Source organism: Anabrus simplex, chromosome 2 (assembly GCF_040414725.1).
Source record: "Anabrus simplex isolate iqAnaSimp1 chromosome 2, ASM4041472v1, whole genome shotgun sequence".
In the NCBI taxonomy this organism is placed as follows: domain Eukaryota; kingdom Metazoa; phylum Arthropoda; class Insecta; order Orthoptera; family Tettigoniidae; genus Anabrus; species Anabrus simplex.
Window position 1 is genome coordinate 22,144,286 of NC_090266.1, and position 144,179 is coordinate 22,288,464.

General features: G+C 38.7%; 1 protein-coding gene across 1 annotated transcript; it reads right to left on the reverse strand.

The window, feature by feature from the left end:
* Nucleotides 1-12,687: 12,687 nt before the first annotated feature.
* Nucleotides 12,688-72,560, reverse strand: LOC136863448 (carboxypeptidase B). The gene is made up of 6 exons (XM_067139854.2): nt 72,392-72,560; nt 63,605-63,808; nt 57,621-57,809; nt 39,177-39,535; nt 32,316-32,499; nt 12,688-12,922 (listed from the first exon to the last, which is right to left on the reverse strand). Exons 1-6 carry the CDS (start codon nt 72,558-72,560, stop codon nt 12,747-12,749), a joined length of 1,281 nt encoding a protein of 426 aa, XP_066995955.2. The 3' UTR covers nt 12,688-12,746.
* Nucleotides 72,561-144,179: the final 71,619 nt, after the last annotated feature.

The window sequence follows — 144,179 nt, forward strand, 5'->3', positions numbered from 1 at the left end:
CCTCCTCACCCCCTATGCCACGGGGACTGAACTTAGACCTTTTAGTTTTATATACCCTGTATAGAAGAAGAAGAAGTAGAAGAAGAGGAGGAAGAAGAAAAGTTTTAAGAAACACATCATAATCTTTACATACTGTTGGTCAGGCAACCCGCTGATCAGACTTGTCATGCGGTTTACTTACCTTACCCTATTTTCTATTTTTTTCTCTCATCCCACCCCTATGCCGAACTAAATATCACATTTCGTTTAAACCTCTTCCTAAACCCTCCCAGGGTAATAAGAACAAATTGTGAAATTTTTAGCAAAATTGGTTCAGCAGTTTTTGAGTCCTTTCGAGACATACATACAAACAAACAAATATTATTATTATTATTATTATTATTATTGTTATTATTATTATTATTATTATTATTATTATTATTATTATTATTATTATTATTATTATTATTATTATTATTATTATATAATTCGCTGGGCCATTAAGGACCACGTTAAGTCTTGTTGCATTTGACACTGAACTTGGCCTTCTTTAGAGCCCAAATTTCCCTCATTCTTTGTGAGTGGGCCTGCTTACGCTCCTCTGTCCAAGGGGCACCGTGTCTTCTCTTCGGTTGCTCGTCTCGGTTTAGCCCGTTCGTCAATATTTTCTTGAGGAAGAGATCTCTGTTCAGGACGTCTTCAGCTGAGATATGTAGCATTTGCAGGTCTTCTTTGGTATTTCTAAACCAGGGAATTGTGGTTTTGGGGTTTGAATCAAAAAAGTGAAAGATTTCTTTAGTTAACTTTCTTCCGTCCATTCTTTGCAGATGACCGTAAAATCGTGCCCGTCTTTTTCTGATTGTGTCGGTAATTTTCTCTATTTTGCTGTAGACTTCCTTGTTGGATCTCTTTTTTTTTTGGCTAGGGGCTTTACGTCGCACCGACACAGATAGATCTTATAGCGACGATGAGGATCTCTTTTGATGGATTCCATTTCTATACTTTGATCCAAAGATTCCTCTCACAATTTTGCGTTTTCTTTTCTCCAGTTCTTAAAGGAGTCCTTTGTTGGCATTTAGAGACAGGGTTTCGGCTGCATATAGAACTACTGGCTTCAGAACTGTTTCATAGTGACGTATCTTGGTGTTTTGGGAAAGGCATTTTTTGTTGTAGATTGTGCGGGATGTTTGATAGGCTATTTCCAGTTTCCGTACTCGCTCCTGAAGTGCTTCTTTGTCCAGTCCATTTTTCATGATGATCTCACCCAAGTATTTGAATTTGTCCACTCGGGTGATGTCCCCGTATTTTGTACGGAGTTTTGGTGGAGCCTATTTGATGTTAGTCATTACTTCTGTTTTCTCAAACGATATCTGCAAACCAGTTTGTTCGGCAATTTCCTTTAAAATTTCAACCTGAGCTCTAGCGGTTTCTATGTCTGTTGAGAGAACAGCAATATCATCGGCAAATGCTAAGCAGTCTGTTGCGATCCCCTTGGATTTGGTTCCTATTCTCAATGGACTGTAGTTGGTTTCCTGTAATCGCACCCGCCAGGTTCTGATGATCTTTTCAAGAACACAGTTGAAGAGTATCGGAGATAGCCCATCACCTTGTCGGACTCCTGTTTTGATGTCAAAGGAATGCTAGAGACATCCGTGGAACTTCACCTTGGATTTTGTACCGGTCAGGGTGGCTCAAATTAAGGCCAGCAGTTTCAAATCAACTCCAAATTCATTTAAGATGTTTAGCAGGACTTCCCGGTCAATGGAGTCGTACGCTTTCTTAAAATCCACAAAGATAGACACATACTGCTTAGAACTTAGTGTACAATATCTGATGATCGTTTTGAGATTTCGGATCTGTTCAGCTGTTTAGCGACCTTTTCTGAACCCTCCTTGGTATTCACCTATTTGATGTTCGACTTGTGCTTCCAAACGCTCCAGGATGGCAAGTGATAGAATTTTGTAAGTCACGGGTAACAAAGATATTCCTCTGTAGTTGTTGATGTTCTTCATGCTGCCTTTTTTGTGTAATGGATGTATCAAAGCTATTTTCCAATCTTCGGGTAGGGTCTCCTTGTTCCAAATTTCTTCTATTTGCTTTTGCAAGATATCAAGTGATTCCTCTGGGGCATATTTCCATAGTTCTGCTACTACTGAGTCTTCCCCCGGCGCTTTGTTATTTTTGAGACGGGCAATGTGGGGCTTGATTTCATCTCTGTCGGGTGGTCTGGAATCTGAGTACCTGAGTAAGGGGTCCTTTTCAATGAGAGATTTTTCGTATTTACGTTTCTCAGTTCTGAACACCCTAGCTGCTTGGGCACGTTGGGTTTTGTAGGTTTCCCAATCATTTTCTGATTTCGTAGAGTAGTACCGTTTCCACGCATTGAGTCTTTCTTGGAGGACTGATTCGCAGGTACTATTCCACCAGGCATGCTTTTTGCTTCTCTTGATTTCTGCAACGTCTTTGGCGGCCTCAACAAGGACAATTTTGGCGTTGTTATAGTCACAGTAATTTGGTCTAGCCTTCTCCTGGAACTCCTCGACCCTTTGCCGAAGTTTATCGTTGTCGAAGCGTGTGATCTGTTTGGTTGTCTTCCTTGTTTTTGCGGGAATTGGTTTGAATTTGATAAGAGACATATAATGATCTGAGGCCACATTGATGCCTTTCTTTACCTTGACATTCATAATCTCAGGGCTGTTTCTCCTGGAGATTGCAACATGATCAATTTGGAACTCTCCGAGAGCTTGGACGGGAGAACACCAAGTCACTTGCTTTCTGGGTAGATGGCGAAAGTGGGTCGACATGACCTGCAGGTTGTGATTTTCGCAAATGGACACCAGTCTTTTGCCGTTGGGATTGGTTCCTTTGTGAGCAGGGTAATTTCCTATAACTTTCTTGTACTTCTGTTCACGACCTAGTTGGGCATTTAAGTCACCCAAAAGAAGCTTGACATGGTGTTTGGGGATTTTGTTTAATTTTTCATCCAGTAGGTCCCGGAAATTATCAACTTCGTCTGGATCAGACTTGTTCTTATCGTTTATAGGAGCATGTGCGTTAACTAGGGCGTAGGTTTTGTTCGGGCATTTCATTGTGAGTATAGACAATCTGTCATTCACAGGTTCGAAATTTGCAACCGATTTAAGGATCTTGGTTCTAACAGCAAACGCGGTTCCAAGCATCACAGCTCCATTGAGGATTCCTCTTTGCGCTTTGCTCTTGAAAAATCGGTAGCCTTCGGATTCAAAAATCTCTTCATCTGGGTACCTTGTTTCCTGTAGGGCCATATGGATATCTGATTTTTTTTGCTAGGGGCTTTACGTCGCACCGACACAGATAGGTCTTATGGCGACGAGAATATCTGATTTTCGTGATTAGCTTTGGTGAGGGTTTTCAGCTTGCCAGTTTGTGTAAGTGAATTTATGTTGAAAATTGCTAGAAAGGTTTTAGATTTTGGCTTGAGTTTTTGACTCTTCGGGGTACACCGAGACGCTCCGACTCGTCTCTTGCATGATGTCGAGTCTCCCCCAGAATCCGAATGAGACTCGTGCGCCGTGGCGTTCACGACGAGGGATTTATCCGAAGATTTACCCCCTGGGGTATGTTTCTTGAAATGTGGTGCCATCATGCTTTTTGACTTGACTTTGCTTTGGACGGTTACCCATCCTTTCACAACTAGGGTTGTTAGCCCTTATCATAATCATCATCATCCTCATTTGAATTTTACAGCATTAAGGTGTCTAACCCATGCTCACAGGATCGATTTCAACCAAACAAAGAGTACTCTAAACCTGAAAGATTGCATTTCATTTTACCAGATCTACCTATAAAAGGAAAACTATATTACTCCTGTTACAGTAGCGTGCAGATCCTTTCTAAAAGGATGTAGAAGCAAAAGGGAGTGAAATACCAGCACTCTGCTATCTGTATAATTAAGTCATAAGTATGGGAATCAAGGACGAAGCCTCCCTGAGGATTGTGGCTACTGCAGTCGGGCGTTCCCTGAGCAACGGTTTAACCGGCTGATTCTTCCACAAAGGTGCTGCTACGCAGCAAAAAGTATGCAAGAACTTATCTACGAATACAGGAGTCCTTTTCAGGACCACTCAAGCACGAAACCCTCATCAATTTCCATTGGTAACAACTTACGGATATGTCACTTGAACATTGAATCGATTTCAACTTCTAAGAGTCAACATCTCTCACGCCTGATGCTGCAGAATAATGTAGTTGTAATAGCAACACAGGAGACTCACACCAAGGATGGCACAGATATTTACAGAAGATGAGAGATATATGGTTACGCTCTGGCTGGAGTCATAAATGATAACCAATACGGTATTGTTGCCATTGATGCTTTCACGGTCCGTACTTATAGACATTATACTGTATAGGCTTTTGGGCTTATGCCGTGTCAAGAAAATAAGGTGAAATTCTTTACGTTTCGCAGAGAACTGTGCTCTCGTGGTCAGTCGAGATTTTCTTCTTATGACGCAGAGCACAGTTCTCTGCGAAACGTAAAGAATTTCACCTTATTTTCTTGACACGGCATAAGCCCAAAAGCCTATAAAGTATCTTTTCTATAAATACGGTATTGATACATACGTCAGGTCCCATCTCACTGACTACAAAGTAACTTATCAAGACAGGCTGTACAGATTACTGGCATCACTGTTGTAAATATTTACAAACTTCTACAATTCAGTTGGCTAAATCCCAACTTAAGACCCTTCAGCCACCCAGTAGTGTATGTGGGAGATTTCAACAACCATTAGTCATGTAAGGGGATATTAGAATGAAGACGACAATGGAGCAATTCTAAATGAATGGATGGATCTGTACAATCTTCAGCTTGTGTACAACGCTAAAGATCCAGGAACGTTCCGATCTGGTAGATGGTTAAAGGATTATTCCCCTGATCTGTGCATCGTATCTACATCTGGAAATAACGGTATGACACAACGAAAAGTCATCAAGTCTTTCCCACACAGCCAACATAGGTCAGTCATTATTCATTATGGTACAGAAATTCCACTAGTAACCTCCACCCAACAACTTCGATTGAATTTTCAATTTGCGAACTGGGAACTGCTTCAGAAAGGTCTTGATAACACCGTTCAGTAAATTCCCCCAATTCCATCCAATGATGACCGATTTGTGCGTGTTATTAAAGTTAATGCCAAAAACTATAATCCATGTGGGTTACGGAAGGAATACATCCCCTGATGGTCTCAAGAATGCAATGAGTTTCATGCTAAATATCAAGAATCTCATGATAATACAACAGCTGATGACTTTTTGAGAGCTCTCAATAAGAACAGAAGAGAAAAATGGCATAAACCAGTGGCGGAACTTAAGTTTACACATTCTAGTCGCAAGGCCTGGAACCTTATAAGAAAACTTGATACAGATCCAAGGCTGTCAAGCACTGTCCCACGTGTAAATGCCAATCCTGTTTCATCCAGACTAATGAAGAATTCGAAAGCTAAAATTAACAAGGCACATACACGAATCGTGAACAATGAATTGTATATAAAGAGATCCAATCTAACACCACATCCTGACTACTCAGGTGACTTCGATATTGGTGAACTTGATTTATCATTGAATATGCTAAAGGTAAATAAAGCTGTTGGCTTTCGTGGCGTATATCCAGAGTTTCTTAAAACCATCAAGCCTAAAACAAAATTGTGGCTCATTCAATTCTTCAATGAAATTCTACGAACTGGAAGTTTACGAAAGCTTTTCAATCAGGCTAAGATAATTGCCATCCTGAAACCAGGCAAAGACGAAACCGATGCTTCTCACTATCGACCAGTATCGCTACTCAGCATGACCTTTAAGCCACTAGAAAGATTTTTCTAAATCGCATTCAAGAGGCCATTGATCAAATTTTCCCTGTTGAACAAGGTGGCTTTAAGAAACATCGGAGCTGCTGCGACCAGGTTTTAACATTGACAACTCTAGTTAAAGCTGAATTTCGACGAGGTCTCCGCTCAGCTGCAGTTTTTGTGGACCTTACTGAAGCTAATGACACTGTGTGGAAGGAGGGCTTGATGTCGAAGTTTATTGAGATCATCCTATGTAAAAAGCTGGCGGCTCTAGCGAACAACATGATCTCTGACAGACGCTTTAAGGTGTTTCTGAATGGACAATCTAACAGATGGAGAACTCCAAACAATGGCCTACCTCAGGGATCAGTTCTAGCGCCCATTCTGCTTAACTTGTATATCCATGATATGTCAGACACGGACTCATTGAAAATCCAGGATGCAGACAACCTATAGTGCATCCAGAGTTAAGAAAAGGCTACAGGTCTTTTGGGATTTTACTTCTATTGGTGTTACCCACTTTAGTTCTAAATATTTATATGTGTATAGGAATTATAATGAATTTCTATCAAAATGAATTATGTTTCTTATGAAACAAGCATTGGTTGTGCCATACGATTCTAGAGAAGACGTAAAATCATTTTGATATTTTTGAGTTTATACTTTTAAATATTACATATGCGGCTCACTACACGGGACAGCCTGCCATGCTCGTCACATCGTGCGCCACATTTCAGAGTGTAGTGGGGAAGTGTGTACAGTAGCTAACACGTGTAATAACTCAGCCTAACTACTGCGAATCATTATTATTGGTGAGGTCAGCGCGGCATGGTTCCCGTTTTGCGTGTGCCACTCATTACAGATATTTGGCAGACTGATGTGATCGTCTTTCTGGGCCGCATAGTGTTTCGTTCTTCGTGTATTACATAGCTTTTGGTTGTGTGCATATTTTTTTGTCTGTTTAGTATTTTACATAATAAATCAGCGAGTAATATTTTTAAATTATGGCTGAACACGTGAAAAGGAAAAGTGCTGATGTTCTCAGGAGAAAGGAACGGCAAATGATGCTTAAGGTAAGACCTGCCTATCTCGCCCATGTTAAATCTTCAAATTTCTGGTGCACTTTACTCGAGATCTGTTTGGGTTAGCCACTTGAAATTTTCAAGGATTACTAGTTGGAACATTATCTACAATACTAAGAAGGATTATTGGCAGAAACCAAATACTTTCGTCAGTAAGAATTGTTTAAGGTACGACATTTTAAACAAAATAATGTCGAAAAATATGTATACTTCATTTTATTTTATTTAAAGGCATATCCCTTCTTATTACTGTTCATTATGATGATGTTGATGCATCAAAAAAATTGAACGGACCTACCTTTATTAGTTTTCTTATAAATGGTACCAAAGTAGTGAAAAATGTTAAACTGATAAAAATGACGTTGAAGTTTCTCATTATAATTTGTTACCTCTGACAATTCTTAGAATATTCCTGACCCATAACCTGCATCATTTGTGGCCTCCTTAGTCCTCTTAAGGTTTCTATTTAGTCTTCTGGCCCTTTTACTCATTTCTTCCACTATGAGGTCTGCATTCTTTATTCGGATGTCGTCCAACTCCTTTAGGATGTTCAGTGTGTTGTACCCTGGGAGGATGTTCCCTTAGCCCTACCAATATTTCCATCGTTGAAGGATATAACAGCATCACATAGTCCAAACTCGAGTGTAGTATTAACAACGAACACTGTGTTCGGAACTCTGGACCAGAGAACTTGATTGAATGCTTCATTAGCGTTTTGTGATTTTCCATGCAGGCACTTTTTTTTAAAGATCTGGGTGCGACAATTCCCTATATACTGGCTGTATAGCTTCAGCTAAAGTACGAGGTAACCCATGTGCTTATAATTTTTGTCTTTCCTCTTATGTTTGTACCATTAATCATCTCCCTTAGGGCAAAGTCCATGCACAGGATTTTCATCTGTTGATGTGACACGAAAGTAAGTAGCCCACACTGCTGCTTTGATTTCTTGCAGTTTCGGAACATTACTCCTAATGGCTTGGCCACAGTAATTCTGCAGACGGTCAATGATACCATCTGTAAGCCTATTTGGACCACCAATACCTTTCCTATCAGATAACTTTTTCCCAACAAGTTATTTTTTTCAATCTACGAAGCCGAGCTCCTAAGCGTTTCTGGACATGCAGCTTTTTGATTGAAACTTCATCTCCGTAAGGCCTACTATGTACCACCTTCATGTACAGCTTACTATCCCCATCTCCTAAATATTGCTTGTATTCTACTCCTCTTGTCTGAATGGATCTTCCAAATATTCTCACTGCACCTTCAGCTTCCATTCCACCACTAGTCCCCTCAAACTTTATTGCGAAATTTTCAATGAACTGTATGTATCAATCAGTCAATACTAATCTGGGACGTGGCTACCACAACACCATGAAGAGAGGTTTGTCCCCTCTTGTGCCATGTACCATCGACTGCAATAGCTATTTTATTGTCCTCATCATTACATTCTACTGCTTCTTTTGCAGCCTGTCTCATGCTACACTCTGCTACATTTTTCATACTTTGTAAAATATTTTCAACAATTTTGTGGAATTTTGCAGTCTTCCCAGCAGCATTCCCTTACCTATACATCTCATGGCATATAAGCACCTTACATTCACATCATAACCATAGTCACTGGATTTTGAAGAATAAAATGAACTTTCCTTTTCACAAACAGAACACACAATAACTAAGGAACATGCAAGGCCTTTACGCTTATCCACTTCTTCGAACAGTGACAAAGAGCCAACAGCACCGCAGTATTTACAAGAGGCACATGAACCAAGAGGTACAGAAAGAAGTATAATGTAAACAATCACGTTGCCAGATTGAAGTTTACTTTTATCACTTATATTTGACTTTTCGTGTTCCCACAAGTCTTCAAACAGAGGCCGACAACGCAACAGTTTTTGTTTTGATGAACTTGACGGAGATTCAGTGTCTATTTCAGATCCAGAAACACTACACGGTGAGCAAGTGGCGATGCCATTTTTAACCTCCATTACATTGTAACAGGGCCTATCTCTACTTTCACATAAACTAACATTATTTACATCGGGAAGTTTACGTATGTGGCGATTTCCCGTATACTTCCTCTTTCCAAAAAAATTAAACGATCCATTCCTCAATACGTCAGTACAAAATCACAATGATTATAATACTACAACGATGTTTAATAACCACTCGTAACATAAACAAGCAATGCCAGAAGTTTTCATGGTTACCAACACAAATTCTATGCTCAACAGAGCAGACCAGAAGTTAGTTCAGAAATCTATCTAAGTTATAATAGTTCAGAAGTTATACGCGCAAACATAAATCTCTGTAAAAGTGGGCGTTGTCTTTCATGGTGCAGCAGTTTTTCATAATATTACGACTTTTTTAACAAATGCCCATTTTTTTGTTTTTTAACCCCAAGAACGGCCTTTCTTACCTTAATACATTTTCATATTTGAAAACAAAGCATCCAGGACAAAGTGTAAGCTGGGTAAACAGTAACCCGGAACTACCCGATTTTAAAAAATCTGCGTTGCATGTTATTCTCATAGAAATGAACTTTGAGTACGAGAGAAGGGGAAACGGGGCAATGTTGATATTGTGTCTTGGCTTCATAAGTACCTCCGACAAATTAAAAAGTACAGAGAAGAAGGCCAGGACATTGTTTATACAGACGAAAGTTGGCCTAATACTGGAATAACTGTTGCTACTCAGTGGGAAGATGAAACAATTACAAGCTTTTCTTGCAGGGCTTTCAATTGGGATGAAAACTCCTACCGCTTGTGGGCCGCGATTTGCTGTCGTTCACGCAAGTAACGAAGACGGGTTCGTGCCTAACGCTGAATATATCTTTCTGTGTAAGAAAAATACTGCCGACGCACTCGGTGAGATGGGCAGAGTGTGTTACGAAACATACACTTTAGAAAATATGTTTCCAAACTTGCTTCCAAATACCGTTATTGATATTGACAATGCTTCTCATCACAGTAGAAAGAAGGAGCCTATACCGACAAGAAGGTGGAAGAAATGTGCTATGCAATAATAGATGAGGGAACATCATATTCAATACGATGATGAAATGTTGAAAAAGGACTTAATGGACATTATTGCTTTGGAAAAGCGAAAATACTATAAGATAGATGAATTTGCTTTAGAAAGAGGACACCCAGTACTTCGGCTGCCCCCTACCACTGCGAATTAAACCCCATTGAACTCGTATTGGCTCAGTTGAAATATTATGTGAGCTTACATAATACGGACTTCAAAGTGAAATAAATGCAGAGATTAATTGAGGAACGTTTAGCGTGTCACACCTGATAACTGGAGGAATTATGTGAATCACGTTAAGAAAACTGAGGACGATATGTGGAAGGCTGATGCAATTCAGGACGACATCGAACCCGTTATCGTATCGTCCACTTCGGTGACTCTTCAGACGAAGATACCTCAAGCAGTCTGTAAATGGAGGAGATGAACGTTCCACCTCTGTCTTGAAATCTCTACATTGCTGATAATGTAAGTACAGTAGATGGATTCATTTTAAAATTATATTTACATTTTACTGTATTTGTCTATCTGCGCTTGTGTCTTTTCGCGTTCTCATACGAATAGGTCATTCAGCATTCTGTATTGTATGTTATCAGTTACGAGTAAATTTATCTGAAGTGAGCTGTGGGATACATCACCGAGATATCTCGTTGTTATCAATCCTTAACGGAGCTTCCAGTGTTGTAGCCACACACTATTTGCCCTAATAGTGAAATGTTTCTGGGGGCTAATAAATTCAGCACTGCGTTCTCTTGAGGCAACAACGATCATGAAACTTCTCAGATTTAACAAACAAAACATAATTATTTCTGGTTCTGGCCACGCATGTTATTATTTATGTTATTACTCGTAGTACTATTAGTTTCGCCTCTCTACATGTTCAAACTATTACCCTATTTCGAATGATACCGTCAGTGGACTGATAACCGTAGAAGCGTTATGGTGAAAAGAAATTCCATAATTGTAATTTCATTGATGACTGGAGAAAGTTGGGCATTTATTATTATTATTATTATTATTATTATTATTATTATTATTATAATTATTATTATTATTATTATTATAATTATTATTATTATTATCATCATCATCATTATTACATCAATTTAGGAAGGCTCGACTTGTGCCGGTAACATAATGGGCAGACTCGTTCTAAGCAAGGAGTCACCCTCTTGATTATGAGACTATAGGTACATACAGTATATCTACAAATATTTACAGCAGAAATAATTACAATATAGACATGTATACAATAAATATGCACAGATGATGTCGCTAAACAACTTCTTATCTCCCCGTTTTGGGAACCTGTTCTTCAGTATTACTGGAACTGCGGCCTGGAACTTCATGTTGTTCGGCGTAAGTCAGAGGAAAGGTCGTTCCTAGGAACTTTCTCACAATGTGGCAAGTGCTCAGGAGGGTGGCTTTCTGTAGTTCAACGTATGTATGATGATGCTGGTTTAATGCGGCCAGAGAGCTGTGCAAGCTTTTTGGAATAACACCGGTACATGATATTACTATTGGAACTGTGGTGACTGATTCTAGTTTCCACAGGCGTTGTATTTCTATTGCCAGTTCTGTGTATTTTGATATCTTTGTGGGTGTTGTCGTTTGCAGACTGGAGGTGTTTGGACAAGCAATTTATATAAGGGATGCGGATCTTTTTGATTTATCGATTTATTCCGGAGATAGTAGGTTCGAACCCCACTGTCGACAGCCCTGAAAATGGTTTTCCGTGATTTCTCATTTTCACACCAGGCAAATGCTGGGGCTGTACCTTAATTAAGGCTACGGCCGCTTCCTTCCCACTCCTAGCCCTTTCCTGTTCCATCGTCGCCATAAGACCTATCTGTGTCGGTGCGATCCTTTTGGGGATCATTGTAAGTATCTAGGTGTTAATATAAGGAAAGATCTTCATTGGGGTAATCACATAAATGGGATTGTAGATAAAGTTTACAGATCTCTGCACATGGTTATGAGGGTATTTAGGATGTAAACGAGAGGGCATATTAGTCTCTGGTAAGACCCCAACTAGAGTATGGTTCCAGTGTATGGGACCCTCACCAGGATTACTTGATTCAAGGACTGGAAAAAAATCGAAAGGAAAGCAGCTCGAATTGTTCTGTGTGATTTCCGATAAAAGAGTAGTGTTACAAAAATTTTGCAAAGTTTGGGCTGGGAAGACTTGGAAGAAAGGAGACGAGCTGCTCGACTGAGTGGTATGTTCCGAGCTGTCAGCGGAGAGATGGCGTGGAATGACATTAGTAGACGAACACTTTTGAGTGGCGTTTATAATAGTGGGAAAGATCACAATATGAAGATAAAGTTGGAATTCAGTAGGACAAACTGGGGCAAATATTCATTTATGGGAGGGGGAGTTAGGGATTGGAATAACTTACCAAGGGAGACGTTCAAAAATTTCCAATTTCTTTGAAATCATTTAGGAAAAGGCTAGAAAAACAACAGATAGGGAATCTGCCACCTGGGCGACTGCCCTAAATGCAGATCACTATTGATTGATTGATTGATTGATTGATTGATTGATTGATTGATTGATTGATTGATTGATTGATTGATTGATTGATTGATTGATTGATTGATTGATTGATTGATTGATTGATTGATTGATTGATTGATTGATTGATTGATTGATTGATATATAAGATTCTTTAAAGTGTCACGTACGTCTTTTTCAAGAACACACAAAAAATAAGTACAGTTCAATGTTTCAAGGTAATTTTATTTTTTTCATTAAATGCACATTGATAAATAAATAAATAAATAAATAAATAAATAAATAAATAAATAAATATTACAGGCTGCAATGTTCTCATTTCAATGCCAAAACTGCTTCTGCAACTGTTCTTGCAGCTGCAAATGCTTCCTTGGCTGTTGGAACAATGTACTGGGCTGGAAGAACAAATCCGTACCTCCCTCTATCTCGTAATTCTACAGTGTATGCATACTTCACTCCAGCTGAGCCCTTTGCCCAATCATCTGAACCTCCTGAAAATAGAACAATATATTTCAAAATCTGTAGAATCTTTATTCAAATATCGCTCAGCAATCATGCTACCAGAAGGAGAATGCATTTTGAATTCAATGAAATACAAAATATGGCCTATTCAGCCCTTCTCATTCATACCACCAGGAAGTAAAACAGCCTTAATAAAATATACCATACAATTCTGTATTAAAACTAGATCATAACAACACTGAAATTATAGTGATCAAGAAGCTGTTTTTGACATATTTAAATTAAATGTGAAATAAATGAAGTTTCCAAACATAGGACTATTTGACAATAGTGAATGGTTGCAAATAAAGGCATGGGTTAGAATTTAAAATGTAATTATGATCAGTGAGAAGCGGTAAACAAGAATGTAAAGAGCCTGTGTGACAATAGGAATGTACCTTTAAAGGTGGTAAAGTGCACACAAAAGCACTATATTGTAAAAAAGAAATAAAGAGATTAATATTAGAAGGAAATAGAGTTAGAATAGTTGTGGAAGCAAGGTGTGATTGAGAAAACTTACTAGGAAATAAAATTTAGCACGAAAGAAAAGTCATCTAAGAATGACATGATGCCAAACATAATTAGCAGTCATATGAATTTTAGAGAAAAATGGCAGGATATGTATAAGTAATTTAAGATAGAAACAGGTTCCAGGAAGGACATTCCAGTGACCATTAATTAAGAAGGTGAGTGTGTATGTGAGGACTTAGAGAGAAGACACACCACACTATCTACAACCGCTCTTTTGCAATCCCTGCTGCTAATTCCCTCCCTCCCGGCATTAGAGACGGGACTTCTCTTAACAAATTTATGGTGGACTGCCGAAGGTACTAGTTTGATCCATCAAACTGACTTGTGGAATGATCAAGGTATATATTTATGAGTGAATGGTCAATTATCATTACACATGGATTAGAATAATGTAATTAGAATTAGTACTAATAATGATATTTGCTTTACATCCCACTAACTACTTTGTTACGATTTTCGGAGATGCCGAGGTGTTGGAATTTAGTCCCGACATGAGTAGGTGGATTTCAGCACCTTCAAGTACCATCAGGCTGAGCCAGGATCGAACCTGCCAAGTTATTATCAGAAGGCCACCGCGTCAACCATCTGAGCCACTCAGCCCGGCATTAGAATTAGTTTCAGAGCTACTGTAAATGGCGAGAATTTGTTCTACTTACACTGACTGACAGAGCAAATGCAACACCAAGAAGGAGTGGTCAGAACTTTATGCCAATTGCAGGGTAGACTGACGTCACTGAGGTATGCTCATGATGTGAAATGCGCCGCTGTGCTGCGCACGTAGCGAACGATAAATGGGACACGGCGTTGGCGAATGGCCCACTTCGTACCGTGATTTCTCAGCCGACAGTCATTGTAGAACGTGTTGTCGTGTGCCACAGGACACGTGTATAGCTAGGAATGCCAGGCCGCCGTCAACGGAGGCATTTCCAGCAGACAGACGACTTTACGAGGGGTATGGTGATCGGGCTGAGAAGGGCAGGTTGGTCGCTTCGTCAAATCGCAGCCGATACCCATAGGGATGTGTCCACGGTGCAGCGCCTGTGGCGAAGATGGTTGGCGCAGGGACATGTGGCACGTGCGAGGGGTCCAGGCGCAGCCCGAGTGACGTCAGCACGCGAGGATCGGCGCATCCGCCGCCAAGCGGTGGCAGCCCCGCACGCCACGTCAACCGCCATTCTTCAGCATGTGCAAGACACCCTGGCTGTTCCAATATCGACCAGAACAATTTCCCGTCGATTGGTTGAAGGAGGCCTGCACTCCCGGCGTCCGCTCAGAAGACTACCATTGACTCCACAGCATAGACGTGCACGCCTGGCATGGTGCCGGGCTAGAGCGACTTGGATGAGGGAATGGCGGAACGTCGTGTTCTCCGATGAGTCACGCTTCTGTTCTGTCAGTGATAGTCACCGCAGACGAGTGTGGCGTCGGCGTGGAGAAAGGTCAAATCCGGCAGTAACTGTGGAGCGCCCTACCGCTAGACAACGCGCCATCATGGTTTGGGGCGCTATTGCGTATGATTCCACGTCACCTCTAGTGCGTATTCAAGGCACGTTAAATGCCCACCGCTACGTGCAGCATGTGCTGCGGCCGGTGGCACTCCCGTACCTTCAGGGGCTGCCCAATGCTCTGTTTCAGCAGGATAATGCCCGCCCACACACTGCTCGCATCTCCCAACAGGCTCTACAAGGTGTACAGATGCTTCCGTGGCCAGCGTATTCTCCGGATCTCTCACCAATCGAACACGTGTGGGATCTCATTGGACGCCGTTTGCAAACTCTGCCCCAGCCTCGTACGGACGACCAACTGTGGCAAATGGTTGACAGAGAATGGAGAACCATCCCTCAGGACACCATCCGCACTCTTATTGACTCTGTACCTCGACGTGTTTCTGCGTGCATCGCCGCTCGCGGTGGTCCTACATCCTACTGAGTCGATGCCGTGCGCATTGTGTAACCTGCATATCGGTTTGAAATAAACATCAATTATTCGTCCGTGCCGTCTCTGTTTTTTCCCCAACTTTCATCCCTTTCGAACCACTCCTTCTTGGTGTTGCATTTGCTCTGTCAGTCAGTGTATATTATAATAATGTTTTCGGGTTAGTTTAAGAGTTAATGACTTCCTGCCTGTTATTATTATTATTATTATTATTATTATTATTATTATTATTATTATTATTATTATTATTATTATTATTATTATTATTATTATTATTATCATCCATTGTTGTATTATTTAAGTTGTTAAGAGCTTCGGACCTATGGGAGTAACGGAGTCCCACTCCCATTTGACAGGCGAGGGACTCCTTGGAAACAACTTGGCGAACAAAATAGAATTCGATGGGGAGCTCTGAATATTAACGGGGCTTATATAAGAAAGAAAGTAGAACTGGCTGAGCCAGCAAAGGGGATGCATCTGGATGTACTAAGAGTAAGTGATATTCGGGTAAGGGGAGATAACGAGGAAGAGATAGGAGATTATAAAGTGTACTTGACGGGTGTTAGAAAGGGAAGGGCAGAGTCTGGGGTACGGCTGTTTATCAGGAATACTATTGCACGCAACACAGTTTCTGTTAGGCACGTAAATGAGTGAATGATGTGGGTAGATTTGACAGTTGGAGGAATTAGGACGAGAATTGTCTCAGTGTATTCAACATTTGAGGGTGCAGATGAGGACGAAGTTGACAAGTTTTATGAAGCATTGAGTGACATCGTGGTCACGGTCAACAGCAAGGATAGAATAGTACTAATGGGCGATTTCAATGCAAGAGTTGGAAATAGAACTGAAGGATACGAAAGGGTAATTGGTAAATGTGGGTAAGATATGGAAGCTAATGGGAATGGGAAGCGTTTGCTGGACTTCCGTGCTAGAATGGATTTAGCAGTTACGAATACATTCTTCAAGCATAAGGCTATTCACCGCTACACATGGGAGGCTAGGGGTACCAGATCCATATTAGACTATGTCTTAACCGACTTCGAATTCAGGAAATCTGTTAGGAATAAATGAGTTTTCAGGGGAATTTTTCGATGACACAGACCGCTATCTGATCTGTAGTGAACTAAGTATCTCTAGGCCTAGGGTAGAGAAAGTGAAATCTGTCTGCAAACGAATAAGGGTAGAAAATTTTCAGGACAAGGAAATTTGACAGAAATACATGGATATGATTAGTGAAAAGTTTCGAACAGTAGACAGTAAGCAGGTTCAGGATATGTAAAGAGAATGGGTGGCATACAGGGATGCTGTACTAGAAACAGCAAGGGAATGCCTAGGAACATCTGTGTTTAAAGATGGAAAAAGCCGAACATCTTGGTGGAATGATGAAGTGAGAGGAGCTTGTAAACGTAAAAAGAAGGCTTATCACAAATGACGTGAAACAAGGGCCGAGGCAGAAAGGGTTTTGAACGTAGATGAACGAAACAGAGCAAAACAAATAGTTGTTGAATCCAAAAGGAAGTCGAAGGAAGATTTTGGTAATAACCAAGAAAGGCTAGGTCAAGCAGCAGGGAAACCTTTCTGAACAGTAATAAAGAATCTTAGGAAGGGATGGAAAAAGGAAATGAACAGTGTTTTGAGTAACTCAGGTGAACTCATAATACATCCCAGGGATTCTCTGGAGAGTTGGAGGGAATATTTTGAACATCTCCCCAACGTAAAAGGAGATCTTCCTGGTGGTGTTGCGAACAGCCAAGCTCATGGGGAGGAGGAAAATGATGATGATGAAATTACGCTGTAGGAAGTGGAAAGGATGGTAAGTAAACTCCATTGTCATAAAGCAGAAGGAATAGATAAAATTAGACCTGAGATGATGAAGTATAGTGGGAAAGCAGGGATGAAATGGCTTCATAGAGTAGTAAAATTAGCATGGAGTGTTGGTAAGGTACCTTCAGATTGGACAAAAGCAGTAATTGCACCTATCTATAAGCAAGGGAACAGGAAGGATTGCAACAACTATCGAGGTATCTCATTGATTAGTATACCAGGCAAAGTATTCACTGGCATCTTGGAAGGGAGGGTGCGATCAGTCGTTGAGAGGAAGTTGGATGAAAACCAGTGTGGTTTCAAACCACAGAGAGGCTGTCAGGATCAGATTTTCAGTATGCGCCAGGTAATTGAAAAATGCTACGAGAGGAATAGGCAGTTGTGTTTATGTTTCGTAGATCTAGAGAAAGCATATGACAGGGTACCGAGGGAAAAGATGTTCACTATACTGTGGGACTATGGAATTAAAGGTAGATTATTAAAATCAATCAAAGGCATTTATGTTGATAGTTTGGGCTTCAGTGAGAATTGATGATAGAATGATTTCTTGGTTCAGGGTACTTACAGGGTTTAGACAAGGCTGAAATCTTTCACCTTTGCTGTTCGTAGCTTACATGGATCATCTGCTGAAAGGTATAAAATGGCAGGGCGGGATTCACTTAGGTGGAAATGTAGTAATCAGTTTGGCCTATGCTGACGACTTGGTCTTAATGGCAGACTGTGCCGAAAGCCTGCAGTCTAATATCTTGGAACTTGAAAATAGGTGCAATGAGTATGTTATGAAAATAAGCTTTTCGAAGAATAAATTGATGTTAGTAGGTAAGAAATTCAACAGAACTGAATGTCAGATTGGTGATACAAAGCTAGAACAGGTCGACAATTTCAAGTATTTAGGTTGTGTGTTCTCCCAGGATGGTAATATAGTAAGTGAGATTGAATGAAGGTGTAGTAAAGCTAATGCAGTGAGCTCGCAGTTGCGATCAACAGTATTCTGCAAAAAGGAAATCAGCTCCCAGACGAAACTATCTTTACATCGGTCTGTTTTCAGACCAACTTCGCTTCACGGGAGCCAAAGATGGGTGGACTCAGGATATCTTATTCATAAGTTAGAAGTAACAGACATGGCAGTAGCGAGAATGATTGCTAGTACAAACAGGTGGGAACAATGGCAGGTGGGTACTCGGAACGAGGAGATAAATGCTAATTTAGGAATGAACTCAATGGAAGAAGCTGTACCCATAAACCGACTTCGGTGGTGAGGTCATGTGAGGCGAATGGAGGAGGATAGGTTGCCTAGGAGAAAAATGGACTCTGTTATTGAGGATAAGAGAAGTAGAGGGAGAACAAGACGACGATGGTTAGACTCAGTTTTTAACGATTTAAAGATAAGAGGTAGAGACCTAAATGAGTGCACAGCCATAGTTGCAAATAGAGGACTTTGGCGATGTTTAGTAAATTCACAGAGGCTTGCAGACTGAACGCTGAAAGGAATACCGGGCTTTAATGATAATGTATGTATGTATGTATGTATGTATGTATGTATGTATGTATGTATGTATGTACGTACTATGTAGGTACGTATAGTTGTTAAGTGTAAGAAAGGACCCAGACCCATAATTTCTCCACCAACAAAGACGACATCTAATTTAATCTACACCAGATGAATGGGGAGTAGCTATAACAGCCCCAGCAAAGGGTGAGAAACATTGAGTTAGAGTCCTGCAGCCAGACCCACCGCGCTGTCCGCGCAGCACTTCAAACCAACGGGCTCCGGCAGCCCAGCCCGTGCAGTGCCTTTCTCTTCTGACGCGGCAGCGTACTGGCCCACAGTACTGGGCTCATACAGCCCACCGCAGTCCACCGCACTAGGCGGACTCAGTAGAATAACCTTGAGTACTTCTCCACAGTAACGTGTGCGCCGTGCACGAGGTGTTCACGTCACACTGCTATTCGGATCATTCACTCTACGAATTTCCGTACGCTAATAACATACTTTAAAGTAGGCTAATCGCATTTGGAATTTAAACGGTAGAGATTTCTCCTGAACTGTAATAATAATAATCATAATAATAATAACAATAATAATAATAACAACAATTGAAAACAAACAGAAACTTTGTTATAAACTAATATTCATTTGCAATCAAGTTAACTGAAAATGAATCTAAATAACACGAAGCATATTTATAGGACTTCATTCGCGTTTACCTCAAAATAAAATACAAACAGAAATGACGTGCAATATGCCAACAAAAAACCTGAACATAGCTTTTACTTAGTGTGCGTAGTTTATTAGTCATTGTTAATGGTGGTGGAGTGGAATTACTGTGAATGAAAAGAAGAGCATCAGCAATTGTCTGGTTGTAGAAGAGAATGAAGCCCGCTGAACTGAAATTTCTCTCTGAAGCTGAACTTGATGCTTGCATACATATTACTTTCTTAGCGATCTAGTGAAATTTTGAATAGTTTTGTCCATTTGTTCTCCAATAGGACATTATATCGATTTTCTCCCATTCCACAATTTTGCTTTAAATATTTTTCCAGCTCATCTGTTGGAATAGGCGCATCATGAACGTCAGTCCACGAAGAGAACTTCATTACTTTGGCAGGTTGTGGCATAGTCGTGGAGTCTGATGACACGGACACATTAGAATGCTCGTCATTCAAGCACACCTCGTTCATCGTAAGTTTTTAATCTAATCATAAAAAGACAAAATCAGCCCGACTCCTGTAATCCACAGTATACTAATATAATAAAGAGAGAGCGCATATCTGGAATGTATATCTGGAGGGTAAGCTCAGAAACTAATGGACCGATTCTAAAAATCCTTTTACTAATGTAAATATACATTATCCCTGATAGACAAGGGCTGTATTTTATTTTCAAAACAATTCGAGGTGGGGGGCGACGGGGGATATAAAGAAATAATAGGCTAATATAGGCGAAATATCGAATTTGTCGTGCAAGGACGAGACTAAGCTCATTTTAAGCCCATTGACCCGAAGAACAAATCTCGGCAAGCCCTACGGGCCCGAAAACCATGTTTTAAGGCCCTTAAACCGACCGTTATGGAGATTTTGGTGCCACACTACCCCTGCTCTCGGAATTGGATAAGGAAATGAACTCCCGTAACCATGGCAACGCCAGCTCCAGGATTCTACCAACATTTGTACACATAATCCCTGAGCATATCTACAATATATCTCAAAAACTTGACATATTACAGACGTGAAGTGGTATTTATAATCTCTTTTAAAAATAAAGAGAGTTGTATTATTTTGTTTTCGGAAAAGACACTGAAGTGGGGGGGGGAGGACTGAAATGTGGGTTGGCGTGAATTCTTAAGATGACCACTTCTACAGTATATCTCAAACACTTGACACGTTAGAGATGTGAAAATTGATATTTTTAATATTTTTAAAATAAAAAACAGGCATATTTTGTTTTTTGAAAAACCACTTTACGTGGTGGGGGGGAGTGTAAAAGGGGCTGAAAAGGGGGTTGAATTAATTTTATTAGGGTACTGATCTCTCAAAAACTGAAGTTGTTACAGACGTAAAAATTGGTATTTAGAGTCTCCTTTAAGAAGAAAGAAATACGTCTTCTTTTGGTTTTGGAAAATGAAATATTAGTTGAATTATTTGTATGAGGATACTTATATCTAGAAAACCTAAAGATGTTGCAGAGGTTAAAATGGGTATTTGAAATCACATTTTAAAATGAAAACCACTCATTTTTGGGGGTAAAATTAACTTCGGAATAGGGGGGGGGGCGTTGAAATAGGTGTTGAATTCTTTTCATGAGGATGCAAATATCTCAAGAACTGAAGATGTTACAGCCGTGATAATAGGTATTTGGCAGCTCCTTTATCAATAAACACGTATTTTTTGTTTTCGGAAAAACCACTTAAGGGACTGAAAAGAATTGAAAAAGCAGGTGAATTTTAAAAATGAGTACCGGTATATCTACAGCAGAGCCATCCAGCTATTGCGCACCGAGAGCGGCAGTCGGACTAGCGAAGAGACCTGAGACGGACGATGTTCGGACCGCGCTGACTAGATACGTACGTACAGTCATGCGTCCGACGGCTTTTGTGGGTTTGTTGACATCACATTGATAGGGCTGTTTTGCCATAACAAATGTACTGCATATACAAATCGAAAGGTACTTCGATGTGTGGAATATGCAGGAAACGAAATCAACTGTTAAGTAAACAATACAGTAATGTGATTTATTCAAAACTGAAATTTGAACATATCTGGGAGGAAAATTCAACAAAATTTTACCAATATGAACAGGTAGTAGAGCCCTCGAGAGACATTTGTTCAGTCAGTTTTACGAGCTTTTACTTTTGGAGCAAACAATCTTCTCCAAATTGAGTAGGCCTACAATATTTCTGGGTACAACTATTCTTAAACAATTGCGCAAATTTCTATCGCTCATCGTTGCACGATGTTTACTTTTGGTAAGCTTAAGAACCGAAGAGAAAGGCTCACAAATGTACGTTGAGCCGAACATTGACAGAACTTTACCTGCATGTTTATATAAAAGGGGGTATTCTTCTTGCGGAAAGCCGCTGTAAAATTCTCCTGAACTTCGTGACATTAGAAAGCGGTCCTTAAGAAGAACATTGCACTGTAGTTCATGCAACTCTAATTGAAATATCTGTGGAGCACTGTCTGCACTAAGAGAAAATGGTCGAAAAAATACATCTAACACCGCTTGGAGTTCTGATAATTCTGAAAATCTCTTTTCAAACTCATCTTGTAATTGGCGAATTACCTGCAAGTACTCATCAAAGTCAACACCTTATTTCACTGTTTCAAGCAATGGAAAATGTCCTGTGTTCCTTGCATGCAACTGTTTTTCCCACAAAATCAATTTTCATTTCAACGCTTGAATTGCTTCCACCAAATCGCAGATACTGTGCTTTTCGCCCTAAAGCGAAGTGTTCAAAGTATTCAGATTGGCAGTAATGTCAATTAAATAGACCAAGTCCGCCACCCAGTTAGGATCACGCAAAAGAACTTCGGACCGCCCTTTCATGTCATAAAAAGTATCTATTGCATTCCGCACGCAAAAAACTCGATAAAGCACCTTCGCCTTGCTCAGCCATCTTACTTCAGCATGGTACGGGATATCCGGATACTCCGCTTCGATGTCATCCAAGAACTCCTTGAATTTCTTTCTTTTTCTTTTTTTCTTTTTGCTATTTGCTTCACGTCGCACCGATACAGATAGATCTTATGGCGACAATGGGACAAGAAAGGCCCAGTAATGGGAAGGAAGCGGCCGTGGCCTTAATTAAGGTCACAACATTTGCCTGGTGTGAACATGGGAAATCACGGAAAACCATCTTCAGTGCTGCCGACAGTGGGGTTCGAGCCCACTATCTCTCGATTGCGATCTCACAGCTGCGCGCCGCTAACCGCACGGCCAACTCACCCGCTACTCTTTTAATTGACGGTGCGTGAATCCATGGGAGCGAAGAAAATTTACCATTCACAAAACTGTTCCCATTACGTCTTTAAGCTTGGCGACTTTTGCACAGATTCCCTCCTGGTGTATAAAGCACTGGATCGCCGCCATTAAGGTACTACCGCTCTCAGCCATTTTTGATTTTACATAGCTGAGGAACCCCGTGCGAAGACCACGTAAAGCATGAGCTCCATCCGTCGTTACACTCGTCAACGCTCCCATTTTAGTCCCATTGACTCAAAAACAAACTCTACTGCTTGGGAAATATCGAAACTGGTAGTGGTGTCTTTGACAGCTACCAAGTCTAGGAAATCCTCGGTGACCCGAAGATCGTCATCCACCCCTCGAATGAAAATAACGAGCTGAGCTGTGTCCGCAATGTCGCTTGATTCGTCGAAGGCGATGGAAAAGGATGCAAAATGTGCTGCCTTCTCCATTAATTGCTGTTCCATATCAACGGCCATTTCGTCTATTCTGAGAGTCACAGATTGAGGAGAAAAAGAGATTTTAACAAATTTTCAACTAGCTCCATAGGACAAATACATGCCGCCGCGTCCATTAGTCACTCCTTGATTATATTCCCTTCCGCGAAGGGTTTCCCAGCTTTGGCAATTCGCAGCGAACATTTGTAGTTTGCTCGTAAAACTGGTCCACCAACCACACTCTCCTCTATCTCCTGTCAGGCAAGTCACAATTTTAGTGTTCTTCAGATAATTCAATCATTTCTTCATTCCCGTTTGTAAACAAGCGTTCAAAAATTAAACCAATAATACTTACAGAACAGTGGCGCTTGAAATTTTCTTTCAATTCTTCCAACTTCAATTGGCGACTGACGTCTGTCAAATCACCGTAATCATCCCTGTGGCTGGCACTGTAGTGCCTTTCCAAATTGCGTTAAAAATACATTAAATCTCGGTGGTACACTAAAAATTTGGCATGTCCTTTATAAGCTGTACAGAAAAATGAAATTTCCCATTCTACTTTAAAGGCTGCTGCTTCACCACTCCTTCTTTTTCTTTTTTTGTATGATGTCCAGTCATGACAACTGCGAAACTGATTTAGTTACACCCAGTCAACAAAGCGTATTGGGCTACACTAGCTACTGATGGATCGGCTGTTCGCTTCGGCGTGGTGGGCAGACCGCTCGTTCAGCCAGCCAAGCTCCTCCCACCACTATCGAAACTACCTTCCCTCAAAAGCGCTCGGAGCACTGGCTTAGAGCGCGACTGAGCGCTAGCGCTCGGGGAGCGCCGTTTGGATGGCCCTAATCTACAGTGTATGTCAAAACCTTTACATATTACAGACATGGAACTTAGTACTTGGAATGTCCTTTAAAAATAAATAAACATGTCACTCATTTTTGTTTTCGGAAAATCCACGTAGGTGGGGGTGGAGGAAGGGCTGAAAAAGGGGTTGAATTATATTTATGCGGATACTTATATCTCAAAACCTGAAGATGTACAGATGTGGAAATATGTATTTGTAATCTCCTTTAAAAAGAAACCTTTTTGTTTTTTACTTGAGAGAAGACGTTCTCACGTGTACAGTTCTATGTCGCATGGTCATCTCAGCCCCAAAAGGCAATACCACACACTTGGTTTACAAAGAGTTTCTGGGGTAAATGAAACTCAATTTTTCTGTGAGGTTTTATACTTCAGGGATTTTCAGACAATGTCTTAGTACAGTGCCGAGGAACGAGTACTTTTATCAAATTACGAAATCCACGCGAGAAGCCGCGGGTAACTGCTAGTGTGTACATAACGTTCACTGCAGATCGTACAGCACACAAAATTAACGTATTTCCCATCACCGTCAACTGCAGGCTTGAATACCAACCAAATACGACTTTTAAGTTTAGGATCCGGTTCAGAAGTCTTGTATTATGCGGTTTTTAGTTCGTTTGTTATTTCTTTTTTTTTTTTTTTACTTCACGATTTTTGCCACGGTTTCCTTTCTTTTGGAACTACAGTCCACATTCGCTTCCGATAACAGGATAGACGGATAAGTCAAACTGAAAACCACAGCAAATTTGATTGGCTCCACTCGACCGTAATGCAACGCACACTGCTGACACGCAGTACACTGTACACATTGAAGTGGCCAGCCCATAGAACTACCACAGCGTTGTCCTTGGCTCACCGCATACGAATGACAGAGCGCTGGCCCAGACCGGCCCGTGCGAAGACATCATGGACTTAATATGTTCGAGCCTTTCAAAGCCCATTGCAGCCTGCTGCCGAAGCAGCTCATGGGCTGGGCCTCTTTGCACGATTCTGCATTGAGCAGATAATTATAGGCCAGTCACCTTGACATGTCTTGCGTGTTGTGTTCTGGGAAAGTATGCTTTCTGATTACAAGAGATGTCTTTGCAGAATTACTGACGGGTTTCATAGAGGGCAATTTGGGATTCCGAAATATTATTACAGTGAGTCTCAACTTATGGGATTCCAGCGAGATACATTAGTTAGTAGATTAGATTCAAGAGGTCAAATGGACTGTATCGCTGTTGACCTATAGAAAGCTTTTGATAGGGTGGATCATGGGTGACTGGTGAGTAGACTGGACTAGACAAAAGCGTGGTTGAAGAAAGAAAATGGAACTCAGAGAACTGGCGTAGCTGATATGTGTTATCTGATGCCGTAATGATTAAGGGGAGGAACCCGCACTGCAGAATTATTTGAACTTTACATTTTATTTCGTATATGAATTAAATGTGTAATGAACTGTAATCGCAGACAAAGTTTTTTTTCAGATGATGTTATACTGTTATAAGTTACAGGATTGTGAGACACTGGGATGGACAGCAGGCAATAGCAGACAGCAGTATGATGAAATCCAGGTTGTAACTTTCACACAGAGGAAAAGTTATTTCGGTTCTAATTACTGTGTTTATGGGTTGAAAGTACCCCATTGTTAACACTAGGTATTAATATAAGGAGAGATCTTCACTGGGGTAATCACATTAATGAGGTTGTAAATAAAGATTATAGATATCTTCGTCTGGTTATGCAAGTATTTAGGGGCTGTATTAGGGATGTAAAGGAGAGGGTGTGTAAGTATCCGGTAAGACTAAAATTAGAGTATAGTTCTAGTGTATGGATCCTACACCAGAATTATTTGATAGGAGAACTGGATGAGATCCAAAGAAAAGGAGCATGATTCTTTCTGGAAGATTTTAAACAAAAGTGTTGTGTTACAAAGAACGTAAGATGGCGTGGGGTGACATTAGCAAACAAATACGGTTTAGTGTAGGAAACATTATACAATGAAGGTCAAGTCAGAATTCATTAACGATGCAGTAATTAAAACTGAGACTTATAACCTGTAAAAATGTAGCATTAGTGAAATGTGCATATCGCTTTAACCACATCAATGAAGATCATTAATAGCGCTATTTTTATGAATTGTTGTTACTTTAAGCCGATGGTTCATGATATTGTTAATGGAAGATATAACATTATACCCTCGGCATTGAATTATGTGAGTTTTTGCTCATGTAATATTGACATTATGCTTCTTTTCATGACCACATGTACTCTCTTAGAACGTGAATAGATTATTATTCTGATGTTTCTTGGTACAGAATGCTTGGGAATGACTCCGGCCACTGTTATAGTCATGAATGATCTACATGCTAAGAATTTTTTCTCCGGTGCCCCTTAGTAAGATTGAATTAAGGTGTGGGTGAAAACAAGTTTGTATCTGTAAAGTTGGTAAGGAATGGTAAAGACCACCTTATTATAATAGAGAAATAAAGATACTAAGAAGGAGGTGCAGACTGGAAAGAAATAAAGTTAGAGATGGCTGTGGATGTCAGGAGAAGTTGAAGGAACTTACTAGGAAATTGAATCTAGCAAAGAAGGCAGCTAAGGGTAACATGATGGCAAGAATAACTGGCAGGTATTTTAAGACAGAAACAGGTTCCAAGAAGGACATTCCAGGAATAATTAAGGAACAAGGAGAGTGTATATGTGAGGATCTTCAAAAGGCAAATGTATTCAGTCAGCATATGTAAAGATTGTTGGTTACAAGGATAAGGTCCAGATAGAGGAGGAGACTAAGGCTAAAGAAGTATTAAAATTTACATATGATAACAATGACATTTACAATAAGATTTAAAAGTTGAAAACCCGAAAAGCGGCTGGAATTGATAAGATTTCTGCTGATATACTAAAGACAATCGATTGGGATAGAGTACAATATCTGAAGTACTTATTTGATTATTGCTTGGTTGAAAGAGCTATACCAAATGGATGGAGAGTTGCTATAATAGCCCCTGAGTATAAAGGAAAGGATGATAGACATAAAGCTGAAAATTGCAGGCCAGTAAGTTTGACATGCGTTGCATGTAAGCTTTGGGGAGGCAATGTTCCTGATTATATTAGACATCTTTGCGAAATTAATAACTGATTTGATAGAAGGCAGTACGGTTTTAGGAAAGGTTATTCCACTGAAGCTCAACTTGTAGGATTCCAGCAAGATATAGCAGATATCTTGGATTCAGGAGGTCAAATGGACTGTATCGTGATTGACCTGTCTAAAGCATTTGATAGGGTGGATCATGGGAGACTACTGGCAAAAATGAGTGCAATTGGACTAGACAAAAGAGTGACTGAATGAGTTGCTATATTCTTAGAAAACAAATTTCAGAGAATTAGAGTAGGCGAAGTTTTATCTGACCCTGTAATAATTAAGAGGGGAATTCCTCAAGGCAGTATTATTGGACCTTTATGTTTTCTTATATATTATAAATTATATTATATCATTCATTTATTTATTTATTTATTTTCATTTATAATATAAAAGGAAACATAAAGGTCCAATAATACTGGCTTGAGGAATTCCCCTCATAAATGATACACTTAAGAAAATGGAAATTGCAACACCATGAAGGCATTGGTCGTTTGTGTTGATTTTCGAGATATGGAACGATTCCATTAGGTATGTAAACGATCAAAGCTTCAGACCCATTGGATTGTTGCTACAGGTCTCCCCACGTGATTGGTCGCGGAGGAGTCAACTTCAGTATACCGACTCTGGTGTAGCGTAGTTGACTTGCAGTCAGTGCAGTGAAGTGTTCCCCGTCGAACATGCCTCTACGACAGAGAAGAGCACGCTATCAACAACTGTCGCTGTTTGAGAGGGCTCGGATAATTGGGCTGTGTGAGGCTGGATTATCGCTAAGGACTGTCGCTGCACATGTTGGCCGACAGGCATCTACGGTACAACGTGTATGGCAGCAGTTGTCAAATGAAGGTACCCACACTCGTAGACCTGGCACAGGCCCAGTGCAACAGACAACTGTGAGAGAGGATCGTCGCATCATTCGGATGCCCCGGATGGAACCCCATGCAACAGCAGCGCAAATTCGAGCAGCTGTGGCACCTCCCGTTACACAACAAACAGTTGGTAATCGCTTGCGTGCAGATGGCTTACGAGCCCGTGTCCCTGCAGAAGGTGTTCAATTGACCCCACAACAGCGACGTGTAAGGCTGGTCTGGTGTCGAGAAAGATCGACGTAGTTCGACAAATGGCATAGGGTCGTCTTTAGTGATGAATCGCGCTTCTGTCTTGCCCCCAGTGAACGCCGGAATCGTGTGCGCCGACGTATCGGGGAGAGGGGCCGCCCAGATCTTATTATCGAGAGGCACTCAGGGCCAACACCAAGCATTATGGTCTAGGGAGCTATTGGCTTTAATCAGAAATCACAATTAGTGCTTGCTGAGGGAACTATGACTGCTCGACAGTACGTTGATAGGGTACTCAATCCAGTGGTTGTCCCTATGATGGCGAACTTTGCTAACGGGATGTTTCAGCAGGACAATGCCCGGGTTCACACTGCACGCATCTCCAGAGAACCTCTCCATGACATCACAACCTTAGAATGGCCCGCCAGATCCCCGGAACTCAGTCCTATTTAGCATGTATGGGACATGATGGGTCGACATCAGGCCAACCGTCCTCATCCACCCACAACTCTGGAACAACTGACCCGTGCAATGCAGCAAGCATGGGCCGCAATTCCTCAGGAAGCGATCCAGGGCCTTATTGACTCAATGCCTCCATGCAGTCAGAGGTACCTGAAAGTGTAATCATCGAATCACAGCCGAACACTCGTCCTGCATGTTCAACTGCAGCAATGTAGCACCACTCCTTCTGGGCGTTGCAATTTCCATTTTTTTCAGTGTATATGCTTTTGCTGGCAGGATCTAGTGTTTACAGTGCACTATGTCTTTTGGTATGGGCTAAAGCAATTTTATTAATTTCATTGATCTGTCTCTGTCTTATCCTTGGCTTTGACAATATGAAAGTGACTGAGGTATGAGTGATGCTAGTAATGCCATTCCTTCTGCAGCCAGTCCCTGCTATGAATCGTGTGAAAATGTTGCTCATAGGGTCGGTTGGTGCATGCATTTAAGTGGGATTGGCAGACTAATATGTAATAGCAACTTCTGGCTCGGTGAGGAAAGCAACGGGAAACTACCTCACTTCTCATTTCTCTAGTACGCCTCTTCAGTGATGCCTAGGCCATCTATGACAGCTGATGACAGAGCTGTTGAGAATCCAACCAGCCTTAGGGCTGAAGACTGAACATACACATACATAAATGATATGAGTAAACAAGTGGAATCAGAGGTAAGGCTTTTTGCGGATGATGTTATTCTGTATAGAGTAATAAATAAGTTACAAGATTGTGAGCAACTGCAACGTGACCTCGATAATGTTATGAGATGGACAGCAGGCAATGGTATGTTGATAAACGGGGTTAAAATTCAGGTTGTGAGTTTAACAAATAGGAAAAGTCCTCTCAGTTTTAATTACTGCGTTGATGGGGTGAAAGTTCTTTTTGGGGATCATTGTAAGTACTTAGGTGTTAATATAAGGAAAGATCTTCACTGGGGTAATCACATAAATGGGATTGTAAATATAGGGTACAGATCTCTGCACATGGTTTTGAGGGTGTTTAGGGGTTGTAGTAAGGATGTAAACGAGAGGGCATATAAGTCTCTGGTAGGACTCCAACTAGAGTATGGTTCCAGTGTATGGGACCCTCACCAGGATTACTTGGTTCAAAAACTGGAAGAAATCCAATGAAAAGCAGCTCGATTTGTTCTGGGTGATTTCCGACAAAAGAGTAACGTTACAAAAATGTTGCAAAGTTTGAGCTGGGGAGAACTGAGAGAAAGAAGACGAGCTGCTCGACTAAGTGGTATGTTCCGAGCTGTCAGCGGAGAGATGGCGTGGAATGACATTAGTAGACGAATAAGTTTGAGTGGCGTCTTTAAAAGTAGGAAAGATCACAATATGAAGATAAAGTTGGAATTCAAATGACAAATTGGGGCTTATATTCATTTACAGGAAGGAGAGTTAGTGATTGGAATAATTTACCAAGGGAGATGTTCAATAAATTTCCAATTTCTTTGAAATCATTTAAGGAAAGGCTAGGAAAACAACAGATAGGGAATCTGCCACCTGGGTGACTGCCCTAAATGCAGTATTGATTGATTGATTGATTGATTGACTGATTGATTGATTGATTGATTGATTGATTGATTGATTGATTGATTGATTGATTGATTGATTGATTGATTGATTGATTGATTGATTGATTGATTGATTGATTGATTGATTGATTGATTGAATACAATGAACTTGAAATTGTGGTTAAAAGTATACTTTAAGAAAGTAATCCACTCCTGGACAAACTATTTTTACTTCGGTCCGTTTTCAGACCGACTTTACTGTTCGAGAGTGAAAGTTGGGCGGACTCGGATATCTTAATCGTAAGTTAGATGTCCCAGTAACAGATATGTTCCTGGGGATTTTCCCCCCACACAGTTTGTATGCGAGTCCACAAATCATCAACAGTAATTACTGGAGGATAATGACGAAAATGTTGCGAACCAACCATATCCCAGACATGTTCGATGGGTGATACAGCTTAATGTGTCATCCAGGGAAGCAATAGTACCCGTTGTTTTCGAAGAAGGCTTGCACTTTCCTCGCCACATGTGGCCAGGCATTTACCTGCAGAAACATGGCTTGTGGAGTTGCCTGAAAGTATGAGAGAGGGGGAGCTACCTTGAACTCTAAAACCTCTCTCGTGTACCAGTTGTTGTACAGATCAGGAGGTGAGATTGGCGCCCCCAATCCTCCGTTATGCCAGCCAACAATGCAGCCTGCCACAGTAGCGTTAAACACGTATGTGGCCATAACGTAGGACTGGTTGAAACAGGACTCGTCTGAAAACACTACATGTTGTTAGTGACGATCTTCACATGCCCATTGCAGCCTGAGGCTTATGTGGACTCAGGGCAATGAAAACTCATGCAATGGCATATGTGCAACCATGAGATGTTGTCGACCTATCTACGTTGACAGCAGCATGAAGTCAACACTGCTCATCGCTGTTCTATCCACTACTTCTACACACGCTTTACGGTCGTAGCAGCATGAGCTGAAGTGGCATGGTATGACAAACCCGATTACTCACTTGCTGATATTCCGCTCTTTGACATTAACGAGGCATACTGGCACTTAGTTCCATGTTTCCATCTTGTTTGACTGCTCTTCTCTTGAAGTAACAAGCCTGAGCCTACGTGTACTCCACACAATCACAAAGTTTCGATTCATTCGGGAAAGTTTTTCACGATGTTGCAATTTTCATAAATGTTTATATGGATCTCACCGGAAAAATGACAGCCATATTCGACAGGAACACATGATCTTTGTGCCATTACCATCATAACATTGTAAAGTATCAAGACAGGTGTGAATAAGTGGATAAATGGTTTTGACTGGGTAATGCATTTTCCGTCTGAGAAGACGTAAAAGGTACTTTCATTTCCAGAGCACTTGAGTTACATTTGGTTACCATGATACGGTGTTCTCCGTAGCTTAGGTGTAAAACTTTCCGTCTTAGTAAATTAGAGCACTGTATTTGTATGTAGATCCATAACACACCACTTGCCTGCTGTACCCAATGTGTAGCTTGAAATCCTTGCATAGATTGTTGACATGAATGGGTACCATATAAATGTGAAATGTTCATGAGATGAGTAAGTTAAAGATATGGGAAAATTCCCATATCCTGGAACATTATGAGATACTTTACTCTAAACAGGGTGTTCCAAGAATAGTATTATGATTCAATATCACTGGCATAAAAGTAACCCTTTTCCTTTATTAATTGTTGCACCTCTTTATCTTATAAACAGTCTTCCAAGATAGCAAATCCTCCATGACAGCACACTGGGTATTATTTCTTTGAATTTCCAACATGCTTAGTTTGACTGCACAATATGTCATATTACATGAACAGATAACTTTTAGGGAAAGGATGTGTATGCCAATACTACCCTATAAATAAAACCTCACGTTAGGTTCTCTGAAGAAAGTGGAGTGGAACATGGTTCATTTATAATTTATGCTAATGTATAGAAAAACATTATTATTATTATTATTATTACTATTATTATTATTATTATTATTATTATTATTATTATTATTATTATTATTATTATTATTATTATTATTCTGATGAAAGCAGATGTGATAATTCTTTAGAAAATAGTAATGTTTTTCTCTCATGTATAATGCAGAAATGCACTCACCTGATGCTGGGTAAAGTGTAATAGCTGAAGAACCAACTCTGTAGCTTCCTCCTCCAGCAGAAGCCATCGCCTGGGCCATTTTGTTTCCAACCTTGGATAAGTCTGTGTGATCTGGAGGTACATAAGATGCATAACCCCATGGGTACAAGATGTACTGTCCATAGCTATGGTAGGAGACATATGCCTGTGAAGAAAGAAGATTTTAAAATTACTTCTTAGAAGTGAAGGGACTCTTAGATAATATTTTGAATCTGGACACCAGGAAGAGGCCATGCATGTGTTCATTATTGCCCTTCTGTTCACATTTCTCCCAATAATAAAACAGAGGGGCCGATGACCTTCGATGTTAGGCCCCTTTAAACAACAAGCATCATCATCTATATATATAAAATAACTTGTCCTGACTGACTGACTGACTGACTGACTGATTCATCATCGCCGAGCCAAAACTACTGGACATAAAGAAATGAAATTTTGGGGATATATTCATATTAAGATGTAGGTGCTCGCTAAGAGAGGATTTTTGGATATTCCTTCGCTAAGGGGGTGAAAAGGGGGGTGAAATTTTAAAATGAGTGTATCTATATCTCAAAACTTTAAAAGTTTACAGATGTAAAAATTGGTATTTAGAATCTTCTTTAAAAATAACGAAACACGTATTTTTTTGTTTTCAGAAAAACCCAATAGGAGGGGTGAAAAAGGGTGAACATGGGGAAAAATGGGTTGAATGCCTTTAATCAGGATACCGGTACTTATATCTCAGAAACTGAAGATATTACAGACCTGAAAATTGGTACTTTTGATCTCTTTTAAAAATAAAGAAACACGTATTTTTTTGTTTTTGGAAAATCCAATTAATGGGAGGGTGAAAGGGGGGGTGATTTTTTAAAATGAGTGTATCTAAATCTCAAAAATTTTAAAGTGTATGGATGTAAAAATTGGTATTTAGAATCTCCTTTAAAAATAAAGAAACACGTATTCTTTTGTTTTCGGAAAATCCCAATAGGAAGGGTGTAAAAGGGTGAATAATGGGTTGAATGCCTTAAATGAGGCTACTTATATTTCAGAACCTGAAGATATTACAGACCTGAAAATTGGTATTTTGAATCTACTTTAAAAGTAAAGAAACACGTATTTTTTGGTTTTGGGAAAATCCAAATATTGGGGGGTGAAAAGGGGGGGTGAATTTTTTAAAATGAGTGTGTCTACATCTTAAAACTTTAAAATTTACAGATGTAAAAATTGGTAGTTAGAATCTCCTCTGAAAATAAAGGAACACGTATTTTTTTTGTTTCCTGTAAATCCTAATAGGAGGGGTGTAAAAGGGTGAAAAATGGGTTGAATGCCTTTAATGAGTATACTTATATTTCAGAACCTGAAGATATTACAGAACTGAAAATTTGTATATGGGACTCCTTTAAAAATAAAGAAACACGTATTTTTTAGTTTTTGGAAAATCCAATTAATGGCGGTTAAACAGGAGTGACAAATTGGTGTGAATTTTTTGAAAGACTATATCTACAGAATATCTTCGAAACGTAAAATGTTACAGACGTAAAATGTGGGTGTTTGGAATCTCCTGTAAATGTAAGGAAACATAGGTGATTTGTTTTTGGAAACTCCACTTAAGGGGAACTCAAATTGGTGAAATTTTAAAATGAGAATTTTTACAGTATATCTAAAAAAAACTTAACATGTTACAGAGGTGAAAAATGGTATGTTTTATCTCTATTAAACATAACGAATCGTGTATTTTTAGTTTTCGGCAATACCACTTGGGTGGTGGGGGGTGGGTAAAAGTGACTGAAAATGGTGTTGAATTCTTTTAATTAGGCTACTGATATCTCAAAAATGAAGATGTTACAGACGTGAAATTTGATATTTGCAATCTGCTTTAAAAGTAAAGAAAGACGTATTCTCGGAAAATCCAATGAAGGGGGGGGGGGTGAAAGAATTGAAAATTTAATTGACTTAATTGTATGATAATGCATACATCTAATAAAGACTAAAGTTGTTACAGACGTGAAAATTCGTATTTCTATCTCCTTTAAAAACAAAGAAAAACGAGTTTTGGTGGGGAAACCATCTTGGAGGGTGGGAGTGTAAAGGAGTTGAATTCCTTTCATGAGGACACATAAATCAAAAACTGAGGAAGTTAGAGTCGTGATAATTGGTATTTAGAAGATCTTTTACTATTAAAGAAACAAGTATTTTTTGCGGGAAAATTCACTTAGGAGGGGGGGGAAGTAGTGTGAAATGAAGTGAAAAAAGTAAATTATTTTTATGGGGGTACTTATATCTCAAAACTGAAGGCAATAGACGTGAACACTGGTGTTTGGAATCTCCTTTAAACATGAAGAAACAAGCCTTCTTTTAATTTTTTTTTTGGGGGGGGGGGTGGCGGTAAATAAACTTAACGGCGGTGGAGTGTAGAAGGAGGTGAGACCTATTGATTTTACTGTTCTTAATGTACTTATAAGTATCCTCCGTTGGTCAGGCGGCAGCGCGCCGGCCTCTCACAGCTGGGTTCCGTGGTTCAAATCCCGGTCACTCCATGTGACATTCGTGCTGGAAAAAACGGTGGGTGCGAGACAGGTTTTTCTCCGGATACTCCGGTTTTCCCTGTCATCAGCCATTCCAGCAACACATAATAATAACAATAATAATAATAATAATGTTCCGGACCGTCGTCAAATGTGCGGACCGCGTTGGAAACGGCTCCTGGACGGGTAATGACTAAGAATGCAGTCCGGCCGCGGGTTCAGTGCCGCCAAAGCACCCAATATGACACCACGCCGGATCTCCTGAAGGATTTTATACATATTAAAATGATTATAGGAAAAGATGGCAAAGATTTACGGACCCAACTGACCGGGAGGAATACCTGAGCCTAGCCCGGGAAGTACGAAATCGATTCCTGGAAAGGAAGATTGAAAAATGGGAGGAAACGTGCCGTAATCTAATAGAAAACGAGTCAGATCGGGAATTTTTTTGGATTCTCGCAGAAAACGAGTCAGATCGCGAATTTCGGCGGATTATATATCTAAAACAATAAGCATTCAATTATAAATTTCAGTATAATACCGTAGCGAAGCACGGGTATCTTGCTAGTCTCCTAATAAAAGAGAAGGTCTAAAGGAACATTTATATAACATTTTCCATTTATTTAACTAATATCTCTTATTGCGGCGCAAATTGAGAATGAAAGAAACGATGTTTGAAGAAATTCACAATAAGTCAGATTACATTACCATACAATATCTTATATTTCCTGACTTTTTCCTTAGTCAATTCAGTATGGAACCTGAAAATTTCTCTCTTACGTTGCTCTCTATAATAATCTGATGGGCATTGACATTCATTTGAAATATTGTAATATAAATTCAAACAAATTAAAATTATCTTCTTGTGCTCATCTTCAGGAACTAGATGTCGAAGTTCTGAGATTAAAAAGTGATCTCTAGAATGGTCTTACTATAGGCCTATGAAGAACACAAAAACGTAAATAAAATGAGATGAAAATATCTGAAAGAGAATATATTCACCAGTTGAAATTGTCTACACAATTCTAATAATCAATGAAATGCACATAATGATGATAATAATAATAATAATAATAATAATAATAATAATAATAATAATAATCATAATAATAATAATAATGTAAGAAGGTATAAAGAAGTGGCAGTTAAAGAAAAGTTAAGAGGTACTTGAACAAGAGAATGAAAATTATTTTAATGGAGCCTATATGATGCTTAATATACCGGACTTCTGAGAATTGAGAGGAAATAAATAGTATACCGGTACGCCAATCTGGAGGAAAATGGAGAGGTGGAAAGAGTATTTTAACAATTTATTAAATGTGGACAATTGTACAGAAAATTTACTGGAAGTCCAGAGTGTGGACTTAGAAGAAGAGATAGATATTAGAGTATTAAAAATGGAACCAGTTGTCAGAAGAATGACAATAGGAAAAGCAGTTGAAATAAAAGAAAGTGTGGAGATGAAAAAGGCAGTTGGATGTGCTGTACAGTTTCAGTTTCCCGGGTACTGTTAATGAGCCTCTTCCACTTCTTCTTCTCCGTACACAACTTGTCATGGAGAACATCATCCACTGTCCATCCCCTGGTAACTAGATCAAACTTGACCATGTCCATCCATCTGGTTTTAGGTCTTCCTGCAGGTCTTTTCCCCTCCAGCTGTCTTTCCAAATTTATTCTGGCTGTTCTTGTAGGCTCCATCCTCATCACATGCCCTTACCACCGTAGTATGGACGTGCCGATTCGGTTTAATAGGGATGTCTTTATTCCGGCTCCTTTTCTCACCTCCTCATTTTTTAACTTGTCCATCTTGACTTTCTGGATGGTGGATCTAAATAATTTCATCTCTGATGCTTGCAGTCTTAATGAATATCTTTTTGTGAAGGTGCACGCTTCAACACCATAGGCCAATATTGGTATGAAATAGCTGTTAAACATCATCAGTTTGGCCGGTTTTGGATTCATATCATCCCATAAAAGTGTTCTTACTTGTTGGTAGAATTCTGATTCCTTTTGCACTCTGTTTGTAATTTCCTTTCTGACCAAATTATAACTGGAGATTACACTTCCAAGGCAAGGAAAACTATCTACACACTCTAGCTGGTGGTCTCCTAGTTTTACACTTGCTGGACGCCCTTCTTTGTTGACTGCCATCACCACTGTCTTGGTCTCGCTGATGTTGAGATTATATTCCTGGAACTGGTATTTCCATACATTGAGTCGGGTCTGTACTTCCTCTTCTGTTTCACCCCAAATCATGATATCATCAGCAAAGGCCACTGCATTCAGTTCACCTAAATTTTCCTTGACGTTCTTCATTATATTGTCCATAACAGTGATGAACAGTAGTGGGGACAGTGCGCATTCTTGCTGAACTCCACTTTTGGTTTCAAACAATGATGATCAACCTTCCCCAATTTGTACACAGTTAGTACAGTATTTGTACAACATCTGAATTTTCCTTACCAGTCCTTCAGGAACATTTCTTTTCCTCAGGTACTCTCAGATCTTATCTCTTATAACACTATCATAGGCCTTTCCTATATCCAGGACTACAATGACCAGTTTCTTGCCTTTCTCCCAATATTTTTCCATCAGCATGCGGGTGCTAAAAATCAGATCCATTGTTGATCTGTTACTTCTGAATCCTTATTGCTCCTCTTCTAACTGTGGTTCAATTATGGTTCTCAATCTTCTTTCTCTGATCTTTTCTAGAATTTGTAGCCCATGAGACAGCAGTGTTATTCCTATATAGTTGGTGGGTTTCCGTCTGCTGCCTTTCTTAAACAGGGGAATCATAACGCCCTTGCTCCATTCTGCAGGTATTTTTTGTCTGTCCCTACGACATGTAGTACTGTGCAGCCATTGTATACCGTGGATCCTACTGCCTTTATCATGTATGCATTCACTTCATCTGCACCTGAAGATTTTTCTTTAGGCATAGATTTTAAGCCTGTCTCAGTTTCTGTGCAGGTGATAGGAGGTTCCTCATTATAGGCTTGGATTTCCGGTTCTCTACAATGGCTGTATAGATTTGTAACATGTATGTGGATACAGAAATGTTTTACGGTTTTACAAATAAAAATCCATTATGGATTCCATCTTTAGTATGTGACAGTTGATGGAAAGACATTGGGAGTATGACAAAGTTCTAGAGATCATATATTTCTTGAAACAGTACAAGCTTATGAAAGCCTACCTTACCCAGGGAAAATTTGTGGGAAACAATCGCAAGAAAGGGAGTTGGCAAACAAATAACAAAAATTCTACATACATTGTATAGCAAATACTTTAGCTGTCTCCAGACCAAAGATGAGAGGCTGTCACCACTGTTATTTATAATGGTAAAAAAATGGCGTATGGCTTTTAGGGTCGGGAGTGTCCGAGGAAATTTTCGGCTTGCCAGTGCAGATCTTTTGATTTGACGCCTGTAGGCGACCTGCACGTCGTAATGAGGATGAAATGATTATGAAGCCGACGCATACACCCAGCCCCTGTGCCAAAGGAATTAACCAATGATGGTTAAAATTCCCGACCCTGCAGGGAATCGATCCCGGGACCCCTCTGACCGAAGGTCAGCACGCTAATCATTTAGCCATGGAGCCGGACATTTATAATGGTAATAGATAAAATTTGAAAGGATTCTATGGAAGCATTTCGCAAAAGAGAGATTAAGTTGCTGATCATGACATGGTGTGATGGGCACTAAGGAAATACAAAAACATATTGAATGTATTTCCCAATGTCTTTCCATCAACTGTCACACACTAAAGATGGAATGCACAATTGACATATTGAATGGGAAAATTGTGGAATAGAGTATGAAACTCAGTGTGGAGAAGAGAAAGGTGATGGTGATAACAAGAGGTGACACAGTACGGAAAGGAATCATAAATATTGCAGGTCAGAATCTGGAAAATGTGGACAGCCTGAAGTACCTAGGCCTCACATTCATCATTGCACTGATTTAGTCAACAAGTTAAAAGTTTGTTAATATGTACTAATGTGTACTTCAAACTTGAGTCAGAGTGTATATACCAATTTTAAAACTCTGAGTTACTTGCTTGCTGGATATTTTCAATTAAAATTCATTGTCATCTCTTGTGATCTATCGTCACAATAGCCTTGAATATGTCTTGAGTTACATTGAGCACAAAGTAAGAAAGAGTGCTTCTCTGCAACCCATCATACAAGAATTTTATAAAGAATGGTCAATAACAATAGAAGTTGTAGAAACAAGAGAAGGGAACTCCAAGATGCTACTGTTTGGAAGTGGTGATTGGTTTTTCAACCTTACTTATTCACTCATTCTTATACTCACTTTGATAGCTTGATGAGATTTTACAAATCCTTGAATTGCGGAAGTTTCAGGTTCTGAGAATGCATGGGCTCCAGCATATATTTCATCACAAGGCCGCCTACTGGAACCAGCACCTCCCCATTTATAACCAAAATTTCGGTTGAGGTCTACACCAAGACAACCCTGACCGTTGGAACGACGGTTTTTACGCCACAGACGATCTCCTGTATGAGAATGTTCATAGCCATCAGGGTTTACCACTGGTAAGATATACCATTCAACGGACTGTACAGCATCTCCATGTTGTTCACGGTATTCTGTCAGTTGATTGATGATGTAAGTTACGGACGCGGGGGATATCCATTCACGAGCATGAATTCCTGAAATGACAACGTTTGAAATTATCATAGTGATTGTTGAAGGATTATAATATTGCAGATAGATTTCTAAGCTCAGAAATCTATGATACATTATCATTAAATAGTATGGCAGTTAATGTAATGTAATCTAATCTAATGTTTCTCTCTAAAGATTCATTAGATTTAATTCCACAGTGTGAGACACGCATCAAAAAAGAACATTATATCACGAAAGACAACTCACCTTGTTCTAACGGGTGTTAACCAAAAGCAACTGATTATGTTCATATTACAAATAAACAGTTTTAACATAAAATTTAGAAAATCTGTGCTCATATTTTCTTTTTGTTCGTCAATGTTAATGCAATTAGTGGCAGCTTCTAATGTCTCCATTGAATGTGGTAGTGGGCCATGTAGAGGTGCAGATTTACGTTCTTAAGTTGTTATCCTACATATTCGTTCACGACTGCGTTAATCGTCACTTGGGTCTATCCATCTGAACAATTACATCAGATTTTGTTTGCAGCACAAGTCCAAATCAGCATAGTTGGATTTCACTTATTTTCTTCTGGACTGGCTCAACAACAAATTGTTTCTGATGTCTACATGGGAAGCACAATCAAACCTAGTGATGCCAGGTGACAATCTGAACTTCTTCACACCCTGCCTGTTTTATGCTGACCATCATCCTATACCATTGAATGTGACAGGACAGACCAAGGTGCAATATATCCTTGATTTAGGGTGCCCTTTCACCCATTCATAGATCAAAAGTATTTACAGTTCATCAAGGCATCACATTCATCTCAAAATTATTCTAATTTTCTTCGTCTGATATCACATATTGAGGAAGTTCATTGATTAATTGCACCCTATGTTGTGCCAATAAATCATTCCTTTGACCAGTTTCAAGTACAGTATATTGCTCTGTAGATTATCCAACAGAATTTCTAAATTCTTTACAAGCTGACGGTGCCACACCACAGTTATGCAATGGGATATGATAGATGGAGAAAAACTGGAGAACTAGTTTGGCTGAAGTTACTATTTTAACTGGCTGTGCCACAGCAAAAACATCCTTAACATCGAAAATCCCTATCATATTTTCCTTTTGATTTCAGAAGAGTCCAATTCCCGGTATGAATATGCTTTTGAATGACAATAAACAAAGAATAGGGTCAGACACTTAGAGTGGCTGGAGTTGATCTCAGTGGAGAATGTTTTTCTCATGGCCAGCTTTACGTGTCGAATGAATATTAGTAAAAATGGGTTGGAATGTATATATAGAAAATTTAAGGCTGAAACTGATTCCAGGAAGGAAATTCCAGGGATCATTTATGAAGAATGGGAATTGATATGTGTAGACTTACAGACGGTGGTACATAAAAATAGTTGGATATGAGGATAATGTCCAGGTATAGGAGGGGATTAATACTGATGAGGTGTTGAAATTTGCCTCTGATAAGAGACAGTTACAAAGGATACAATATTTCAAAAGCCACAAAAGCAGCTGGAATTCATAAAATTTACAGGAATTTATTTGATTACCGTTTGTACGAAGGAATTATACCAAATAGATGTAGAGTTGCTGTTGTAGTCCCAGTCCACAAAGGAAAGGGCAATAAATTTAAAGCAGATAATAACAGACCAGTGAGCTTGAGTTTGACTTGTACTGTTTGTAAGTTCTGAGAAAGCATTAGATCCCTGTGAGAAATTACCAACTGGTTTGATAGAAGGAAGATCGGTTTTTGGAAAGGTTATTCTAGTGAGACTGTGCTTGTAGATTCCAGCAAGATAAAACAGACATTTGACATTGACAACATTAAATGGATTGCACCACTATTGACCTATTAATGGATTAATCAGTCATCAATGATATGCATTTAGGGCTTTTGCCTAGGGGGTAGATACTCCATCAATTGTTCACCTAACATTTTCCTGAACGTATTTGAAGAACTTAGAAATGTATCATAAATAAATGAATGAAAATAAATAAATAAAATTAAACACCACTCCCTTACTCCTCACTCTATGAATATATATTTCCCCAATTTGCCCTCTCAAATTTCAACTTTATCTCCATATTATGACATTTTCTAATTTTGTAATTTCCAATCAATCAATCAATCAATCAATCAATCAATCAATCAATCAATCAATCAATCAATCAATCAATCAATCAATCAATCAATCAATCAATCAATCAATCAATCAATCAATCAATCAATCAATCAATCAATCAATCAATCAATCAATCAATCAATCAATCAATCAATCAATCAATCAATCAAAAATCAATCAATCACACTGATCAGCATTTAGTGCAGTTGTCCTGGTGGCAGAATCCCTATCTGTTGTTTACCTAGTCTTTTCTTAAATAATTGCAAAAAATTTGGAAATTTATCAAACATTTACCTTGGTAAATTATAACAATACCCAACTCCCCTTCCTATAGACGAATATTTGCCCCAATTTATCCTCTTAAATTGCAACTTTATTTTCATATTGTGATCTTTCCTACATTTAAAACCACCACCAAAACTTAATTGTCAAGTAATGTCATTCCACGCCATCTCTCCACTAACAGCTGGGGATATACCACTTAGTCAAGCAGCTCGTCTCCTTTCTTCCATGTCTTCCCAGTCCAAACTTCGCTATATTTTCGTAATGCTACTATTTTGATGGAAATCACCCAGAACAAATCAAGGTGATTTTCTTTGAATTTGTTCCAGTTCTCATCTACTAATATCATTCCACGCCATCTCTCCACTGACAGCTCAGGACATACAACTTAGTTGAACATCTCGCTTACTTACTCCATAGTAACCCCAGCCCAAGTTTTGCAACGTTTTTTTAACACTACTTCTTTGGGACTTTTCCAGTTCTTGTATCAAGTAGTCCTGAAACCACACTCTAATTGGGGTCTTACCAGAGACTTATGTGCCCTCTCCTTTACATCCTTACTACAACACCTAATTAACCTCATAACTATGTGAAAGGATCAGTAACATATAGCAACCTCTTTAATAGGATTAAACCAATGAAAATCATTCCTTACATTAACACCTAGGTACCGGTACTTACAGTGATACCCGTCAACACAATAAGTGAAACTGAGAGCATTTTCATCTTGGTGAATCTTACAACCTGACTTTTATCCCATTTACCGTAATTCCAACGTTCGCTGTCAACTCACAACATTGTCTATGTCCCCCTGCAGTCGCTCAAATTCTGCATCTCGTTTACTGCTTTGTACAATATATCATTAACTGCAAATAGCTTTGTCGGTGATTCCAGGTCTTTACTCATATCTTTATATATACAAGAAAACATTAATATCCAATAATGCTGACCTGTGAGACCAATCCTTCCTATTCATTACTGGGTCAGTTACTACTTCACGTATTCTAATTCTCCGAGCTCTATTTCCTAGAAATTTAGCCATCCATTCAACCACTCCTTTGTCTAGTACAATAGCCCTAATTGTCATCAGTTGTCTCCAATTATGTACCCACTCAAAAAAGACCTTGGATAGTTCAATAGCAATGCAGTCCAATTGAAGTCCTGAATCGGAAATATGTGCTATAAATTGCTGGAATCCTATAAGTTGAACCTCACTAAAATAAACTTTCCTAAACCCAAACTTCCTTCTATCAAACCAGTTAGTAATTTTGAAAACTGGTCTAATATAATCACAAAGAAACCTTTCCTAGAACTTACATACAACACATGTCAAGCTGACTGATCTGTAATTATCCGTTATATTTAACTTATCACACTTCCCCTTGTACACTCGGGCTACCATTGAATCTCTCTGTTCATTTGGTACCACTCCTTCATGCGAAAAGTAATCAAATTAATATTTCAGATATGGCTCTATATCCCAATTATCATTACCATCATCATTGGTTCGCTCCAGCAAGCCGCGTGCGGTTGTGTACGAGCCTCCTCCATCTTACGAGATAAGAATTTCATACTGTTCCGTATTGAAGTGAGTTCACTAATAAGTTAAAAGAATGTATAAATTGGTTCAACCTTTCAATACTATAGAAATAAGAAAAGTAAGTTACATTCCTATTTAATTGAAATTGGTACCGGTTTCGACCAGTATTTTTGGTCATCATCAGCCGATCACAAGTAAGTGTAAAACAATGCACAGATGAATAAATTGCGAAGTATAAAGAATTTTGTAACTTGCTGTTAGTGAAGCTCTAAAATCTTTAGGAAGTACTGTTCATTGAAATATAGCCAATCACAAATAAGATGCACAGGTAAAAATATGAAGTTTAGATGATACCGTACTGTCAGATGCAGTTTATGAAGCACTATAACACAATGTTATGAAATATTTGATTCTGGATTTCTTCCTATACAGTGCTCTCTAACGCTTATGTCTTACTAACGTTCTTGATCCATGACTTCCTCATGTCTGACACGCAGTGCTGATCCTTAAAATTATTCAGTGCCTTATAAACTGCAACTAATATATACGTATTCGATTTCAGACTCCTCACACGCTTAAAACCCAAACAATACTTTAAAAACGTGGTTAAGAAATGAAATCCGCTTCCTATATAACAAAAAGTTATTTTTAAGCAACAAATTATATGAAACATACTTCGAAATAACTAATCTTCTCCCTAGTGCACAATGGAACCTCTTCCAAATTCAAGTTGATAATAAATTATTTTATTAATTGTCATTAAAACAACAAACCCGTGATAACCAGCTTAACAACCTGATTAAAAATTCTCTTCCACATAAAAATAAAATCAGAAACAATAAAACACCTTCAATTAACACACAAATTTAATCATTCTGTAGTCAACTTATCTAAAATAACTTTAAACGAGAAGAAAATTCAATTCTTTCTAAAGGTCTCAAACACAACTGGACCAACCTTACTCCTCTCAACACAAATTTAGTAATTGAATCTGAAATAGCCATTAATAAAATGTCAATTGAACATCAATATGAAATCAGACATGAAGTAAAAAGAAAACTAGAAAAAGTTTTTTAACAATAACAATAATACTGTCTCCAATCTTAACATTAAGGATTAAATAATGATTATAAACGTATTTCAGATCTAGAAAAGAAAATTAATGACAATATCATCATCATTACTAAGCCGATTAAGGCAACACAACTGTCTTAATGGATTACTCCGACTACATATCAAAAACTAAAGGTTTCTTCAACAATCCTTCCTTTTCTGTAATTAAGAAAGATCCAACCAATAAAATACAACGTCTGCTTAAAGAAACTTAAGAAAAACAACTCTTTTCTCTTCACAGATCAAGAAAAAACCAAATAACTAAGCATGAACCTTAGCCTACCTACTGCCAAAGCCCTTCCCAAAATTCAAAAAACCAACATTCCGATACGACCTATCATCAGTTACAGACCTAGCCCCTTATACAACATTTCTAAATTCATCCAAAAAAAAATTATTAAAAAATATTGATTTTTATCTAATAAATCTCTCAAAAACACTTCCGAATTACTGTAATTGAAAAATAAAAAAAATTTGACATCCAACCAAATTTCTCTCTCCATTCTTTTGATATTGTAAACATGTACCCCAGTATTCCTCGCGCGTGCCTGTGCAACACCTATGGACATGTGATTGTGACGTCGTGATTCTGGAACATGCTGGCTTTCCTTCTCCGTATACATCTAGACTTTCCCATTGTGCTTTATAATCTCGGGCTCCACCTCTCACAAATGCGTCGCTTCGACTCACTTCTCCTCTTGCCAGCTTATGCCGGCGTTTGATGTTATGCTTGCGGACTCCATTCTTATATTTTTTTTTTAATTCGTACTTTGCTTTGGACATTGAGAACTGTAATCTAAATAACTTACATGACCTTTTTGCGACGTGTATAACAAATTCCGCACTTGTGAGACTCCTTTTGTAATACTACCCGGCGAAATGAATATTTCCTATAGTTTCCATCCTTATTTCCTTTCCCTTTTCTTTTTTTGTATTTTTCTTGATCCTTACCCTGCATTCTTTCATTGGAATTCTTTCATGATTAACTTTACTCTTATTGCATCTGGTTTTCACCGTTCATAATTCTTTTCTTGACGTTCATTAAACTGTCGGATACTGCAAATGTGGCATATTTCGCTTGTTTTCCGAGCTTTCATTTTTTTGGTATTGTTAGGAAAAATTCTTATCTGGTGTTTCCTGTCTTGTGACAGAGGTTTATTTATTCTACTTGTTGATTGTAAAATATAATTATTTACCTTGTTGATATTTTCTTTTCTCTTGTCCCTTTTCACGTCCTCTGGGGGCTCTTTACCTTCTCGCTACGCCTTTGGTTACTATTTATTTCACTTGTACGCTGCTTTTCTACTTTATCATTGTTAATATTTACTTACTCTGAATTTCCTTATTGCTAGTCCCCTAGCTATGCGTTATTACTGCCCATAGTTCGTTATAAGTTACTATCCACTTTTTCAAAAATGCTACATCTAGGAACACAAATTCAATATTCCAATCCTTATATAGTTCCTACCAACATTTTCCACTTCCTATAACCCACCCTCCTGATCCACTTTAAACTACTTCATTTCCTCATTTATTTACCTATTCTTCCCTTTATTTTATTTATTATTTTTCTGCTTCAACTTTTCTTTCCTCGTTACATTCCTCTTTTTTCACTCGCCCATTTGAATTACACTTTCTAACATCTGTAATTATTTTGACCACTCCAACTCTAACTCTTACCTTTGTCATTACGCTCCTCAGCTGTTCCAATATTGCGCTTTTTAGTATTTGTTTCCTCTTCACAATTGTTTATTTTCTCTATGTCATTTAACCAAACGCAGTGTAGTGTACGGTAGTGTAGATACATTGTAGTATAGATACAGTACATTTAGATAGTGCCGTATCTTTCCTGCTATATTCGTGTGTTATCTTTCGTGTATATCTATTAGACCGTAATACTAATAATAATTTGTCTAAGCATTTAGCTTCGTTGGTAATCTTTGAGTACAGTAGTACTTGCAAATTACATTTCTGTTGTGCTTAGTAGTGACATACGGTACGGTACAGGTATCGTAATTAGGATACGTCTGAAAGTAGTTTAAAAATTACTGTAGTGTACTGTACAGTAGTATACGAGTAATATCCTATTAGAATTTAGTGTGTTTATTTTATTATTGTAAAATATTTGTGTAGTACTGGTGTAGTAGAGGTATCCGTAGAAACTCTTACTAAAATATTGTTGAAATTAGGATAGGCTTAATTGCAGTTTGGAATTGTGTAGTTCTTGTGTAATACTTTCGATATTCAGTAATTAACAGCAGCTTTTATCCTGTTAGGGGTTGTAGGATTCAAAAAAAAAAAAAAAAAAAAAAAAGAGCACGACTAAGTAGTATTGTAGTGTAGTCGTATATTAATTACCTTATTGTTGTGTACTATCCCAGACAATATATCCCTCCGTTCATTTATTTTTTTTGCAAATAAGTTATTTTATTTTTTAATTTAAAAATTACCCCCGTAAAGAATGGCTAAGGAGCGCGAGTGTACTTATTGTGGGTGTGGTGAGGCATTGAGGGGTATGAGGGAGGAGTTGGAAAGTTTGAGGGAGATAATTAGGATTCTCACAGAAGACAGGAAGGAAGATAGGACTCCCTCAAACAATGTACAGGTTACAGTAGGTGTACAAGAGGGAGGGGAAGGAAAGGGAGGAGTTGTAGAAGACAGGTGGTCTAATGTTCTAAGGGGAAGGAGATTGCAGGCCAAGGGCTCTATTCAGGATCAGAATTCAGGACAGGTGTCTGTGCGAAATCGGTACGAGTCACTCCAGGTAGAACAGAGGGAAGATGAGGGACAGGGAACTGTTGCTGAGATGCATGGAAGTAGGAGGAAGGGAAAAGGTAGGAAAGGGAAAGGTAGAGTAGAGGATAGGAAAAGACAGGTGGAATAGGGTCATGGGAAGGAGAAAAGGGAGGAGGAAGTAGTTTCTGCAGCTATCAGGAAAGATAGGGCTGACCAGGAGGGGAGGGGATCAAATGAGGTGGGTAGGGTTGAGGCTCTGGTCATGGGGGATTCCATCGTTAGACACGTGGGGAAAGTGTGTGGAGGAAAGGGAACCAGGGTAGAATGTTATCCAGGAATTAGGTTGAGGCAGATGTTGAGGAAAGTAGAAGAGAGGGAGGAGGGGAAGGAGAAGGTGGTAGTGTTTCACGTTGGTACCAACAACGTAAAGCAAGCTGATATAAGTACCAACATAGTTGGAGATGTGTGGGATCTGGTAAATGCAGCACGGGTGAAGTTTAAGAAAGCGGAGATTGTTATTAGTGGAATACTGTGTAGGAGGGATACTGACTGGAGGGTGATTGGGGATTTAAATGAGACTATGGAGTGGGTATGTGGGAAACTGGGAGTGAAATTTCTAGATCCTAATGGGTGGGTAGGAGATAGGGATCTGCGCTCGGATGGCCTTCATTTAAACCGCAGTGGTACGTATAAGTTAGGAAATTTGTTTGGAAGGGTAATAGGGAGGTACATTCAGGGAAACGGGATGGCCTAGGGAGTGGTGATAAGGGAACAGGGAACTGGAAATCAAGTAGGGATGACATAAAATTGTTAGTGTTGAACTGTAGAAGTATTGTAAAGAAAGGAATAGAATTAAGTAATTTAATAGATATATATTTACCAGATATTGTAATAGGAGTTGAATCATGGCTGAGAAATGATATAATGGATGCAGAAATTTTCTCACGGCACTGGAGTGTGTATCGTAGAGATAGGATAGGAAAGGTGGGAGGGGGAGTTTTCATTCTGGTGAAAGAAGAATTTGTAAGCTACGAAAAAGTTAAAGATGAGACACATGAAATTCTAGGTGTAAGGCTCATTTCTAAAGATAATAGGCAACTTGATATATTTGGAGTGTACAGATCGGGAAAGGGTAGCACTGATGCGGATTCGGAATTATTTGATAGGATAGTCAGCTATGTGGGAAACGACATGGAAAGAAATGTGATTGTAGCAGGAGATCTGAATTTGCCAGATGTCAATTGGGAAGGAAATGCGAACGACAGGAAGCATGACCAACAAATGGCAAATAAGTTAATATGGGAAGGACAGCTGATTCAGAAAGTGATGGAACCAACCAGAGGGAAAAATATTTTGGATGTGGTGCTGATAAAACCAGATGAGCTCTATAGGGAAACTGAAGTAATAGATGGTATTAGTGATCATGAAGCTGTTTTTGTTGTAGTTAAAAATAAATGTGATAGAAAGGAAGGTCTTAAAAATAGGACTGTTAGGCAGTACCATATGGCTGATAAAGCAGGTATGAGGCAGTTTCTAAAAAGTAACTATGATCGGTGGAAAACGGTAAATAAAAATGTAAACAGACTCTGGGATGGGTTTAAAGAAATTGTTCAGGAATGCGAAAACAGGTTTGTACCTTTAAGGGTGGTAAGGAATGGTAAAGACCCACCTTATTATAATAGAGAAATAAAGAGACTAAGAAGGAGGTGCAGACTGGAAAGAAATAGAGTTAGAAATGGCTGTGGAAGTAAGGAGAAATTGAAGGAACTTACTAGAAAATTGAATCTAGCAAAGAAGGCAGCTAAGGATAACATGATGGCAAGCATAATTGGCAGTCATAAAAATTTTAGTGAAAAATGGAAGTGTATGTATAGGTATTTTAAGGCAGAAACAGGTTCCAAGAAGGACATTCCAGGAATAATTAATGAACAAGGGGAGTGTGTATGTGAGGATCTTCAAAAGGCAGAAGTATTCAGTCAGCAATATGTAAAGATTGTTGGTTACAAAGGATAATGTCGAGATAGAGGAAGAGACTAAGGCCAAAGAAGTAATAAAATTTACATATGATAACAATGACATTTACAATAAGATACAAAAGTTGAAAACTAGAAAAGCGGCTGGAATTGATCAGATTTCTGGGGATATACTAAAGACAATCGGTTGGGATATAGTACCATATCTGAAGTACTTATTTGATTATTGTTTGGCCGAAGGAGCTATACCAGATGAATGGAGAGTTGCTATAGTAGCCCCTGTGTATAAAGGAAAGGGTGATAGACATAAAGCTGAAAATTACAGGCCAGTAAGTTTGACATGCATTGTATGTAAGCTTTGGGAAAGCATTCTTTCTGATTATATTAGACATGTTTGTGAAATTAATAACTGGTTCGATAGAAGGCAATTCGGTTTTAGGAAAGGTTATTCCACTGAAGCTCAACTTGTAGGATTCCAGCAAGATATAGCAGATATCTTGGATTCTGGAGGTCAAATGGACTGTATCGTGATTGACATGTCTAAAGCATTTGATAGGGTGGATCATGGGAGACTACTGGCAAAAATGAGTGCAATTGGACTAGACAAAAGAGTGACTGAATGGGTTGCTATATTTCTAGAAAATAGATCTCAGAGAGTTAGAGTAGGCGAAGCTTTGTCTGACCCTGTAATAGTTGAGAGGGGAGTTCCTCAGGGCAGTGTTATCGGACCTTTATGTTTTCTTATATATATAAATGATATGAGTAAAGGAGTGGAATCGGATGTAAGGCTTTTTGCGGATGATGTTATTCTCTATAGAGTGATAAATAAGTTACAAGATTGTGAGCAACTGCAACGTGACCTCGAAAATATTGTGAGATGGACAGCAGGCAATGGTATGTTGATAAACGGGGCTAAAAGTCAGGTTGTGAGTTTCACAAATAGGAAAAGTCCTCTCAGTTTTAATTACTGCGTTGATGGGGTAAAAGTTCCTTTTGGGGATCATTGTAAGTATCTAGGTGTTAATATAAGGAAAGATCTTCACTGGGGTAATCACATAAATGGGATTGTAAATAAAGGGTACCGATCTCTGCACATGGTTATGAGGGTGTTTAGGGGTTGTAGTAAGGATGTAAAGGAGAGTGCATATAAGTCTCTGGTAAGACCCCAACTAGAGTATGGTTCCAGTGTATGGGACCCTCACCAGGATTACCTGATTCAAGAACTGGAAAAAAATCCAAAGAAAAGCAGCTCGATTTGTTCTGGGTGATTTCCGACAAAAGAGTAGCGTTACAAAAATGTTGCAATGTTTGGGTTGGGAAGAATTGAGAGAAAGAAGAAGAGCTGCTCGACTAAGTGGTATGTTCCGAGCTGTCAGTGGAGAGATGGCGTGGAATGACATTAGTAGACGAATAGGTTTGAATGGCGTCTATAAAAGTAGGAAAGATCACAATATGAAGATAAAGTTGGAATTCAAGAGGACAAACTGGGGCAAATATTCATCTATAGGAAGGGGAGTTAGGGATTGGAATAACTTACCAAGGGGGATGTTCAATAAATTTCCAATTTCCTTGAAATCATTTCGGAAAAGGCTAGGAAAGCAACAGACAGGGAAACTGCCACCTGGGCGACTGCCCTAAATGCAGATCAGTATTGATTGATTGATATGTTTTAATAACTTAATTGATCTAACTTACGAAACTTTTGGAAGCTCAGTGCCTATCTACTCTTCAAGAACTTGCTCCGTAATACATTTATATATTTGATCTGCGAGTTTCTACATAACGGTTTGGATCTATTGACAAGTAGTGCTAATTCCTCATGGACTATAGCTGAACTCTTCACACACAGTGCTCTCTAACACATCTAACTTCAGATACTTTTTAGAAGCACAGTGCCGATCTTCTCTTCAGGCACTTGCTCCGTAGTACATGTACGTATTTAATCGGCGATTTCTTCATAATTTTTAGATCTATTGACGGGGAGTACTAGTCCCCAAAATTGTATAGGGCCTCATAAACTGCAGTTGAACTCTTCAAGAATTCGCTTCGTACTGCGTTTGGAAACGTATTTTATTCTGGACTTCTTCCCATACAGTGATCTCTAACGCTTATGTCTTACTAACGTTCTTGATCTATGACTTCTTCGTGATTGACACGCAGTGCTGATCCTTAAAATTATACAGTGCCTTGTAAACTGCAACTGACAAATATGTATTTGGTTTTAGACTTTCTCCATAACATCGTGCTTCATAAACTGCATCTGACAGTATCACCTAAACTTCATGTTTTTACCTGTTCATGTACAGGTTACAGTAGGTGTACAAGAGGGAGAGGAAGGAAAGTGGGGAGTTGTAGAACACAGGCGGTATAATGTTGTAAGTGGAAGGAGATTGCAGCCTAAGGGCTCTATTCAGGATCAGAATTCACGACAGGTGTCTGTGCGAAATTGCTACGAATCACTCCAGGTAGAACAACTGAGGGAAGAAGAGGAACAGGGAACGGCTGCTGAGATGTGTGGAAGTAGGAGGAAATGAAAAGGTAGGAAAGGGAAATGTAGAGTAGAGGATAGGGAAAGACAGGTGGAACAGGGTCATAGGAAGGAGAACAGGGAGGAGGAAGTAGCTTCTGCAGCTGACCTGGAGGGGAGAAGATCAAATGAGGTGGATAAGGTTGAGGCTCTGGTCATGAGGGTTCCATCGTTAGACATGTGAGGAAAGTGTGTGGAGGAAAGGGAACCAGGGTAGAGTGTTATCCAGGAATTAGGTCGAGGCAGATGTTGAGGAAAGTAGAAGAGATGGAGGAGGGGAAGGAGAAGGTGGTAGTGTTTCACGTTGGTACCAACAACATAAGGCAAGCTGATATAAGTACCAACATACTTGGGCATGTGTGAGATCTGGTAAATGCAGCATGGGTGAAGTTTAAGGAAGCAGAGATTGTTATCAGTGGAATACTGTGTAGGAGGGATACTGACTCTAGGGTGATTGGGGTTTTAAATTAGACAATGGAGTGAGTATGTGGGAAACTGGGAGTGAAATTTCTATATCCTAATGGGTGGGTGGGAGATAGGAATCTGTGCTCAGATGGCCTTCACTTAAATTGCAGTGGTACATATAATTTAGGAAATTTGTTTGGAAGGGTAATAGGGAGGTACATTCAGGGAAACAAGGTGGTCTAGGGAGCGTTGATAAGGGTACAGAGATCCGGAAGTTAGGTAGGGATGACATAAAAAAGGTTAGTGTTGAACTGTAGAGGTATTGTAAAGAAGGTAATTGAATTAAGTAATTTAATAGATATATATTTACCAGATATTGTCATAGAAGTTGAATCATGGCTGTGAAATAATATAATGGATGCAGAAATTTTCTCATGGAACTGGAGAGTGTATTGTAGAGATAAGATAGGAATGGTGGGAGGGGGAGTGTTCATTCTGGTGAAAGAAGAAATTGTAAGCTACAGAAAAGTTAAAGATGAGGAACATGAAATTCTAGGTGTAAGGTTCATTTCTAAAGATAATAGGCAACTTGATGTCTTTCGAGTGTACAGACCGGGAAAGGGTAGCACTGCCAAGGATTCAGAATTATTTGAAAAGATAATCAGCTGTGTGGGAAACGACATGGAAAGGAATGTGATTGTAGAGGGAGATTTGAATTTACCAAATGTCAATTGGAAAGGAAATGCGAACGACAGGAAGCATGACCAACAAATAGCAACTAAGCTAATATGGGAAGGACAGCTGATTCAGGAAATGATGGAACCAACTAGAGGGAAAAATATCCTGTATGTTGCGCTGGTAAAACCAGATGAAATTTATAGAGAAACTGAAGTAATAGATGGCATTAGTGATCTTGAAGCTGTTTTTGTCGTAGTTAAAATTAAATGTGATAGAAAGGAAGGTCTTAAAAACAGGACCATTAGGCAGTACCATATGGCTGATAAAGCAGGCATGAGGGAGTTTCTAAAAAGTATATATGATCAGAGGATAATGGTAAATAAAAATGAAAACAGACTCTGGGATGGGATTAAAGCAATTGTTGAGGAATGTGAAAACAGGTTTGTACCTTTAAAAGTCGTAGTACAATAGAGAAATAAAGAGACTAAGAATCTCACCAGAATTAATTGATTCAAGAACTGGAAAAAATACAAAGAAAACAGCTCGATTTGTTCTGGGTGATTTCCGACAAAACAGTAGCATTACAAAAATGTTGAAAAGTTTGGGCAGGGAGAAAGAAGATGAGCTGCTCGAGTAAGGGGTATGTTATATGTGATAAAATTCATTTTTAGGTCCGTATTGAAAATATTTATAATAAATAACACTCATATGTTTTATAATTCACCCACCTATTCAATACAATACCCTCCTATTCAATACAATACATTGTATTGTATGTATTGTATTGAATAGGTGGATGAATAATAAAACATACAAGTATTATTTCATAAGTGGGATGTTCCGAGCTGTCAGTGGAGAGATGGCATGGAATGAGATTAGTAGACAAATAAGTTTGAGTGGCATCTTTAAAAGACAAATAAGTTTGAGTGGCGTCTTTAAAAGGAGGAAGGATCACAATATGAAGATAAAGTTGGAATTCAAGAGGACAAATTGGAGCATATATTCATTTATAGGAAGGGGAGTTAGGGATTGGAATAACTTACCAAGGGAGATGTTCAAATAATTTCCAATGTCTTTGAAAACATTTAAGATAAGAGGAAAACAATGGATAGGGAGTCTGCCACAGGGGCAACTGCCCTAAATGGAGATCAGTATTGATTAATTGATTGATTGATTATTTGTGATTGAATGCATTTAAACGTACAGTACTCCTTAAGGATTATAGTGCTTCACTAACAGCAACTAAAAATGACTAAAAATATTGGTCAAAACCAGTACCAGTTTTTAATTAAGTAGGAATGTAAACTTACATTTCTTATTTTAATAGTATTGACGGGGTGAACCATTTTATACTTTCTTTTAACTTATTAGCCTCCTCCAGTGTGTCCTGACCATCCACAGATGATGTTCATATCTATAGCACCAAGAGATATCTTGGCTTCAGGAAGTCAAATGGACTGTATCACGACTGACCTGTCTAAGGGGTATGATAGTGTGGATCATGGGAGACTGCTGGCAAATATGAGTGCAATTGGACTAGACAAAAGAGAGACTGATTGGTTGCTATATTACTAGGAAATAGACTTCAGAGAATTAGACTAGGTGAAGCTTCATCCGACCCCATAATAATTAAGAGGGGAATTCATCAAGGCAGTATTATTGGACATTTATATTTCTTTATATATATAAATGATATGAGTAAAGGAGGTGGAATCAGAGAGAAGGCTTTTTGTGGATGATGATATTCTGTATAGAGTAATAAATAAGTTACAGGATTGTGAGCAATTGGAAAATGGCCTTGATAATGTTGTGAAATTGACTGCAGGCAATGGTATGGTGTTAAACAGGGTTAAAAGCCAGTTTGTGAGTTTCACAAATAGGAAAATTCCTCTCAGTTTGGTTTACTGTGTTGATGGGGTGAAAGTTCCTTATAGGGATCACTGTAAGTACCTAGGTATTTATATAAGGAAAGGTCTTCATTTGGGTAATCACATAAATGAGATTGTAAAGGCTATTTTGCTTTACATCGCACCAATACGGACAATAGGATAGGCCTAGGAATGGGAAGGAAGCAGCCTTCACTAAGGTACAGCCCCAGCATTTGCCTGGTGATGAAATGGGAAACCACAGAAAACCTTGTTCAGGGCTGCCAACAGTGGGGCTCGAACCCACTATCTCTCGGGTGCAAGCTCATAGCTGCATTTTCCTAACCCCATTGTCAACAAGCTTATGAGGGTGTTCAGGGGTTGTAGTAAGGATGTAAAGGAGAGGCATACGAGTCTCTGATAAGACCCCAAACAGAGTATGGTTCCAGTGTGTGGGACCCTCACCAGGATTACTTGATTCAAGAACTGGAAAAAATCCAAAGAAAAGCAGCTTGATTTGTTCTGGGTGATTTCCAAAAAAAGTGTAGTGTTATAAAAATGCCTGGTAAGACATGGGGGAAGGAAGACTAGGTGGTATGTAAAAGCTAAGAAACAATGCTAGGTTTTGGTCCACCCAATCAATACACATCACTTTACAAATGTACTATTTAATTAAAAACATATTAAAAATATTTAGGGTGTTTCATCTCTGTTTGAGACTTCATCAGCCAAAAAATCACATGTTAGATTACAAAACTCAAATCAGAAATGAAAAAAATATTTAAAAAATGGAAGAACCCAATGTCTTTTTAAGGACTATTTCGGAAATGCAAAAGATATAAATATATATTCATTATTTACACAAACTGACCTCATTTCTTGCAAAAACTTTTGTCTTCAATGTTAAAGAATGAAATTAACTTGCTCCAAGTTGTCAGCGGAGAGATGGCATGGAATGACATTAGTAGACGGATAAACTATCTATAAACTATCAATACAGAACATGAAGCTGATAGATTATAGTATAAAATTTGAGTGGTGTCTTGAAAAGTAGGAAGAGTTCAAAATATGAAAGTAAATTAGGAATTCAAGAGGATAAATTGGGGCAAATATTTGTTTATAGGAAGGGGAGTTAGGGATTGGAATATCTTACCAAGGGAGATATTCTATAAATTTCCAATTTCTTTGAAATTATTCAAGAAAAGGCTAAGAAAAGAACGGATAGGGAATCTGTCACCCGGGTGACAGCCCTAAATGCAGGTCAGTAGTGTTTCGTGAACTTTATTCTCTCATTCATTCCATTGAAAGATGTAAATGAAGCATTCGATTATATTACTTTGGGTACCGAAGAAACTTTTGGTGACCTCTTCGACTATGTTGGGCGATTGTACGTACATAGTAGGTACCGTAGGAACAGAAGGCAACCTGCAACTCTAAGATTCCCACCTCAAATTTGGAATGTTTATTCTTCCACTTTTAATGGTGAATCCAGATTAAACAATCCAGTAGAAAGATAGCACTAGAAATTGATGGTGGTTCACCATTCTTCTGTATGGAAGTTTATAAAGCTCTTAAACAGGAATAAAGCAATGAACATCGTATCACCCAGACCCTTGATGGTCATATGTAAATACTGCACCCAACCTCAAGACAATAACAGGAAAAATCATGCATATATCATCAACATGGTAAAAAATTATCAGTCACCACTGATCTGCATTCAGGGCAGTTACCCTTGTGGCTGATTCTCTATCTGTTGTTTACCAAGTCCTTTCCTAAATAATTTCAAAGAAGTTGGAAATTTTTCAAATATCTCCACTTCTAAATTATTCCAATCACTATCTCCTCTTCCAATAAATGGATAGGTACTTGCCTCAATTTGTCCTCTTGAATTTCAACTTTCTCTTCGTCTCCATGTTATAATCTGTCCTACTTTTAAAAACACTACTCATCCTTATTTTTCTACTAATGCCAGTCTGCGCCTTCTCTCCATTGTCAATTCAGAACATAGGGTTTAGTGGAGCATATATGAAGGAAAATGCTAAGATTGATGTATACCTGCGGGGAATTTCATATGACCTCTTTTCGACTTTTTTGTTAGGGTGAATTGTCCACTAGTTAGTGAATTTTTATTACTATATTCATTGACGCTCTTCCAGTTAAGGGACTGGGTGGATGAGTTAACAGGATCGTACCATTACAGAACCCCTACTGTCTTTTTGTCAACATAGTACATTTCTGCACCATCCTCCAAACTAATTTTCTGCTTTCTAATGTAACACACGGTACAGTGTATTAGGTCTGAAAATCCCAATTCGAGAGACAAAGCAAGTGTTAAAACAGTTGTCTGTCTGTATATTTGAGGGTGTCAACAAATGAGAGCTGATTTTTAAAATTAATTTTTCCTATGTCCTAAGTTGGGAAATTAAAGCCCGTTTGTGTTTGAGAAGTGGTCATATGCTGGGACTGCCTGTAAGGAGAAATTTCTCTGTAAATGATACTAATTCTCTCATTTAGAGTTTAGTAGTATGTTTCCTACTTTTGACATGAAAAACATATTGAAGTTGATCAGTGTTTGTATTTAAAGTTATACAGATATCTGTGCCTGGAAGCAGAATGGAAAATGAAAACTTCCTTACATCACTGTTCAGAATTGAATCTTGGGAATAACTTCACATAATTAATGCTTTTAAATCAATACTGTACATTATATTTATCTTAAACTGAGACTGTGACTTACTCAATATTTTCATATTTGGTTCCAAATGATGCCTACTTCAATTGTAAACTTAATGTGAATATTAAATAACTGTATACAGTAGCAAGATCTGCCAAAGGGTTTATAGAAATACAAAAAGTAACTTACCTCCATCGAGCCAAATAGCTGGGCTGTTTGGTTTATCAGATGCAATTCTCAAGACTTTGAGTGGCCGACCTCCCAAAGAGCTACCAATAGTTTGAACACTGCAGAGATTGGGGTAAGTCTGTGCAAGAAAGTCCAAGTAATGGTGAATATCCTGCAGTCTATGATAGGACTGCCATTCCATGCGGTGTCCTGAAACAAGATCCTTACTTAACTTCTTACGTTGCTCTCACTATATTCATTCGGAAACAAGAATATTTAAATGTTCAATTCTATATCTTTCATGAAATTTTATGTATTTCATTACATATCAAGCCTAATTTACTAAGCAGTACATTCAAAGACTAGAATGTTTGCAACAATCTCCGAGCCAGCAATGGCTCTGTTTCTAGAAAATAGAACTCAGATGTTTCCTACTTTTGACATGAAAAACATATTGAAGTTGATCAGTGTTTGTATTTAAAGTTATACAGATATCTGTGCCTGGAAGCAGAATGGAAAATTAAAATTAAAACTTAAAACTTCCTGTAATAATTAAGAGGGGAATTCCTCAAGGCAGTATTATTGGACCTTTATGTTTTCTTATATATATCAATGATATGTGTAATGAAGTGGAATCAGAGATAAGGCTTTTTGCAGATGATGTTATTCTGTGCAGAGTAATAAATATGTTACAAGTTTATGAGCAACTGCAAAATGACATCGATAATGTTGTGAGATGGACATTAGGCAATGGTATGATGATAAATGGGGATAAAAGTCAGGTTGTGAATTTCACAAATAGGAAAAGTCCACTCAGTTTTAATTACTGCATTGATGGGGTGTAAGTTCCGTTTGGGGATCATTGTAAATACCTAGTTATTAATATAAGGAAAGATCTTCATTGGGGTAATCACATAAATATTAATGTAAAAAGATGGTACAGATCTCTGCATGTGGTTATGAGGGTATTTGGGGTTATAGTAAGGATGTGAAGGAGAGAGCATATTTGTCTCTGGTCAGACCCCAACTAGAGTATGGATCCAGTATATGTGACTCTCACCAGGATTACTTGATTTCAGGTTCAGAAAAAATCCAAAGAAAAGCAGCTCAATTTGTTCTGGGTGATTTCCAACAAAAGAGTAGCATTACAAAAATGTTGCAAAGTTTGGGCTGGGAAGACCTGGGAAAAAGGAGATGAACTGCTCGAGTAAGTGGTATGTTATTGGACATTATAAATTTTCCAGCGAACTCATTCCTGGCAGCATTTTGCCCCTGTGTGCTAGGCTGGGCTCATCAGTTGGTACCTAGCACACCTACCTAGACGCTGACTAGTGCATACCTTGGAGGCCACTGCGTAGGCTAGTTGTAGCCACCGGCAGTGCCAATGTACTATGAGAGACTTTGTCTCATTATCAAAAACTGATGCCTGCTTGGCCATCAGATGATATAGATGTTGATTCCCATAGGGAATCCAGCAATGCTGAAATGCTGGCAACCAGGAATTAGTTAGCTGGAAAATTTATAATGTCCAATAACGGACCATTTATATTGGTATTATAAATTTACTCATTCGGAAGAAATATTTCGGATTCCCTATGGGAATCAACATCTATATCATAAGTGGTATGTTCCGAGCTGTCAATGGAGAGATGGCATGGGAGGACATAAGTAGATGAATAGGTTTGAGTGGTGTCTTTAAAAGTAGGAAAGATCACAATATGAAGATAAAGTTGGAATTTAAGAGGACAAATTGGGGCAAATATTTGTTTAGAGGAAGGGGAGTTAGGGATTGGTATAACTTACCAAGGGAGATGTTCAATACATTTCCAATTTCTTTGCAATCATTTAAGAAAAGGCTAGGAAAACAACAGATAGGGAATCTGCCACCTGGGCGACTGCCCTAAATGCAGATCAGTATTGATTGATTGATAGATTGATTGATTGATTGATTGATTGATTGATTGATTGATTGATTGATTGATTGATTGATTGATTGATTGATTGATTGATTGATTGATTGATTGATTGATTGATTGATTGATTGATTGATTGAAACATTTTTTTAAATTTTCATGTATGAATGTATTTTACTTGTCCAAAAGAAAAGAATGATTGTTTTAAAACAACAGACAGCACAATGAACTAGTAGATAATACATGGCTTTATATTTACCTGAAAATTTTAATGCATTCAATTGTGATGGGATGGATACTTTTTATGTTAAATAGGTCATTATAAACTCATTGTATTGTCTGAACAGGGTTACCTGCTACAGGATGCAGTAGAATGTACAACGAGTGTTGAGCAGCGGTAAATCACCTGACGCTCTAAAGAGGCCAACAGCCATGGGCGGAGGAGCCCCTCTAGTTGGGTGCTTGTCATCCAGTGGAGGTTATGCCAATTGAAATGCAGCAGGAAGTGTCTGCTGTCCGGGTTTGGGGTGACTTTGTTGATACCTTTGAGTGTGGGAATCCTACCACAATAATTGCCTTGCCAGAGTAACTGCGTAGAACTCAGTGGCAATTGTAGAGAAGAAGGTGACCTTTGGTACACTATAGGAGGAAACCCAACACTCTGAATTAAAAGAGTGAAAGATACCTTTATCAAGTGAGGGATAGGTATCAGCAACAACTCTGAGTGTCTGAATCCATAACAGATGTGTCGCGTGCAGCATCTTGCTTTCACGTTAGAAGTAGCTGTGAATTCAACTTTCTGAGGCTAACAATCGAAGTTCCAACACTTGTCAGTGTCTAGATGTCAGCCCCAAAAGGGAATCATTTGACTCGGTATTATAGAAAGATCAAATGCATACTCTATCCCAGTTGGAAACAATCTACAATTATCAGGAAAAAAGTTAGTTAAACTTTTGATTCTGGGAAACTCACGTTAGCATGCAAGATATAACAATAATTTTGTGTGGCAGCCCTCGTAAGGCAGACCCTCCGATGAGGTTGGGTGGCATCTGCCATGTGTAGGTAATTGTGTGTTTTTGTGGTGGTGGATAGTGTTATGTGTGGTGTGTGAATTGCAGGGATGTCCAGGAAATCAAAAACAATCCGAACCAGTTGAATTAACCAATGCAGGTAAAAATCCCTGACCCGGCTGGGAATCGAACCCGGGACCCTCTGAACCGAGGGCCAGTATGCTGACCATTCCGCCAACAAGTTGGACATGAAAGAGATTCAAGGGCAGGAGAGTTACTCACTTCACAACTTTGAAAGTCAACTTCGTGCCTGAAGTTGTGAGATGGACAGCAGGCAACGGTATGTTGATAAACGGGGTTAAAAGTCAGGTTGTGAGTTTTACAAGTAGGAAAAGTCCTCTCAGTTATAATTACTGCGTTGATGGGGTGAAAGTTCCTTTTGGGGATCATTGTAAGTATCTAGGTGTTAATATAAGGAAAGATCTTCATTGGGGTAATCACATAAATGGGATTGTAAATAAAGGGTACAGATCTCTGCACATGGTTATGAGGGTGTTTAGGGGTTGTAGTAAGGATGTAAAGGAGAGGGCATATAAGCCTCTGGTAAGACCCCAACTAGAGTATGGTTCCAGTGTATGGGACCCTCACCAAGATTACCTGATTCAAGAACTGGAAAAAATCCAAAGAAAAGCAGCTCGATTTGTTCTGGGCGATTTCTGACAAAAGAGTAGCGTTACAAAAATGTTGCAATGTTTGGGTTGGGAAGAATTGAGAGAAAGAAGAAGTGCTGCTCGACTAAGTGGTATGTATGTCTCAAGTATGTTCCGGGCTGTCAGCGGAGAGATAGCGTGGAATGACATTAGTAGACGAATAAGTTTGAATGGCGCTTATAAAAGTAGGAAAGATCACAATATGAAGATAAAGTTGGAATTCAAGAGGACAAACTGGGGCAAATATTCATTTATAGGAAGGGGAGTTAGGGATTGGAATAACTTACCAAGAGAGATGTTCAATAAATTTCTAATTTCTTTGAAATCATTTAGGAAAAAGCTCGGAAAACAACAAATAATGAATCTGCCACCTGGGCGACTGCCCTAAATGCAGATCAGTATTGATTGATTGATTGATTGATTGATTGATTGATTGATTGATTGATTGATTGATTGATTGATTGATTGATTGATTGATTGATTGATTGATTGATTGATTGATTGGAAAACTGAAAAATCTCACAGATACCTTGGCCAAATAGTACATTTTAATAACAGCCTTATAAGAGACCAGGTACATGAAGGAACAGACTTGAATTGGAGGGTTATAGGATGCAGAAAGTAACACTAGAAAAATAATTGATGAACATCCCTTATCTGGGTACGAGTTCACTATCAATAAGCAAATCCCTGGAACAAACATCAATTTTACCACATTAAAAAGAACAGTACCAGGGAGATCCTATCATGATTCCTACTGCAGAAGATGCGGTGAGATCGAAACTTTAGCTCACATCTTGGGTTTCTATCTTTTGGTGAATTTCTTAGAAACACCCTCCACCACACCACCAGGCCACCTATTGCGCAGTCCCTCTGAGTACACGAGGAGGTTCATGGTCTTGCAACAAATGTCGGCACAAATAGAATTTATATGATTGCCAATAAGGTAAAAGCAGGCCATAAACTAGCCCCACCAATAAGATACAAGTTGCATCTAACCCAACCAGCCGAAGTTGACTATGAAAAGAAATTAATATATTCCACAGAAAAGTACCAGTTAGAGGATATTCAAGTGATGGGTTTTGTGATTGGTGCCAGGGGGACGATCCCCAAAGAGGGGTGAAAATCATGAGAGTCATCAGAATCAGCACTGATGAACTCATGGACAGGGGCTGAAAGCTCTTAGGGGCTCTATCCTCATTTTGAGACATCGCTTGTACTCATCGGAATAAGATCAAACTTTTCAAATGTTTTAAGTATTTTTGTACCCATTAATTTATTTGCTTAATTAACTTCAGTAATTTTAATTCATTTTCATGAATTTGTTTTTCAGTACTCATTAAATTTGTTGATCTAACTTCACAATCAGTTTTGATTTTTAGAGTTCTTTATAAACTATTTATTTTCTAATCAGTGTTCACTGTATTATATATTCTTTGCCTTCAGGCAGCTTGAGGAAGAATTTATAATAAAAGTTCATAGAATACATTCTTTTATTCTTGTTGATTATTCACAATATTACGTATTATTATAGAAAGTCTACCGCCTGATTGATGGATTCCTGCACTGACCTGTTGTTGTGCATGTTGAATTATGGTATATGACATTATTCATATTTCTATCTATTTATATCATTGCTCCTATGCCAAAACTGCAAATGTGACAATGCTCTTCCTATCTACTATTTCCTTTAAGACTGGTCATGCCTCTCAGCTACATATGGATACACAGTCCATCAGAAAAATTTTAGTTCAGTTCACTTTCCTGTGTGTGTGTAAAGGAATATGAACCTTAAATACATGATACTCTAGGAGTGATTAAATATGTCATGCATACATACATTCCTACAGTACGGTACAGTAAGATTTATTTTCCTTTACACATTAACAAAGGAAAATGAATACAACGATATTTGTTCTGATGGACTGCATATCAATATGTGGCTGGGAGGCGTGTCTAGTCATAGGGAAACAATGTATAGAAACAGCATTGTCATATTGGCAGTTTTGATATAGGAGCGACGATATATTAATTGATTTGATTATAACTTATTTGTTCCTTTTCATAACCAGTCTGTGATATTACTAAGAGAGAAGAGAATAAAGAACCTTACTACATGAAAACTAGACACTGTATTGAGGGAACAGAAACTGAGTTACAAAATCACTGAATCATGCACATTTTATAACCACCGCAAAATATCTTACGTTTTGTAGGATTACTTAGTTGTTCATTTATGAGGGATTATGACAGTCCACAATTTGTGTCCATGTTTTCCTTACAGTTATATGACAGGGTGAATATGAAATATTTCTGTTATGGCTAGGAAAGCTATGAACAAAATGTACTGGAGAAAAAATAATGTGACTCACCATTTCTTCCCATTAACACATCCAAATCACTTTCAGAAACAAGTGAGTTTTCCTGCTCAATTGCCTCCTGAAGGTCAGCAATCACAACATCATATTCAATGCTTTCATTCTTCAAACGCTCCTGTACAACAGGGAGAGCATCAGGTTTCACTAATATGTCAAGCTCTGTACCATTCACCTCCCGGTCTCTCCATAATTGCACCTCTGCAGATAAAAAATATTCAAGCATCAGATACATATTTTTGTGATGATACAAGAGCAACTTCTTTTACATTATGTTATGACCAATTTGGAAATAATGATACCATCAGAGCTGTAAGGTAGCATCACACTGAACACCAATGTCTCTTACTATAGAAATGCTTTTTAATAATCTCTTAAGTACTAAGTTAATCACAAATAAGAAAAAACTTGATTTACCCACTTATTAACAACATTTCTGTCCACATTTGACAGTAATTCAATGATCTAGATCAAAACAAGAAATACTGACTTCTAATTTAGAATTTGGGAGTACAATCGAACTGTACAAGCAGCATTTTTATTATTCATTATATTTTCAACTGTACGCTACATGTCTAGACTCTATTTTAACAAATCATTTAATTTTAATATCAACACTGAATAACATGTTTTTAAAAGAGATTACTTTTAATTTATCATGTTGCCAATATTCAAGTCTTAATTATCTCAAGACAGACACTTAATACCAACACTGTAATTCTCCAAAGAAGGGTTTTCAGCTTAGTCCAGTTGTTAATTATTTTAATGTATTAATATTTGTACTGATGATGGCCAAATTGGGTTGAAAAATGTCTATAATATTAATGTAACTTGTATCAATCAGTCTCATAGATTGAATTACATTTATATTGAATAGGTGGATAAATCAGGTCTTTTTCTTATTTGTGATACCACGGTCAACACAGATCAACTAGATGAATTATCTCTTGTAATAATACTAAGTTAATCAACGAGATGATCTCTTTGAAAATATCTTCACAATGTAAATTCAAGTAATGCAGAAGAAATTTCGAAGATGATTTGCTATTATTTATTGATATAGCATCTGACATATAACATGAAAGTATAAGGCAAAATAGTAAACAAATCAGGAAATGCAAGTCATTTGTTGACCAGATGCTATGGTTCTAATTCAAGGATCTGACTCAAGGTTGAATCTTACTTTCAGCAAACTAAGTTCACATTCATAATCACTAATACTTCTAGCCCATCACAGCATCTTAAAACTATTCCCAAATTACACTTTTGAAATGTTCATCAGCAGCATTCACTTCTGACTGTGGAAGCCGTAACATAACACTGATACCTTCATCTGGTCAGGTAGATGGCAGCTAGCAGTGAGCTGATCAACAGTGAATGCACACAGAATACACTGCCTGACAAAAAAAAAGTTATGGACTCAGAAGGAGGGGTCCAATATTTTCCTGTATATGCATACCATTGATGTGTGAGTAAATGATTAGATTTACAAGGATCTATAATGTGTAGAATGCCCACCAGAGTGCATTTGGGATGGCACCATCCTGTTGTGAGTCAGACAGTTAAGCAAGACGTGCAGAGAGGTTTACATACAGTACGAAGCACCTGTGATGCCTCGCAGACACGTTGGACGGCCCATCCGCCAAGTGACAGCATTTAACAGAGGCCACATTTTGGGACTGCATGAGGTTGGTTGGTGGTATCGTTTTATTGCGAGGCATGCGGGCCATTCAGATGTCACAGTGCCCTGATCTTGGACTCAGTTGGTACATAAGGGCAGCCAATCACGTCATACAGGCTCCGGTTGACCAAGAAACACCACCCCCGAGGGAGGACCGTTGTATGGTGCGCCAAGCATTGCGGGATCCCATAACTTCAACACCTGCCATCCACAACATGTACTGCAACATCCTGCAAGTTCCTGCACAGTGTCTCGGGACTCGCATCCACCAGATTGGGGTTCTACCACCCAATGTGTCAGTTGCCATTGATACCAGAACATCAATGCCTGCGTTTGGAGTGGAGCCTTGCCCGGGAGACCTCACATCATGTTTAATGATGAGTCCCGCTTCTCCATATGACCATTGTGTGCGGGTTTGGCGGCGTTGAGGGCAAAGCACAGAACCTGCCCATATTGTGAAAAGACACATAAGCGTAATCTCTGGCATCATGATGTGGGGAGCCATAGGATATGCGTTCAGTTCCTCTAATAGTGTTTCAGCAGAACTTTGACAGCACAGTGATACGTTACAGATATTCTGCATCTGCATGTCCTACACCTGATGCCACAGCACGCTGGGACATGTTCCAACAAGATGATGCATGTGTGTCTATGGACTGCCTAGAGCACGTTGAGGTCCTTCTGTGGCCAGCAAGATCCCTGGACATCTCCATCATTTAACACATATGAGATGACATTGGAATGGGACTTCGTCCCAGTACCAACTTGCAGGATCTAGAGGGACAGCTACAATAACTGCGGTTGAACTTGCCTCAGGAGAGGATCAAAAGGATCTTTGACACCATTCCGAGCCACATAAGGGCATGTTTTGCTGCCAGGGGGCGGGTGCGACATCGTACTGACCTGACGCTAACATTCCACCTGTATCTGCCAATGGCCTTGTCTCTTGCATCCCATATTGTAAGCAGTTCAATTATGGCACATGGTCTTTCAGCATATGTAGTTTGACTTATTTTGAACCACTCCTTCTAGGTGCTTAACTTTTGTGTCAGGCAGTGTAGCTTAAGGAACACAGCACTTTCTTCTGGTTGCTATAAAGGAGCGAAACCATCATTGCTACCACTCTGTGCAATCTCATAGGCTGGTCCTGGTTACTTGTCGGTTAAATGCTGCACAACAATATGGAAGCCGTCATGCTTGTCGTATGTTTGCCTTGTTTGCTTGTGACAAGGTTAAAAGTCCAAGAAAAGGACATAGTTTTGAAATCATAGCACAATTTGTCACATTATAAAAGAAAAATTTAAAAGTGGTCTAGCTTTGACTAGACAATCTGTTGCAAAATATGGCAACCTACTTACAAGATACCAAATGTTAAAATATTGAGGACCATTTTCAAGGTCAGACAGGACTGGATAAACAGATTTACGAAGATCCATGGGTTCATATTTTGAATTATCTAACAGCAAGGGAATGCCTATGAACAATTGTTTGTAAATATGGAAAAAAGCTTGCACCTTGATGGAATGATGAAGAGCAGCTTGTAAACATGAAAAGAATGTGTATCAGAAAAGGCTCCAAACAAGGACTGATGCAGACAGGGAATTGTATGTAGATGGAAGAAACAGAGCAAAACAAATAATTGTTGAATCCAAGAAGAAATTATGGGAAAATGTTGGTAATAACGTGGAAAGGATTGATCAGACAACAAGAAAACCTTTCTGGAGAGTAGTAAAGGATTTTAGAAAGGGAGAGAAAAAGGAAATGAATAGTGTTTTGGGTAAATCAGGTGAACTCATAATAAACCCCAGAGATTCACAGGACAGGTGGAAGGAATATTTTGAAAATCTTCTCATTGTAAAAGGAAATATTTCTCTAGAAATGAAAAACAACTGAGCTTATGGGGAGGGGGACAATGATGCCTCTGAAATTGTGCTAGAGGAAGTGCAAATTATGGTGAGTAACTCCATTTTCATAAAGCAGTAGAGATAGATAAACTTAGATCAGGAAAGGACAAATATAGTGAGAATGCAGGGATGAAATGGCTTTATAGAGTAATAGGGTGAGCATGGAATGTTAGTAAAGTACCTTCTGATTGCATGAAAGCAGTATTTTCACCCATCTACAAGCAAGGGATTAGAAAGAATTGTAACAACTGTTGGGATTTTTCTATAATCAGTATACCAGGCAAGGTGTTCACAGGCATTTTTGTGATCAATGGTTGAAAATTGCTATAAGATCATCAGTATTCTGTGAGAAGAAAGTGAGCTCCTGGACAAAACTATCTTTACACCAGTCTGTTTTCTGACGAACTTTGCTGTATGGGAGTGACAGTTGTGTTGACTCAGGATGTATGTATGTATGTTCAGTCTTCTGCCCTAAAGCTGGTTGGATCCTCAACAGCTGTGCCATCAGCTGTCATAGACGGCCTAGGCATCACTGAAGAGGCGTACTAGGGAAATGAGGAGTGAGGTAGTTTCCCTTTCCTTTCCTCACCAAGACAGAAGTTGCTATTACATATCAGTCTGCCAAGCCCACTGAAATGTATGCACCAACCTACCCTATGAGCAACGTTTTCACACCATTCATAGCAGGGACTGGCTGCACAAGGAATGGCATTACTAGCATCGCTCATACCTCAGTCACTTTCATATTGTCAAGGCGAAGGATAAGACAGAGACAGATCAATGAAAGTAACAAAATTACTCTAGCCCATACCAGGAGACATAGTGCACTGTAAACACTAGGTCGTGCCGATATCTTATTCATAAGTTAGATGTAACAGATATCAATGTACGAATAATGGTCACTGGTACAAATAGGTGGGAACAATGGCTAAAATGGTTAGAAGATAAGTTAGAATTGAACTCATAACCTGGCTTCAGTGTTGGGGGTCATTTGAGACGAATGGAGGAGGATGTGCTACCTAGGAGAATAACTGAGGGTAAAGTAAGTTGAGGGAGACCAAGACAATGATGTTTAGACTTAGTTTCTAATGATGTAAAGGTAAGAGGTATGGAACAGAATGTTGCCTCAGATTTAGTAACAAGTAGAGGATTGTGGAGCATTGATTAAATTCACAGAGACTTGCAGACTGAATGCTTAAAGGCATAACAGTCTATAATGAAGCTGTATGCATGCATGTTTAAAATTATGAATTAAAGCAATTGTTGCAAATTAAATTATTAATTTCAAACCTACATGAAGTGAAATATTGAGAATTCCATGTTGCATGCTTTTTACAATGTATTTTTTAAATGTGAATTTCAAAACAAAATAAGAAATTCATGAGAGTAAATTCAGCCATTTTTACATTATGTGGGAAGGAAAAAGTGGCATTTTCTCATTAATCTAGGCATGACCCCTAGAACCATGCAGAAAAACTGACATTTATTCATTCTGACTTACATACAGACAAGACTCTTAACTCTATAGATTATCAACATTCAATAATTACAAAAACCATCACGTCCTTTGTTATTTTTGTGCTCTTCACTAGCTCTGCCATTCAGCCCATGATCATGTGGAAAGGTCTCTGCATTATTGTTCCCTTCCACATGTAGGTACCGATACAGTCTGTTGTCTTCTCAGTTGAAGACACCCTTGGTAATGTTAAGGTAAGACTGACCTTAAGCTAATTTCATATACACTAAACCAGAATATAACTTATAGTGGAAAAATACAATCAAATTTCTTGTATAATTTTAATATAGGTACTTATGAAAAGTTGACCATTATTATTTAACATTCTTTATTTCATAAATACATTCTCAGGGAGGAAGTACAATGGCAGGAAAAACCATTGCTTTGTTGTCTTCTTCCATTTCCCTTATGATTTGCTCTGGTGCGTGTAATGCATAATCTGTGAATCACCGGCAACTTATCACTGTTGAAGAGAAGTCATGTATGTGTGTGCATTTTTTTCCTTCCTAATATTTACTTACTGTACAGCAGTTGTTACTGAATATTTTGATGCTGTGATGTGCAGCGATACATCATGCAATGACTTGTACTTTTGTTATTTAGCTGTCCTTTCTTCAGCCGACGAACTCTGGGAACATTTTGCCAATAGGGCTATTTGAACTGTGCTGGTAGTCATTTTGCTCTCGTCTATAGTGTTAGTGTAGTGTAGGGGTACACCAAAGCACTATGTTATTTGGACTTTCAGCGTCCCACACGCAGCGCCGTAACACAGCTCTCCTCCACTGCAATGAGCAGCAAAACATGATCGTTAAGGTCTACACGGTCCGACACCGTGGTCAGCCAGTTCGAGTCCCGTTGCTCGAAAAATTTTTCACCATCAGCATATTGGCCTGCAGGATAGGGAAGGTAGTGGGTATGCAATTTCTAATCACTCGATTGCATGCTAAAAACCTGGATTAAATTCCAAACCTCTGCTCAGTGCTCATATGGAGTGAGGGCATATGACTCTGTTGATGGTGATTCTTTCGTTGGATGGAGATGTTAAACCTTGAGCAGAACCCTTGGTGCTGTTCGACAGGATTAGGCTATGTGCCGGCACCCTTCCTACTGTTATATACCACGTCATTCATTTCATCTCATTAACTCCTCTGATTAGGCTGACGTCAGGAAGGGCATCCCGTCATAAAAACCCTCCACGACCTCACCTCATACTCGACCCGTAGAGAAACGCGAGTTCTGGAGACCAACTTTGCTGTACATGAGTGAACGCTGGTATAAACAGGTGGTAACAATGATAGGAGGATGCTCATAATGAGGAAATAAACGCTAACTTATGAATTAACTCGATGGATAAAGCTATTTGGTGGTGGAGTCATGTGAGGCAAATGGAGAATGATAGATTACTTACGAGAGTTATGGACTCGGCGGTGGAGGGTAGGAGGAGTAGGAGACCATCTGAGGTGTTAGTCACAGAGACTTGCAGAATGAATGCTGATATGAATGAATGCGAGTCAAATGATACGAAGTGAAGTTCTCAGGTAGTAGAATAATTAACGAAGGCAGAAGTAAAGAGGAAGGCCTGGACACTACGTGACAATAACTAGTTGAGAAAGGAGGATAATAGAGCTTTCTGCAATTTGGCATTCACTAATGAAAAGATTTCAATCAATCAATCAATCAATCAATCAATCAATCAATCAATCAATCAATCAATCAATCAATCAATCAATCAATCAATCAATCAATCCAATCAATCAATCGATCAATCAATCAATCGATCAATCAATCAATCAATCAATCACTACTGATCTGCATTTAGGGCAGTCGCCCAGGTGGCAGATTCCCCATCTATTGTTTTCCTAGCCTTTTTCTTAAATGAAATTGGTGAAATTTGACCAGAAGAAGAGATAGCATGTTAGAACATATCTTAAGACACGCAGGACGTGACAGAACTCTACAAGACATGAATATTTCAAACAAATTAGAGCGGATATAGAGTGTTGTAGTTTCTTAGAAATGAAAAGAGTAGTGCAGTTTAGCGTGGCACAGTGAGCCTACGGGCTGATGACTCAAATAATAATAATAATAATAATAATAATAATAATAATAATAATAATAATAATAATATAAGACTACATTTATAATGTTACCGGTTTTACGTCCCGTTTACCGTTTTCGGAGACGCCGAGGTGACGGGAGATTTGTCTAGCAGGAGACGGGCCTGCAAATAGAATGGAGGAGAAGGCGCCATATCAGTCTAGCGCCTGAGCCATTTCATCTTCTTATGTTGTCTGTTTTCAGGGATCAGTCCAACAGTGAGACACTACAACTACTCCTGGTCCTGCGATATTATCAGGTAGCATCTAGGGGTTCCACGCCTAAACAGATTCAAAGAATGGAACAGAGAACCTAGACCGAGCAAGTTGGCTGTGTGGTTAGGGTCGCTCAGCTGTTAGGTTGCATTCGGGAGATAGTAGGGTTCGAACTACAATGTCAGGTGGTTTCCCATTTTCACACCACTGTGTAGTTAAGGCCACTCCCAGCCCTTCGTCGCCATAAGACCTTTCAGTGTCGGTGCGACGTAAACCAGATTGTTAAAAGAGAACTTAGTGATAACAAACTTGGAAATAACAGAATGCTATTTCTTTTGCCGCAGAGCTCAAGACACGATGAGTTGCCTGTAGGGGGTGGTCGGTCCGCTTTAAACACTTTCCAACCTCACCGGGAAACTCCAGAGTACAGAATGATGGGATTTTTATGCCTTCACAAACAGCCAGACCAGGTTCGATCCTCGTGTAGGACTCATCCCTTCGTCACCTGCGCGTCTCCTTAATACCGCACAAGTAGTTAGCGGGCCATAAAACCAATAACATTATTATTATTGTTACTAGTAGTAGCAGTAGTTGTAAGCAAGTCTGGCTCCATGAATGACTGGTGAGCGTCTTGGCCTTCAATTCTTGGGGCTCTGAGTTCGCTTCCCAGCCAGTTTGAAGGACCTTAATCTTAAATTGTTAATTTCTCCAGTTCGGGGACTGGGTATTTGCGGTGCCCCTAACATCCCTGCCACTCATCTACCACACCACAACACTATCCTCCACTACAATAACACAGCAGAAGCCTACCTTAGTCCAACTCCATCCTGACTTACGTGAGCCGGGCGTCGGTAGATTTACTGGCACGTAAAAGAACTCTTGCAGGACTAAATTCCAACAACTCGGCGTCTCCAAAACCCGTAAAAGTAGTTATTATTATTATTATTATTATTATTATTATTATTATTATTATTATTATTATTATTGTTGTTGTTGTTGTATTCGTTTGCGGCGATTTGAGGCCACATTAAGTAACAATCACACCTTACTGGAAGGTTTTTTGCAGCCCGAAATCTTCTTTCCTCTGCCCATCCCCTGTACATTTTCTGTTCGTCAAGGAAGCCTGATTTAACTTACACTTACCTCCCTGAACCATTTGTCGGAAACTTTAGGTCTACTGCCATGTGTTATAAAGATCTGTTTTGTCAACCTCTTGTCGTCCATTCTAAATAGATGTCCATAAAATTTGAGTCTTCCTTTCTTCATGTTATTATTATTGGTGTTAGTAACCGCGACGTCCACCAGAGCGTCCAACACTGTTTTACTTGTAAAGAAGGTGCAGGAGAAACTGGGATGTTTAAAAAGACTTACCTCCTTCATCCACCAGCCCTTCAACCAGGCTGTGTGCTGAGGGCGAGGGCAGGTTGAGACGGAGCAGCTGAGCCCCGCGGTAAGAAACAGGCAGCTCCTGGTCTTCCGCGCCCACAGAGAGACCCGCTAGGAAGCCCAGGCAGACCCACAAGACAGCTGCGCGAGCCATGACTGAGGTACAAGCTGGCGGCCACTGCTCTTATATCACCAAGAGAGGGGACGGGGCCGCGCCACACTCAACATTTAACGGTAAAATCAACGTCAGTGCTAATGAATTGCGGGCCATACTCCATTTGTATAAAACACTTGACGTCAAAAATAACACGAACAGAACTTCACGTTTTACACTAACGCGTGAGTATCAAAATGATAGCGTTATAATGGAAGTTAATCTTGGCTATATTACGAGATGAGATAGAAGAGTTGACTAATTCTGAGTCACCGTCCTAATCCACATCTCTAGGTGTTGTTTGCAATTTATGTCATATTTTAATACCGTAATTATAATTTTAATGTTACTTTTTATTGTCTTGTGAGTCCTTTGGGAGGCAGTGTTGTGCAGTGATTTGGTACAACTTGGACATTTATTGAACATTTCCGTGTCGCGCTGACCTTCTGACCCCAACTTGGCTCAGTCCTGTGGTATTTGAAGGTACGTTAGAAGAACTCCTGCGGGACTAACCATGGCGTCTTCGAAAACCGTGAAAGTAGTTCGTGGTACGTAAAGCAATGATCTTGTGAGCTCTACTCAAGCTGACAGCTCGAAACGTACCACTCAGTCGATCAGCTCGTCTCCTTACTCCCAAGACTTCCCAAACCAAAGTTTGCATCATTTTCGTAATGTCTCGATTCACTGCACTGAATTCTTACTTTACATCTACCTACCCACGTGTTGAACGATTTCACAATGACACTGCTCGCTATTCCTCAAGCTGTAACAAGCCATGAGGAGTTCTTCTCATTATTATCGCTGCTCTTGGTAAAGTAACTACTAGTGGTTCGTACTTTATCCCTAACCCATTTTTACTAATAATTTTCGCCCAGAGTTGTAACGTAGGCAGTAATACTTCTTTTCCTTCTACTTCTTCTTAATCTCTTTACACTCCAGGGTTGGTTCTTCCCTCGGACTCAGCAAGCGATCCCATCTCTACCGCCTCAAGGGCAGTGTCCTGGAGCATGAGACAATGGGTCAGGGGATACAACTGGGGAGGATGACCAATACTTCGCCCAGGTTGCCTCACCTGCTATGCTGACTGGAGCCTTGGTGGGGGATGGGAAGATTGGAGAGTATAGACAAGCAAGAGGGAAGGAAGTGGCCGTGGCCTTAACTTGGTACCATCTCGGCATTTGCATGGAGGAGAAGTGGGAAACCACGGAAAACCACTTCCAGGATGGCTGAGGTGGGAATCGAGCCCACCCCTACTCAGTTGACCTCCCGAGGCTGAGTCGACCCCGTTCCAACCCTCGTACCACTTTTCAAATTCCGTGCCAGAGCCGTGAATCGAACTAGGGCCTCCGCGGATGGCAGCTAATCACACTAACCACTACACTACAGAGGCGGAATACTTTGCTTAATGTAAGAAATTTCAAGTATTCAATCAATCAATCAATCAATCAATCAATCAATCAATCAATCAATCAATCAATCAATCAATCAATCAATCAATCACTACTGATCTGCATTTAGGGCAGTCGCCCAGGTGGCAGATTCCTTATCGGTTGTTTTCCTAGCCTTTTCCTAAATGATTTCAAAGAAATTGGAAATTTATGGACGTCTCCCTTGGTAAGTTATTCCAATCCCTAACTCCCCTTCCTATAACTGAATATTTGCCCCAGTTTGTCCTCTTGAATTCCAACTTTATCTTCATATTGTGATCTTTCCCACTATTATAAACGCCACTCATACTTATTCGTCTACTAATGTCATTCCACGCCATCTCTCCGCTGACAGCTCGGAACATACCACTTAGTCGACCAGCTCTTCTTCTTTCTCTCATTTCCTCCCAACCCAAACTTTGCAACATTTTTGTAACGCTACTCCTTTGTTGGAAATCACCCAGAACAAATCGAGCTGTTTTCTTTGGATTTTTCCAGTTCTTGAATCAGGTAATCCTGGTGAGGGTCCCATACACAGGAACCATACTCTAGTTGGGGTCTTACCAGAGACTTATATGCCCTCTCCTTTACATCCTTACTACAACCCCTAAACACCCTCATAACCATGTGCAGAGATCTGTAACCTTTATTTACAATCCCATTTATGTGATTACCTCAATGAAGTTCTTTCCATATATTAACACCTAGATACTTACAATGATCCCCAAAAGGAACTTTCACTCTATCAACGCAGTAATTAAAACTGAGAGGACTTTTCCTATTTGTGAAACTCACAACCTGATTTTTAACCCCGTTTATCAACATACCATTGCCTGCTGTCCATCTCACAACATTTTCGATATCACGTTGCAGTTGCTCACAATCATGTAACTTATTTATCACTCTATAGAGAATAACATCATCCGCAAAAAGCCTTACCTCCGATTCCACTCCTTTACTCATATCATTTATATATATATAAGAAAACATAAAGGTCCGATAATACTGCCTTGAGGAATTCCCCTCTTAATTATTACAGAGTCAGATAAAGCTTCACCTACTCTAATTCTCTGAGTTCTATTTTCTAGAAATTTAGCAACACATTCAGTCACTCTTTTGTCTAGTCCAATTGCACTCATTTTTGCCAGTAGTCTCCCATGATCCACCCTATCAAATGCTTTAGACAGGTCAATCGCGATACAGTCCATTTGACCTCCAGAATCCATGATATCTGCTATATCTTGCTGGAATCCTAGAAGTTGAGCTTCAGTGCAATGACCTTTCCTAAAACCGAACTGCCTTCTATCGAACCAGTTATTAATTTCAGAAGCATGTCTAATATGATCAGAAAGAATGCCTTCCCCAAAGCTTACATACAATGAATATCAAACTTACTGGCCTGTAATTTTTAGCTTTATGTCTATCACCCTTTCCTTTATTCACAGGGGCTACTATAGCAACTCTCCATTCATCTGGTATAGCTCCTTCGACCAAACAATAAACAAATAAGTACTTCAGATATGGTACTATATCCCAACCCATTGTCTTTAGTACATCCCCAGAAATCTGATCAATTCCAGCCACTTTTCTACTTTTCAATTTTTGTATCTTATTGTACATGTCATTGTTATCATATGTACATTTTAATACTTTTTAATATTTAAGCATTAGTGTCCTCCTCTATCTGGACATTATCCTTGTAACCAACAATCTTTACATACTGCTGACTGAATACTTCTACCTTTTGAAGATCCTCACAACATTACCTTGTAAATAGTAGTTATATAGATTATTATTATTATTATTATTATTATTATTATTATTATTATTATTATTATTTTATTTTTATTTTTACAAGAGAATGGATCACTAAGGATCACGCTAAAGTTCATTTCTTTCTCTTCCTGCGGAGTTTTCTGTGTCCAATACTCCTTCATGCGCTCGCTGGCCTCCTTCCGCTGTTCATCTGTCCAGGCTTTTCCCGTCTTCTTAGTTCTTCCTGCGACTTGGACTTTCTAACAGCTGGTCTTTCCATATCCTTCTTCGTTTCCTTAATCCATGCTGTAGTGGTTTCTTTCCTCCAGAAGTAATCAAATATCTGTTTGGTAAGTCTGTTTGCGTTCATTCTGTACAGATGTCCAAGAAACGCCAGCCTCCTTTTCTTCATGGTCTCTGAGATTCATTCCACCTTCTGGTAAACTTCATTCTTGCTCCGAAGTTTCCATCCGCTTTCATTTTGGACAGCTCCCATAATTTTTCTGAAGATTGTTCTTTCCAGGACCTCTAGCTTCTCCAGCTTGTAGTTCATGGACAGGCATTCTGTTTTGACAACGGTGTTGTAATGTTTTAATTTGGAATTCCAGGATAAGCACTTCTTATTGTAGATGTTTTTGTCAAGCCGTACGCTCTCTCCACTTTTGAGATCCGATCTTCCACTGCAGCTCTTTCTAGTCCATTCTCCTGTATCGTCTGACCAAATTACTTGAACTTCTTGACCATTTGTATCCGTCCTGTTATTATTGTAACTGTTCCACCTCGTCAAAACACTTGGAGAGATGAAAATTATTATCTTGGGACACATGAATATTAAATAAACTATTTGTGGCTTGCCCGCAAATTGCCACGCAAATAGAAACAATAAACATTCCATGGTTCCCCATTTCTCTATGTAATGTTTGGGCGCCATGGTTACAGTTTTAAATAAAACTGTAAACCAAAATTTATATTTACTAGCATAGAGACTTATACTTAAATCACAGGGGTAGGATTTTAAATAATTAACCATTAAGTATTGCTTAAGAAAGAAAATTAACGCAATATAAAATACAAAGGAATTTATTATACAAAAAAAAAAAGAGATGAATTGGAAAAGTTTCCTTAAAGCGTGGAGGAATTTATAATTTACTGAATTTACTATTGCTTGCTCTATCTAATTGAAGCTCACCAATTGAAGCTTTCGTTGACGTCATCTGGTTTCCGTGGTTACTCGTTCTCTTCTTCTCGATGTTGAATTTGCTCCATGGACATCCTTCCTTCCTTCTCTGATATGGTACGGGCTATCTGGACTAACACTCCCTATTTGCCTAGTCTTTAAAATAGACATTGGCCCTATACTTGTAAAAACTGATCAGCTTTGATCGTAAGAGGAGAAAATTCAGAGATATGAATTTTTCCATATTAGTAGAAATCTCAAACCAACTGAGCTATACTATTTATACGGTACAGACTTGTACCAAAATTCCGTAGACTTGAACTAAACATAGTTTTTCGTCCACAATATTTACTGAATATCACACAAGCCATAAGCTTGTTTCATTTCTCGTAGATCCGATAACATTACCGCAGCGACAACACATTGCACAAAAGTAACTATGTCGCGGAGCAACCACACACTGTATCAAAAATCAAATCACGTCGTTCAAGGTAGATGTTCACAGTAGAATTACTAGTGATGGAGTATCTCGTTAGGATGTTAGCTTCACAGCAGAAGTTGTACTTAGGTGCTGTTCTCGTGGTGAGAATCACCATATATCCGGCTCACCCCCACTCCTGGCAACAGTTCAATCTCCAAACCCACATACAACGAAGCATCCGACTCGATAGATCGAAGCATCAACTCCCCTTCTCTTCCTCGACAAGTCCAGAAGGCGTGGCGATGATATTGCTGACCAGCTTGCAAGCCTCGCGCACGGGTCGCCGCTCACCAGCCTCGGTCATAAAACAAACCCATGACTAACGCAAAATCCCAAGCTTCAAGAACAACCCTCCGCACACACAAACATGAGATGAAATGAAAACAACTATGTCTCAACATATTGACCGCATTTGCAACACAATGAACTCCTATCCTACATAATATAACAATTTAAATAATAAAACGATGTTATCATATATACACTATGATTCCAAAAAGCCTTGATTACAAATGATTGACGTTGAATAAACATGTTATTACAAATAATTGCCGATGGCGGATAAACTTGATATCAAATGATACCGCGTAAAATATTAGGTATATTAAATTAGTAGGGCTGGAGGAGCCTGGACGGTTACATAGGCCCTCCTGTTATTTACAGATATAACATATATGAAAATAACACACTACAACAAAATGGCTTATATATACATCATTACATCTTACAAACACTTAATAAAAAAAACATACATAACCAAATCTTGTATCTCACTGTAGAGTGTCTGTTTCAAAGATACCAGATAACATTAGTAATAAATCCTGCCAATTTTCTTCCGAAAGTTTGTCAGCAACACTCATAATACTTACAACAGGTAAATAACACTATCTTTGCACTTCACCATCAAAATGTTCGGCAGTTCCAGGTTATATTATATATACACCACACACACCCGTAATCACACGTGGATTACCTCTCTTAGATGGCCGCAAGCAATTTCTTGTTTTCATTGCAAAAAATATTACTATTTAGAAAATTATTGCATTAATTTCCTTCTGCAGTTTCAAAAAAATCCCAAGTTACTCATGGCTTCTACAATGGTGTCAGTTCTAGGTTCACAACCTATACATGAATTCACGTTTTCTAACTCAAGTACATATAATGTTGTCAAAACAACATCGGGGAGACATTCCACTTAATTCGCAGAAATATATCGTCTCAGAGAGCGAATATTATAAGTGCCCAACATGACAATATTACCATCTTTCAATCTGTATTCACAAGGACCAACCCGACAATGAATCTGGAATGGACCCTGATACAACAAAAAGAATTTCTTCGTCACCTTCTCTTCACTGGACGAGAGCATGGGAACACGTAACAGAACAGAATCTCCTACCTGATATTCGTCTAACACCTGACGTTTCTGCTGTCTGCTACGCTTCACATCCGCTTTAATCAAATTCTCTCTCGCTAATCTGACATATATCTGAGAGTCCCGCTGAGGTTCCTATGTAATACCTAGTACTTTTGTCAGCTCATTCCTTGGATTACTGCCAAAATGAACCTCTAATGGGGTGAATTTCGTACTATCATGCTGAACCATGTTAATCCATTTCTCAATCAACGCTAAAGAACTAACCCACGCAGTGTGCTTGTCATGAACTAAAGATCTAAACATCCTACCAAATTCCTTCATCGTGCGCTCACACATATTCCCTTGCGAATTCCTAATTGAGGAAAAAACATGTGTGATACCTAACTCTGTCATCACAGCCTTCCACTTCTTCGATGTAAATTGAGGTCCGCTATCAGATAATAACCCCCTAGGCGTACCTAATTCCTGAATATACTTGTCACTAATAATCTTACTACAATTAAGACCTGTCTCTTTGCTCAACTGATTGACACACTGACTACTCGAAACATCAATAATACCATCCTCTAACATAGCTTCAATTTGATTGTCTACTGCTTTAGCATACTTATGTGGTATTGGATATCTCGATCCAGCGAATATACTTTTATCCAGCACTGAAAATGAGTGTTCATACACATGTGTTTTACCAGGTTTCGATGAAAATACTTCCTTGTGTTCTCTCAACACATACAACAATCGGTCCCTCTGACCTTCTTCCAAATTGCTACTATCTACCGCTTCTCTCAAAGCATCATCGTGGTTCTCCTCTAACCACACTTCACACAACTTAAAATCCGCTCTCTCTTCTTCATTTTTGAAACCTTATTAACACACCACATGTTACAAACCTCCACTTTCGTCTGAACTTCGGCATCCTACGTGACTTTAACATCCTCATTATCCCACCTTAAATATACTATCGCCTCATTGTAATCTAGCCGAGCTGAGTATAAACTTAGCCAGTCAGATCCCAAGATAACATCAAATACAAGATTCGGAATAACAAGACAGATCTGAATTTTCGACTTCCCGTTAATACAAATAGGTATGCCAACTTGTTTACATATTTGCTTGGATCGTTTACCTACAGCATTGACGATATATGTGGACTTCACAGGCATTTCTTCAATCTCAAAATTCTCCTTCTTTCTGTCCTCATACCACTTCAAACTTACACATGATCTTTGACTGCCTGAATCCAATAAAGCCTGATCCTGCGCCCTCCATATAACGATCATAACAACGGGGTTCTCACTTTTACTACCAGCATCGACTTGATTCACTTTAACCTACCGTAATAACTCATCTCTCACATCGAGATCATAATCCATGTGCGTCATTACACAATTTCTCGCAACATGTACTGAAGACTGATAATCTGATCTCTCATTACCGTCTACTATCAGTTTAAATTACTGTGTCTCCTTGTATCCTGATTTCGGCTTGTACCTTCCTCTACATTGCGTTCCCTCTGAACATTCCTATTTTGCTGGTGTGACTGATTACCTACAGGTTGTTGTCTCGGTTGAAACTGACCACGGTGATTGTGTTCTTGTCTTCTGGGTGGTGTCTGATATTTTGTGTGCTCTCGTGTACTACTACTATTTAAAACATCCATCTTAGCATTAACTTCCCTGCTACTTTCGGTTTTAGTCTGTTCGATCTCCTTTCTATTTTCTTTAATCTCTGTCTGCTTTTTCTCTACTTCCTTCTTACTTTCATTCGTTTCGTTCCTAATTTCAGCCATCCCTTTCCTAATTTCCTTCATATCTTTACTAATTTCATTCGTTTTCTCTAATATCCCTTGCATCATCACAAACAGTTGTTCAATATTCTTATCACTAATCGTATTACTTTCTTTCTCGCCCTCCATCCTAGCTACATCAGATTCTGTACTATTTTCCATGCTCCCACCAATCTCTACCGTTTTATCTACTTCAATACTTTCATCTACAACATTCCTAGAATTCAGTGTCTCGCCTCCCTTTACTAAGTTTCCGCTACGTAATTTCATGTCCTTTTCACCTTGTGCAGCCATGATTCCCCCCAAATCACACATACAAATTATATGGACACTCACTTAACCCCCACAAACACAGACTCTACTTTACTGCCTTCTTTCCACGAATAATTAATGGTTTCCGAGCCCCATGCTGGGCGCCAAATGTAACTGTTCCACCTCGTCAAAACACTTGTAGAGATGAAAGTTATTATCTTGGGACACATGAATATTAAATAAACTATTTGTGGCTTGCCCGCAAATTGCCACGCAAATAGAAACAATAAACATTCCATGGTTCCCCATTTCTCTATGTAATGATTGGGCGCCTTGGTTACAGTTTTAAATAAAACTGTAAACCAAAATTTATATTTACTAGCATAGAGACTTATACTTAAATCACAGGGGTAGGATTTTAAATAATTAACCATTAAGTATCGCTTAAGAAAGAAAAATAACGCAATATAAAATACAAATGAATTTATTATACAAAAAAATTAGATGAATTGGAAAAGTTTCCTTAAAGCGTGGAGGAATTTATAATTTACTGAATTTACTACTGCTTGCTTTATCTAATTGAAGCTCACCAATTGCAGCTTTCGTTGACGTCATCTCGTTTCCGTGGTTATTCGTTCTCTTCTTCTCGATGTTGAATTTGCTCCATGGACAGTCTTCCTTCCTTCTCTGATATGGTACGGGCTGTCTGGACTAACACTCCCTATTTGCCTAGTCTTTAAAATGGACATTGGCCCTATACTTGTAAAAACTGATCAGCTTTGATCGTAAGAGGAGAAAATTCAGAGATATGAATTTTTCCATATTAGTAGAAATCTCAAACCAACTGAGCTATACTATTTATACGGTACAGACTTGTACCAAAATTCCGTAGACTTGAACTAAACATAGTTCTTCGTCCACAATATTTACTGAATATCACACAAGCCATAATCTTGTTTCGTTTCTCGTAGATCCGATAACATTACCGCAGCGACAACACATTGTACGAAAGTAACTATGTCGCGGAGCAACCACGCACTGTATCAAAAATCAAATCACGTCGTTCAAAGTAGATCTTCACAGTAGCATTACTAGTGATGGAGTATCTTGTTAGGATGTTAGCTTCACAGCAGAAGTTGTACTTAGTTAGGTGCCGTTCTCGTGGTGAGAATCACCATATATCCGGCTCACCCCCACTCCTGGCAACAGTTCAATCTCCAAACCCACATACAACGAAGCATCCGACTCGATAGATCGAAGCATCAACTCCCCTTCTCTTCCTCGACAAGTCCAGAAGGCGTGGCGATGATATTGCTGACCAGCCTGCAAGCCTCGCGCACGGGTCGTCGCTCACCAGCCTCGGTCATAAAACAAACCCATGACTAACGCAAAATCCCAAGCTTCAAGAACAACCTTCCAAACACACAAACATGAGATGAAATGAAAACAACTATGTCTCAACATATTGACCGCATTTACAACACAATGAACTCCTATCCTACATAATATAACAATTTAAATAATAAAACGATGTTATCATATTGTGCCCTTTTCAAGGCACCAACTGCGGTGAACTCTTTCTTCTTCTGTGCGCCGGCTGCTCCTGTAATAAATGACATTTTAATGATACTCACCGCTGCATGTAGACTCTTCTTCCTCAGTCGTGGCCGTCCGTGTATCCCCGAAGATAGGCCACCCGTCGATCAAGGAGTGAGGAAATGAAAAGATGGGGTAAACTATAATGACGGTACCCAAAGACTGAATTAAAAATTTAAAGACTGATTTATTGAAAAAAAGCAAAATGCAAAAAAATGCCAAAATAAAATGTAAATGAACTAGACTGGTGAAAAATATAAATAAAATGAAATAAATGAGATTAAGAAAAATTAAAGATTGAGGATCTGCCTTACAATAACATCATTATCTGCCTAATAAACTGACTGAAAGTCAATCAAATTAATTAACATAGGCCAGGCTATGTTGACACTGTCTCCAAGACGATAACGTGAATAAATACGGAAAACTCTGGTCAGAAAATACCACCTCACTTGATATACAGAATTATATTACGTAGAAAAATATCTCTCAAATAAAGTTAAAGTAGTTGAATCATAATAGAGTAATTAGTTACGTCATCAAATCCACTGACTCAGAGGAGTTATCAAATCTTTAACACATGTGGCTCATTTTGGGAAACACCCCACTTAAAATAATCATGGACTGCACTAACCAAGTGTAACAAATAAGGAATAATTCGAAGAAAACAGCCATGAACATCACACTTCATTTTGCCACGTGACCACTGTCTTATTCAAAACACCTCGTGATTAAACAAAATAAATTATTGAAACATGAATCTGAGCGTTACAACCACTCATCTAATTATTAAACTTCACTTGCTTGACTGTGATAGACTGGACTTCCAAAAGTAATCCAAATGATTAGGCCAAGTGCCTCATGTTACCAATTCAAATGACAGCGATCCTTGTACATTAAAAATTTCTATTAAATTTGCCGCTAACTGCATTTCATTATGAATTTATTACTTGTGGTACCACCACTAGATGGAGGCAGATGCCATCTTATTTACCTTATTCATTGCGGCAATTTTATACAATTGGTTTATTAAAGATCGCTTCATTTCTTAATAAAATGTAGTGGATTTTAAAAGGTTTGGTAATTACTGAATGCCTGGTATGAGCATACCACTACTATGGTTTTGACTGTGACCTAACCGATGATCCGTTAACCTAACACATGTAATCTTATTTACATAATTAAATCTGTTAACGGAGAAACACTGCTCCAACAAAGAAAATACAAAATCAAAACTAGCTTATCTACACCTATCTATTTACATCAGAGCAAGTATAAATAATTCACATACGATTACGTCCTACAAATAAACGGTAATAAAGTACACTCAGAAAGAAAAACAAATAAGCAAAACTAGATCCCCCCCATCGCGGCCTACTGTGAATTAATAAGGATGGAATGCGCAAAATAAAATCGGAGTCTCCAGAAAAATATGTCCCGCTGCGAGTAGCAAAATATTGCGAATTTGACGGCAATCTCTAACCTCAGACGACAAATGTCTGGCCATGATACTATTTAACCTTTATGGACAATAATTACTGTTATTTCATGTCATCCATGACTTTACATGACTATCAAAGAAAAAACACATTGACTCGTCGCTCTGCTCACATGTACAATGGCTAGCATATATGCCGAGCATCTACTTTCCCTGGAATTATTTAAACAAATACAGGCTTCTGCCTACAATCATAACCCATGTCGTAACGCATTTAACACTCTTGGTTAAATTATTCATTTCTCACTTCTATTTACTCATTAATTCTCGACGTCATTATTATTCATAATTCTCAAGATACGGCCTCGCTCGTATCCGGCGGGCGAAATATCTGTCGTGCACATTACGATTTCTTACGACAGTTCATGACATGGTCCAAATATCATATTTCCATTATCAACGTAGATCTTCAGGGATATCACTCATCTAACTCGATCTCTCGATCATTCTCTGCTTCACATACCACAAAATATCAGAGCTGACTCATCAATGGCTTCCTGGCACTCACTGTTTCTAAATAAAAAAAATAACGAGATTGCCTCTCAAAACACAGATATTGAAACATGTGTAACCGCAACTACACAGAAATGAATACTCGCGTCTACCAACAATCGTCGCAAAAATACGCGGGATAAGTACTACCAGAAACGGTCATCTGATGGATGATTCCACAACATAAAACAAGCTGAATGCGCAAAATAGCAAAATAAACATTAAAAATCAACGAGGCGGCGCCTACAAAATCAAAACTCCAACAGAAAATGTGACTCAAAACCGACGATCTAATAACACGATGAAAATTATAATAACTAAATTCATAAATCGTCATTGCACTCATAGATCAAATAACATAGCTTCCTAACTTGTCAAAGTGACATACTACAGAATAATCCATAACAACTACGCAAACACATTTACCTAAACGAAGTGCACAAATAATCCTAGCTGGAAGTGCAACATAATTATTATTATTATTATTAGTATTATTATTACTATTATTATTATTATTATTATTATTATTATTATTATTATTATTATTATTATTATTATTATTATTACAGTAGTTATGTATATTTATAATAAACATGTGAACTATTTACAATCCTACCTAACAGTCTATGCTACATTGATCATCGATTAGGCACGGTCCTACATATTTATTTACATTATTCTATGATGCTCATACCTGGGTGATGGAGGCATGCTGGCTCACCCTCCGGGCTCGGTCATGGTGAATTAGAATTCCATCTTGAAGCTGCTGTGGTATTCCAAATTTTCACACACGCAAATTTGACACATTTTTATCGTGCCGTTACACACGCTTACATTAACATAAAACACTCGCATTTCTCGCACTCCAATGAAGGTCAGATTATAGCACTGTAGACTCCTGTCGTGAAGTTGGAAGGTCGTTTCCGCTACCTGCCTGAAAATCACCTGTTAGTCTGCACTCCGGTCTCTCAGCTTTTGTTTACATCCAGCTTACCGAACATTAACCCCAACGGAACATAACTGTTTGCGGCCTTCATTAAAGAAAAGTCATTCTCCTCCCTGTCTGCCTTTACTAGTTTCTCCCCACAAACGTCTCGCTTGCCAAACAGTTTACTAAGTGGTAAAAGCAAGCTCAAATACAGTTTCCAATGATGTGGAGAAATTTATGCTGATTTGTCCTCCCAAAATAAAGAATGAAATAGCTTCCAAACAAATGTGAAACTACCCGTGGGTTAGAGAGGTTTTATGTAATTATGCTGAAAACATAGACTTCTTCCTCTCGACTCGTGATGTGAGTTCATTTAAGCCAAGTGTTGAAAGTGTAGCTCTTGCCTGTTATTTCTGCATAAATAGTAAAAGCTTGTTAAAGTGTTCATTTCTAAAATGTTACTCTCCCAAGTAAAATAATACATGGCTTTCTCAAAATGCCAACAAATGTCTCTAATCGCTTTCTTACCAGCCAAAGATAAAGCTGACTAACTGAATTAGCTGTCGCACTCTGTCACACTGTCACTCAAGATTCACCGAGGATACTTGAAGTTTCACACTGAGACTACTGAAGAATCACTGAGACTACTGAAGAATCACTGAGAATTCAACACCCTGGTCGCTGGGGTTTTGTAAAAAGTTCTCCCCCCACCTTGAAAATAGTTCCGTGGAAGGGATGTGGCGTAGTGATCTAGCCCGCGGGAGCGCTTTATCGTACATCCGTAGGTTAAAGTTTTCAACATTTATGTACAAAACTTCCTAATTTCGGTCTCACTTACATGTTATATTGCGCCGTGGGAAATGATCACAGGATAATCCACACGACGGCGCGCGTCACTGGTGTTATTTTCTTCCAGCGAATGACTCCATCCCGCCATGACAGTTCATTCTCCTGGACAATAATACTATTCCGTGCGAAGTAAAATTCTATTAATTAGGCACTAATTAACCACAGATTCGCACTGATAAATTTCCAAATATTATAAGGAAGTCAGGACACTGTTTTTCCACCACCACACCGGGCTTCAGATAGCGAAATACTGACTGTAGATTCCCGCTATGACAGTTCATTCAAATTTAGAATTTTGTGATTGGCTGAGACTTTCGCGCTCTTCGTAGCGTGGATGCTTGCATTTCCTCCCAAGGTTTGGCGGGTATTGTCGTTGTCCCATTGTCCTTGCTAAGTAGGTCAGGCCTCAACGCGTGATTTTCTCGTGAGAACCAAATAGAAAGTTGTCACTCCTCGGCGGTACCATAAAATTTATTGGATGGAGTACTCAGGGCGGTTTACAAGTTGGTCGTGCTCTAAGAAGAGTTTCGTGGATTCTCTTTGCCGTCAGACTGGCGCCAGAAAGTTCCTTTGTGACTGCTAGATTCAGAGCTGACTGTAGTATCCCATATGCGAAATATTCAACTTTTGATTTGTAAATTAATTACGTAAATTCGCTTATGGGTGCAATGCTCCCCTACGACGTTAGAAATCTTACGCGATAGTGGAAGATTTCTCAATTCAACCAATGATATACACATACTTGCAGCCATAAGCGAATGTATACTTCTGACTATGACGTATACCTCTGCTTATGTCTGAGTTTTTCTCTGATCTCTCTCTCTAAACTTCTGTTCTCTCTCTCGAGGTCATCTGCAATCTGTTTCATGACTGCCAGTATCTCGGCTGAGTTCTGTTCGCATTCCGGACAATTTTCTTCTATTTGTTGACCTGTCTCAATCTCGAAATGACTGTCGTCTCCTGGGTTTGTTGATAGGGTTTCCTGGTCATCTTCTTCTTCTGCTTCAGTACATGGGTCATCATCACCATCATCTTCTCCTTCCGTGCCGGAACCTGTGTCTTCTCCTGCGTTTGAGCTCCTTGGTTTTTCCACATGATTCACTTGAGCTGCGCCTAGTGCTATCTTATATATTTTAAGGTTGGATGCATTCATAACCATTTCATTTTCTCCATCTAAACTTCTAATTTTATATGCATTGTTTTGCATATCTTGAACAATGCGGTAAGGACCGATGTACAATGGTGCGAATTTTGCGTAATACTTCCTTTCAGGATCAGAGATGGCTGGTCTACGGATCAATGCCATTTCACCTACCCTTATAGGCCTGTGAAATTTCCTTCCTCGAACCCTTCTTAGCCTGCGGTCAGCTTGCTCTCTTCAACGTTCTTGTACCTGCTGTGTACACACTTCCGGAGATAATAGGGGTTCTGGCGGACAATTGACGACTGGATGCCAAGGTCTGGCCGGTTGTAAGCCATTGTGCACTGCGGCTGGAATTTTCGCTGTTGCTTCATGGACAGTATTATTTATGCAGTCAGTGATCAATGGGAGAATATCGACCCATCGCCAATGCTGTTCTGGGATATAAATTCTGCTGAATTTTGCGTTGACTTTCATTACTCTTTCTGCCGGGTTCGACTCTGGGTGACGTGTTGAACTCAGAACATGCTGTATTCCTAATTGCCGTAAACCTGTTTTGAACTCAGCGGAGGTGAACTGCGTTCCGTGATCTGTTAATAATTTCTCCGGTTTTCCCATAGCCGGAATTATTTCCCTATTAATGCATCTCGAAACTGACTTTGTATTGGCCTTTTGCATTGGAGAAAGGTTTGTAAATTTCGAAAATACATCCATGGTGACTAATATAAACTGATTGCCTCTCCGTGATTTCGGGATTTTTCCGATGTGACTGAGCTGTTCGATGGAGTCCTTAATTCCAATTCGGAGGATATTCTTTCTTCCTAGCACCAGTTTCCTTATGTACGGGTGCCTCTGGGTTTAGTGGTCTGCTATTCTGGGTTTCTCTCCTGGCTGGCTGCTGGAGTTCGAGGCTTTCGTCTCCCGTGGTGTCCGGATTCATATCCTGGGATTCAATTGCCTGTTTCCACGGATCGCGCTGCTGTTTATTATTCAGATCATTAATATATCGGCGCCCCTCTTGATATCTTGGGTCCGAGTTCCTATCTCGCTGGTAATTCCTTCTCTCGTCCCATCTTCTTTCACGGTCGCGATAATAAGGTCTATCTCTTCCTCTATCTTCCCATCGCCTTCTATCTCGTGAGAGGTACCTCCTTTGGTATGGCTGCCTGTCCTGGTATCTCGGTCGCCTGTCTGGATAGTTAGGTTTCCGATACCACAGACGTTGGGTTTCTTCCTCCTGGCGTCTCGTGTTCATATCTCTCCGCGGTATAGCACCTGAATTCGGGCCGTTTACTTGCGCGTTGCCTCGTGTATTCTCACTTGTGGCATTAGCTAGGTAAGCCCTATGTTCTTGCGTCTGCCTAGTCACTCTCTGCGGTACATTACTGGTTGATGTGGCGTCTAGCTCCCTTAAAATTGCCTCAACTTGAGCTGGATCATCTACCCTCGCCGTAATTTGCATTCGCTGCACGTCCGGCGGAAATTGCTTGATTATCGTCTGAACGATTTCTGCGTCAGACACAGGGGAGTCTAATTGTCTAAGTTTCACCAGTTGAGTTAAGAAAAAGTCTAGATAACGTGTGGGCTGTGTTGACATGTACTTGCGAGTGTACAAGTCCATTCTGAGTGCTTGTTGAGTTGACAAGGACCAGTACCTTTCGAGGAAAGCTTTTTCGTAATCTTCGAATGTCTTAAACGTATCCACGAAACCACAGTACCATATCTTTGCCTGTCCCTCTAGGTATTTTTCTACAATACGTAGTTTCTTGTCTTCTGGGACCTTTATATCTTGGAAATATTGTTTTAATTCCCTAAGATATACCTTTGGGGTGATTTGTGACGTTCCACTAAATTTCTTTGGTTGATCGTCACTTGTACGCACAATGTAAATTATCTGGGTGGAAGCTTCATTTCTTTGTGTACTTTCCGGCATTGTCTTTTCCATGTTAAATACTTGTGTTATCGGCTCGCTCCCTGTCTGCTCACACTGCGGCTGTACCCTAATTTCCTTTACTACCTGAGATTCCGCAGCCTGCTTGTCTACCAGCAGCTTGACTAAGGTCGACAGGTTTTCGCCCTGGGTCTTAATTGCCTGGATTTTTCCCTCAATGACCTCGTTAAATTCCCGCCTTATTGACTGCTCACTGAGTGTAATCTCACCCTCAGTCTCTGCTATTTTATCCGACAGTTCTGTTAACTTCTTTGTAATGTCCTGGGTTTCTGACTTTAGGGTCATGATTTCGTTACTCATTTTCTCCTGAGTCTCTCCAACCTGCACGCATACTTTACTCATTTCTTTCCTGGTCTCGTCCTCAATTTTATCTATTCGTTCTTCCAGGAGTATGATACCTTGAGCTAAATCCTTGCCCTGATCTTGTATCATCACCCTGGTTTCCCTCATACTTTCCTTAACAGTCGCGCTATGGCTGTCTAACTGTTCTTGTATTTGCGCTTGTACATCTGCTAATTTCTTTATTTCTTCCATTGTCTCCTGCCTGTTCGCATTACATGCCTGCATGAGTTTGTCCTGGTTTGCCTGTAACTCTTTCTTCAATTCGACCTGGCTCTTTATAAATTTTTGCTCGAGCTTTACTTCGCACTGTTTGAATTCTCCTAATACCTGTCCTTGTATTGCCTCTACTTTATTTGCAAGTTCGGCTTGGCTACTTTCTACTTTGTTTGCAAGTTCAGCCTGACTGGATTTTAATTCGTCGGCTAATTCTACCTGGCTGGATTTTAATTCGCCTTGTGTGGTTTTTACTTCATTAGCTAATTCGGCCTGACTGGATTTTAACACATCTTGATTTATTTTAAGTTCAATAGCTAATTCCGCCTGGCTACTTTCGATTTTATTCGATAGTTCGGCCTGACTAGATTTTAGTTCATTAGCTAGTTCTGCCTGACTGGATTTCAGTTCATTAGTTGTTATGCTTAAATCACTCATGGTTTTAATTAACCTGTCCCACTGCTCCTGACTAATCGACATTTTGTATGCTGAGAGAAGCGACTGAGACCTTCCGGTTACCCAACAATACTTCCAACACATGCAACACACAGTAATCACCAATACAAAACAATTTTATCCTAAATTTGGATAAAATTATTACAAAACATATCATTTATAGTTAATACCACTACTTGTCAAACAGTACTATCACAGCATTCATATTTATCAACACTCAGTAATCCTACGTTCATGGCTGTCATTTTGGGTACAAAATAAATTAAATGCAAAGTGCAAAGTCCCGGGGATAAGCAAATCTCGCCCCAAAGGTGGGCGCCACGCTTTTCACTCCTCACTCCGGCCCCTGTGCCCTTTTCAAGGCACCAACTGCGGTGAACTCTTTCTTCTTCTGTGCGCCGGCTGCTCCTGTAATAAATGACATTTTAATGATACTCACCGCTGCATGTAGACTCTTCTTCCTCAGTCGTGGCCGTCCGTGTATCCCCGAAGATAGGCCACCCGTCGATCAAGGAGTGAGGAAATGAAAAGATGGGGTAAACTAACTATAATGGCGGTACCCAAAGACTGAATTAAAAATTTAAAGACTGATTTATTGAAAAAAAGCAAAATGCAAAAAAATGCCAAAATAAAATGTAAATGAACTAGACTGGTGAAAAATGTAAACAAAATGAAATAAATGAGATTAAGAAAAATTAAAGATTGAGGATCTGCCTTACAATAACATCATTATCTGCCTAATAAACTGACTGAAAGTCAATCAAATTAATTAACATAGGCCAGACTATGTTGACACTGTCTCCAAGACGATAACGTGAATAAATACGGAAAACTCTGGTCAGAAAATACCACCTCGCTTGAAATACAGAATTATATTACGTAGAAAAATATCTCTCAAATAAAGTTAAAGTAGTTGAATCATAATAGAGTAATTAGTTACGTCATCAAATCCACTGACTCAGAGGAGTTATCAAATCTTTAACACATGTGGCTCATTTTGGGAAACACCCCACTTAAAATAATCATGGACTGCACTAACCAAGTGTAACAAATAAGGAATAATTCGAAGAAAACAGCCATGAACATCACACTTCATTTTGCCACGTGACCACTGTCTTATTCAAAACACCTCGTGATTAAACAAAATAAATTATTGAAACATGAATCTGAGCGTTACAACCACTCATCTAATTATTAAACTTCACTTGCTTGACTGTGATAGACTGGACTTCCAAAAGTAATCCAAATGATTAGGCCAAGTGCCTCATGTTACCAATTCAAATGACAGCGATCCTTGTACATTAAAAATTTCTATTAAATTTCCGCTAACTGCATTTCATTATGAATTTTTTACTTGTGGTACCACCACTATAGTAATCGCCACGTAACGAAATACCCCAGAAAGTAAATATCGCCGCCCGATGCTCTTCTTTTCTCTTTTTTGTAATGGCTGATCACTGCTGCCAACCTGCCTGGTTACATATTAAAATCACCAGACATAACCAAACAAACTAACCTCAATGTAAACACCGATAATAAATGTTTCCCTACCCTAGTAAATGATAAAAGTCAAGATGAAATAAATCAAGATATTCATAATTAAGTCGGTTTCCACGCTCAATGAGAAATTTAGGAAATAAACACCCTTTCTCACTCAAATTAATGTTACATATATCTGTCTTTATTTTGATATGCAGTAGGCGTACTATAACCATATTCTTGAAAATAGGGGCGTGTTAAACGATGCAATTTGTTTAATAAGTCTTTGCAGTGTGATTTTCGAAAGTCCAATGACTTCCCTTTCTTTTGCGCGAACATTTCCTTCTCTCTTCAATACCGGTAACCCGTAGCCTAAGGAGAGAGATTGGGCATATTTTCAGCCTGCAGGCTGGTTATATCTTCACGGTTATCAGGAAACATATAGGAATACTAATGTGCCAAGCTACGTGAACGGAAATTAGGTCAGCTTCAAGCTCACTGCAGAATTGAATATTAGTTCTACTATCTACTTCTATCGTTTTCACATACACCGAGGTGCCAGTATTTCGTCCCGCAAGAGTTCTTTATGTACCAGTAGATCTAGACATGAGGCTTGAGTATTTGAGCACTTTCAAATACCGCCGAACTCGAATCCGCCAACCTGAGCTAGTCATACATTCTCTCCTTCACTCGCTTAAAATAATGTTAAACATTTCCTGCCTTTATTCTGATTCTGATGTATGCATTACTATAACTGCATTCTTAAAGAAAGTGGGGAGGGAATATAGATTGAATAATTCATTGCGATTTCTGCAAGTTCAAGGACTTACCACATAAGACATATGTCCTTCCTTTTAATAATAATGCTAACAGCTTTACCTCCCACTAAGAACTTTTACGGTTTTCGGCATTTGGCATTTTAAACATATTTTCAGCTTACAAGTTGGTGTATCTCAAGCTTTCAACATTACGGAAACCAATGTACAGGAGCACAATGAGTCAAACAACATTACCAGATTTTTACATATATATTGGCTTAAATCACATGAAGACAGGTTGTGATGCAAGAATTGGATAGGAAAGAGGGCTAGGATTTAAGATGTAAATAAGCGTACAGACACAGCACTAGCCTGAAATGAAAATGACGGGCAAAAAAAAACTTCAGACCTGCCAACTGTGGGGTTCGAATACATCACTATCTCCTGAAACCAAGCTAACAGCAATGTGATCAAACTGCACAGCCAGTTCACTCAGTTTCCTATGACGCGTAATAGGCCTACCACATGGGCGACCCACTTACCTGTATATGGATCTTCAATTCTTCAATTATACATGTATGCAAAAACATTATGCACCTTAGTAAGAGGTACTTCCCTAGTTGGTTCTCTGATTGGTGCACGTATAACAAATATGTTTGGGAAGAAATACATTTTATTTTATATTTATTTATATCATAAAGAAGTCATGTTGTCATAGCAAAACGAATATGCAACGAAGAAATGAATCCGAAGAGATAAGCATTATTTACTGCATTAAATATTAGTTTATTTACATGTTAAGCGATATGTAGTAGTAATAATAATAACAACAACAAACGTGTGCAATAAGGAAAAAGGAAATAAATACAAGTAAATATAAATATAATTTACAACATTTAGAGCCATTCCATGGTCACTGAATTACAAAGCAGGGGTATGAATAAACAAACATAATAAACATGAATACTAATATTTAAAAAGCAAAAAGCAAAGTCATCTCCGTACAAACCATGAAAGCCATTGGAAAGGGGGAAGGTGAAGGCTTCCACTATCCATGACGTTGGCACTTGGTGGGGTGGGGTGGAGTGGTTAGCTCAACGCATGACCGCCTTTGCCCCCAATAGTTAACTGGTACTCATTTATCATACGCAAAACATTCCTTCCAAATTACGTTAAACCTCTGTCACTCATTATTATTATTATTATTATTATTATTATTATTATTATTAATAAATTGCAAATGGGAAATACCCCGGTGGCAACGGTCACTTACAGTAATGTGATAATAAAGTTAACATAATTACCCAACTACAACAAACAAACAAACAAACAAACAAACAAACAAACAAACAAACAAACAACAAGAGTACAAGAAGCAGATATATGGAAGGAAAATATAACAAGAATTACTGCTAGTTTAATATTCTAAATCGAGCAACATCATATACAAATTCACACACAACTTAAGTATTTACAGTGCCTAACAATTTGGCTTACAATATTATAGGTTGACCTTACTACTAGCTTAACATTATAAGTGATAATAAAGTGAAGTTAAACCGTAATTACCCTACAACAACAACAACAACATTACAACAAGCAAGAAATACTACTAATTAAACTTTCTAAATCCAGTGTCATTATATACATATTCACACACAACTTAAGTATTTCCAGTACTTAACACTACAAATTACAATACTATAGATTGAACATACTACTAGCTTAACACTACAAGTGATAATAAAGTTAAATCATACTACCCAACAACTACAACGACTCAAGTACAAAAAGGAATTCCATGGAAAAAAATATTACAAGAAATACTACTAGTCATTCTAAATCCAACATCATGTACAGTTTCATACACAATTTAATTATTTCCAATACTTGCTACTATGGCTTACAAAACTATAGATTGAGCTTACTACTAGCTTAACGTTACAAGTGATGATAAAATAAAGTTAAAAACATTGTTAATTAACCAAGAACAACAACAATTACAAAAACATGAGTACAGCAAGCACTTCCCTGGAAAGAGAAAACCACAAGAAAAAGCCTCCCAGTTTCACAATCGAAACCAAGCAGAAAATCACAAATTCAGTGCCCGTAATTTACAACTTTTACTTTTCATTTTACACAAATGGTCTTCTTAAATGACTTGATACCAGAAGGGAATCTATCAAAGACTGCCGCAGGTAATTTATTCCAATCCCTTATGGTCCTGTTGACGAAGGAAAACTTGCCCACATCCGTATGCTGGTTTCTGGCCCTAATTTTATGCTTATGATAATTTCTCGATAAGTATGAGGGAGGTTAGATAGATAGATAGATAAAGAATGGGTGAACCCTGCCTTCGCAGGGCTCCACACGTAGGTCTGTGAAGACCCTTTGTGTCCCTTAAACGGGTTTGCCTAGTCCAGACCTAGTGCTCCTATAAAGGATACCAGTGCCCGGATGTTGGCATTCCTGATGTCTTCCAGGCTCACGAAATGTGAGCCAAGGTATCGATGTCTAGTGCTTGCAAGAGCCTCACACTGACATAACACATGCGCGGAGGTCTCCTCCTCCCTACCGCATCTTCTACACATCGGATCCTGACTGATTTTCATGATGTGTAGGTGTCTCTGTAAGGTATTGTGGCCTGTCAACAGTCCAACTACCATTCGCATTCTGGTCCTATTCAAATTTATCAGGACCTTTTTATAACTTTGGCTAGGCCCTTTGATAAGTTCACGTGCCTGCCTTGCTATAGTTAACCTCTTCCAAATGTCTAAGCGAGACTGGTTTGTCCACTGGGATATTACCAGTTTCACGCTTCGGAGTGACACTCCCAGGAAGGGCTCTGGTCCTATAAAAGGACCTTTTGAGCCTTGTTTCGCTAGTTTGTCAGCTTCTTCATTTCCACTGATACCTGTGTGCCCAGGGACCCGTAATAGGGTAACTGAGCTAAATTCACACAGCTGATCTAACATCCTTTGGCATTCCCATACCATTTTTGATGTTGTTTTAACTGCACATAGTGCTTTTAACGCTTCCTGGCTATCGCTGCAAATAGTGATACAATGAGGGAGGTTATAACCTATTCCTAATACAACTCCAAGCAGCCCTTCCCGTATAGCTCTTATAAAGACCACACAGGCGAGCTCTAGTTCTTCTAGATTCAAGACTTTCCCAATTAATGGTATTCCTTCTATTCCCAGTTACGAAACGCATCGCTCTTCTTTGAACTTTCTCTAGGGAATTTATTAAACCAACATGCAGATCCATATTCGAGAATGTGTCTTACAACGTATTTATAAGGTTTATTTAAACCTACTAGGGTGGTGAGCACATAAATAAGAATTCAATGAAAGTATTTTCCTTCTGGACCTTCATGCCAGACAGATTTTTTTAAAAAAAAAATTTTTTTCACTATAATATGATTTATCTATAGAGCAAAACCGCTATGCAGTGTGCGTATCATAGCAATCGAGATGGAATTGGTAATGTACTATGTATCTGTAGAGCCTATATACGACTTTTTACAATTACTTCTAAAGTGAATTTCAGCTGTGTGACAACGCTGAAAAGACTATGGACTTAGAGATTGGCATTCCTGAAGAGGGTTTTCTACACTTTCCCATTTTCACACATTGATTCAAGAGTCTGTATTGACTTGTGACAAAACCACTGTATTCTTCCAAAAACCACTGATAGGGACAGGTTTGGTTGTGATCCACCGAAAACAAATTATAATGACCGGTTAGGTAGTGATCCATCGAAAACCACTGATTGTCGCAGGGTTAGGTTAGGTTTGACAGGATTTGTAATTGAGCGACTGTTGTCATTGAAAAAACTGTCGTGACGACTGAAGGCAATAAACATAAAACTGAATCCATTGGTCTACAAAGTTTTCATTCAGTAGATACGCTAGGAACTGGCGAACCAAAACCGTACATACAAAGTTTACAGGAATCAACAAAACAGGATATTAATTCGTGGTACTCATTGTTCTTTAAAGAGAAGAAATATCCTGTCAACAATAGCTGCAGTGAACATGCTTTTTCACTATTATTGTCTGGCCCCATGGCTAAATGGTTAGCGTGCTGGCCTTTGGTCACAGGGTGTGGGTTTGATTCTCGACAGGGTGGGGAATTTGAACCACCGTTGGTTAATTTCTCTGGCACGGGGGCTGGGTGTATGTCGTCTTCATCAACATTTCACTATTATTGTGTAAAATAGAAACTTACTAGTTTTGACAAGTACAGTATGTTCAACAGCGACTCCTGAATGATGACGGGCAGGATGTCCAACCTCACTAATCTATGTTCCAGACTATTTCTACTTAAAAAATTGTATTTGTCCTTTAATGTGATTTTGCAATTTTTGCTGAATATTTATGTGGCTGAAATGAAGGTGGATAAGCTACATGGTCTCCTTTATATAGGAAGAATGTATCGTGGAAATTAACTCAATTTCGGTTTCATGTACATTACAGTTTCTCTAAGATATATTGATAGTAATTCAGTCATGTACGACGACGATGTATTTCATGGTAAAGACAGCTGCCTCTGTGGATCAGTGGTAGAGTGACGGCCTCCGAATCCAAATATAGCGGGTTCAAACCCGGCAGAGGTAGTCGGATTTTTGAAGGGCAGAAAAAAGTCCATTCGACACTTCATGTCGTACGATGTCGGCATGTAAAAGATCTCTGGTGACACATTTGGTGTTTACCCGACAAAATTCATTAAATCTCAGCCACAGACGCCCAAGAGAGTTTCGGTTTACTCGGTCTGCCATCTAGTGGGCCTAGAGTATAACGGAACGTCAAAATTGACGAGCAGACAGCCAGATGGCGTCAACTTGAAATGTCTGCACATGGTAGCTGAGGCCATACGATTATTATTATTATTATTATTATTGTTATTATGGTAAAGACGAATTACTTTGCAATGCTATCTATCTTAATGGTAATGTACTATGTACCTCTACTAGTGTAGGCTACTGAGTGCTTGATTCGAAGCAGTGTATCGATTCATTCAGTGTCCGAGTGAATCGATTCACAGGAACGGCAAGCTCACGGCACACAAATCATGCACAATCACGGCTCAGTGAGCCACACGACACACACGGCTCCTTATAGGCACACTGGACACTGGCGGGGAGTCGAGCTTTCGCTGCAGCGAGCCACAGTGAATCATGGCACACTGAAAGAATCGTACGCAGTCATGGATCAGTGAGACACAACACACACATGGTTCATTATCGGTACACTGGACATTGGCGGGGAGCCGAACTTCCTCTGAAGCAATACATACAGAGTCATGGTACACTGAAAAAATCGTATGCTATAATGGACTCTCGAGCTCAGCTCATTTGAAAATAATACCTATTCGCATCCACTGTCCTCTTCTTACAGGGAGTTTTAAACAATACATGGATTTATTTGCAGTGTTAAAAAGATAGAACACAATTCCAAAGTACCTAGGTTGTAAGTAGGTAGTCAATTAGGTTATTCTAATTACTGTATTAGTTTAATCAATCAGTATCTTTATAACTAGTTGACGTTCGACAATTACTTAAACTCAGCTCTCTAGCCTCCACACCTGGCTGAGTGGCTCAAACGGTCGAGGCGCTGGCCTTCTGAACCCAACTTGGCAGGGCCGAGCTCAGTGCGGTGGTATTTGAAGGTGCTCAGCCTCATGTCAGTAGATTTACTGACACATAAAAGAGCTCCTGCAGGACTAAATTCCAGCACCTCGACGTCTCAAAAAAAACTAAAAGTTGATAGTGGGACATAAAGCCAATAACATTATTATTTAGCCTGCCCTATGACTATGAGTCATGCTCATGACCACTCGAAATTGTCTGTTTTATATTTGGAAGAACCACTCGGTATTCTCTTAGTTTGTATGTCGCATCATTGCACAATACTTCAATAATCGAATCACGAGGTTACCGATGTACGTGGACAGTGAGTATGTAAGTAGACTGATGCAATAGATTAAATAAATGATGTTTAATCAGAAAACCAGTGGGCTACTGTACATCTCCTGTAGCCTATACAAAATATGACGATTTTAAAAAAGCCTCTGCTGATAGAAAAAGACATTTTCAAAGATGACCGAGTTAGCTGGCCGTGCGTTTAGGGTCGCGTAGCTATGAGCTTGCATTCGGGGAATGGTGGGTTCAAATCCTACCGTCGGCAGCCGTTAAAATGGTTTTCGGTGGTTTCCCATTTTCACACCAGACACATGCTTGTGCTGTACCTTAATTAAGACCACGGCCGCTTCCTTCCCACTTCTAGCCCTTTCCTATCTCTTCTATCCTCTTTGTCGCCATAAGACCTATCTGTGTTGGTGCGACGTAAAGCAAATTGATTTATATTTAATATGTGGGCTACTTATTGTGGACACAGGTATTTTTATATGTAATTCTCTCTATATATATACAGTATACGTGAGTTGTGACTTTCAGAGAACTGTGGAAAACCATTAGATAGTGTATAAAATTTAAGTTATGTCGGTATTTTAACAGGCGTACAATGTTTACATCGTGTATTGGTGACAGAGTGCTGTCTCCCTCTCTCTCCCCCCCCCTTGCCCGCTCCTCATCACATTGCGCCACAGCAGTTCTAGATAATTCCACTCCGATTGGACACTGATCCCCACCTGCACATCTATACCGCCCTGTAACTTGTAGATACACAATTCCCACAATTTTGAAATGTAACTTCGTTATATCAGAAAGGACGGGGCAATCAGAAATGTATTATTTCCCAGCAAAGTTATAACATTCTTAATCTCATGGAATGGCTCTTACAATGGTACAGCTAACTCCTCGGCTTCTCTTCTTTTTTCTTTCTTCTTCTCCTTCTTCTTCTTCTTCATCTTCTTCATCTTCCTTCTCCGATTCACTGCTTCCATGATGAATGACTAGTTCCTCCACTTTAGGAAGACCTCTCACCTCATTATTGTAGAACTCGACAATCTTCTTCTCAGTGTGTTTTACTTCATTTCTCCACATCTCTGCTGTCACCTATAAGATATATTGAAGTATCACAACCTGACAAGTATATTATAAACTCCACTTGCATATATCCAATAAATAACATTTCCACTTGGCCTACCTGATCAAGAGATTCTTTCCACACAGCTGTAGCTCTGTCCAATCCGTGACCAGGTCTTGAAGCCACTGTTTTGTTATAATACTGTTTTGCCACAGACCATACAAATTCGATGGCATTGAAAAATGAGTGGTATGGAGGAAGTCGTAAGACAGTATGGCCTTCACTGTGCAGCATCTCGTCAACAATGTACCTGGTTTTAAAGAAACAGAGAAATATTGTTATGCATACATGAAAGTCAAATACACGAGTGTAAACAACATTATCTAAACTTATGTTTACGTGCTTCTGTACCTTTTTAAGTGACTTCGATTCATATTACACAACCTTTGCAGCTCATCTTTTGTGGCATTTTCTGGTGGAGAAACTCCATTCTGCCTTAACCATGACTGTAAATTAAAGGAAAAATAAAAATTAATTTCTGTAACATCATTAAACATCATTCAGTAGAAGGAAATATTCAATTAAGTATAATTACCACTAATTGATCCTTCCTCCATTTCGTTGTTGGTTGATGCTCAACAAGCTTACAGTGATATGGTGCATTATCCATTACAATAACACAGGGTCCTATATTTCTTAATCCTACGATTAATTGCGTCTTCACCCACATCTGAAATTTCTCGCTGTTCATAGCACCATGGTAATCCTGATTTCTCTTCAAGTTTGTAGCAAATATCAAATCAGCACCTGTAAGAATTTTAAGTTTTAGTATGAAGGTATTTGTTCTAAAAAAAGTATAGGCCTATTAATAAAAAATGTGATTTCTGTTGAATGATACAAAAAGCTGTCTGATTTTAAGTAAAACCAACTACTGTGTAGCAAAGTCACCTGATGATGAAGTCAATTAATTACTACTTACACTACTTTATCGTAACATCTCTCATGAATGTATCTCCATTAGTAGGCCTATATCTGGATTAGAAGTCCACGATCACTTGCATAAAAGATATAAGTATAAACACCCATTTCAATACCTTAGAACAAATGTAATTGCTGCGAACACTGAACCTATATCAGGCAGTAAGAAATAAGAAGCTTGGAAGGTGTTCAACAGTCAGGTATCAAGCACTGATTCAGGTGGAGATTGTCGAATGCAGAATAAACATAATAAATAGGCCTACAATACAAGTAATTTACTGATACAAATATCCAGTAATATTATATGAAAATACACTGAGTAAGTTTTGATTGAAATACCTCTCTAAGGTTAATCATTGGCCTAAAGTGAATACCTGCAAGTCTTTTTAATAACAGTGGAGAAGTCAAAATCAAAAACCACGTACAGAGCTCAATGAGCGGTAAGTTATAATGCCACTTCCGACCTAGTGCCAGTCAATTTCAATCAATCAGTCACCACTGATCTGCACTTAGGACAGAAGATGTAGTTTCAGGGATAGGCCTAGTATTTTCTTCAATAATTGCAAAGAATTTGGAAATTTATTGAACATCTCCCTTGGTAAATTATTCCAATCCCTAACTCCCTTCTTAAAAAAACAAATATTTGCCAGACTTTTCATCAACTTTATCACTGTACTGTGATCTTACCTACTTTTAAAATACCACTGAAACGTATTCGTCTACCAATGTCATTCCACACCACCTATCCACCGACAGCTCGGAATATACCACTTAGTCCAGCAACTTGTCTCCTTTCACCCAAGTCTTCCCAGCCCAAACCCGACAAAATTTTTGTAACGCTACTCTTTTGTCAGAAATCACCCACAACAAATCGTGCTTCTGTCTTTTGAACTTTTCCAATTCTCAAACCAAGTAATCCCAGTGAGGGTCTCATACACAGGAACTGTACTTAAGTTGGGGTCTTATCAGAGACTTATGTGCCCCCCCTGCATCCGTACTACAAACCCTAAATACCCTCATAACTATGTAAAGAGAGATCACCTCACTACAATAAAATGAAGTAAAATAAAGTAAGAACATACCAGGTACAAAGTCATCCTTCGTTCCAGCATGAACAATAACCAGTCTTCCTCCCTCAGACACAGGTCGACGAATTACTCCTTGAACATCATGTCCAGATTTGTGTGGTTTATTCCAGGAGTATGTGGGTGACCCTGAAAGACAAATGCACAATTGAAACCAAAGACACCTGATGAAGATAAATTATTCCAAGATTTTTTAAATATAAAATGTAATATATAACATATATATTTACCATTCATAAAAATCCAAGTCTCATCCAAGAAAACAACAGGTTTTGGTTTCTCACTGTCCTTATTACGCATGTATTCCCTCAGAAAACAGGATCTCTTAAAACAAATGTCTTCATTTTCTCTAACATACGCATAGGGATCACCTTTACTCCACACAAACCCCATGGCCTTCAAAATTCTTCTTAATGATGTTTCGGAGCCCTTGTACAAATAAGTGTCATAATTTGCTTTCATGTGGTCGAAAACCTTTCTTACAGTTACGACTTCTCCTGTGGGAAGAAAAAAGAGAGTTACAAGGGACTCAAAAGAGCTGTATGACAATACATGCACAAAACATTTCTGGGAGCTTATCTCACCTGCGTGCCAATTTCTATAAATAATGTTGCAATAGATTCCTTATGAAGTCACCTTACCTTTATGTATTTTATCATAAATAAACCTTGCTATCGCTTCCTTAGAAAAACTGTCTATGCCGGTCACTGGATGTTCACGCTTTCGGCGTTTACCTGGTGTAGAAAATTCAACTCCCTTCTTGAAATTTCCTATTACTTTTCGGACTAAACCGAAACTACACTGTAAGAATACACACACAGAAATATATTACATACACATATACCGTAAGTCAACATGAATACACAAAGGTTAAGTCTACGAACCGTATCGAAGTCGACACAAGACATGGTACCGGTATAGGCCTAGGCCTACATGATCAGGTTAGGTTAGGTTAGGTTCAGAATGAAATACTGCTCCTTTTCAACTGATTGTCATTATGCCAGAAACTTATCATAGAAACAAGATAAAAACGAACACTTACCCCAGTTAATAATGAAACTCTTGCCATTAGCTTCGTATCACTACGACTGATACCTTCTTCGTCGTCTTCCTGTTTCAATTGCTCGTAGCAATGTACAACCATTTCTTGACCTGAAGCTTGTAAAGGACGTAACCTTGGTTTCCTTTTCGGAGGAGTTTTTGCAGATTTTTCTTTCTTCTTAGACATCCCAATCGAATTCTGTTCGTATAAGTATGGGACGAAATAGGAACGTAATTAATAAAATGATGTGCTCATCATTTCACACAAACTATGTTATTAAATGCATTATCTGAACATGCCACAATTCTACTTACCTGGTATTAGCCAAATAGATTTACAATCCCACAGAAAAAGAAAATATGCTTTAAATATTCTCGCAAATGTATCGCTAGTGACTTTAGAGGCAATGCGGTGGCAACACACAATTCACGCTAGAACAGTGACTGAACGTTGCCAACGTGCCAGATTAACGGTAACAGTAAGACGTCGTATCGGCAAGTAGGGTCCCTAAACTGTATGGTTACCGACACTGAAAAAGACCCAACAGCAAGAAAAGTCACTATAAATCAATACCTTAATATTACAGGGGAGAAAGGGTAAGGTTGCACCCTTAGTGTACGTCCTTACACGGAAAGGACTATAGATGGAGGCAGATGCCATCTTATTTACCTTATTCATTGCGGCAATTTTATACAATTGGTTTATTAAAGATCGCTTCATTTCTTAATAAAATGTAGTGGATTTTAAAAGGTTTGGTAATTACTGAATGCCTGGTATGAGCATACCACTACTATGGTTTTGACTGTGACCTAACCGATGATCCGTTAACCTAACACATGTAATCTTATTTACATAATTAAATCTGTTAACGGAGAAACACTGCTCCAACAAAGAAAATACAAAATCAAAACTAGCTTATCTACACCTATCTATTTACATCAGAGCAAGTATAAATAATTCACATACGATTACGTCCTACAAATAAACGGTAATAAAGTACACTCAGAAAGAAAAACAAATAAGCAAAACTAGATCCCCCCCATCGCGGCCTACTGTGAATTAATAAGGATGGAATGCGCAAAATAAAATCGGAGTCTCCAGAAAAATATGTCCCGCTGCGAGTAGCAAAATATTGCGAATTTGACGGCAATCTCTAACCTCAGACGACAAATGTCTGGCCATGATACTATTTAACCTTTATGGACAATAATTACTGTTATTTCATGTCATCCATGACTTTACATGACTATCAAAAAAAACACATTGACTCGTCGCTCTGCTCACATGTACAATGGCTAGCATATATGCCGAGCATCTACTTTCCCTGGAATTATTTAAACAAATACAGGCTTCTGCCTACAATCATAACCCATGTCGTAACGCATTTAACACTCTTGGTTAAATTATTCATTTCTCACTTCTATTTACTCATTAATTCGCGACGTCATTATTATTCATAATTCTCAAGATACGGGCTCGCTCGTATCCGGCGGGCGAAATATCTGTCGTGCACATTACGATTTCTTACGACAGTTCATGACATGGTCCAAATATCATATTTCCATTATCAACGTAGATCTTCAGGGATATCACTCATCTAACTCGATCTCTCGATCATTCTCTGCTTCACATACCACAAAATATCAGAGCTGACTCATCAATGGCTTCCTGGCACTCACTGTTTCTAAATAAAAAAAATTACGGGATTGCCTCTCAAAACACAGATATTGAAACATGTGTAACCGCAACTACACAGAAATGAATACTCGCGTCTACCAACAATCGTCGCAAAAATACGCGGGATAAGTACTACCAGAAACGGTCATCTGATGGATGATTCCACAACATAAAACAAGCTGAATGCGCAAAATAGCAAAATAAACATTAAAAATCAACGAGGCGGCGTCTACAAAATCAAAACTCCAACAGAAAATGTGACTCAAAACCGACGATCTAATAACACGATGAAAATTATAATAACTAAATTCATAAATCGTCATTGCACTCATAGATCAAATAACATAGCTTCCTAACTTGTCAAAGTGACATACTACAGAATAATCCATAACAACTACGCAAACACATTTACCTAAACGAAGTGCACAAATAATCCTAGCTGGAAGTGCAACATAATTATTATTATTATTATTAGTATTATTATTACTATTATTATTATTATTATTATTATAGTAGTTATGTATATTTATAATAAACATGTGAACTATTTACAATCCTACCTAACAGTCTAAGCTACATTGATCATCGATTAGGCACGGTCCTACATATTTATTTACATTATTCTATGATGCTCATACCTGGGTGATGGAGGCATGCTGGCTCACCCTCCGGGCTCGGTCATGGTGAATTAGAATTCCATCTTGAAGCTGCTGTGGTATTCCAAATTTTCACACACGCAAATTTGACACATTTTTATCGTGCCGTTACACACGCTTACATTAATATAAACACTCGCATTTCTCGCACTCCAATGAAGGTCAGATTATAGCACTGTAGACTCCTGTCGTGAAGTTGGAAGGTCGTTTCCGCTACCTGCCTGAAAATCACCTGTTAGTCTGCACTCCGGTCTCTCAGCTTTTGTTTACATCCAGCTTACCGAACATTAACCCCAACGGAACATAACTGTTTACTCAAGGTCTACCACTGCGGCCTTCATTAAAGAAAAGTCATTCTCCTCCCTGTCTGCCTTTACTAGTTTCTCCCCACAAACGTCTCGCTTGCCAAACAGTTTACTAAGTGGTAAAAGCAAGCTCAAATACAGTTTCCAATGATGTGGAGAAATTTATGCTGATTTGTCCTCCCAAAATAAAGAATGAAATAGCTTCCAAACAAATGTGAAACTACCCGTGGGTTAGAGAGATTTTATGTAATTATGCTGAAAACATAGACTTCTTCCTCTCGACTCGTGATGTGAGTTCATTTAAGCCAAGTGTTGAAAGTGTAGCTCTTGCCTGTTATTTCTGCATAAATAGTAAAAGCTTGTTAAAGTGTTCATTTCTAAAATGTTACTCTCCCAAGTAAAATAATACATGGCTTTCTCAAAATGCCAACAAATGTCTCTAATCGCTTTCTTACCAGCCAAAGATAAAGCTGACTAACTGAATTAGCTGTCGCATTCTGTCACACTGTCACTCAAGATTCACCGAGGATACTTGAAGTTTCACACTGAGACTACTGAAGAATCACTGAGACTACTGAAGAATCACTGAGAATTCAACACCCTGGTCGCTGGGGTTTTGTAAAAAATTCTCCCCCCACCTTGAAAATAGTTCCTTGGAAGGAATGTGGCGTAGTGATCTAGCCCGCGGGAGCGCTTTATCGTACATCCGTAGGTTAAAGTTTTCAACATTTATGTACAAAACTTCCTAATTTCGGTCTCACTTACATGTTATATTGCGCCGTGGGAAATGATCACAGGATAATCCACACGACGGCGCGCGTCACTGGTGTTATTTTCTTCCAGCGAATGACTCCATCCCGCCATGACAGTTCATTCTCCTGGACAATAATACTGTTCCGTGCGAAGTAAAATTCTATTAATTAGGCACTAATTAACCACAGATTCGCACTGATAAATTTCCAAATATTATAAGGAAGTCAGGACACTGTTTTTCCACCACCACACCGGGCTTCAGATAGCGAAATACTGACTGTAGATTCCCGCTATGACAGTTCATTCAAATTTAGAATTTTGTGATTGGCTGAGACTTTCGCGCTCTTCGTAGCGTGGATGCTTGCATTTCCTCCCAAGGTTTGGCGGGTATTGTCGTTGTCCCATTGTCCTTGCTAAGTAGGTCAGGCCTCAACGCGTGATTTTCTCGTGAGAACCAAATAGAAAGTTGTCACTCCTCGGCGGTACCATAAAATTTATTGGATGGAGTACTCAGGGCGGTTTACAAGTTGGTCGTGCTCTAAGAAGAGTTTCGTGGATTCTCTTTGCCGTCAGACTGGCGCCAGAAAGTTCCTTTGTGACTGCTAGATTCAGAGCTGACTGTAGTATCCCATATGCGAAATATTCAACTTTTGATTTGTAAATTAATTACGTAAATTCGCTTATGGGTGCAATATATACACTATGATTCCAAAAAGCCTTGATTACAAATGATTGACGTTGAATAAATATGTTATTACAAATAATTGCCGATGGCGGATTAACTTGATATCAAATGATATCGCGTAAAATGATATTATATTAAATTAGTAGGGCTGGAGAAGCCTGGACCGTTACATTATTATTATTATTATTATTATTATTATTATTATTATTATTATTATTATTATTATTATTATTATTATTATTATTATTATTATTATTGTAAAGGAGGCAGTACTGCATATAATGTTGAAAATGAGCACCATCTACTGCTTCACTCTTATGGACCCTTCTGATCATGTTCGTGAACACGTCACGTGAAATGTTGTCCACAGTGCGTTGGATGTCGTTGTTAGGATCTTCGAAATTCTGACGATGGGTTATTTACGCTGCTGATTTGAGATACACCCATAAGGAAAAGTCTAAGGGGAGATCGAGCAGTCCATGATGCGTCCTGGTAACACCGTATGGTAATATGAACAGTCCTTCCTTTTCCCTCCTCAGTCAGAGTAGCAATGTAACGTTCACTGTTGATCGTCGTGTCGAAGAAGATAGTGACAATTCTCTTTAGCAACATGGTACTGGGGCATGAAGCGGAGTCTCATGCAACACATTAGGATATGCGTTCAGGTACCCGCTGAGGTACTCGTCTGGCCAACTCCTGTCCATCCTGCGTGACATGGCATCGCCTGAAAACACGCCGCTTTGACTGGACTGTTCAGCACTGGGAAGTGGATATCCGTCAGTTGGTCCTCGTCTGTCACTTCCATCTCTCATGTTCCCAGTTTTTCACCTTATCGTAAAAGTATTTAATGCTTGACATATTCGGAGGTTCCTTTCCGGGATGAACATCTGCAAAGCGTTCGTGGGTGGTTGCCTACCTCAAACTAAGTGTGTACTCTTAAAAACTGAAAATTCTTTTCTCCATGCTTCTAGTCCGGCTCCATGGCTAAATGGTTAGCGTGCTGGCCTTTGGTCACAGGGGTCCCGGGTTCTATTTCCGGCAGGGTCGGGAATTTTAGCAATAATTGTTTAATTCCCCTGGCACGGGGACTGGGCACCTGCACAGGGCCTCTCCCGTTGTACTCATTACTTAAACCTCCTGCAACAAAACAGGAGCGTCACTTTGACATGAGTGGCGTCACTCTGTATTTAGGAAGCGAAATGTCCATTTGTTTTGTATATTGTGTAGTATATTAGATATATAGCACAGTCTCCAGTTTATAGATGTGCGTTTGTTCAGGTGTGTAGGGAACACAGTCCCCAGCTCAGCAGCCGGTTACCTCATTCTTCAATACCGTTTGTGAAGGTTCTTTACATACAGCATTGTTACGTATTTATTTAATGTGTCTAAGTGACGCCTATTTCCAACAACAAATCTCAAAGTTCTCTCTACACGTTCATCTGAACGGGGCATTGAAAATTTGGAGTAAATTATTTTGGGGAACACACCTTTTGAACGCACTCACAAATGTCAGCGAAGAAAGAACAAGGAAAAATGACGGGATATCTTCACTTACCGCCACTGAGAGGAAGAGAAACTTGGCAGCTATGTTAACGTGCGCCGTCTCAGTCCCTCTGCTCGATACTTGAATGGAAGTTAATAATAATAAGCCTTGCAATTTGTTTAAATAACTCATGGTGTGGATTACTGTAGTTACGTCCTAGTTCGTGAACCAGTGGCCTAGTGTGTCGGGATACCAGTTGTTATTGAATAGGAGTCATGACCTACCTTGCGTTCAGACAGCTGGGACTATACAATCTACTGGTGGTCCCTAAACCGATAGAGGAGAGATTCTCAATGGGACTATATGTATGTAGGATAGCATTCTGATTCATAAATTTACGAGCTCAGAATGTTTTAAGCAAGCCTTGGACCTATGGGAGTAACGGAGTCACATTCCCATTTGACATGCAATGGACTCCTTGGAAACAACTTGGCGAACTAACTGGAATCCGATCGGGAGCTATCAATACTGAAGTTGCTTATGAAAGGAAGAATGGCAGTAGAACTTGCTAAATCAGCAAAGAGGATGCGCCTGGATGTGTTAGGAGTTACAGATATTCCGGTAAGGGGACATGACGGGGAAGACAAAGCTTATAAGGTATTCTTAACTGGTGTCAAAAGGGGAAGTGCAGAGTGTGGAGTGAGGAATACTATTGCAAGCAACATAGTTTCTGTTAGGCATGTAAATGAGCGAATGATGGGGTGGGAGGACAGTACGGTACATTCACAATGTGAGTTAACAGATGAGAACGAAGTGGACAAGGTTCAGCAGAATAGTGTTAAAGCGCGATTTCAATCCGAAAACCGTAAATAGAACTGCAGGATACGAGAAGGTGAAGTGTGATAGGGAAGCAAACAGAAAGACTATTCATCGCTACACATGGCAGGGTAGGAGCACCAGTTCCATAACTGATTTTGAATTCATAATAATCTGTTAGAAATATACAAGTATTATTGGATTCTTTGATGACAGTGACTGCTATCTGATCAGCCGTGAACTGAGTATCACGAGGCGTAGGATAGATAGACTTAAGTCGAGGACATTAGACAAGTACATGGATATGATTCCAAAGAAGAGACGGTCCGCAGGTTCCGGATGGCATACAGGGGTGCAGTGGTAGTAATGGCAAGGAACAACTGCGGGTAAAGATGAGAAAAAGCAAATATTTTGGTGTATTCAAGAAGTCATGTAAAGAAGGCGCATGAAACGTAGCTCCAAACAAGACTTATGTATATAGGGAATAATAGTACGTATTGGAAATAAACAGTGTGAAACAGACCAATGTACATTACAAGAAAAAATCGTGGGAAAATGTATGTAATAACCCGGAAAGTCTTCGTCAAATGGCAGTGAAACATTTCTGGATTGTAATAAAGCATCTTAGAATGGGAGGGGAAAAAGGAATTGGTCTATCGGATGAATCAGGTAAACTCATTGCAGACCCTAAGAAATCATTGGGGAGATGGAAGGAATATTTTAAAACCCTTCCCAACGTAATAGGAAATATTTCTGTTCAAATTTCAAACAATGGAGTACATGGGGCGGAAGAAAATGAAGGCTCGATGTAGTGGAGATAAACTAATTTGTTAAAAAGTAAAATTAGATCTGAAACGCTGAAATAACAGTGAGAAGGCAGTAATGGTACCCATCTAGAAACAAGGGATACCCCCGGAGTATTTCTATGATCAGTATAGCGGGCAAGTTGTTCATAGGCACTTTTAGTGATAAGAGGTGGAGAGTAAGTTGGATGAAAATCAGTGCAGTTTTAGGCCACAGGGAGGCTGTCAGGATCAGTCAAGTTACTGAAAATTGCTTCGAGTGGAACAGACCGCAAATTCATGTTTGGTAGTGCACCCGCCCCTACCTAACTGGCACCGGCATGAGATCTACAGGGTCGCTAACAGGTCATGAAGTAAGAAATAAATAGGCGCTGAACTAAAGTAAGCTTAGAGGCGTACAAGGGAGGAGAAGCGGGGCATATAACTAAAAATGAGAACACCTTCGAATTAAAATATTTGACTCACAAACCGGTTTATTGAACCTTAATGATAATGGGAAATGATGCATTAAACAACACTAATGAATTACATTAACATTTACAAATGCTTGTTGTAGGTTGTTTGTGGACCTCTGTCCGTTATACGTGATAGAAACGAGTACGTTATCGCGAAGCGATGTATCGTGACATATAGCGAATGGAAACTTTATCATAACACTGAGGCTATATTATCGCTAACACATAAAACTAACATGCGTCCGACCACACGTCTGAGCAATCCCTATTCTAATAAGGACCTAAATTTCCCAATGAAATGACAAAAAAAATGAAAATGCACACATATGATACAACACCTGGGATCGAACCGACCCTCGCTATTCTAGGCATCGTCGAGCTGATGGACAGAACCACCACTGACCTTATGTACAACAACACATGACACAAAAAAAAACACATACATGGTACATGATATGCAAGAAAAACACGTAAAAGGCACTTGATCTTCCTTCTGACACTGTAGGCCTCCAATGCCTACGTTGAGCATCGAACTGACAACCTCTTGCGATGAAGGCAGGGTCCTGTAATCCCTATCTAATTATACTGGTACAATTAACAACGATTCATTGGCAAACATTACCATCATCGGCCGGGTCGTGTGTTAATTATTTCACAGCTCTGCCGTGTTAGGTAGATCACATTATTTCGCCGTTCAAAGAAACTAACTTCCCTTTTAACAGCCACGTCCTTCCTTCCTCCGCTTACGGGACATTCAGACAAAAAATACACGCTGGGCCAAGGCCAGGCGGTGATTCACCCTCCCCTAGGGGTCAACAACCACATTAACAGGCGTAACATTCCCTTTCAAAAGGAAACTGTAACACATCACTCGGACGTACTTCCACAATAAACTGCGGTCTTAAAATGACTCGCGCAACTCACCTTAAAATGAACACACATCTACCCAGCAGTATCATATCATTCTTACAACACGACTCCCGTCTCATACTGGTAATCTTTGCCCGATTGTTATTATTATTATTATTATTATTATTATTATTATTATTATTATTATTATTATCGTCGTTCTACATAGCTTACCCGCTACCTTACTTATACGTGGCCATCGCGCGGAATCTATACAGCAATTACAACACAATTAAGCACTCGCGCGGCAATTAACATCTGATTACTAACTGCTAATTAATCGATGGTCTGGACACGGCTACTCTATCGTCACACGGCAATACATGCATTAATTAATTACTTTTCACACGAATCGATGTTTAATACACTTATTTTGATCACTTCCTGGTATATTTAATCACCACAACAATTTAAACTTATCACTCCTTATCTAAGTATTTCAAAGGGTGGAAATTGGAGGTTGTCACGTTGGCCGCTGGGTCTCGTAGTGACGTGCCTTTGCATACCGCAGTACTTACCGTTTTATATACCATGCACTTATCAAATTAATGAATACTCTAATAACTACTCTCACTGCACTCCCATAAACTAATTATTACTGGTCTTCTGACGCAAATAAACAACAGAATCTCCCAAGAAAGAAATAATTGAATGAATCACTATCCTAAGCAAAGCTAAAGTATTATATTCCCTTAATTATTTACACTCGATTACTCAGACCTGTAGTCGGTTTCCTAAGCTAAGAATTAATTACTACGCGCCCATTCCGGCGCTCTATTTCCACAGGACTACATCTTTAAATCCCTTATAGCGTCAGTTTACAATAAATATTCCCATCCCCTCTATGCATGCCAGATATTAGAACTTTGTACTCATCTCTATCACATGGTGATGATGCCTCCGTCAACTCGGGAAGTCCATCCTGAGTTTACTCCTCCTCCATGGGCACCACGGTGATGATTTCCATTAATATTCCATCTTGAAGTTGCTGAGCCATTGTTTGATGATGTTGGAACCGCTTACACTTAATCCTGCACAGACACAACGACACTGTTTAAATCACACTCCGGTTAACAGCGTTCAATGTGAACGTCCGGTCACGATCTCCTATGCGACTCCGTAAGATTCTTATGTTATAGTAATCATAATAATATGACTTTTCACGTCACGGTTTTCCAAAAAGTTAACACTGGCGTCACAGAGATCAAACTAAACACTGTTTATGCAAATTGGATTATTTCACCTTAAATAGGAATTAATTTCTATTGAACAAAGACCTAACGAGGGCTTAAAAGAGCGTAGCTGCGCCGTCAATGAACCGCAAACCCGGACTGACGCTTGTCCCGTCCTGCAGTAGTTTTTACTAGGGAGCGGTACCCCTTCCCCTAATTTGCGTAGCGCCTATTCCCGGCGTACTCGAGGTAAAATAGTGCGGGCGACCGGTGGCCAATATCTAGTTGGTGCGATTGAGACATAACCACTCAATTATCCTTCGGTGAATCTCTTTAAATTAATTAAAATCTGTTCTGCTCCCCCTACCGCCCGGGGTGAAGTCCCGATCTCGAGGAGCTGTCGTGAGACTAAACAGATGGCCCCAGTACTTTTCCACGCAGAAACAACACAGTATTCTTTCTTCGGCTGAAAGTTATCACGGAAGAGGACATTAAACACTCTAAATAAATGTCCCAATGACATTTATCCCTTTTAAATCGGAAGATGAGCCCCTAATTAGAGTTTTATTAATTTTCTATCTCGTAGGTAATTAAGTTGGCCAGTCCGATTCCAAGATGGCTCCTATATTCCGTTTCGAAAAAGTTAGTTTCCCCTCATTCTGTGAGTCTTGAGGAGGGATGTCTTCTCCCGAGTGATGTCACAGGGAATCCCCATTCGTAACCCCTCCCGGGTCTAAGTTGGCTTGGCTTCATCTGCGGGGCCCCCGCTACACAAAGGATAATACTGCGCAATAAGTCGCAGACAAAGAAATCTCGCAGAATAATTTTGAAATACACAATTTATCTATCTCAATGGTATGAATATTAATTAGTTTCGGTATGACCTCTATTAATGATATGTATATTAATCATTTTCAGCGTTCTTTCCTTTTAATAGCATTGCGTGCGTAATTATGGAGATCGATATCAACCAAAGGTCCTTGGATCATGCCCCTGTCGGGTTCAGTAGATCTAGGAAGAGAATATTTAAAAAAGTGACCCTTACTGGGGGATTATGGGATTAGGGGTAGCTTATCATAGGCAGTCAAAGTTTTTTTTTAAATTTGGCCGCAGTGAGAATTGGTGGTTCAAAGTACAGGAGTTACAGGAGTTAGACAAGGCTGTTCACCTTTCTTGTTTACAGTTTACGTGGATAATTTACTAACAGATTTAGAGTGGCAGGGAGGACCGATGAGACAGATAGACTGTGTACGAAGCCTGGAATTTGAAAAGAGGTGCAGCGACTATGATATGAAAATGAGCATTTCGAAGATATCGGGAGGACTGAATGTCAGGTAGGGAAAACAAAATTCGAACAGGTAGATCATTCCAAGTATGGTACATAAGATGTGTATTCCCCCTGAATGGTAGTCTAGAATGTGATGCTGTCATTGCTATTCTGTAACAACGAATTGACCGGGCGAGTTGGCCTGCGGTTAAGGGCGCGCGTCTGTGAGCTTGCATCCGGGAGATAGTGGGTTCGAATCCCACTGTCGGCAGCCCTGAAGATGGTTCTCCGCTGTTTCCCATTTTCACACCAGGCAAATACTGGGACTGTACCTTACTTAATGCAGCGGCCACTTCCTTCCAACTTCTAGACCTTTCCTCTCCCATGGTCGCCATAAGACCTAACTGTGTCGGTGCGACGTAACGGAGTGAGTTCTATACTGTTTTGCTAGTGTTTTAACGTCGCACTAAGGAAGAGGCCATTGGTTTACTACAGGTACAAATGTGAAACAACGGAAAGAAATTTACTTCCCTGTGGTCTAGCACTTCGCTATACTGGAGTGAAAGATATGTATACTCAGTATATATTACTCATTCGCTGAAAGTACCGGGCATTCAGTTAACGAGAGTGACTTCTCGTACAAGCAGGTGGGAAAAACAGCTGGAGGAGTACGAAATGAGGAGATAGAATCTAAGTTAGGAATAACCTCGATGGATGAAGCTGTACGCACACACAGGCATCAATCATACCTGAGAAGGTTTCGGTGTGGGTGTGACACTACCTCACACATACCTGAGAACCTGTCATTGTGGGTATGATACTACCTCACTCATACCTGAGAACCTCTCAATGTGGGTGTGACAGTACCTCACTCGTACCACAGAACCTGTCATTGTGGGTATGATACTACCTCACTCATACCTCAGAACCTCTCAATGTGGGTGTGACAGTACCTCACTCATACCACAGAACCTGTCATTGTGGGTATGATACTATCTCACTCATACCTGAGAAACTCTCAATGTGGGTGTGACACTATCTCACTCACACCTGAGAACCTGTCAATGTGGGTGTGATACTACCTCACTCATACCTGAGAACCTCTCAATGCGGGTGTGACACTATCTCACTCATACCACAGAACCTGTCATTGTGGGTATGATACTATCTCACTCATACCTGAGAACCTCTCAATGTGGGTGTGACAGTACCTTACTCATACCACAGAACCTGTCATTGTGGGTATGATACTATCTCACTCATACCTGAGAACCTCTCAATGCGGGTGTGACAGTACCTCACTCGTACCACAGAACCTGTCATTGTGGGTATGATACTACCTCACTCATACCTGAGAACCTCTCAATGCGGGTGTGACACTATCTCACTCATACCACAGAACCTGTCATTGTGGGTATGATACTACCTCACTTATACCACATAACCTGTCATTGTGGGTATGATACTACCTCACTCATACCTGAGAACCTCTCAATGCGGGTGTGACAGTACCTCACTCGTACCACAGAACCTGTCATTGTGGGTATGATACTACCTCACTCATACCTGAGAACCTCTCAATGCGGGTGTGACAGTACCTCACTCGTACCACAGAACCTGTCATTGTGGGTATGATACTACCTCACTTATACCACAGAACCTGTCATTGTGGGTATGATACTATCTCACTCATACCTGTGAACCTCTCAATGCGGGTGTGACACTATCTCACTCATACCACAGAACCTGTCATTGTGGGTATGATACTATCTCACTCATACCTGAGAACCTCTCAATGCGGGTGTGACAGTACCTCACTCGTACCACAGAACCTGTCATTGTGGGTATGATACTACCTCACTTATACCACAGAACCTGTCATTGTGGGTATGATACTATCTCACTCATACCTGAGAACCTCTCAATGCGGGTGTGACAGTACCTCACTCGTACCACAGAACCTGTCATTGTGGGTATGATACTACCTCACTTATACCACAGAACCTGTCATTGTGGGTATGATACTATCTCACTCATACCTGAGAACCTCTCAATGCGGGTGTGACAGTACCTCACTCGTACCACAGAACCTGTCATTGTGGGTATGATACTATCTCACTCATACCTGAGAACCTCTCAATGCGGGTGTGACAGTACCTCACTCATACCCAGAACCTGTCAGTGTGGGTATCACAGTACCTCAATCATACCTGAGGTGGTGTCCGTGTGAGTGTAACACTACTTCACTCATACCTGAGAGTAGATGTATTTTGCCGATACGGCCCAAAATTTGAAACCCCTATGCTTTCATATGGGAAAATGCTATAGTCATAGAATATGTACCTTATCAGGTACAAAAATTTTCCGCCATGTTGACAGAATGCGCACGGGTATAATTTCTCTTAATGCGCAGGAGTATAAATGATTTTCCCATTAGAAAAATGAAAAATCCCTGAAAAATGTATATTTAATAAATGGCAAATTTGCATGCTATGAAGACTGGTAGGCTAAGAGAAATAGCCAAAGAGCGACAGCTAAAAGTATTTGCAAAGTTCAGTCGGGGCAAATTAATAAGTCTCATTTATTCTAGTTTACATTTTCATTTCCTTAACGAAATATTTATTGAACTGCAGTAATAGCAAATAACATGCTTGTAATCGCTATCATATTGCACTTGCTTTTGTGACATCTGAACTCGGCAGTGAATGAATGACGGCTGACCTCAGTAATGTTATCTTAAATAGAGGTCGCTCCTCAGTCTCGCAATATATATTAGACTTGTGCTTTGCTCTGGCGAGTACAGTGGCACTTACTACAACTGTAAGTGTGTGGGCGAGCAAAATCGGAATGTCCCCAGCTTTTCAAGTAAACAAGCGTGACAGAAATATGGGGGACGTGACAAAGTCAAGGGACAAAGTTGTCACGGTGCACTGCACTCGATGCGAAGTGAGTATCTTTATCTCTCCTTGCTGACCTCGGGATTATCCGGTTTGCTTGGTTAGTACGCAAGTGACTGTGCGACACCGCTGTGTATATTTATTATTATTATTATTATTATTATTATTATTATTATTATTATTATTATCATTATTATTATTAATTCTACTCCTTGCTAAGTGTGAGATCGTATCTCGTAGAAGCCGGCAAATACATGATTGTTTATATCTCAGCCGAATATGGACCGATTTTAACAATTGGATACCGTTATGCATCAGTAGACTAAGCGCCATTTGATGAAAATTGAGATTTTAGCGCCATCTTGTAGAGGAAGGCTTGAACTATTTATAAAAAATTCCCCACTGCATTACAAGAGGCCGTTAGTTGTTAGTAAACAGGAAACCTAAGCGACAAAGCGGAAATCTGTAAAAACGTAAATTGCATCAGTAGACTATGCGACTTTCCAGTCTGCATCATTGGATCAAGCGCCACATTCCTCACATTGCGCGCGGATGACAGCGTGGGAGCCCGCATTTTCGATAGTGCTGACATTTTTACGTGGTGATACATTGAGTGGTTTATCAAGTGACGAAATTCAGCGATGTATCAAGTACTTCCAAAAGTAAGGAGAAGGACAATGTTACTAATGCAGCTTGCTAAGAAGGTTGCGTCTGAGAATCACTCTCTAGAATTTGATGGTGAATCTCAGGAAGTAAATCTAAATAAGTCAAGACACGGACGACCACGGGAAAGTAGAGTTCCATTTCACCAGGCATTAATACCTCTGTGGCCAAAAGGAAACCCTATCTCTGAAGCCAAACTAAGAGACTTTGGTTCGCTGATGCACCTAATACCTACAGATGCCAAACAATTTTACCAGAATCTTCAAGCAGATTCTCAGATCGTGGATGACGTAGATGAATTTAATGGAGATCCTGATTTCGAGATTGAATGAACTGAGAGCAACAATCTTATTACCTGTCCAGTGATTTGTGTGTATTTATGGGAGAAAATATCTTTAATCACATTTTCTGTCTCAAGCAGAACAAAACTTATCCATAGGCTTAAAAATATCACGTCAATACCGTACTCTCACAATATAATAGGCCTATCGTGAAGGAAAATCCATTAAAAATTGTATAGACTAGAATGGCTCATGTCTTACCATTTGTATTTGACTCAAATAAGTTGAAATTCCTAAAATCAGTAAGTCGTTATAGCAACGACTTTAGAGAATAGCTTCCCTTCTAGAATTTCTCCATCTAAAACTTGAATAATGTACCGGAGTTGTGGCGCGGCTCGTGGTGGTTCAAGCACTTAGCGGGCCTTTTCAGACAGTAGGAGATTCAGTTTTTAATCATGGCTGCCACCACGTTGTATTTTTTTGAAGTTTTACTCAGTAGATACTCAACAGTTAGGGGTTATTGGTGTAGCATCGTGATACATTATTCGCACTTGAGAAAAACCTTAAATTGCATCAGTAGACTAAGCGCCATTTCTTGAAGAAAATCTATGTAGTGCGATTATAAAAATGTTGAAATTTGGTGAGAAGGTACAATCTATTATCCTACAACACCAGTAATACCATATTTAGTAAAATTATGTTCGCCCGAATTTACACATAGAACCAAATTTAAACGCGATTATCTCGCAACCAACTTTTGGCGCTTGGTCTAGTGATGCATAACGGCATCCAATTCTAAATTATTTGAACTTCATTTATCAGTCGCTACTAAACAAACTCTATGACATGATAAAAGTGATCTCCTGATTGTATTTTCCCTCTGTATATCATATTCAAATAGGAAGGCAGTGCAGTTTATTTTCATTTTCAAGAAATAGCTTCGAAAATCGTCGGGGAGAATAACTTTGTGTTTATTGTCCAAAGTCACTACTAGTTTTGAACCGTAAACAGTTCAAGAATTTCTGTTGAGGAAATGCTGTAAAATTTGTTCTTCTCAAATCAACTAACATAGTAAACGGTCAAGAACTATTCCAATCATTCAACTTATTAAGTTTATCTTTCAGCTGTTCGGTGAAGTCGACTTGTTGTTCCATTTATTTAGACAAAAATTGTATATTCAATTCAGACTATAGTGACCGCACGGAAGCGTATCTATTTTATTGTCTAAAACTTTTCTCTTGTTGTCATGCGGACTCAGGGCAATTTTATTTACTTCAACGGTAAAAATCTCATGTTTTTCGATTTTAAATAAATTCATGGTTCGATATTCTTCTTTGTTACCGAATAAACCATTTTTGTAATTTTCTAACGTAATCCTCTTCTGAACAACACATTTCTTTAGTACCTTAGATTTTTCTCTTCTTTCCTAGAGACTCTCAAGGTATACATTTTTGATCTCAAACCAACAAATTCCTCAATGATTTGGCTACTATATTCATCCTTCATTTTGCCTAAAACCTTTTTATTTACGCGAGGTATTTGATAAATGTTACTTTCAGAATAGTCGCTTGTGTCAAAATGATGGACCACAATTTTCATATCTTCGTACACATCTTCAGTTCTTATGTTGTAAAAGAGGGAATCTGTATCTCCATATTGTCGCCATATTTTGGTTTCATGACATGGTGATGGAAGTCGTACATAAGTGTTTTTGAAATATCTAAAGTGCTCATTCCCATATAAATCGAACGTAATTTTTGTCTTGTTCACATGGATGGCGACCAGCTCTTTATTGGATACTGTTCTCTTTTTAAAATTTTGTTTTGCCACCGAATTTTCGCATTTTTCTCCATCGGTGATTTGTTTTATGTCAACTCTGTTCCGAATATTTTCCATCGTCTTTCCAAAAACATTCTTGTTCATTAACTTGTAGAAATCCTTTTCAAAATCGTTGTTTCCTTAATTCTCATATTTGTATTCAAATCAATATATAACTTTAGCCAATCCCACTGCTCGAATCTTATAGCACGGTGAATCGTTTTCAGTTTCACACCAAGAGCGAGACACTCTTTCAGGTTTCTGTAATGGAGTACATATTTTTCCTTGTTATGCAATGTTCCAAGTAATTTTGACTCCTTAGTACCTGGTACAACTTTATTTTCTGGAGCTAGTGGAAAATCTTTGTGAAGGTCGTGTAGTTCTTTGGTATTCAAATCAAATCAAATCAAATCAAATGAAATCAAATGAAATCAAATCAAATCAAATCAAATCAAATCAAATCAAATCAAATCAAATCAAATCAAATCAAATCAAATCAAATCAAATCAAATCAAATCAAATCAAATCAAATCAAATCAAATCAAATCAAATCAAATCAAATCAAATCAAATCAAATCAAATCAAATCAAATCAAATCAAATCAAATCAAATCAAATCAAATCAAATCAAATCAAATCAAATCAAATCAAATCAAATCAAATCAAATCAAATCAAATCAAATCAAATCAAATCAAATCAAATCAAATCAAATCAAATCAAATCAAATCAAATCAAATCAAATCAAATCAAATCAAATCAAATCAAATCAAATCAAATCAAATCAAATCAAATCAAATCAAATCAAATCAAATCAAATCAAATCAAATCAAATCAAATCAAATCAAATCAAATCAAATCAAATCAAATCAAATCAAATCAAATCAAATCAAATCAAATCAAATCAAATCAAATCAAATCAAATCAAATCAAATCAAATCAAATCAAATCAAATCAATTCAAATCAAATCAAAATCTCCTTATTTGCAAATGAGCTGCCTACCTCGGTGGTACACCAATATACATTATTGTCAAGCACTAAATTTTAAATTAACAAGAGAAAAAAATTTTCCTAGAATACAATATTATACAATTTACGCTAACAATTGTTTCTATTAAACACACAGCTCATCCTTAACAAATTGATATTGTTTACAAAATTCTACTTATAGTATATCCTGTACTTACACACATAGTCAACTCATATACAGTATGTGGAATTACCTCATATGATACTATGCAACTGGTATAAGATTAAAATTTACATTGCATTTATTTACTTACTTATTTTTTACTCATTTTGGAACCTAAGTAGCATAACGACCTGCTGCGTCTTAACTAGAGCCCCTTTTACCACCACTTTTCAGAGTTCCTGAAGGGCCTTCACAGCTACCGTAGCGGTCCCAGGGCCCTCGAAGTCCCCACTGTACTTCAGCCTTACAGGAAATACCCTACTTGGGCTGTCCATACTCCTTAGACCAGGGGATGGAATTAATTTATTCACTTACATGTTTTATTTACAATAGCCTGCACTGGTCGAATGCCCTCTAACATTTAATTCATTTTCTCTGTTGCTGTTTATTCTCTTCTTGAATATTTGTACAGATTTTGGAAAAGGATCAAACACTATCCCTCGTAAACTGTTCCACTCCTTCACGCCCTTCCCAATCAATGAAAATTTACCCCAATCGCTCCTGCTTAAATTCCTTCTAATTTTATACTTGTGGTCAGTCCTGCTGATATAATTATCTTCCAACTGGAGCCTCTCACGAATATCTCCCCATGCTTCTTCTACTGTATAGGCTCTATATAATCCTATAAGTGTAGTTTTCTCCCTTCTCTTACTTAAAGTTTCCCACCAAGTTCCTTTAACATTTATGATACACTACTCTTTCTCCTGAAATCCCCTGTTACAAATCTTGCTGCTTTCCTCTGCACACCACCTATTTCGTTTATTAGGCATTCTTGGTGAGGATCCCAAACACTGTTTGCATATTCCAATAACGGACGAATCATACTTATGTAACTTTTCTCTTTTAATTCCTTGTTGCATCCTTTAGGTAGCCTCACTATGACATGTAACGATCTGTATGCTTTCCCAACAATATCATTCACATGACCCTTCCAGTGAAAATTACTTACAAATCTCACACCTCAGTATTTGCACTTGCCATCTTTTGGGATAACTACCTCATCCAAAGTATATTCAAATTCAGTTTTAAAAGTCCTGTTTGTAAATGTTGTAACAGTTGATATGCCTCCATTGACCTTCATATTATTTTCTTCAACCCATTGTTGGATACTCTCAAGGTCCCTTTGTAATTCTGAACAATCCTCAATGTTATTTATTTCCCTATAAACAATTATGTCATCTGCATACAATCTTATTTTTGATGTTATATTATTCCCTAAATCATTTGCGCATATTAAGAAAAGTAACGGTCCGATTATACTACCCTGTGCAATTCCCTTCCAAATTTTCTCTTCCTGCGATACATGACTTCCTACTTTGACTTTCTGAACCCTTGAATTTGGAAATGTTTTTATACAACTGATCTGACATGTCCTGCTGAAATCCCACCAGTTGTGCCTCAGAAGAAAATTTCTTTCTAAATCCACACTGGCTCCTCATGAACCAATTTTTATCACCAAATATCCCTAGGTGCGCTTCAACGATGAATCAGAATTTAGAATCGTCAGGTAAGCTGGTTAAGTATTTTTCATTTATATTTTGTACATCTACATACTCAAATTTTCAAGTAGGCAACAACTGAGACATAGCCCATCCGCAGGGATTGTTAGCAACCAAATAGGTCAAATAATTGGATTCTTTATCGGGATTGTAGTATTTTGCATATTTATTGTTTGCCTTAGCATATCTTTTACAACACTGAGATATTCCACCTCGATATGCTGTAGTCATGAAGCAAGTCTAATTTTATTTTAGTCATCTTTAACATAGCGCCCCAGTCTAATCCTGGGGCAATAGACTACCATGCAGGGTCTAATTCGTACACTCTAAAATTCTCAAATACATCAGCTATTCCGTCAATCAGAGAATATGGCGTATACAAGTTACATAAACCTATAGAGTTGAAGGAAATAGAGATGCAGCAGTTAGCGATCCAAGCCAATCAAAAAATGCAACAACTAGCTTTAGAAAAAGAACAAGTCGTTCTAGTGTACGAAGAAAAATTAAAGGAAAAAGATGATAAAGTAATAAAGGTAGAAAAGTTGTGAAAAACAATCTTAAATTGAATTAGAGGATGTTATCTACATCGTGACTAAGGACATACTTCAAAAAGAGCAATTCTTCAAAGTTGGAAGCACAATTAAAAATTAATTAAGCAAAGATTCGCGATGTACAATACGGGTGAACATCCCGATATAAAATTTACTACGTTTACATTCGAGAGTGTATTAAGTACACATCTATTGAAGGCCGTTTTAAATCTTGTTTCAAGCGTTCAGAGAAGAAGACGATAAAGAATTGTACAACATAACGCTCGAAGATATAAAATACTATTTAGATATTTTTATTGACTCTGAATCCGACTCGACTTTTCATCCGTTAAAATTAAATACCGAAGAAATAACTGAAATATATTTTAACTCCAAAACTGAAAATTGAGATGTTGCAATTTCTCAAAAACTCATCACTAAAATTAACAATAAAGTTGTAGATAACATTATCTTAAATGATCTAAACAGAGATGAAATTACTGAATTTATTCAAAACTGTTTTGAAACTTATCCACATAAACAGGAAATTATTAGAAAAGATTTTGAACAACACCTTTTCAATTATGGATACAACATAAGTAAGAAAAGACTGATGTTTGATATTACAAAACAATAAAATACAAATATTAATTTTTCTTTTGCTCCATGTAGTAAATAAAAATGTAATCTACACTGACTTAGCAATGTCATGCGATAGTCATCTAATAGCGTGTGGGGCCTCCTCTGGCCCTGCGAACTGCAGTGAGGCGCCGTGGAAGTGAGTCGACAAATCCCTGGTAGTCCCCTGGACGCAGCTGACACAAAATCGTTTGCACAGCGGCCGCCAATGCTTGTCTGTTCGTGGGTGCAGGATCCATGGCACGGAGCCTGCGTTCCAGAACATCACAGATATGCTCGATAGGATTCATATCAGGGCTCCTGGGTGGCCATGGCAGTCGTTGGACCACCGCTGCGTGTTCCTGGAACCATTCTCGGGCGATGTGGGAGCGATGTAGCGGCACGTTATCATCTTGAAACACCGCAGAACCGTCTGGGCGCTGGAAGGCAAAAAATGGGTGGAGATGGTCTCCCAGCAGCTCAACATACCGCGTACCATTCAAAGTCTCTTCCAGAACAACTAGGGGGCCCATTCAATACCAGGAAAATGCACCCCAGACTACAACAGAGACACCAGCGCCCTGCCCCACACTTTGAGGCAGGCGGGATCCATCGCTTCATGTGGTCTGCGCATAACACGGTGCCTCCCATCGGCATGCTGCAGTTGAAGTCGTGATTCGTCAGACCATATCACGTTACGCCGTTGTTCCAGTGTCCATCCCTGGTGACTGGCGACTAATGCGCGTCGTTGTGCCCGATGACGTTGGGTTAACAGTGGCACCCGTGTGCGGCGCTGGCTTCCATACCCCATAGAACCCATGTTCCTACGGATTGTCCACTGGGAGACGTGTCCAGCACGGCCTTTTTGAATTGAGCCGTGATTTGTTGCACGGTTGCCCGTCTGTAACTATTGACAATCCGTCTCAGATGTCGCCGGTCACGGTCATCGAGGGTGGCTGGACGGCCGGTCGTTCGTCTGTTGTGGGCGGTGACACCCGCATTCAACCATTCACGATACACCCTGGATACGGTTGATCGTGTGAAGCCGAATTCTCGCACCATTTCCAAAATCGCACTTCCCATCCGTCGGGCACCGAGCACCATACCCCGTTCGAACGGTGTCAGCTCATGACGACGTTCCATATTACACCCGTTACATGCACAGCCACTGCTCACAAGGTCCCCTATACAACTGCCGCTGCACAGGGGGCGTATGGTGCGCAGACACCACACCTGTGCATCAGTGCTCCGCTATCCCATGACATTTGTTCACTCAGTGTACTTCATCTCCATTAAGATCATAAATAAATTCTACAGATTTATCAGTTAATTGATTTATAAATTCTTTAACACAATTTTCATCATGGAGTAGAGAATAAAAATCAAGAATAAAACTTTTATCTTTAATGCTATTTTGGTTTTTAAACCTTTACGTCCATTTATATAGGATAAAATTATTAAGTGAAAAATAACTGAGTGATTGTGTATTCATGTTCATTATCGAAATATATTTTGACAACGTGCCCATCTTTTCTACTAACACTTGCCCACCCATTATAATCTCGGTATTCAGCAATAGCCTCTTTGAACAGGGAAAATCTCCATCAGTATAGTTATTGATGCGTATACTGTATGTTGTGAGTACTAGTTTACTTTCTTTTTCATAGAACAATTTGGGAAGTTCATCTAATTCGTAGTCGATGCTGAAATTTTTTAATTCATCCAAGACATTAAACAATGCCATTTATATAAATGAGAACGAACTAAGCTTTTAAAAATACAAATTCAATAGATTCGTATTCAGAACTGAATATAAAGCTAAATATAATATCTCAAGTACAAAACAATTCAATGATTGTATATTCATGTTCAGTAGCGAAATACACTTTAATAACGTACGCATCTTTTCTCCTAGCTCTTAACCACCCATTATAGTCGTCGTATTCGGAAATACTCTCTTTGAACAAGGGAAAATTATCACCAGTATAGGTATTGATGCGTAGAGTGTATGTTGTGAGCTATAGTTTACTTTGTTTGGCATAGAACAATTTTGGAAATTCATCTAATTCATAGTCGATGTTGAAATATTCTAAATCACCCAACACTTTAAACAATGTCATTTATATACATAAAAATTAGGCGACACTATTTTCTAACTGAGCTACAACATTTTTTAAATTATTTAACATTTCTGTAAAGGAAGAAGACTGTTTTGGGCAATATATTCCAAACAAAGCGAGATCAAATTTTCCTACTTTCACTAACGAATTTGTAAACTCGTTGTACTCGCACACGGTCTTGTCTTTAAAGAAATACAGCATGCCACTGATGTATGGAAAAGCTGAATCCATAGCTGGAGGTAAACCTAGAAAACTTCTCGAAATTATTCCATGACGTTTAGGCCTAAAATTACACTCATCAATTTATGTAAAAAAATGCGTCATTGTAGAAAATAAACATATGACCCGAATACGTATTCAGAGCTGTGTGGATGTTTGTATCTGGCCGAATATTCCATATAGACATAGATTTTGGATAACCATTTGACAACATTAAACTCGGATAGTTCATCATGTAAATCTGGTTGTTGATGATCATGACAATCTCACCGGATGGTCTTTGGTAAACAGCCGTAACGTTTTTGAAATCTTGAGGCAAGAATGTCAACCAATGTGTCATGATTTGAGGTCGTGTATTTTTTATCGTTGTCGAATTGTCGAGGTCGAAAATCCAGAACCATTTTTCATGAAATAGGTACATCAGTTGGTTGACAATTAAAAATGTGTTTACTTTCAAATGACACAGTTTAGGCTCAGTCCTTGGTGAATCGAGGGTTGGATTATGTTTTTCTGGTTCATCACGGTCGGTAGCTTTTCCATAGAAACTTTGAATAACGAGAATATCATCTTGGTGTAGTTCTATTTGATTTTTATTGTACGCGTACATGATGGCATCTGGATTATTTGAATGTGTTATTCCTAGAGCATGTCCAATTTCGTGTAGCAGAACAGCATAAAGATTAGTTTGACCTTACGGTTTATTGGGATCAATGTTCAAGTACCACTATTCATCTTGATCAATATGAATTTCAACAGGTGAATTAATGCTATTTGGGTAAAATGCGCTAGCCAGTATTCCTCCTTTACCATCGAATCTAGCAGAACATTGTCCACCAATTTTATGATTCCGATGAGGATTTCCTCACTTGTTAGAAATAACGATATCTGCATTCCGTACATCATTTTCAAATTGTAGATCAGTACGTTGTTGCCACGCTTCGAAAGCAGCTTTGGCTAGTCCTAGTACTTGTTGATTAGCTAAAGCATAATGCCATTTTATACTTTTATTTTTCCACTTGTACTTTTTCGTACTGAAATATATTTCATCGTCCCGAACACCACATCTCGGACTGCTGATTAATTCTGATATTGCTTGGTCTAATGTTCCAGTAACTTCGAGATTGTAGTACTCTTGGAATAATTTTAGAGCTTGTTGATACGTCGTTATATTTACGTCTGAAATTTGTTTTTCAACAACAGCTGATATATAACCGAATTCATGTAAATAATTTATGGTAGATAGAATTTGATTTTGGGTGGATAGTGTTGTTGGATAGGCATTCAAGGCTGTCATAATGGTTGAAACAAGGATTAGTCTGTTCATTTATGTAAGTGAATATCTACGATGCTTCGGCTTAATCTTCTGAACCTGCCTGTGAATCACAAGGTGATATACATCCATTGTTATATCGAGGTTTATCATCAGTCTTGGTAATTCTTAGAGCATAGTCGAACAAGATTGCATTAATTCTATTTAGATTACAGATCAGCACCTCCCATGTAGTCCTAGTAAATTAAAAATACCTTATCACTCGCCAACTATTTTATGATATTTATATATAGGGTAGGCGCTCCTTTTACCTCCACGGTTGTGTCGCAATTTTTATTTGAGGCAACAAAAATTTCGATATTTTTGGATCATAAATATACATAGAACGACGTCTAACTTCTTCATTAACGTCTTGAATAATTTTCAAAATTTCACACCAATTGGATGGAAACCAAAAGTCAGAACATAATTTATTTTCAGAATCGATTAGATGTACGGAACGCATGTAGCCGTTGACTATAATTTTTATATCGCTCTCATCAAATTTACAAATTGTGACGTAGTGTTTCTCTTCCATTTATTAGGTTTAAAAAACCCAATCACAGTACAACACTATCTTTTGATACTCTGCTATTGTGCGAACTATCAAACCCAAACCTTTTGACAAAAATTTGAACTCCTTACTTTCGCAAAACCTTTTCAATTAGATAATCATTGGGATGTTTTGCTTTCTGTAACTCTTGCCCGTAGAATGCGCCTTCAATTATTTCATCATCAGTACCTTTGAGATGATATTAGATAGGATTTCCAGGAAAAACTTTAGCAATGGTGCACGTCTTTAGAGACCACTTGATTTTATGGCCTTTCTCAAATATTTTCTTTAATCTGCTGACATGAACTACATAACCGACTTTACATTTCGGAGGATTTACGATCGGCAGGGTAAATTTTGGTTTGTATATTGTTTCAAATATAAATTGCTGGCTTTCTTTGTTGACATCAATGGGTTTCATTTTAATAGTGCTATGTACAGTGTGGTTGTAATCTTCAATTATTTTTTGAAAAGGATTAATCCAGTTAAAGTTACCTTTGATCAATAATTGCCTCTCTAATTTTCTCTTAGAGTTCTAATAAATCTTTCTACAACTACCGCTTTCATTTCTGTGTAGGTAGAGTTGTGATTAATATTGTATTTTTTCATTAATGCTTGGAAGGTCTTGTTATAAAATCCTTTTCCACATATCGGTCTGAATGTTTGTTGGTACACGTCCGGTTGTATTCAAAATTTCTTCAAACGCATCGGCAACTTCTTTTTCTGACTTACGATTTACTAGAGAGCCCATAGAAAATTTTGAGAATAAATCTTGACCTACTAGAGCGCGGTTGTAGCCTTTGTTTTATTCAGATACTTTTTTTAATTTTCCAGATTCTGACTTTACAAGTTCATCTTTTTCTATGATGTCAAATTGCCATACATCATCGATAAGAGTTAATGTTATTTTGTTTCATAGTTTGTAATGACAGTTGTTAAGATTATGAATATTGCTCTCAGATGTACAATGTTAATGAAGTGTGGTTAAGTGTAACAGAGGACCATGAGTCCTAACTTCACCACTACAAATAAAGGCAAACATAATATATAATAATAATAATTGGACTCCTCGGATAGATTCTTTCTGGCTGGCTTGAGTAATTCATCGAAGATTTCTTCTGGAACACCCTCACCGATCAGTATTTTTAAAATTGACTTTTCCTTGTTTTACAAACTGTGCACTTCCCAGTAATTATTTGTTGCCCAATTTTTGTCGCCACTCGGTGAGCATCAGCTGTGCCCGTTTTTTGCACTTCATTCATTTATTTATTTCATTCATTTATTAATTTATATGATTTATTTATAATGACGAAAATTGAATTCAGTCCCTACTAAGTTATTAAGATCAAGGGGAGTTTGGCGATTCCCCCCGACGTTATTGCGATTATCGGGGAGGGTATAACCTCCACTCCTTCCAAAATATGCGACCTATTGTGTTTCCAAGACTACAGTCATCGTAGCGAAATTAAAGTCGATAACAGAATACAAAAAATACAAGAAGGAAAATCAGCCCGTCAGAGATGCTATTGATAAAGTTCAATGTAATTTAGGAGGAATCGAAGAGACTGCTATTAAACTATAGAAGAAAACAGAGAGGTAAGAAAGGTTAGTACCGTACAGACACGACTTTAATAAATTATTCCCGATACCTCCAACACCTGAAGAAACGTCGTTTGAAAAACGTTTATTCGCTGACGATGAATCGATCCCTTCTCCAACCAGACGAAGTTTAGAGCCAATTTTAACGCAAGTTGAAGAGCAGGAAAGAAATAGAATGGTCAGAAATGTGCGTTGAAGGATAACCCAAATCTCATCAACGTAGGACCTGAGTTACTAGAAGCCCTCACCAATGCCAACGATTTTATATTTGGATTTAAGCCAGTAGGAAAAGAGAGGTTTATTAGAGATTCTAGAGACATTTTCGATCACGATGATTTTATTGTTGAGAAAACTGGCAAAACAATATAGGAACAAAAGGCCTCTTAACACAGTTAACGAGAAAAGAATTAAACAAAAAGTATACAGAAGACGAAGACGATGACAATTTAAAAAACTTCAAAGAAATTGCAGTAGAAACAAACTTGGTCTATGAAACTACGATCCGACTACGGGAAAAGTAAGATCGTCAACTGCAGAAAAATGGAAATATATTCTAAATAAACTGTGGAAAAAGTAAAGAAAAAAATTAAAGGAAAAATCGAGCTCAAAGTCTGTGCGCACCCCGCCAAAACTGGTACAGGATTTGTGAAACAATACACAGAAAAGCCAGTAGAATATGTTTGGATGAATGGTATTCGGGATTTAATCGATAGACTTGTAGTCATTCATGGCCGGCAACAATAATTTTTACAACGAAACAGTTGGGATGACACAAATGCTAACTAATAAGTTCAGTGACTTTATTTTCAATCACGCTAAAGATATTCCTTATCTAATTCTGTTCTTGAGTAATCTTTCTGGAAGTCAGAAAAGCATGGTAAAGGAATAGTAAACTGGTTGATTAATCAAGCGGGAAGACATAACATTAATTTAATATTTCCTCGTACTTACTGGGAGGGGAACTTCTTCATGGAATTTTGGGACGAGTTCCTGATATTGTATCATTTCTAAATAGCATTCCTGAACATCTAAATACAACTCCAGAACAGTTTTGGAAAAATGGAAAAGTAGGATCTGGAATACAGGAAAACATAATTCCTCAGTTAACTAATTTAGCAAATAAATTTGGCGTAAAATTAATTATCCCATCATCTGAGAAATTTGGAGGTGGGGAAGGCAACTGGCTGATTAATCAAGCAGGAAAACTTAACCTGGATTCAACTTTCCGTGGCTACAAATTTTGCGGTCCGGGGAATCCACTAGATGAGCAACTAGTTAAAGGCGTTTTAGCAAGAGATCTTCTTGACGAAGAAGGCTGTATACCTCATGATATTGCATATAGAGATTACAAAGATTTAGAACGTAGACACGAAGCCGATGAATAGTTACAAGATATAGCTGTAGATAGATTGCTCAGTTAAGATGCAGATTTCAAAGAAAGAGTAGCCACAGCAGCCGTTGCCGCAGCAATGTACGCAGAAAGAAAACTAAGAATGGGTATCGAAGTCGATCAAAATGGTTTAGGTCTGTAAACAATTTTTATTATCTATAAATGAAACCGTTCAGTATCAACTTTGCGCCTTGTCCGAATGGTAAATATAAACCCAAGTCTGTTTCTATAAAATTTTCTAAAGATAAGCTGAAGGAATTTGATGTCTTCGATGATTATCTAACTGAGGCACAGAAAACGAAAAAAGAATCAGATAGAAAGATGGATGTTTACTTCTAACATGTGCTATACCTGCATTTAGAAAAATATAAGAGTATTGAACAACAAAGGATGAGGGTTCGGGTTTGAATAAACATGAAGGAGGATTTTTAGGAATTGCAGCAGTTTTTGCATCCATAATCGCTGCAGGTGTCAATGCTGCTGTAAACATACCAAGCGCTGTGAACAATAAACAAAAGAATGATGCGGAACTAGAAGAGCAAATCTCGTTACGGGGAAGAAATATACGGGGATGTCCTAAAATAATTTGAAATACAATACTCACGTCCGGTAAGTAATTTCAACATTGAAAAGTTAGTTAAAAATTAAAGACTATATATTTTAGAGGTGTGTTTGTGATCCATGAGCTGCCGGCTGAACCGGATAAAAGTATTGAATCGGGTATTGTATATCTAGATACTTCCGATCATGTTGGTACGCACTGAATTTGCTATTTCAAGGAAGATGATGAACAATTTGTATTCGATTCCTACGGTGGCAATGTACCCAGAGAATTAGTTGACTATCTCAAACCCGATCACTCATTATTTAATGCAGAAATAATACAAAATTACGACGAACACATCTGTGGTCACTTGTGCCTATGTGTTTTGAAACTGTTTTCCGAAGGACACGATAACTCGAGTGAAGTTGTAGACGCAATAAATGGCCTTAGACAGTTTTGGAAATCAACTTCGAGTTAAGTTTGGTGTGACAAAATATGAGCTAGATGCGAAAAATTAAGATTCTGCTAAATTACCTAAATAAAAATCACTCTAAATTTTCAAGCCACGCGATAATTACGTTTAATATTCTCAAGAAGAGATCAGTTAACGTAGCAGAACCCGTTGATAAACGTGATGTAGTCACCAAAGAATATTTAGAAAAACAGTTGCCATCAACAAGTGCAAGCAAAGGGGCTCGTGATGTGAAAAATTATTTCACTAGATGAAATAGACATACTGTTTCGAGATTACTCTACAAAACAGAAATCGCTTCTTTAACCAATGAAATTCATAATCTAACTAGAAAAATATTAGATAGCGATAAAAAGTGTTTGCAAAATTATATTTCAAAAAGATCTCGTAAAGAAAACGGACATCATGAAACATTTCTTACAGTATCATGTCTATGTAAGGAAAATAATTATTCGTGTAGTAGGCCCTGATAATATTTTTAATAAGTATACAGAAGGAGAAATCAAAAAGTATTTGATGTTTTCGTTACTCATAAAGATAGCAGAGAAACAGAAAATGTAATCGATGTTGGTAAGTAAATTTCAGTTTAATCTGGTGATGAAATACTTTTCAAGGTAAGTGAAGGAATTAAAGCAATACCCATCAACGTGCAAGTCATCATGTTTGGAGGACTAATCGTTGACCATCCTTTAAAATCTGAAACTGTAGATCCCGACGAAGGAATTGTGTAGATGACGCCACATTTTCTTTTCTATACTTGGATAAAATTGAACGTTATCAGTGGCATTCATGTACACCGAATGAAAGAAATAAAATAACCTTTCGGTTAAAAATAAAGACACAGAAATATAATTCAAAGTTGGCGATGGATGGTGTAACGGTTCAAATCCCGTTACAAGATGATATCTGTATTTTTATTATTTTACCTGTATTATTATTATTATTATTATTATTATTATTATTATTATTATTATTATTATTATTATTATTATTATTATTATTATTATTATGTCCGTATTATTATTATTTTATCTGTGAGATTACTATTATTTTGTTATAATTCTTATTCAATTCAATTTTACAATGCTTGTCGCTTGCAGGATTGTACTTAGATGTATGCATATATACGTGTGTGTAAAATAACACTCAATACATGTACAGTGAGAATTGTTATATATCAGATGTTGGATATGACGTTGTTATATTTTGCACTACTGGCGATTCTGCCAAGTCATTGCTACGTCATGGCTACGTCATCGTGAGCTTTTAGCAATTCGCTCAGAGACTCAGCCGCCCCAGGGGATTTCACCATTACATGCAACAGTTTGAGGCGTTGTGGGAGTATGTCATTGTTATTTCTGGAGATTACGTAGCTGTGTCAACCAACGTCTATAAAAGGTGGGTGCATATTGTAGCGTCAGTCTTTAGTTAAACGGAAGCTGAACAGTGAAGAAGTCTACGAGATGAAGAGGCCTCAGTCGGTCAGTCAACGAGTGTGAACGAGAGATGGAGAAGACTCAGTGAGCCATTAATTATTAGTCATTGAGAGTGTGAGGCCAAAGTTGGTCCGCCACTTAGTGGAAGACAAGGACGCAAGGGCTTAACATGGAGTCAGAGAGGGATACCACCTACTATGAGGTAATACCATATTGACTTACAAAGAGGTCAGATGATATGGAGAAGAAGCAGTCACAAGGATGTATCACCAGGTTAGGCGTGACACATCTACAGTAAACACCAGATAAAAGCAATACGTCCTAATTACACTCAAAGTGTTGAAGGTACAGTCAAGTGAATCAGTGAGGGAAATATTTCGTATAAATTGTTAAATGTCCGGTCAAGAAGAATTCAAGTTCATGCCTAGTTTCTTTCAGTTGCAATGTCATAATTTCATATTCTCATGTGTTTTATCGCAACAAGACTCACTATTTTTTATATATTATTTAAAGAACATATTTTGTTCTATCAAACAAATTCATAGTTTTATTTCAATGACAGTAAAATATTTTAACCTCAAAATTAATGGGGAAACCGAACGCCAATCTTCTTTTCCCAGAACTTATGTGGTATGTTGTCAAAAGTAAGCTTATTACCCCACACCCTAGAGATAGTCAAGAGTCTCATTCTATTATTGCTGCACTGAGTGGTAGCTGGCGCCCTTCAAATAACGTATGTGTAAGTAAGCAGGTAACAAGTAAGTGTGAGTACAAGGTCCGAAGAGTGTGTATTTTATTTAATGAATATTAATTTTCAGATTTTCCATTTTAAATGCAAATATTCAGATTTTTCAAGTTAAATGCAGTTTTATAATATTTGTAAAATAAGTCAGCGATTTAGGAAAGTTTCAATGTTGCGCCCAACGTGGGGCTCGAAAAAATTCAGAATTTGTTGTGAAAGACAGCATATCATAGGTTCATTTTGGGAAGAGTATGCGCATTTAAGCCAACGGAAATTATTACCGGTAAATGTCAGGAGGGTAATTTTGTGATATATATATATATATATTTGTATTTTGGGGATATGTCAAGGGAGCTGAAGAGGGAACTTAATTTGAGATCGCGTACTATAACTAGTGAACCAAAGATGGACAAGGAAGACAATAGCAAGTCACGTGATGACGAGGCTGTGGCTTCTAAGGATATCCAAGGTGAGGTTGAGAGTATGGAGCAGGCGAATATGATGGTTGTTTCTGAGGTAATTCAGGAAAGTGCAGAAATTGAAAAGCACACTGGAACTACAAAGGAAATCGCGGGGGGAATGAACCAAGATTTTATAAATTTGATGATGGCCAAATTTACCGAGATCAGTAATGAAAACTGTAAAAACTGAGTGAAAATAATAAGAAAGAGATGAAAGAATTATTTAGTGGCAGCTATATAAGATGGAGGAAAAGATTGATATTAGTAGAGAAAATAGTAATAAACGAATGGAACAAATAATTAGTAGTAACGAAAATAGTAAGGAAGAGATGAAAGAATTAATTAGTACTAATAATGAAAATTTTAATATACTGAGTAACTCTCCGTGTAGCAAAATGGATAAAATGATTAGTAGGAATAACGAAAGTATTAGTAAAATGGATCAAATAATTAGTAGTAATAGTGAAAACTGTAAGAGACAAATTGATACTAGAGATAAACAAATAGAAGAAATAATTGATAGTAGGAACAGTGCGATCATTAGTAATATAGATACTAAGATATTAGAGATAAGTAATCAAACATCTAAATTAGAATCTAAGTTAGAAAATAAGCTAAATGAAGAGTGTGTTGAAATGGGAGGTAAAATTAAGTTGAATCGGAGCAATATTCATATTCAGATTGAGCATGTCAAAGGAGCATTTTCAGAGAATATCGTAAAATTAAGTAATAACATTTCTAGTAATCGGGAAGAAATTCATAAGGTAGTCGAGAAGAGATTGGATAGGATTTGCAATGCAGTTGGGGAAGATACGAGGGAACAGATTAGTAGAAATGAACAAATTGAAAGCAAACTTGTGGAGGTCACTGAACTACGGAACGAACAGGGAACGCTATCACAGCAGGTGAGAGAGAGAGAGAGAGGAAGAATTGCAGGAAGACGTAAGAATAGTGGAAGAGAATGCTGAAAGAGCAGCGGAAGAAGAAGAAGAAGTTGTGAACTGCCAGGGAGTGATACGGCAGAAAGGTAGAGGTAAGACAGCGGTAGAGGTGATAGTAGCGAGTGGTTTATTCTCTAGGGATCGTGATTTAACTAGGTTTTCTGGAAAACCGTGCACTTCTATAGAATTTGTAAAAGTCGTTGAGAAAAGATTTGCAAGTAAATTGAGGAATAATGTTATTCAATGGGAATACGTGCTGGAGATTTTGTCTAATGTTTTTGTCGGTGAAAATAAAATATGGTTTCGAGTGTACTGGGATAATATGTCTAATTTAGGAGAGATTAAGGAGTTCATTGACAGGCTCTGGGAGAAATGTTTACAGGGGCGCGAGGGAGAGCGCATGATGTCTGGGGAAAGTAGTATAGTAGAGAGAGGGGGAAAGTGTTAGCCGTGTATCAGAGAAGAGGTAGTGATCATGATCCGCAGAGGATTAATAGTTGTGTTGATGATGATAGTGGTCGGAAGAGTAATCAGAGAGAATCGGGAGATGGAAGGCGTATGAATTTGTGTTATGAGAGAGAAGGTCAGAAGAGTAATCAGAGAGAATCGGAAGATGGGAGGCTTAGGGGTTTGAGTTATCAGAGAGACTATTGATAGTCTTAATATGAATGTTATCCAAGTATCGTTATCGAGCCAGAGTATTTCTGATTCACAGGGAATCGGGTAAGTTAAGTAGACAGGCAGAAGGTAGTAGATAAACAGGTATGTAATATAAGTAGTTATGTAGTGAAAGTAGATTTAAGAGTATAGTGTGATTGTGACCTAAGTAGTGTTAAGTGAGGTATTTAAGTAGTGACGTAGTCGTAGATAATGAAGTAATTAATAGTAGTAGTAAGGTAGACGTAAGAAGTGTTCTGTTAAGTGATGTAAGTACTTGTAATGCCGAGAATATGATGTAAGTAGTGAAGTAGTAACTCCGGTGATAGAACATGAGATATGAAGAAGGTAAGTGAAGGTACTATCAGATATTATAACAGCCGTTGGGTAAGTCAAAGTGAGTATTTAAAATGATAGCGGTACCAATTATAATTGAAGATAATTGTAAGTTTTAGCTATGCCTTGTTATACCAAACCTTGTGTATTCAGTTATTTTAGGAGCTGACTTGGTTGCAAATCTTGGAAGTAGAACAGACTTTAATTTGGGTAGTGTGTGTGTGTTCTGGGATATAACTAGCAAAGAAGTACGTGTTAATTATGATGGTCTGAGGTAAGTGTTTGGGTAACGTGTGTTCTTTAAAGATAGATGAGAGGTAAGTGAAGGTGTTCCTAGTGAGAGGAAATGTGTTGAAGTGTGTCAGGTGTCTATAACGACCAGTATCCGAGGGATAGTCGGTATGAGGCAGTGACGTGAGGTAATTTGAGTGAATTACAGGAGGAGTAATTGTGTTCGATGTTAGGTAAACATTGAGATGTATTTAGTGGTAAGTGAGGAAGAACACGTATATGACATAAATTTGTAGTACATGACCATTCATCATTTGTGGGAGGTAAGTACCCCAGTCAACTTAAAACTGCTAGTGACGTCTAAGAACAAATAAACATTATGCTGGATTACGGAATAATTGAACCATATTGTAGCCATGGTATTGATCTTTTTATTATTGTTGCCAAGAAAGATGTGATTTATTGAGATATGTAAGTTAATAAGGGCAAAATTGATTCAGTTTGAGTGACAGAGTGCTACTCAGAGTTCCATTCCCATCGTCTGCAGAGGCGGCAAGTATGTCTAAATTCTTTCTATCGTATCAGGGGTATTTCACAATTGTGAACCGTATTGGAAGTGTGCATATTCTTTAAAAGATCAGGAAGGGAAGATTGTCGGTATTTATAGTATTATATATGTGAAGAAGTACTTCATGTGAGATTTGTTGAGATAAAAATAAGATGATTAATTTTTGTGAGAAACTGGCAAAATAAAACTAACATATATGAATTTGCGTGTGAACCAAGTGTCGTATTGGTGTATTGGAAGAATAAGTGCTACATTGTCATGTGTTGTGTGGCCAAACGGAGAACAGGACATTGGACACTTAACTGCGATAATAATATGCGAGAAAAGTTCTCATATAAGTGAATTTTCACAAAATGTTTTGATATGTTAAAAAAAGAAGAATGTAGTATAATCAAGTAATTTTATTTGTATGTATTTAATCAAGTGACAGGGCCGGATTAAAGGGGGACTAAAAGGGCTGCAGACCCGGGCCCCGCGTGCCAAGGGGCCCCGGCCCTTGGCCGAACCTAAAATGGTATAAAAAGGCCTGCTGCTCCACCTCCGTGCATGGATATGAATATTTACGCTCGCAAAATATCAAACAGCGCTCTTCCTTCTTATCAGCTGTCCGCGTTAGTATTTCATCGCTGCTAGAATCAATTACCGTCCGGAGATACGAATCCTCGCTACATACGCACTGTAATTATTGTAAAGGTTATTGTTGACAAAAATTTGAATCTGGCAGTTTGCGAGTGCCGGCAGAGGGAAAAGGGGGGAAGAGGTCTAGGAAGTTGAGCGGGAGGGGACAGGGGAAGCGCGGTGGAATGCGCATGTAGTACTGTATCTTTGCATAAGGAAGAGAACTTCCAGTTCACCTCTGATTATTGAACCATTCTTAAGTTACAAATGTATTGTTCCTGTAAAATGGATAGAAAATATCCTAGTGGTGCTAAAAGCGTAAATTAAAAGAACAACATTTGAAATAAATTGAAAAGTTGCCGAAAATATCAACATTTTTTGACAGGAAGTCTACAAGTGCATCGACGACTGAAGAGACTGTTACTGGTGAATTGGAATCTTCCACAGGTAAGCGAATAGTGTCATATCTAAGTCTGCTGTTTTATGAGAGATTAGGTCTTTACGGAACTGGAAAGCATGAGCATTAGGAAGATGGTTTTAGGAACAATGAAAGGGAATCCTAATGTGTATTTTAAACTTCAGTCACATTGTATGGAATACTCGAAGTCGTAAATAATAAATTGCCGACCTTGTTGGTGTAGTGGTAGCAATAATGACTGCCACCCCCGGAGACCCAGGTACCTTCCCCGGCATTGCCTGGGGGGTGCCTTCGTATGGGGTCTCAATAACTTGATCAGGGCACTCCGAATTAAACCCAGACCCGACACGGTGTGGGCACACGTTTACTTAATAATAAATTATTTAATAAATACACTAATTAAAAAACCCCAAAGGTCTACAGCCGCGGAGGACCTTGTCTTACCAAGTGACTGCTGCCCAACCTCTAGGACCTGCAGATTCCGAGGTGTTGTGTGGTCAGCATAACGCATCATCTCGGTCGTATTCTTCGTTTTCTTGCCCGGGTTGCCATCTCATCGTCAGATGACTCCTCGATTGTAATCACGCAGGCTGATTGAGCCACTTGCTAGCCCTCAGGTATAGCTGAAAATCGCTGACCTAGCTGGGAATGGAACTCGAGGCCTCCGGGTGAGAGGCAAACACGGTACTCCTACACCACGGGGCTGTCTAAATACACTAACACACAAGTAAATTACTTGTGTTCTTATGTTGCAGGTTCAGATTTAGTACTCAAGAATGAGGCCGTGTGTGTCATAGAGCCTGGCTGCAGCTCTGCCACTGCTAATGGCAGTCCTGCTTCAAATCTTCCTTCTGCTGATCCTGGTTATTGGCCTGAGTGCATGATGGACGAGTTTAGAGAGCAATGTATTCAGCTTGGTCCTCAATACTTTCAAAATTGTTCAGTTACGGGAAAGTATCTTGAATCCAAACAAGTGCAAAAATCGCAAAATCGTTATTTGTCAGACAGTTTGTTTATGCGCAAACTCAGAAATGGAGACTCTGTTGAAAGGATTTGGCTTGTATGTTCACCATCTACTGGAAAAGTGTTTTGTTACCATTGCAAATTACTTTCAAATGACAAGATGAACTCTGCATTTTCTTCACATGGTTTTTGTAACTGGAAAAAAGCAGACGAAGCTGTCAGTAGCCATGAAAACAGTATAGAACATAGGAATGCAATTAATTCTTGGGTGTATAGGAAGAAAATTTCCTCGCGAATTGATAGTCAGTTAGTTAAACAGATAACTTTAGAGTCCCAGTACTGGGGCGAGGTGTTGAAACGAATTGTGGCAGTCATAACATTTTTGTGTGTGCGAGGACTAGCATTTCGTGGAGAAAATGAGATTTTTGGAGTGCATAATAATGGTAATTACTTAGGAATCCTTGAACTAATTTCCCAGTTTGACCCTTTTCTGAAGGAGCACATTTCAAAACACGGTAATGAAGGAAAAGGGAAGCCTTCGTATTTATCGAAGAACTGATTCATTTATCTAATGGGGGGGGGGGGGGTGTTAAATACAATCCTAAGTGAAATAAAAGAATCAAATTACTATTCACTGATAGTAGACTCTTCCCCGGATTGTGCTCATGTAGACCAATTGTCAATTGTATGTAGATATCTTCATTCTGGGGAAGTCAAAGAAAGGTTCCTTTATTTTAAGGCTATAGAAAGCCACACAGGAAACTCATCGTTTAATGAAGTAAAATCCTTTTTGGATAGCAAAAGCATACCTTTGAGTCAATGTAGAGGTATTTCTTGTGATAATGCGGCGAATATGTCTGGCCAGTACAATGGGTTCCAGGCACAACTAAAGAAGGAAAATAAATTTGCCCCGTTCGTGCCTTGTGCAGGACAGGAAGATAGGAAACTTAAAAGGGTCCACCTTTTCAATACAAATAAATGTTATAGTTTATTTACAACATATATTTACACTTGGAACTAGTTTCGACGCTGTTTGGCGTCATCTTCAGCCAAAATGTGGGAAATAGGCTAGCATGTAGACATTTATATTACAAAGTGTTACATTAGTGTGATTAAATGAGAGAACATGAAGACGCGAAGTACAATGTCAGTTTCAAAGTGGTCATGAAGGGTGAGTCAAAATTGTATAAACATGAGATAACATAATCACTTAAACAATAAAACATATAAACATATAAACTGTAACAAAACCATGCAGAAATACGAGATGATTGGCATTGGAGATTTAAATTATTTCAGACACTCTTCCATTGAATGTTGCCTGCCGCGAGTGTAGTACAAAACATAGGTTAGATTTCAGTAAACACTATCTTCTCAAAAATGTACATAACATTATAAAATATTTGGGTTGAGGTGAAATTTGGCAGTTAGGGATTGAAATCACTTATTCAATAAGCGTCAATTCAAAAAACAGCTGTGAAGAGTTAGACAAGAATTGCACAAGCGTGAGTTTGGACTCGATAAATGCAAAAAACACATGAAACACACTCGAAAATGTAGGTTTGTGATGGATTTGGCACAAACGGTCTGCGTTCAATCATTCGTTGAATGGCACCGGTGCGAGTGTAGTTCAAATGTGAGTTAGGATTTAACAGCCTCATAGAATTGCACGTGACATCTGAACTTATGTTGCGAGATGAACTTGGCAGTGAAGGTTCGAATTGTAGATATTCAGTAATGTCAACTCAAAACAGTCCATGAAAGGTGAATGCAAAAGTTATAATTCATACAAGGACTGATAAAATAAAATTTTCAAATACAAATAACATATTCAACTTTTCGTGGTACACGGTGAAATTGGCAGTTAAATAATTAAAATTTGTAGGTTTCTTCATCAGTCATATAAGTCAAGCGCAGCGTAAGTATGAGACAGGGTTCAACATATCCAAACTGGTACAATGCATATTTGAATCCAAGTGTGAGATGAACATGGTAGATAAAGAATCACTTTGTTGAGGGTGTAGTAAACATATTCAGTTCGACAATAGATATAAAATTGGAATTAAGGAAAACGTTCCTCTGAGAGCTTAGAGGTTGAATGTGCCAGGTTTGTGGTGTATTGTTGCAGCGTACGTGTAGGGTGGGGGAAGATTTCTATGATGTTTATTGCGGGACCTAAGGCGGTAAAGCTATGGCGTGAGATGAAGAGGAACAGAGCGTATTGGATAGTTTAGGTCTGGGGAGCGGCCATTGTTGGATTAGGAGGGGAGGGGGAAGGAGCGGAAGGGGAGGAGGAGTGGAAGGAGGGGAAATATGGAGGGTGATGTGGTGAAAGTGTGTGGCGTGACAAAGTATTATGCATAATGTGAAAGACAGATCTGTTTTTCGGGATATTCATGTTTTTGAAAAATTCAATGAGAAAGTCGAACAGGATCTTTGGTTTCTCTGAGATATCATTTAAGTTTAGGTTTGGATTGAAATATTGGTCTAAATGAATATAGGGGTTTTCAGTGACGTCTAGGAAAGAACCTTTGTTTAGAATTTCTAATACCTCAAGATCTTGATTTATTTCAGTAAAGTTGTGCTTGAATTCTTTTATATGTAGGCCGACCGCAGAAAAACGGTTGTGTCCTTGTATGAATTATAGCTTTTGCATTCACCTTTCATGGACTGTTTTGAGTTGACATTACTGAATATCTACAATTCGAACCTTCACTGCCAAGTCCATCTCGCAACATAAGTTCAGATGTCACGTGCAATTCTATGAGGCTGTTAAATCCTAACTCACATTTGAACTACACTCGCACCGGTGCCATTCAACGAATGATTGAACGCAGACCGTTTGTGCCAAATCCATCACGAACCTACATTTTCGAGTGTGTTTCATGTGTTTTTTGCATTTATCGAGTCCAAACTCACGCTTGTGCAATTCTTGTCTAACTCTTCACAGCTGTTTTTTGAATTGACGCTTATTGAATAAGTGATTTCAATCCCTAACTGCCAAATTTCACCTCAACCCAAATATTTTATAATGTTATGTACATTTTTGAGAAGATAGTGTTTACTGAAATCTAACCTATGTTTTGTACTACACTCGCGGCAGGCAACATTCAATGGAAGAGTGTCTGAAATAATTTAAATCTCCAATGCCAATCATCTCGTACTTCTGCATGGTTTTGTTACAGTTTATATGTTTATATGTTTTATTGTTTAAGTGATTATGTTATCTCATGTTTATACAATTTTGACTCACCCTTCATGACCACTTTGAAACTGACATTGTACTTCGCGTCTTCATGTTCTCTCATTTAATCACACTAATGTAACACCTTGTAATATAAATGTCTACATGCTAACCTATTTCCCACATTTTGGCTGAAGATGACGCCAAACAGCGTCGAAACTAGTTCCAAGTGTAAATATATGTTGTAAATAAACTATAACATTTATTTGTATTGAAAAGGTGGACCCTTTTAAGTTTCCTATCTTCCATTCTCAGTTCAATACGGACAAAAATGAAATTCTTTGATTTAAATTGTGCAGGACACTCATTAAATTTAGTCGGAGTAAGTGCTGTTGAATCCTGTTGTGAAGCTTTGAAGTTTTTCGCTTACCTACAACGACTGTATGTTTATTTCTCAAGCTCTCCTCGTAAATCGGCTATGTTGACGAGAAATTTGGAACCGCACTTAAATTACAAACTTCTTCACCTGAAGAGTTTGAGTCAAACCAGATGGTGTTGTCATTATGAAGCAGTGAAAGCCTTGCGTATCAACTATGACAATATTTTGTGTGTATTAGATATTATATGTGAGAATGCTGAGGAAAAACATGAGTCCCGGGGAGAAGCAAAATCACTGAAAAATAAGTTCATGAAATTTGAATGGGCTTTTATGTGTGTCTTTTGACATGAATTTTTGGAAAGATTTGATAAAGTTAGTGTGAGTTTACAGAAACCTACACTAGACTTGTTAACAGGTTGTAAACTTCTGGAGTCTCTGGTTACATTCACAATCAATGAAAGAGGTAATTTTGACAAATATCAAGAAGAAGCTGGAAGGTTATGTGAAAAATATCTCACAGGTTTTGAGCACAAATCTGAAAGACAATCAAAGAAGAGATATGCTGATGGTAATGCCCTTAACGAAACTATTTTGAAAGGAAGAAAAGAATTTAAAGTAGAAACATTTTTGGTGATAATTGATAGTTTATGTAGTGGACTTAATAATCACCTTCAGTCTTACAAAACATTTCAGTCATTGTTCCAGTTTCTAGTAGACTGTAAGGCTTCGTGTACTGTGGATGAAACTTCTCTTAATAACTGTTTACAATTTTACCGAGATGATCTCGATGAATCTTTGAAACTATAAATTAAACATTTTTATGATTTCATTAAAAGTGTAGATGTAGTTACTTGCCAGGAGATAGCTAAATACATATACGAAAATGATTTGATTAGTGTATTTCCAAATGTATTTGTGGCATTGAAATTGTATTTGGTAATTCCAATAACCAATTGCGAAGCAGAGCATTCTTTCTCTAAACTGTCACTAATCAAAAATAAATTACGGTCAACCATGCTTCAACCAAGACTGGACGGTTTGACTATCATGTCTTTAGAACATGACATAACAAATGAGTTGTCATTCGATGATGTTTTATAGTCATTTGCAAATCTGAAGGCAAGGAAAAAGACAGTTTTAATGTAAAAGTTATTCAACTACCAATTAGGTCAGTTCAGTACAGCATCGATTATCCGAAAGTATTCGGGAATGGGAACGATCAGATAAGTGAGTTTTCGGGTAGCCGATCATTTGCGAAAAGTCTGATCCTACGCCATAAGAGCAATGGAGTAATACTGAACATTTTCAAAGTTTATCTGTTTCAAGCTTCCGTCCTTATTGTCAAATGCACTTATAATCTTTGAATAGGTATCACTCTTCATTTAAATGTTCGTTACTGTGTTCTTCCAGCTCCAAATTCTTGAACTAATCTTGACCCGCCAACACCATCTTTAACTAGTCTATTTTAAATTTATCGGAAAAACATAAAATGACCTGTGTTCCTTCGGACGTCATTGCGAACTGTACAATCATTCATTTCATTTCAATACCTGCCACAAGCGAAGATTCATACGCCACTGACGCCAACGGCAGTATTGTTAATTACGTCGGAGTAAAAAATAGGTAAACGTTGGATGAAACGAGTTACAGTTGGCTGAAATGGACCTAGATTACAATTATAATATATTTTAACGATATTTCTGTATTTTTGGATGCGAGGCTGCTGACGTAGGAAGGAGAAAACGTTATTTTGTCACAGCACTTGCGGATATGCATAACACAGATATTTCAGTTTGCTGACTGGGACACTTTCTGTTAGCCGATATTTCTCTTGATCGACATTCGGATAATCGATACTTTACTGCAGGCTGGAACGAGTTCGGCAATGATATAACGAAGGACAATGTAGTATTATGACTTGTAAACAAGTAGTACAAGTCATAATAC

Bases quoted from the DNA above. Each gene is read 5' to 3' on its own strand.
- LOC136863448 (XM_067139854.2), bottom strand. From the start codon at position 72,560: ATGGCTCGCGCAGCTGTCTTGTGGGTCTGCCTGGGCTTCCTAGCGGGT. The intron at 63,809-72,391 runs GTAAGTCTTTTT...TTTTATCTGCAG, and splicing joins AGGGCTGGTGGATGAAGGAG to AGGTGCAATTATGGAGAGAC. The intron at 32,500-39,176 runs GTGAGTATAAGA...CTTTCTTCACAG, and splicing joins AATCTCATCAAGCTATCAAA to GCATATGTCTCCTACCATAG.